General features: G+C 42.6%; 22 protein-coding genes, 1 long non-coding RNA gene and 1 pseudogene across 30 annotated transcripts; 13 read left to right on the top strand and 11 right to left on the bottom strand.

Annotated features, from left to right (window-relative positions):
* Positions 1-328: 328 nt before the first annotated feature.
* rib (ribbon) lies at positions 329-6,285 on the top strand. Its single transcript, XM_017146354.3, has 2 exons — positions 329-733; positions 2,859-6,285. The coding sequence occupies exon 2, from the start codon at positions 3,114-3,116 to the stop codon at positions 5,097-5,099; it is 1,986 nt and encodes a 661-aa protein (XP_017001843.3). The 5' UTR covers positions 329-733; positions 2,859-3,113; the 3' UTR covers positions 5,100-6,285.
* Positions 6,286-6,292: 7 nt separating this feature from the next.
* LOC108060591 (zinc finger protein 260) lies at positions 6,293-8,713 on the bottom strand. Its single transcript, XM_017146355.3, has 4 exons — positions 8,262-8,713; positions 7,144-8,194; positions 6,907-7,084; positions 6,293-6,843 (listed from the first exon to the last, which is right to left on the bottom strand). The coding sequence occupies exons 1-4, from the start codon at positions 8,496-8,498 to the stop codon at positions 6,399-6,401; spliced, it is 1,911 nt and encodes a 636-aa protein (XP_017001844.2). The 5' UTR covers positions 8,499-8,713; the 3' UTR covers positions 6,293-6,398.
* Positions 8,714-9,279: 566 nt separating this feature from the next.
* Positions 9,280-14,028, top strand: LOC108060592 (serine/threonine-protein kinase meng-po). Of its 3 annotated transcripts, none has more exons than XM_017146357.3 (7): positions 9,280-10,229; positions 11,079-11,340; positions 11,402-11,501; positions 11,808-11,990; positions 12,044-12,530; positions 13,109-13,481; positions 13,785-14,028. In XM_017146357.3, exons 1-7 carry the CDS (start codon positions 10,173-10,175, stop codon positions 13,961-13,963), a joined length of 1,641 nt encoding a protein of 546 aa, XP_017001846.1. In that variant the 5' UTR covers positions 9,280-10,172; the 3' UTR covers positions 13,964-14,028. The 3 variants fall into 3 exon arrangements, with proteins under 3 accessions (XP_017001846.1, XP_070069023.1, XP_017001845.1); XM_070212922.1 differs by having other exon boundaries at positions 9,280-9,507; positions 10,012-10,229; positions 13,109-13,916; XM_017146356.3 differs by having other exon boundaries at positions 13,109-13,916.
* Positions 14,029-14,088: 60 nt separating this feature from the next.
* Positions 14,089-15,495, bottom strand: RpS15 (ribosomal protein S15). Of its 2 annotated transcripts, none has more exons than XM_017146359.3 (5): positions 15,428-15,495; positions 15,305-15,363; positions 15,062-15,150; positions 14,780-15,002; positions 14,089-14,277 (listed from the first exon to the last, which is right to left on the bottom strand). In XM_017146359.3, exons 2-5 carry the CDS (start codon positions 15,311-15,313, stop codon positions 14,152-14,154), a joined length of 447 nt encoding a protein of 148 aa, XP_017001848.1. In that variant the 5' UTR covers positions 15,314-15,363; positions 15,428-15,495; the 3' UTR covers positions 14,089-14,151. The 2 variants fall into 2 exon arrangements, with proteins under 2 accessions (XP_017001848.1, XP_070069024.1); XM_070212923.1 differs by having other exon boundaries at positions 15,305-15,353; positions 15,428-15,445.
* A 515-nt stretch (positions 15,496-16,010) lies between these two features.
* LOC138912445 (uncharacterized) lies at positions 16,011-17,244 on the bottom strand. The gene is made up of 3 exons (XR_011417992.1): positions 16,672-17,244; positions 16,381-16,598; positions 16,011-16,327 (listed from the first exon to the last, which is right to left on the bottom strand). It is a non-coding gene; the product is annotated as an uncharacterized lncRNA (long non-coding RNA).
* A 1,064-nt stretch (positions 17,245-18,308) lies between these two features.
* On the bottom strand, positions 18,309-19,531 carry LOC138912444 (uncharacterized; annotated as a pseudogene).
* Positions 19,532-19,627: 96 nt separating this feature from the next.
* Positions 19,628-23,502, top strand: LOC108060602 (venom protease). The gene is made up of 4 exons (XM_017146371.3): positions 19,628-19,785; positions 19,847-20,778; positions 20,840-21,047; positions 22,638-23,502. Exons 2-4 carry the CDS (start codon positions 20,517-20,519, stop codon positions 23,254-23,256), a joined length of 1,089 nt encoding a protein of 362 aa, XP_017001860.2. The 5' UTR covers positions 19,628-19,785; positions 19,847-20,516; the 3' UTR covers positions 23,257-23,502.
* A 303-nt stretch (positions 23,503-23,805) lies between these two features.
* Positions 23,806-25,722, bottom strand: Lst (Limostatin). Its single transcript, XM_017146257.3, has 2 exons — positions 25,401-25,722; positions 23,806-24,464 (listed from the first exon to the last, which is right to left on the bottom strand). The coding sequence occupies exons 1-2, from the start codon at positions 25,422-25,424 to the stop codon at positions 24,084-24,086; spliced, it is 405 nt and encodes a 134-aa protein (XP_017001746.3). The 5' UTR covers positions 25,425-25,722; the 3' UTR covers positions 23,806-24,083.
* Positions 25,723-31,879: 6,157 nt separating this feature from the next.
* Cdk4 (Cyclin-dependent kinase 4) lies at positions 31,880-37,842 on the top strand. Of its 2 annotated transcripts, none has more exons than XM_070213864.1 (7): positions 31,880-31,954; positions 33,134-33,305; positions 35,155-35,320; positions 36,463-36,598; positions 36,666-36,994; positions 37,055-37,190; positions 37,362-37,842. In XM_070213864.1, exons 2-7 carry the CDS (start codon positions 33,203-33,205, stop codon positions 37,443-37,445), a joined length of 954 nt encoding a protein of 317 aa, XP_070069965.1. In that variant the 5' UTR covers positions 31,880-31,954; positions 33,134-33,202; the 3' UTR covers positions 37,446-37,842. The 2 variants fall into 2 exon arrangements, with proteins under 2 accessions (XP_070069965.1, XP_017001859.1); XM_017146370.3 differs by having other exon boundaries at positions 31,887-32,301.
* A 2,767-nt stretch (positions 37,843-40,609) lies between these two features.
* On the top strand, positions 40,610-41,218 carry RpLP2 (ribosomal protein LP2). The gene has a single exon (XM_017146353.3). The coding sequence runs from the start codon at positions 40,709-40,711 to the stop codon at positions 41,045-41,047; it is 339 nt and encodes a 112-aa protein (XP_017001842.1). The 5' UTR covers positions 40,610-40,708; the 3' UTR covers positions 41,048-41,218.
* A 615-nt stretch (positions 41,219-41,833) lies between these two features.
* Dolk (Dolichol kinase) lies at positions 41,834-44,048 on the bottom strand. The gene is made up of 4 exons (XM_017146352.3): positions 43,721-44,048; positions 43,156-43,642; positions 42,422-43,073; positions 41,834-42,213 (listed from the first exon to the last, which is right to left on the bottom strand). The coding sequence occupies exons 1-4, from the start codon at positions 43,870-43,872 to the stop codon at positions 41,996-41,998; spliced, it is 1,509 nt and encodes a 502-aa protein (XP_017001841.3). The 5' UTR covers positions 43,873-44,048; the 3' UTR covers positions 41,834-41,995.
* A 174-nt stretch (positions 44,049-44,222) lies between these two features.
* Positions 44,223-49,059, bottom strand: LOC108060587 (putative fatty acyl-CoA reductase CG8306). The gene is made up of 6 exons (XM_017146351.3): positions 48,712-49,059; positions 45,537-46,121; positions 45,368-45,477; positions 44,853-45,303; positions 44,528-44,785; positions 44,223-44,476 (listed from the first exon to the last, which is right to left on the bottom strand). Exons 1-6 carry the CDS (start codon positions 48,717-48,719, stop codon positions 44,338-44,340), a joined length of 1,551 nt encoding a protein of 516 aa, XP_017001840.2. The 5' UTR covers positions 48,720-49,059; the 3' UTR covers positions 44,223-44,337.
* A 7,795-nt stretch (positions 49,060-56,854) lies between these two features.
* Positions 56,855-73,908, top strand: flz (transmembrane serine protease filzig). Its single transcript, XM_017146360.3, has 7 exons — positions 56,855-57,834; positions 67,556-71,479; positions 71,837-72,023; positions 72,082-72,266; positions 72,455-72,570; positions 72,635-72,754; positions 73,104-73,908. Exons 1-7 carry the CDS (start codon positions 57,612-57,614, stop codon positions 73,266-73,268), a joined length of 4,920 nt encoding a protein of 1,639 aa, XP_017001849.3. The 5' UTR covers positions 56,855-57,611; the 3' UTR covers positions 73,269-73,908.
* Positions 73,909-77,624: 3,716 nt separating this feature from the next.
* spab (space blanket) lies at positions 77,625-88,297 on the top strand. Its single transcript, XM_017146261.3, has 5 exons — positions 77,625-78,268; positions 79,344-79,470; positions 80,063-80,291; positions 80,347-80,452; positions 87,884-88,297. Exons 1-5 carry the CDS (start codon positions 78,008-78,010, stop codon positions 87,896-87,898), a joined length of 738 nt encoding a protein of 245 aa, XP_017001750.2. The 5' UTR covers positions 77,625-78,007; the 3' UTR covers positions 87,899-88,297.
* Positions 82,652-87,716, top strand: LOC108066465 (uncharacterized). The gene is made up of 2 exons (XM_044395993.2): positions 82,652-83,899; positions 83,955-87,716. The coding sequence occupies exons 1-2, from the start codon at positions 82,652-82,654 to the stop codon at positions 83,961-83,963; spliced, it is 1,257 nt and encodes a 418-aa protein (XP_044251928.2). The 3' UTR covers positions 83,964-87,716.
* Positions 88,298-88,725: 428 nt separating the features above from the next.
* On the bottom strand, positions 88,726-100,115 carry babo (TGF-beta receptor type-1 babo). Of its 4 annotated transcripts, none has more exons than XM_017146345.3 (8): positions 99,440-100,115; positions 99,071-99,370; positions 96,947-97,064; positions 96,636-96,844; positions 92,225-92,452; positions 91,925-92,158; positions 91,333-91,853; positions 88,726-91,268 (listed from the first exon to the last, which is right to left on the bottom strand). In XM_017146345.3, exons 1-8 carry the CDS (start codon positions 99,510-99,512, stop codon positions 91,086-91,088), a joined length of 1,866 nt encoding a protein of 621 aa, XP_017001834.2. In that variant the 5' UTR covers positions 99,513-100,115; the 3' UTR covers positions 88,726-91,085. The 4 variants fall into 4 exon arrangements, with proteins under 4 accessions (XP_017001834.2, XP_017001835.2, XP_017001836.2 ...); XM_017146346.3 differs by lacking the exon at positions 96,636-96,844 and adding an exon at positions 95,991-96,136 and having other exon boundaries at positions 99,440-100,114; XM_017146347.3 differs by lacking the exon at positions 96,636-96,844 and adding an exon at positions 94,589-94,716 and having other exon boundaries at positions 99,440-100,114.
* A 124-nt stretch (positions 100,116-100,239) lies between these two features.
* Tom7 (Translocase of outer membrane 7) lies at positions 100,240-100,787 on the bottom strand. The gene is made up of 2 exons (XM_017146266.3): positions 100,541-100,787; positions 100,240-100,431 (listed from the first exon to the last, which is right to left on the bottom strand). Exons 1-2 carry the CDS (start codon positions 100,638-100,640, stop codon positions 100,367-100,369), a joined length of 165 nt encoding a protein of 54 aa, XP_017001755.1. The 5' UTR covers positions 100,641-100,787; the 3' UTR covers positions 100,240-100,366.
* A 74-nt stretch (positions 100,788-100,861) lies between these two features.
* Positions 100,862-102,368, top strand: LOC138912609 (gastrula zinc finger protein XlCGF28.1-like). The gene is made up of 2 exons (XM_070213749.1): positions 100,862-101,016; positions 101,075-102,368. Exon 2 carries the CDS (start codon positions 101,079-101,081, stop codon positions 102,150-102,152), a length of 1,074 nt encoding a protein of 357 aa, XP_070069850.1. The 5' UTR covers positions 100,862-101,016; positions 101,075-101,078; the 3' UTR covers positions 102,153-102,368.
* A 469-nt stretch (positions 102,369-102,837) lies between these two features.
* LOC108060600 (uncharacterized) lies at positions 102,838-105,525 on the top strand. The gene is made up of 3 exons (XM_070213337.1): positions 102,838-102,977; positions 103,097-103,182; positions 104,769-105,525. Exons 2-3 carry the CDS (start codon positions 103,132-103,134, stop codon positions 104,958-104,960), a joined length of 243 nt encoding a protein of 80 aa, XP_070069438.1. The 5' UTR covers positions 102,838-102,977; positions 103,097-103,131; the 3' UTR covers positions 104,961-105,525.
* On the top strand, positions 103,189-104,261 carry LOC108060599 (pinin). Its single transcript, XM_017146365.3, has one exon. It carries the CDS (start codon positions 103,223-103,225, stop codon positions 104,180-104,182), a length of 960 nt encoding a protein of 319 aa, XP_017001854.3. The 5' UTR covers positions 103,189-103,222; the 3' UTR covers positions 104,183-104,261.
* A 723-nt stretch (positions 105,526-106,248) lies between the features above and the next one.
* On the top strand, positions 106,249-109,265 carry LOC108060597 (dymeclin). Its single transcript, XM_017146364.3, has 5 exons — positions 106,249-106,483; positions 106,546-107,734; positions 107,788-108,285; positions 108,347-108,469; positions 108,530-109,265. Exons 1-5 carry the CDS (start codon positions 106,341-106,343, stop codon positions 108,677-108,679), a joined length of 2,103 nt encoding a protein of 700 aa, XP_017001853.1. The 5' UTR covers positions 106,249-106,340; the 3' UTR covers positions 108,680-109,265.
* A 3,048-nt stretch (positions 109,266-112,313) lies between these two features.
* On the bottom strand, positions 112,314-113,206 carry LOC108060548 (uncharacterized). Its single transcript, XM_017146265.3, has one exon. It carries the CDS (start codon positions 112,959-112,961, stop codon positions 112,614-112,616), a length of 348 nt encoding a protein of 115 aa, XP_017001754.2. The 5' UTR covers positions 112,962-113,206; the 3' UTR covers positions 112,314-112,613.
* Positions 113,207-114,758: 1,552 nt separating this feature from the next.
* Positions 114,759-120,298, top strand: FANCI (Fanconi anemia complementation group I). The gene is made up of 13 exons (XM_017146341.3): positions 114,759-114,968; positions 115,025-115,479; positions 115,538-115,773; positions 115,831-115,940; positions 116,002-116,452; positions 116,506-116,594; positions 116,669-116,781; positions 116,843-117,108; positions 117,173-117,516; positions 117,572-117,912; positions 117,974-118,305; positions 118,366-119,137; positions 119,197-120,298. Exons 1-13 carry the CDS (start codon positions 114,870-114,872, stop codon positions 120,149-120,151), a joined length of 4,563 nt encoding a protein of 1,520 aa, XP_017001830.3. The 5' UTR covers positions 114,759-114,869; the 3' UTR covers positions 120,152-120,298.
* A 31-nt stretch (positions 120,299-120,329) lies between these two features.
* On the bottom strand, positions 120,330-121,676 carry BaraB (Baramicin B). Its single transcript, XM_017146344.3, has 4 exons — positions 121,523-121,676; positions 121,245-121,457; positions 120,507-121,183; positions 120,330-120,447 (listed from the first exon to the last, which is right to left on the bottom strand). Exons 1-4 carry the CDS (start codon positions 121,572-121,574, stop codon positions 120,442-120,444), a joined length of 948 nt encoding a protein of 315 aa, XP_017001833.3. The 5' UTR covers positions 121,575-121,676; the 3' UTR covers positions 120,330-120,441.
* Positions 121,677-121,896: the final 220 nt, after the last annotated feature.

Below are 121,896 nucleotides of genomic sequence, written 5' to 3'. Positions count from 1 at the left end.
TGGGTATGCAGGACACTCACACACTGGCAATCGCAATCCCGTGCACGCACACGCATGCACTCGCACGCACAAAGCGGAGAGAAAGAGCAGAAGGGAGAGAGAACGAGAGCGAGAGCCAAGTGCAAGCGCAAAAAACTGCAACTGCGCGAAAGAGAGGGCGCGAGGGTGGAAACGTGACGGAGCGATTCGTAGCACAGTTTTCCTTTTCCCCTTCGCTGTCGAACAGTTTTCTCGCCGCTCTCTCCCGCCTGTCGCCATCTCGCTCTGGCAGCGCTCGGGAAATTTGGTCTTCAATGACTTGCTGCACACGAAAACCGTGGCAGTTTTATTCAAGTTTGAGCGCTCGAATCTGCAACAACGTGCACGCAAAACTCTCAAAATTCCCTAAAAATATAAAAATCACAAGGCGAGCGAAAAACTCAAGGAAAAACGCTAAACGTGTCGCAGTTTCTTGGAAAATATCTAATATTTTTGGCAACATCGTGTTTTGTGCAAGTGTGTGTGGAGCAGAAAAGCAAGCGGCAACAACAAAAATATCAACTATAAAAACACTGTTCTGAGAATGTGAACAAATTTCCATTAATTTAAAACTCAAAAAAACTGAAAATTCAAACCAAATCAAGGAACCCTAAAAAACAGTGTGCGAAAAACCCTACAAGTGTCCCAATAATTAATTTGGCCACTTAGCACCAGCGATATTGTGCCCCACCTGCGGCATTTTCATTATTTTGTGGTAAGATTTTTATTAAATTAATTACCTACGAGTTAAATGTCAAATTGTTGTAACGGGAAGTTGTTTTTTTTGCATAGTTGGTTATAAAACACAAGTAAACCCTTTAAAACACTAAGGGCCGCTTTCTCGAGTCCCTGTCAAAGTCCCTGATAGCTATCTGTTCGAAAAACTTAAAGACCAGATAAACTGTTCGTAAAAGCAAATCCGCTTTCTCGACTGCTTTAATTTATCTGAACGAGAAACAATTACAGAGTGCTGTTAACGCACTGTAAAGTGCAAAAAATGGCATGCTTCGATTATTTCATCAGCTGTTTGGGTATAATTCAAAGGAAAAGTCAACTGTGATTTCGTTTCTTCTTCATAGTTGGCTTTGGGAAATCAGCTGTCATTCTATCGAGTCGAAAACGCTTAACAGGGACTCCGAGTCCCTGTCAAAGTTAGCTCTCACATTTATGCTCGAGAAAGCCAAAATGCCTTAGCAGGGACTTTATCTGTTCGAGAAATGTTAGCCGGCACTCGAGAAACCGGCCCTAAACAATTTTAATGTTTTAATTTATAAAGGTTTAAGTTTATAATACAGTAGCTTACCAAATTTACAAAAGTTTAAGTTTATAATACAGTAGTTCACGAAAACCATTTTATTACATTTTTTGTTTGTTAATTTCGCAACGTATAAGCCTGATACGTGTCCAAAAAATTGACACTACCAAAATAGAAACTGGAAACCCTAAGCCCGAAACCGGTTCCCAAGTGCATTCGTTTCAATGACGTTTGTGATAATTTTAATTAAGCGTTTTTTCACAAAATGGTGGCCACTGTTGGCGAGCTCTGTTAGCAGAAGTTGGCCAAAGCTTTCGAGCTTTCGATCTTTTGGCGATCGGGTCGTATGCGCAACGTGCGATCTCCGCGCATTCGAGGCGTTGAGGCATCGCCTTTATAGCATTATTATAACCACAGCTAATGCGCTTATTTCGAAATATCCGAAATCGCTTACCTGCTCTCGGCGTTGCGCAAATCGGGAGTGGGAACGGGATCGGGATTGGGATCTCTGCAGGTTGCCCATTATCCTGCCGGCGAGACAATGGCTAGACAACAATTGATGATCTCTTGCGCATTTTCCGCAGACAATAATGCGATCGTTTGTTTGCCGCCTTTGTCTGATTGTCCGCTTTTCTTTATTTTTTTTGCCATATACCTTCTGCCTCGTTTTTTACGGGGCCTCGCCCCTTTGACATTTCCCTGTTGTTGTTTGATTGCCATTATCGTCTTGGGGACTGCGGATCCTGTTGGCAACATCGCTACCTGTTGGTAACTGGAGATTCACACACGACACATGGCCGCAATTTGGGATGCGAACTCCTTGGCGAATGGCCAACACATGACGCCAGGATCCCAGCATATGGCGTCCACTTGAGTCTGAAATTCGACCACAGCCCGAGTTAAAACTGAAGTCATGCCAAGGACAAGGGCATATGGCCCTGGCTTCCACCCCCGCTACCTCTTATTTTTGTACACAGAATGAATGAAAATTATTGCAAGTTTTTCAGCCACATTTTTCCCTTATTTTCCGTGCCTTCCCATTTCCATTTCCCGATTCCAGGCGGTGGTAAAAAAATGCCTGACATTGTACATATAGATTTGAATATGTATGCGTAAAAGTAAAACGCGCGAAAAGCAGCCGGAAAAATACGCGCACACATCTTTCGAGGGATGTTTGCATATTTTTTTCCCCCAATTTTCCTGCACGTTTTCCTCGCCACCACCCACTTTGCCCACTCCCTCCCCCCCATTTTACTTTCACTTTTTTACGGCGCATAAAACTTCGGGGGGCAGGCGAGGTAAATTGTACAAGCAAGATTTTCCGCCAAAAAGAGAAATGGAGGACTGGAGTGGAATGGATGGCCGCTCCATCCCCAATTTCGCACACCTGACTTCCTGGCTTCCGCTTCCCGCTTTGCCCATTTTCGTGTGTGTCTGTTTTCTGTTGATTTTAGCAACCCATGCGAAATTTGAAATTTGCCCCTATGTACAACTCTCCAACCCTCTGACACTTGCCAAAATCCGGTCTGGAAAATTCGTATTAATTCGCATTTTCTCCAATCTTTTTTTCTCTTCCGGAAAACAGGCAACCAGGTGATCCGTAGGCCTTAAACTGGCGCTCAAGGTCAGGAAGCACTTATCCTTCTACTCGCCGACGCTGCTGAGCGCCGCCTTCACCAGCCTGAACGGTGTGTACAACCACAGCAGCGGCAACAGCAGCGATCCCGCTCCGGACGAGGAGCCCGACCATCCAGCGAGGGTGAGCCACCAGCACAGCCACAGGGATTCCGAGCAGGATCACCACAGGGAGCACAGGGAGCGCGAGGCGGATCGCGAGGAGATGGGCGGCCCAACGGCGCCAACGGTGGCCAGCAGCGGCGAGGTGGGTCAGACCTATTGCCTCCGCTGGAACAACCACCAGACGAACCTCGTCCAGATCCTGCACGCCCTGCACGAGGTGGGCAGCTATGTGGACTGCAGCCTGGTCGTCGACGACGAGCAGTTCCAGGCGCATCGCGTCGTCCTGGCGGCCAACTCGCCCTATTTCCAGCACATCCTCAAGGACGTGCCGCAGGACCACTGCAGCATCATCCTGCCGGGGGTGAAGGGCTTCGAGATTGCCGCCCTGCTGCAGTACATGTACACGGGCGAGACGACGGTGACCAAGAGCCAGGAGCCGGAGATCCTGCGCACCGCCAAGGAGCTGCAGGTGAAGGGTCTGTACGACAACCTGATGAAGTTCAACCACGCCAGCGTCACGCCCACCTCCAGTTCGGGAGCGAAGGCCCAGAACGGCTCGGCCTCCAATCACTCCTCGTCCGTGATCTCCACATCCACCCACATCTCGCCCAGTGCCGCCATCTCGAGCAGCTGCTCGCCACCACCGCCGCCGCAGTTTGGCTACCAGCCGGGCTATGGCCACTATCCTCCTCCGCAGCAGCAGCCGCTGTCGGAGAGGCAAATTCCGGCTCCCGGCGAGGCTCCCCTGACCCCCACCCAGGCCACGCCCCATTCGGCGCCCTCGGGGGCGGGCGAAGCGGGCGGCCAGTGGCCCCTCACACCCTCCGCCGCCGCCGCCATGCTGAACTCCGTCTACGAATCCGCCGCCGACATGAATCCCCTCAAGCGCAAGAAGCTGTCGGCCATCTCGAGCATGCTGCTCAGTGGCAACCGCGACACGCCCATCCTGAGAAACGTTCTGGCCCAGGCCAATCCCGCCGACTCCTCGCAACCCGGACCGCTGGCCATGAACGGCGAGAAGACGCCCACGCATCCGCACCAGAGCGGCCAGCTGCCAGCGGGATTAGGAGTGAGTGGCGGGGAGCGCAACCACAGCTTCAATGGGTCGGACTACGGCGGCGACAAGGAGCCGCTGTCGCCCTACACGGACCGTTCCTTCGAGGAGGAGAGCGGCCAGTCGGGCGGCAAGAAGCCGGAGTGGAAGCGCTACAAGCAGTACACGCGGGCGGACATGATGTGCGCCATCCAGGCGGTCAGGGAGGGCATGAGTGCCCTGCAGGCGAGCAGGAAGTACGGCCTGCCCAGTCGCACCCTGTACGACAAGGTGCGCAAGCTGAACATCACCACCGGACGGGGCACCCACCGCACCCCCAAGCGCAGCCCCCCGGGAGCGGAGTCCTCCCAGGGATTCCCCTACTCCGCCGCCGCCGCCGCTGCTGCCCATAACTACGGACACGGTCATGGTCATGGTCATCACTCGGAGTCGAAGCGCGATTCGAAGGTGGACCATGTGCCCGCCCACCACGGCATGCCGCCCACCATTCCACCCTCGGCGGCTGCCCTCCTGGACCACGCCTTCCTGCAGCAGGCGCTGGAGAACCGTGGTGGTGACATGGCAGGCCGAGAGGCTCTCCATGCCATGGCCCTGGCCGCAGCTGCCCATGCCGCGGCCAATCGGCTGTCGAGCAGCCCCGCGGAGATGGACCAGCGCTCCAATGGCCACGGCATGCGTTCGCCCAGTCCGCAGGGTCGTCACTACGACCAGGAGGCCATGGATCTGGAGATGGAGAAGCACGAGCAGAACATGATCAAGCGGGAACGCGACCAGGACGAGCGCGATGATGCCGACGACGAGGAGGATCAGGAGCAGGAGCATGTGGAGGATCTCTCGCTGGCCAGGAAGGAGCGCCCGCAGTCGCCCTACTCCCCGCAGCCGGCCGAGGGTGCCGGGGTGATCATGCACGCCAGCAGTGCGCCCGCCAATGGCAAGGAGCACGAGTACCCGGCCTCACCGCCCTTTGTGCCCATGGGCCTGAAGCGGGAGCTGCTCGATGCTGGCGAGGATGCCCAGGCTCGGGCCGACTGATTGACGCTCACCATGGCCTGGCAATATGCCACGGACAGCCTGGACTCCTTGGCGGAGTAGGGCTTAGGCGTAGATCCTTATTACCCAACCCATCCTTGTGTTACTTTCCTTACTTACCAATCGGCGACTCAGGCGCCGAGCAGCGTTGGTGAAGCTTTAAACGAAGAGACCTCATCCCAGTCGTTGTGGGAATCATCCGCACCAGCAGCACCTGGCACCCATTCAAAAATCAAACCCACACACTAGAATAAATTGTTGTCAGCATCACGTTGTGCCTAAAAACAGAAATGTTAGGATATAGGTAGGTTAGGGAATAGGTTATAGACTACAGATACCCTAGGCTAGGCACACTCGAAGGCCATCTTTGGAAACCAGCTCAACCAACCCATTCAGATGATCCCTGCCAACTGACAAACTAAGATACGATGTATATGTAAACCCACTTACATGAGACTGAAGGCGGGATCGGATGGGGTTGCAATGGGCTTTATAAGGACAGAGCAGAAGAGGCTCCCATTGGAATCGGTTAGTACCACTTTGTTAAATGCCAGTGATTTGTTTTAAAAATTATTAGCACTAGATTATTTATAACGACCAGTATGTGGAACGCATGTACGTGGCCTTACGTTTATGATTTTCGAACTTGAACACAACTACCTCAAATAGCGTATCTTTGTTAGCCTCATGTTATCCTGTTAGCGAGATATATTATCGTCCTGGGTTGAATTTATAAGACTGACACCGACTCAAACGTATGTACCACGAGCAAGAGCACACGCATTAAAATAAAATAACGAAACTAAACTTAGATCGAGATCCTTAGTTTGATAGCTATAAGTTTCAGGCAAATTGATTAGTTCTAAGCCAGCAACTAAAACGTAAGCACTACACCTACACTATTTATAAGGCAATTAAAACGAAAACATGCGCTGGGGGCAATGCAATAGGCTCTTTAATTATAAACACCTACACTTATACAACTATATAGTCGTACGGTCGATAATGTTAAATTGTTATACGAGTAACTCTGTACATAGCATCATAGTTCACACAACACACGATCGAATTCTAGATCTAGCTTTAAGTATTCCGAATTGTAATGCAATTTAAATTATCCCTAAACACCCGACTTTCATCATGTAAAGATCAGCGAAAGAACGCGAAATAAACTGACTGAAGAATCAAATGGCAAATGTGTTTTCCTTTCGACAACGGCACAATATTTATTATAAAAAATACAAATTTGAATTTTACTAAGCTAGTGCTAGATAAAATGACCTACTCGTTAATATTGCAGATTCAGTGACATCCCACGCAGTTCGGATTTCGCTCGTCAAAATCGCAAATGCCAATGGCAAAACGAAAGGGTTTATGTTGGGGCAAGTGCATGGGCTGCATCGAGGGCACCGGTATCCTCGGAATATAAAACTCTCGCTCTTCGTACGTCTTGCAGATTGGAGGATAGTCCTCTTGCCGGGACCCATGGCAGTTGACGATTGAGAGCGAGCGGTCTATACTGATCAGGGGCTCATCGTTGGGACTGTGCCCTCGTTGTTTGCAATGGGCCAGCAGCTTGGCCTCGCTGAGAAACTCCAACCGGCAGAAGTTGCAGTGGTAGTTGATGCCCTTTTTGTGCAGCTGGAAGTGGCGGTCCAACAGGTGCTGCAGCTCGAACTCTTCGCGGCACTTGTGGCAGACATAGAGGCCACGGTTCTGGAGATGCATATGGTAGTCCAGGAAGACCCTGAAAGGAAGACGACAAATGGCTCTAGTTTAAGAAAAACTCGAACCTAAAGCTACCACCTACTTGCTCGTAAACACATCACCGCACTTGTGACAGTAGAACCAGCTCATCTTGTAGTGCTCCATGTAGTCGTGCTTCATTAGAGCCACCAGGGTATCCGTCTGGTAGCCACAGCCTGGGGTAAAACACGAGAAAGCTTTCAGTCGCACCTGCGTCTTGAGCAGATCAAGTAGGTATAGGTCTGTAAAAAGAGCAGGAATAAATCTAAAGAATGCTTACATAATAGTAACAAATCCCTACCGTACTCCTTGTCGGTGGTCATGTGCGTTTCCACCAGTCCATAGTCGCCGTACAGGAGAGATAGATTCCCGGCACTATTGCTATTGCTGCGACTGTGGTTCACGATCCAGTCGCCGGTGAAATTCATGCGTCGCGTGTACATGGCATCCTCTTGCTCATCCTCGCCCTCTTCCCGCTCATCCTCATCGCTTTCGACCTCTCCATCCTCTTCGGTTCTAGTATCCATATTGTACTTATCCCAGGCTTCCGAACAGGCCCGTGAGCGAGAGCGCAGGGAGCGAGCCCTTGGCGTCCGGGAAGACGGCACGGTTTGTCCAGACTCCTCCTGCTGCAGGGCGCTTAAGGCCTCCTGCTTGGCTTGGCAGATGGTGTGATGCATCTCCCACTCGTACTTGGTGTCCAGCTGGGCGTCGCACAGGTCGCAGGCGAACCGCTGCTGATGCTTCAGTCGCTCGTGCTGCCTTTTACTGACCGTCGATTCGAATTCCTCGTCACAATGTCGGCAGTAGTATTTTCTCGAGGAACGGGTGACTCCGGAAGATGCCTCCTCATCGTAGCTGGCCTCGTTCAGCACACGACACTTGGCGCGCGGTGGGCGGGGCTGCGACCGGCGTGTTTTAGTGCAGCGGCGCAGGTGCATGGCATAGTAATCCCGCCGGAAGTAAGCCCCTCCGCACTCGTGGCACTCCAGCCGCGTCCGCCACTTCCAACCCTCCGCATGCTTCTCCACCGGCTCCTTGGCCGAAGGAGAATAGGGCTGCTGAGCGAGGTAGACTTCCAGCACGGAGCAGGAGGAGCTGCGACCGCTCTGCCTTGTTTCGGCCACGTCCTCTTGGCTCTCGACCAAAGTGGTGGACACCTCCGCATCGGCAATGGGTGGACTGTGGTGGGCGGGCGAAGTAGTGGTCGTTGTCACGGTGGTGACGCCTCCGCCCGAACGCTGCAGCCGCTGCATGCGTTGCATCAGGGATCGAGTGACCTCCGAATGCATGTTCAACTTGCAAACGCACTCTACGCAAATGGCCTTCAAAGTGGATCGGATTACATCGGCCTGGAAGATTAGGGAAATTCCAGAGTTAGCTTGGACTCAAGGAGGCGATGGTAAGTGGATTACTCACCTGGATCTTCCAGTCGCGACTCAGGCGACGTTGCATCACATGGTTGGAGCGCAGATCCAAGAGAGCCGAGGCCTTGGCGGCGCCACAGATTGTGCAATTGGCGTCGTTGGCCTCCGCCTCCCGCTCCGCATCCACCGGGTGCTCATCCAGGTTCTGATCCTGGCGATTGCCATTCTCAACGGAGCAGTTGCCTTCGGTGCTGCTGGGTTCCGGATTTCCTGCCGGGGCTTCCCGCATTTTGCTGGGAATTGAGTGGCACCAAGGGGGAGAACAGCTCGAAAATGGGGATTCCGCCGGTTTCCCTCGATCTCAATCAGTTCCACTTGGTGCTCGTGTCATTATTGTTCCTAGTTTCTTTTGTTTGCCAAAGAACTACCCTCGAATTTTCCAATTAAAAAAGTTAAAATTTTGAACGCAAATATTCTTTTTAACAACGGACTGCAGTATGACCGTGGGAAGGGTTGGGAAAATATAACAAAAAACGCTTTGACGGTCTGGCAGCACTATACGGTGTACTTTATTTGGGGTATTACATAAACTTTTGAATTTATGAACCGTTAAAACCGTTAGCAAAATTATTATTTTTTTTTTTATTTTATAAATTTTTAGAACTGCAAAAAAAATTTTGAATTTTAGAAAACTTTACCATTTGGGTACTGCCCATTTCAGAATTTGCCTTTTCATTTATTTAAACCAACTACCATAGAAAGGTAATGAGGTACCACCTACATCAGCATTGATTATAAAATATAGGGATTTATTTTAATCATTAATTTATTGTTTTACTTTTTCCAAGGGCAATCAGAGGGTTAAGCATTGTTAGGACCAATGCCATTGGCCCTACTCTATTTCGGCTTTTCTCTTGTGCAACGAAATAGACGCTCTGAGTTTTCTTCTCTAGTTCCCAGTCTTTCCCAATATTCCCACATCTGTCGCGCCAACATATTTCGAAAACATTTTCGAAAACGCTCGCGTGCAGTGCTCAGAATATCTTTTTTTAAACCCCAACCGAGAGCAGTTGGCAACGGGCGGTCGTGTTCTTCGGTTGTGTGAAAGAAGCATCCGTAGATTTTGAAAAAAGTGCAGCGGTATAAATACATACATTCGCTTATGTATGTAGGAAGCCAGGGCACTTAAGGGTTTTGGCGAGAGTGCGTGCAGACAAAGTGCGTTTCGCTGGAAGAATTCTACACTAATTTTCGCTGGCAAAAATTGCCCCACTATTGCCGAGGTTTTTATATAAGAGGCAAGCGGGCATTATTTTTAATTTAGCTGTTGATATTATGCATAAAGCGAAGAGAGAAAGCAAATATCAAAACAGAATAGAATCGGCGAAGCCGGGAGAGTGCCGAGAAGAATTCTACGGCCTGGTTCTAAAAATCTTTTTCTTCAAATTCCGTTCGTGTGTGTACGTGTCAAAATATTTATATGTGCACACGCTCGGCGGATTATTTGTTTGGTGAATTTCCACCAGCCGCCCTGCAGCAGAAGTCCCGTATTCCCGTTAACCAGGAAGCGAAAATACAAATCCCAGTTCGGCCGATCGATTCATCTCTTAATTTACTTTGGCTGCGTGCAGGAACAGCAACAAAAGATACATAAATTGAGATACTAGCGCGTATAAAATAAAGGAATCCAACAGATATAGAAATGTTTTCCTTTGGTGTTTCTGTTGCTGCTGCTGTCGCTATAAATATTTACAACGCCCGCCTTGTATACAAAGTGTAAATATGTAGATACAATCTGGTAGATACATTCGCGTACATAAACTGTTTCAATTGTTTTATTGGCCAGCTCATGGACAAAGCTGTGCCGAATCGAGAGTGAATCAAGTCATATGAACTGACCAGTAAACAAACTTGAGTTTGAAGTACATTTGCGAATCGAAAAGCTCCTATGTAAACAGCCAAAATGTCGAAGAAGCCACGTGGACACATTCACAAGATCCGAGAGTTCGAATTGGAGAAGGTGAGTGCTCATCCATCCGAACTAGGATACAATGTATCCGAATGTAAAAGATTTACGCATTTATTTCCGCACATATTTGTCCCGATATTATTTTATGTTTTATCCCGCTATAAACAAATAGATATAGAAAGGTATTAAGAGTTCGACTTGGCCCAGTCGCGTCTTGACCGGTATGATGGGCAATCTGCCAATAATCTCTTCCCCGGGAAATCGTCTACAATACAACGGGGAAAATGCCATGTTAACGATTAGATCTCTGATCATTAAACACAAACAGCAATGGGCAGCGTCTCGGTCGCGAATACAGTAATGTTTAATAGGTCTAGGTAACGCATATTATATACACACATATCTCTCGGTGCATTTCTACACTTGATTGTTCAAATAAACACAGTTGAGGTGGGTCTTTAACGAGGCGTTACAATTTACATAAAGCTCTCTTTGATTTTTCGGCATGGGAAGCCAAATGAAAATTAGTCAAATTAGTCATTAATAAAATCCGTTTTACAGCCTAAATAAGCCCAAATATAGATAGTTGATTTAAAATTTAAAATAATATATCACTTTTATAAAACCTTTGAATGTCATCCTCCGAAAAAGTTTTTTCTACAAAGAAAAGGAAATCAAGAAAATAGTCTGAAATCAATTATTACAAAAGCCGGCATATAAAGTTAACTAGAATAACTCGAAAAATAAACTTTATATGGCATGTCACTTCATCATAACTAATTAGAAGCGACAGGTTCCCAAAATATGGTTCCAAGAAGTCTTTTCAAAATCCAGACCGAATACATTGATGTATAGTTTCTCTAGCGATCGCAGCTATTTTAATGTGTCATCTATATATAGATCCAGCTTGTGGACGAGTTTGATATCATACAGATCGTTGGTGAAGGATGGTTTGGCAAGATTTTGTTGGTGGAGCATCGGGGTTCTCAAACCGAGATGGTCCTAAAAGCTGTACCCAAACCTTATGTGACACTTCGGGACTTTTACCGCGAATTCCACTACGGACTCCATTTGGGCGTCCACCGGCACATTGTGACCACCTACGATGTGGCATTTGAGACAGCCGGATTCTACGTTTTTACCCAGGAATATGCTCCACTAGGTGGGTTTCACAAATATTATTTAAAAATAGTAAAATTAATAAATCGCTTCCACATTTGTAGGGGATCTCACATCGAACGTGACCGACTCGGGTGTGGGCGAAGTTTACAGTAAGCGTGTGGCAAAACAATTGGCCTCGGCCATTGACTACATGCATTCAAAGTAAGTTTTACTATATTCCGTAGAAAAAGAAGCCATAAAAAATATATGTATTTTATAAGATATTTTAAGAAAATCTAATAGGATTTTTTCTAAGAAACCAAAATATTATAATTCTTTACTTATTAAGAAAAATAAATCTATATCTGTTATTTTTTTAACGTAAACATGATGTATGCATAATTAAATCATCGAAAAAGGTCCATTAAAACATTTAAGAGTGCATAAAAAAGTATTATTAATTAGTAGTTTCTAAACCATTTTTTTGAAACCATTTTTAATACTTATTAAATAATTATTCTTTAACAGAGACATAGTGCATCGGGATATAAAGTTAGATAATGTGCTCATCTATCGCTCGGACTTCCAGCGCATCAAGCTGTGCGATTTTGGCGAGTCCTTTCCCACAGGATCCACTGTGGAGCGCCGCAATGAGTGGTTGCCCTACAGTCCGCCTGAAGTATTAGAAATTAAACCCGAGGGCAGTTACAAGTAAGTAAGCCAACAAATTTGGAATGTGCCTCAAAGTTAAAACTCCTTTTTAGGGCCGATCCCAGCCACGATGTTTGGCAGTTTGGCATTGTGATTTTTGTGTGCCTAACTGGATGTTTGCCCTGGCAGAAGGCTGCCTCCGATGATCCGCGATATGTGAGATATGTGGCCTGGCAGGGAGGACTAATGATGATGCCCCTGCGTCGAACTCCACGACTCTTCAAGCTCCTCACCTCGAATGCCCAGCGAATGTTCAAGCGCTTCTTCGCCAGGATCTCCAACCGACCAAAGAGCCTGGCCGATGTCACCAAGTTCCTAGACGACCGCTGGCTGGCCAAGACCGCCCAGAAGGAAATGGCCGAGTACGAGACCGATGAACTATGTCCTTCCATGTACTCCTTCCACAGCAGCCCGGATGAGAAGAACAAGCTGCTCTACACCCTGGCCGACTGCGGGATCGAGACGAATGTGGACAGGCAGCAGAAGAAGAACCGCATCAAGGACTGGATAGAGTCTTCCATCATTACGGAGGAGGATGAGGTGAGAGTTGGATACAATAAGATAGGGTTATCGCATGTTCTTCAAATACTCTTTAGTTTTTAGACCGCATTTAATTTCTAAACTTTCAAGTCGCCTTTAGCTCGAAATAAAAAGACTTTCTTAAAACATTTTCAAATTTCAATGACTTTTGTTGTTCAATATCTAATTTTTTAAAAATACCATCGTTCTTGAATGTAATTAATATTTCAAACATTTATAAAATAATTCTTATCCAATCGTTGTCATATAACTACTAAATTATTACCCATGAAAAATAAATATAAAATATGAAGACAAATTTTGTGCTGGGAAAGAAGCTTACCGCCTAATTCAATCGGATGTCTAATGTACATCAATATAAATTTCATCCGGAAACCCGAAATAGATGTTTTTCCAAGTTTCTCAAGTTTAAATACATCGTTGTCCTTTGAATTATTTGGCAGACGGCCAAGTTAAATTTAATTGTCTTAAAAAACCAAATTGTTCTCAGATTAACCAATCACCTTTTTGAGACATATGAAATACAATAAAAAGACCTTCTTCTGTACATATTTACTCATAAATAACCCTAATTGCAGGAGGAGAACGAGGAGACCAATTCCGCATCCCCATCCTCATCGGTCTCCCGGGAGCCCCTGCCCGGTCACATCTCCTCGCTGCGCAAACCACCCAGCCAGGCGGAGAGCGCCAAGGAGATCAACAGCACTCTGAAGGACGCCACCCAGAAGCACTTCGATCCGCGCACGGGGGCTCTGCAGCAGGGACCCAGCGAGATGGGCCAGGTGGCGGCCATGTCGTATTCCAAGTCGGCCAGTCCCTCCTCCAACTACAGCACCACAGCCTCCACACTGAACAACGCGGACAGCCTGCTGACCCTGGGCTCGCGGCAGGATCTGCTGGCCAGCAACCTGACCATGTACACCTCCATGGAGACCGAACTGAATCGTCTAGGTGAGGCTGATCCTCGGCTGAACCAGCGCTCCCAGAGCAACAATCCCCTGCTAACCACCTTCGACGTGAACACCTCTCCCGCCGCCAAGAACTCAATTGGAGTGGGCACCCGCGGCTCCAGCCGCAGCATCCTCAAGTCCTCCATCGCCACCGCCGCTTTTCCCGCTTTGGGCGCTTTTAACCACGGCCAGAGCCACAGCCTGCAGCAGCTGAGCCAGCACCTGCAAACCTCCACGGGCCTCAGCCCCGCTCCCAGCAAGAGCTTCTTCCGGCGATGACTAATCCCCCTTGCCGCACTTTCAGAGCTTTGCGATGGCCGGCACTCGAGCTATGCTAATCTCCCGTATGCTTCTCAAGTTAAAGACAGTGCCTACGGATCGGCCGATGTCAGCGAGACGGCGGCAGTCAGCAGGAAGGACACCGCCTACGATCGCACCACCAGCTCCAGCAGTCACAATGTCGCCCGGCGCCAGCGCAGATAGCTCCCCAGAGGGATGGCAGCCACTGATTAACAAGTTCCAATAAATAGATAATGTACATTTCTTAATTGGCAACCACTCCTTTACTTGGGCTCTTGGGGTAACGGAAACGGAAACGCAAACTGAGGTTCTTACAAAAGTACGTTTCATTTATTACGCATCATCTCAAAGGCCCAGAAAACGAGCACCGCTCACTTCAGAGGAATGAAACGAGAGCTGTGGGTGGCACCGATACCGGGACGACCGTGCTTGACGGGCTTGTAAGTCAGGGCGAACTCGCCCAGATAGTGGCCGATCATCTCGGGCTTGACCTCCACCTGTGGGTTGGGATAAATAGATTAGTTATCATGATCGAGGGAGGTTCTTGTTGGGGATCTTTCTCTAGACCTTTGTGTTAAGATTGTCAATCATTGTGGTTGTTGTTTGATGTTACTCTATATGTGCTAGGGATACTGGGGTAGTCTTACTATAATTTACAACTTAGAATAGCGTTGAGAACTGCGATTGTTTGTAACTATTTAAAATATGTTGCCCAAATGGATGGCCATAAAATCCAGAAATCCTTTCTTTTAATAGGTTAACATTTTTTTTTACAGAAACCTCAATTAGATTTGCCTAAATCTAATTATAACTTAATATATAAAATTTGTAACCAATCAAATGTGGCCTTAAATTGTATTTAAAAAAAAGAAGGATTTCACCTAAAATCCGATGTCTAATCAGGAAAGTGTAATCAAAAAAAACTTCACTATAAACAGCATCTTTCTGTTGATTGGAACTCCACACAAGGTCGGGAAAATAATCCTCCACAGCTCTTACCTGTCCGAAGTCCTTGCCGTTGTAGACACCAATGATGGAGCCGGTCATCTCGGGGACGATGATCATGTTCCTCAGGTGGGTCTTGACGATCTCGGGCTTCTCATTTGGGGGAGCCTCCTTCTTGGCCTTGCGCAGCTTCTTGATCAGGGCCATTGGCTTGCGCTTGAGGCCGCGGGAGAAACGCCTGCGGGCACGGCTGTGCATCAGCTCCACCAGCTGGTTGCTGTTCGGGGAACAAACACGTTTATTGAGGAATAGACCAGGGGATCCCCTCGCACTCACTTGGGCATGTCCAGAAGCTGGTCCAAGTCGACACCGCGGAAGGTGAACTTCTTGAATGTACGCTTCTTCTTCAGACTTTCATCGACTTGCTGCGAATGGGAAAAACACCGTCATTAGTTTTATTTAGCCTCCGAACCGCACTCCAAAAATAACATCAGCAGCAGTGCAAATAACTTGGCCCCCTGCGCTTCACATTGCATTTCGGCGCGGATGCCACGGATGGAATTTCGAGAAAATACTTACATCGGCCATCTTGGTTGATTGGTTTGTTGTCTCAAAGGTAGTTTGCGACCTGCAAAAAACTGTAAGAATATGAATTTTCGCACGTGGCTCAGAGTTAAAAAAAAAGAATTGCCCAATACCAACCGTCCGGAAACGCAGCGAAAAGAAAAGGGAAGAAGAAGAGATTCTAGAGGTGAGCCAAAAATAGTGTGGCTGCGTTGGCGTGACTATCGTGTTGCGAGAGCTGCCAACCGGCTTTCTAGACCGCAAAAATACCGTATCTTTGTAAAATATACTAGATTTCCAAACACACCATGAATGTTTTATAATACCCTAATTCTGCACACAGTACTTGAAAATATCGCTACTCGTTGAGTAAAGGGGTATATTATATTCGTGCAAAAGTATGTAACAGCTAGAAGGAAGCGTTTCCGACCCCATAAAATATATATATTCCTGATCAGGGTCACTTGCCGAGTCGATCTAGCCATGTCCGTCTGTCATCTGTCCGTCCGTATGAACGCTGAGATCTCGGAAACTTCAAAAGCTAGAAGGTTGAGATTTCCCACACATATTCTTGGGCTTCCTACGCAGCGCAAGTTTATTTCAGCCACGCCCCCTCTAACGCCTACAATCGCCCACTAACGATTTTAAAATGTGTGTAGCGCCCACACCTTTAAAGATTTCCGAGAAGTATAAATGCAATTTTATTGTGCATATTTATACCTATCGAAATGTAGAAGACATTTTTAAAATCGGACCATTTTTTAAAAAGTTATGCGTAATCAAGATTTTATACATCCATCTCCCTCGCACTCCCTTTAGCTGAGTGACGGGTATTAGATATTCGGGACACCAACCCGACTATAGCATTCTCTCTTGTTTTATATTTCATAACTGCTCTTCGTCATTTCGTCACCTTATTGTTCAGATCCATTACCGGATGTGAAAATAGAATCTTGAAGCATAGATTTAAAACTCCGGTAACCAATGTATTTCATACTTTGAACAAATTTTAACTCCTCTGTGCTCCGTTATTCCATTCTGAAAAGGTGTGTGAATTAATATAAAAGTATGAATTTATATGAAGTACTTGCAAGTAGGTTGGAGTGAATGCCATGAGCGGCCCTTCGGGATCGGAGAATTGGGAATTGAGGTTGGGTTTCTACGTCGTCAAACCCTGCTTCTACTGCTAATTCAAAGCTCGTATGGATCTTCTTTATTTTGTCCTTTTCTCCTGGCCAACATTTACATGCTCGCAGCGCCAGCGTATTGGAAGAGAAAAATCCATAGACAACATTCACTGGAGAAATTTCTTAAATAAATAAAAAATGGATTCAGCGCTCTTATCGTTGTCCATATTTCACGAAGGTTAAACGAGGACGTACGGATTGGAAGCACGAAGAAAGGACTGCTTCACGCCAATGGAAAATTTCGGAGCTTTAACTTTCCATTTTTGTTGTGTTTTGACACACTGGAAGTGAACTGTGGAAAGAAAATGAAATTCAACACAGTGATGGCCAGTAAAGTGGGCGGCAGCTACTGCCGAAGTTCCAGAAATTAATGCTTTTTATTCGGTTCTCGTAGGTTCCGCCAGAGATCACCCTGAGCCACTTCGAAGAAAACTCTTCTGTACTTTTCTTTTTCTTTTAGGGGATCACATCCGAGTAATGAGTTGTAATGGTTGAATCGTTCTCTTACCGCGATGTGGATATTCATAGGCGTTTTTCTCATGGTGATTCCCAAAGCACCGGTAATGTATATAACAGATTTTAATTTGAACGTTCTTCTAACTTTATTTTTTTAATGCATTTGGCGTTCACCATGAGAAAAACGCCTATGAATATCCATATCGCGGTATGAGAACGATTCAACCATTACAACTCAAACTCTGTTTTGATTTTCCATATTTATGGCCAGCTTTGTAGCTTTATCCCCGCTTTTTTACATTGATGTAACATGTTTTAATCATTTTTAATAATTAGAGATTATTTTATACACCAACATTACACGATATTCAATTAACGTGTTACTAATCAAATTAAAAAAATATTACTTAGTAGCTTGTTAATACCTATATTACATGCGCGGTTCCACGGGGGGGGGGGGGGGGATATGGGTGAAATATCACCCCCACTCGGGTGAAAAATGAAAGGAATTTTGGTATTCCAAAAGTATGCAACAAAAAAATTGTTCTAATATCACCCCCCACAACAAAATCCTAGATCCGCCACTGCTATATTATAAAACTATTTTGATTCGTCGCTCCAAAGAGCAACACCAACAGTGATTGACTGCTTTTGAAAGTCTTATACAAAACCAATTCAACCAAACTTAAGTAAAACTTCAGGTGACAAAAAGTCATACAAAAACTCATATCAGAATAAAAATAAAGTTTAAATGAAGAGATTTAACTCTTACAAACAATCTTTCTAGATAACTCTTTAACTAAACATATTTTTAAAGTAATAAAAATGATATATTGTTTAATCTTTAACCATGCTACAAGCTAGTTATAATTGATTTAAATCAGCGGTCGGCACACACATACGTTGACATTTTGTTTTATATTTGTGTGAGTAATTTGCACTGGGCAGCTCATCGATGTGTGTGTGCAGACCCCTGCTCTACGTTATACGTGTGCGAGCAGCGCGTCAGCAGAACAAAACCCTATGCTCACTTAATAGGGCGCTGCCGACCGCTGATTTAAATGCATTTAGCACGGATAAATTACAATACCCTCAGTAGCATTATTCGGTATTGCCAGCGACGATAATCAGATACGTGATACTCCTGCTAACAGCTCTCCTGACCTTCACTATTGATTCCAGATGTGGACAAATTTGTACAAAGTTTACATGTTATCCAAGAGTGCTCCAGGCTATTGCAATTGTCCGATTAACGCACATTTAAATCGTAATATTAATTCAATCTTGGCAACTTTTTGGACCACAGCACATTCCTATTTCTATTCGAAAATTTGGTTTCGAGATTTAAGAGCTAAATCATTGTGTAATTTTTTGTCAGGATGTACTTATATAACTCTAATTTTATAATCTTTACTTTATTTCTACCCTTAAATATTTTTGAAAAAGATTTAAAGACCTGCAAAAGTTTGAGCAATGGCAAAAGACTGCAAGTATCCTTTTCTGACATTCTATAATTTAAACACCAAAGAATGTAGGCGTGCGATCTTCAATAGAGGTGGTAATATTATAAGTGCCGACATGCACTCCATCTTTATAAAATTTCCCAACGTGTCGGCACAGGCCTCGTGGCATTATAGTCGGCCAACGCTTGACATTAATGGTGACGTTCTTTATATAGTACGTCCCCTTTGGAAAGACGCAGGGATTGGTGTTTACAAATAGGTCGGTGTTGATTCCGTTCTTAACGCTGTCCCTTAGGTAGTCTCCGTGTTTCTTAAACAATGTACAAGTTCCTTGGCGTGGATAAGGGCATGAGCTTGAAATTGCCGTCGCGAGCGGAATTGGTATAGATATCTACTGCAAATGTATAGTGATCATCGTTGAAATCCTCAAGAATTTTAAAAGTTCCATTTAATGTATGCTCTCGGCCAATCAGTCGAAGATTAGAAAAGTCAAACGGTAGTGAGTTCGGTGAATAGTCGACGGATACAAAGATTGCTTCATACGACATCGGTAATTGAAACTAAAATACAGAAATACATTAAGCCAAATAACTCCCATATTAAAATCTAGTATATAAATTACCAGGGCTTTGGGGATCACCATGAGAAAAACGAAGCCAATGAATATCCACATCACGGCAAAATAACGATTCAACCATTAAAACTCAAACTCTGTTTGATTTCCATATTTATAGCCAGCTTTCTAACTTTATCCCCGCTTTTGTACATTGATCTAACATGTTTTAATCTATATTATAATTAGAGATTATTTTGTACACAAACTTTACATGACATCCAATTAACGTGTTACTAATCAAATGAAATAAATATTACTTAGTAGCATGTTAATACCTATATTACCAAACTATTTTGATTCGTTGCTCCAAAAAGCAATAACAACAGTGATTATCTGCTTTTGAAAAAAATTTATCAGAAAACTAATTGAAAACTTCAGGATGCCAAGAAAGTCTTACAAAGACTTATATCAGATTAAGGGTAGTACTCAACCCAACAAAAAGTCGTCCAAAACAAAAAGTTCATATGAAATAAAATTTCTCGACGTTTTAAACGTGGGTTTAGTACTAGCCCTAAATGGAAAGATTTAACAGATTTAACAATCTTGCAAGATAACATATAAGTTCCGGTTTGTTTTATATTTAACCATGCTATAAGCTAGTTAGAACCTATTAAATTCATTTAGCACGGCTCTGAGTATAAAAGGTTTCCTATAACTTATATATCCCACAGTAGCATTATTCGGAATTGCCAGCGACGATGATCAGATACTTGAAGGTCTTTCTGCTGGCAGCTCTCCTGCCCTTAATCGTTGATTCCAGCTATGGACAGCTTTGTAATTTAGATGTTTTTTTAATTATCGAGGAATTACTGACATAATTTAATTCTTATTTTAGTGTGCGGGACTGCGGGAAGTTGTCATGTTTTTAATACTAACTCCTGCCGTAAGATACCAGGCTCCTGCGGACGAATCTCCAAATGTTGCTCAATTAAGGGGCCACATGAAGAATTACCTGAATAAACAGTGCGGTTAACTTGCATTAAAAACGTTAAATTATTATGTGGCAAATTGCAGTAATAGTGAAAATTTGGAACTGAAGTCGGTTTCTGAAGCCCTGCTTTTTTATACCAACAAAAAATAACTACTTTTTTCGGCATCAACGCTTACGTTGCAACTTTAATATTACATTACATTCTAAAGTCCAATTAGGTCTTTCAAAATTCAAATTTGGCGCGAAATATATAGATGGTTTTTGTGTTCAAGAATGTACTACGTTGGCAGGGCCTACCAAATGCAACTGGGATGTTGGTATTTTGTAGAAAACTTAAGAGCAGCCATACTTAAAGTTTTATCAGTTAAATTCAACCATTAACGATACAAATCAAAGATGAACCAACGAAGTAACAATTACACCAGAGTAAAACAGACTCTTCAAAATAACTTTATAAAAATAAAGAGGTATTCCGATATTATTGAGCGCAAAAATAGTCTGGATCTCTTATCAGTTAGTTTTCGGTTTTTCGATTCGATTCGGGAGTTCAGTTCTAAATTAATCATCGGGCGAAATGCATGTGATTTTTGGGATCCTGTTGATCTTGGGAGTTCTAAGAAATTCTTTATCGGAATTCTGTGATAATGGAACTGGGGAGTGTAAGGATCTGACAGCAACAGATTGCCCGGCTGTATTTTTCAACCTGCCTTTAATTGGACGCCTTGTGAAATATTGCGACGAGTTCAACGACATCGTCTGCTGTCCCCTGCCACTTAATATGCAAAGCCAGTCGCAGCAATTCTCCGGAAACTTTGGCCTCAGGAGATACGAAAAGGGTCAGTTACACACACAGAAAAAATGTGTATCCAATGGATTGTAATTGGTATTTTTAAACAGAGTGTCGTCGCTATAACGAGATAAGGGCTTCCTGCCGTTCCACACCATTTATTGTGGGTGGCGCCAAGGCCGCTGGCCGGGAATTCCCCTTCATGGCGCTACTTGGTCAGCGTGGGAAAAACTCCTCGCAAATCGACTGGGACTGCGGTGGCACACTTATCCATCCCAAGTTCGTGCTAACCGCCGCCCACTGCTTGGAGACCAGCGAGTAAGTGGGATCTCGTAGCCCCAAGATACCAGAATAATATTCTATAAATTGCATGTACAAGCATATTTAATTGCACCACTAACTAATGCACACAGTACTCATCTAATTTCATTATTAAAGACATAAGTACCTGAAAACAATGACAATAAATTATATTTATAATATTTTACTACTAGTAAAACATCTATAAATTTATAATTTCTTTAATATTACAATTTCTATATAATTACAAAATTAAATTCGATCTTTTTTTTGCTTAATATAGACAAATTTCGAAAAAGTGTTACATTGTTCAATTACAATAATATCATTTCATTTCATATCGTAAGGCATTTTATAAAGTTAACTGTTAACCACAGATTAATATAATTTATTAGGAGCTGCTTATTTATTTGTTCTTCGGAAGTCAGTTCAAAATTAACAAGAGAGCTGCATAAATTGGCATCTTATTAGTCAATACAAATCTATTCGTCAAAGCCATTGTGTTTGCCCCATAAATTATTTTGTCTTAATGCTAAAAAAAAAATGTTGGTTTTTTTATATATGGGCACTTCCAAAAAAAAGTCCACCAAGCCAAAAACCTTGAAACTTGAATGAAACATATTTCCACATGATTTTGCCCCGATATTAGTTTCTAATTAGTTGGATACTGAGCTTAACTACAAATTTGGAATATAGTTTGATTATTTTTATGACAAACCCCACCAATATACGCAAAAATCAGTTTTTGGCTATTTTTTTGTTATTTTTTGGACCTGTCTTCTGTTGTTAATTTATCCTATAGGAATGCTAATATGTGACATTTTTCTGTACTGAATGCTTCATTCACATACTAAACTATTAAGTTAAAAGCAAAACATCCAGCAATTGAGAGATAGAGGTAAAGAAATCCGCTTTACAAAACAGTCGGAAAAAATGTCCCGAGCGACATGTCCCGAGCGAATGTGGTTGAAACTGCATAAAAAAAAAAACGGCAACGAATTTTTGAGTAAAACCAAAAGCATTTCACAGCGACATGTTTGAACAACATTCTAAAAAAAATCGCATTCAAATATTCCATCAGAATTCGCTAATTTCTGGTGTTGTATGAACTTCCCCGAAATCCACTTCTATTTTTGTCCCGAGCGAATACGGCAGTTTTTTACCGATATTTTAAAAACTAAAAGTGGTACAAAATCAAGATTTTTACCAAAAATAGAGCTTGGGAAGAGCGAAAAAAAAATCCCATAAATAAAATTAAAATCCATTGTTTTACAATTTTTTTTCAACTTTAAAGGTGTGCAAATGTCCCGAGCGACATTTTGGAAGTGCCCATATATAAAAAAAGATAGAAAAACATCATGATTAAAACATGATTTTTCACAAAATTGTATCTAGCTGGAATTCAGAAGGCGGAACCTCCCGGTTTATTGACTTACCCCTAGTTTATATCCAGTTTGAAAATTTTATTAGCCGAATGTGTATAAATTAATCCTTTCTATTCTGCAGCTTGTTAAGACACTATACTTCAGGGTATTCATTAGATTTCTGTATGGCTTAAAGTAAAAGATTTAATTAAGTTTTATTACAATTTTTCCTTATTAATTTCAGGACCAAGGAACAGCGTCTGGATCCCAGTTACGATTGCCCCAAATATGTGGTTCGATTGGGGGAACTGGACTACAAAAGCGACTCGGATGATGCTCAGCCGCAGGACTTCCGGGTGGTAAACTATGTGGTTCACCCAGCCTATGGTGAGGATGATGACACTGGGAGTCGCAAGAACGACATTGCCCTTGTGGAATTGGAAAGGGAGGCGATTTTCAACGAGTATGTGGCACCTGCCTGCCTTCCACTGGCCAGTGGAAATGATCATCTCCGGGTAACAGCCGCAGGATGGGGAGCCACATCGGAGGGAGGACACTCCTCCTCGCATCTCCTCAAAGTCACCCTGGAAAGATTCGATGAGAATCAGTGCAGCCAGCGGCTGGAGCATAAAATCGATGTGCGTACCCAACTGTGTGCAGGCTCTCGGAACACCAGTGCGGATACTTGTTATGGCGACTCCGGCGGCCCCGTCTTCGTCCAGCATCCCACGTACTCCTGCCTCAAGCAGGTCATCGGCATCACCTCATACGGACTGGTCTGCGGTGTCCAGGGATTGCCCAGTGTTTACACCAGAGTCCATCTCTACACCGACTGGATCGAGAATATCGTGTGGGGCGAGTAGGCGGGTAAATATTTAAACAAGTAATTCGCAACTCTAACTGAAAGGTGGCAACTAAAGTTTGTACCTTTGGTTAGTAACGATATGTTATGAATGAATTATATTTTACGCACAAAGTACCCATCTTTCAATCAATTACGTGCTAAATTAAGATGTTCAATGCACTCTTTAGAAATGTTTATTATGGCACAACTTAATATTCAGCTATTCATACTCAAAACAAATGCAAAATAAATTATGGTTGAAAAATATGAGTAGAAACTACTTTTACTCAATACTTCTTCTAAGCATAATTCATAAGGAAAATGTATATTTATGAAACCGTAAATAAAACACCCAAAATTCATATGCAAATCGAATTAAGAAAATATAAACCTGTACTGCTGAGTGATAAAGAAGTCACCGAAGATCCGGTTAATAGCCTTTCAAGTGCAATTAGAGCAAAACTAGATCCCAAGCCGGTCACATGAGTTACGTTAGGAATTCGGTAATTCTGATAACAGCTTAAACAAATCCCGAGGGCCCCTCCCACAAGAGAACACTCCGCTCGTGTCGATTTCAGTTTTGTTAGCTTTAATCAAACGTCGCGATAACAAGTGGCATAACAAACATCTGGGCTTATTCTACGAGGATGTGGGTGGTGTGGTGGCGGTGCGAATGGGTATACATATAATATATAGCGATGAGTGCTCTCTCTCTTGTTGTGCTGCAGTGCATATTTACTTAAGGCTAGGACACAGTGTAGGTGGCTAAGTGCTAGAGGACCCTGTAGAAGGCCAACATCCCGGCTGGATGGATGGCTGGATGGACACTGGATTGGATACAAAAGACTACAGCCGGTAGATTCGGTTGAGGTCGTGGCGTCTCTCGGCCTGCCTGTCCTTGATCTCCTGCCTGCGGATCTCCTGCTGCTTGTAGACGAACAGGGGCCGGAAGACGATGGCCCTGCGAGGACGATCCAGCTTCTGGACCTCCCTTCGCTGGCGGCCGGAATAGGGCCTAAACAGGTTCGACTTGGCCGTGTCGTGGGCGTAGAGGGTGCTCAGGAAGTCGAAGTACGGCTTCGATTGCAGGCTATCCCGGTTGGCCAGCGGGGAATTGTAGCTGAACTGATTGGGCGTCTCGATGTCCAGCAGGGCGTGGGGAACCTCCTGCAGCTGGGGCGCTGCCAATGCCATCGCCGACAGGACCACCAGGATCACGGAGGAAACCTGCAAGGAACAAGGAAAGAAAGCTTGAGTCAGAGACTTTGAAAGGTGTGAATAGCGACTGGAGGCCAGTGGCAGAACCAAGCGGTGCCAGAGAACCAGAACCTGTCTGCTCTTAGCGCTTATGCTGGGAATTAGCATACAATAATTAATTTAAATTAACCAAATGGGTAGCGGAGAAGGGGGTTCTGGCCAAGTCAATGATATAACCGCAATCAAATCTAATTTATAGTCGCACGTAAAATATTCATGAGCACGTCTCGAATTTGGTAGGCGTCATCGAGCATGATCCGCGAACCCAGCTGATCTCCAGGCGCCATCTAACCGGATGCACCGCCTCTAATATATGCTGCCTAACTAACTTTCCAAACTATTGTTCCTGGAAACCCATATGATTCACCCACTAAACGAAGTGATGGTACTCTTTCGGCGATTTTGAATTATGTAAAACCTTAACCGCAGACAAAACAAATTAATTTCAATCAAGAGCGGGCAAAAGGAAAAGATTGAGATTGAGACTGAAACTGAGACTGTAACCGGTTGGGGCCTTAGTGGTTCAGGGTTAAGAGCTCGACTTTGTAAACGGTATCAAGGCTCCCAACAGGATGGTTGGATGATCTGCGGATAAGCAGACGAAGATCAAGTGCAAAGCCGCACCATAAAGCGATTTTACGACACTTCCTCATCAAGATCACAAGATCGAAAGATCGAAAGATCGAATGGGAATAGAAATAGAATAACTTGATTCGATAATGATAATGCGTTTGGCCTTGTCCGGCGGCGAAAAAATCAGAGTACGCTGTCCGTATCGTTTGCAGCCTTAATTTGTGAATTTTTGGTTGAAAATGTTAATCGCCGAAACACGTTTCTTTGTTGGCCTGTGTTTTGCTCATAAATTTCAAATACCCCTTTCAGATACCGATCTCGAAAAATACTCACTTTCAAAGTGTATGCAAACATCATCGATGGGTGTATATGGGTACCGTTTAATAGCCCTCTGTCTTTCGTTTAATTAGTGGAGTGGAGTATCCTGTTTTTGGGTCTGGTTGGAGCACTTTGTCACTTGTTCCGATGCGGATTAAAGATTAGAGATTAAAGATCAATTAGGTGTGCGCACTCGCGGAATGTCGAAACCGTTCTGATCGATCGTAAATTCTGGGACGATGTCTTTATTATCAGTGATCGCTTAACACCTTGTTGGCCCCCGGAGCGTTGGTTGTGATGGTTTTGTGACTTATTCTCGATGCTATCGCCGCTGAGCGTGCGCTTCAACTGTTCAGAATTTTTGTCACAATTCATTTTTATACGGCCTGCCCGACGCTTTCGTATGCCGAACAGGTTTCGACCTGGGTTTCGCTAAACATTGCCGATATCGCGGCCCCTTCGCGCCTCTGAAACACCGAGGGTCCAATTGCCAAATTGCTGGCTCCGCTGCAGTTTTGGACGATCCAGCTAGTCACGTAATTAACGCTTCTGAGGCTTCTGCGGCTTCCCAGGGGGATCGTATCCATATCATATCAAATCAATAGCATGTATATGCGTCACATATACCCGTATTTGTTTGCGCTTGGCATTAACCGATCTCCGATCTTCGGCGGGAATTAATTAAACTTTTTCCATGACGCACTTACTAATCAAAAAAGACACTAATCCCCCGGAGATCGGATAAACAGATGGAGTCACAGGATGAGGAACTGGAATTGGATTTGGATTTGCCGCAGAGGCGACACGGAAGCCAAAGGGGAGTCGTAAAGTCGAGAGATCTCCCATAGAGATCAGCTTCGGCATCGGAACCAATTTGGAGATCATTATGCGGCCAAGTTATGCAAATTGTTGTTTGGTGACGCATGTTTGTGGATGAATGCTTGGAAAATTGTCAACCCAGCGAGGCACTTGAGCTTGGCTTTCATGCCTCAGGGGAGTCGTAATCCGAAGGTCGAGTGTTCTTGTTAGTGCCGATGGTAATGAGCCACGCTCGACTGGATCGGATCGGATCGGATCGGATCCCCCAGAAAAAGATAAACCCCCCTTCTGGCCGCACGTGATCAGTAGCAGATCTGCGATCGGATCGAGAATGGGTTTGGTTTTCGGTCTTCGGCTTGCGTTTGCGTTTGAGCTTGAATTGTTTAATCTGAAGAGCCAGTGACGTTGGTCGCCGAGTAGTTTGGGTTTCTTTGGCCAAGCCAAGACTCGTCTTGGCCGTGTCAATGGCCAACCGGTTGGCTCGGAGAGTGCAGGCTGCTTTATTCAATTGGCTAACATTTAGCCAAATAGCCCGTCAACACCCCCGAAGAACGGGCTCAGAACGTGAACGTGGTCTAGACTCTCACTTGCGTCTTTGTTTGTTTGTTTCTACGGTTCTTTTTGGCCTTTTCTTGCTTATTTTTAGCCAGAACAAAACCAATTTGCCCATAATTATTGTTCAATAAATTCAATTTAATTAGTTTTTTGGCTCGGAGCCGGTTTGAAACGCAATAAGACTAATGGCCCGGCGATAAGCGCCGCCGTCACGGGCCGACAAAATGTCAGAGAGCGAAAAACAAAATAAAATGCTTATCAGGGACTTGCGTCTATTCGGTAATGTTCAGATCCGACCGGATCCCTTGGGGGATTATACAAAACGGCACTTTTAATCGCATTACTCTCGTGTTTTGCCTTCTGACTAATCCTTTCCTCAACATCTACTTGTCAGACTCGGAACTCAATAATTAAAAAGGCGATGATATTTCCCAGAAATCATGAAAATTATAACATTATTCATTCATGGAGCTTCCGAACAAAGTCTATGATCTGGGATCCCAGTATAGTTAATATGAATCACTTGGCTTTTCTTACGGGGTTTAGTCGGAAATGCAGGTGTTCTAATTGGGCGAGATATGCTCCGTTGCTGGGCGTTGACTTCCGCGGAGGAGTGCGACTCATCGAGGTGCTAATTGGCCAAGATTGGATGCGCTTTCCGGCGGGATTGAATCACAATATCGGCTGGCGCCTCGAAAGGTGAGAAAGGGGCACGTTCCGGCTGTCGCAAAAACTAATATTTCCATTTCCCACCATTCATCCTGATCGTCGTTATGTTTGCCCTTTCACTTTGTACTTGAATGGCCTACGTCATTTGCGGATTTGGATTTTGGGCGACTGATACACCCTGGTGGTAATTAACACTTCCCGGGCTTCGTCACTCGCTTTCCACCGCCGAGCTCTAATTTGATTTAAGCCCTAATTTGTTTTGCTTGCGGCCAAAGATCATGGAAATTTTCGCCGATCTAATTAGTAACATGATTAAGAAAGAGTGTTAACTGCGATTGCTTACCTTATAAAGTTTTCGCAACATGGTTTTCAAATTTCAGCGCCCAACTGATCAAGCTTTATTCGACTTCGAAACCTTTGGCCTTGCCAGATCGTTAGAAAATGTTTGCCAAGCTTTAACTCAAATAGGGTGGGTGCATGACATGTCAAAAACTCATGTCAATAAATTCTACATCTAATGAGTTACTTTTTAGCTATGTTGAGTGACACTTTTGACACTTCCGCCCACTCTAGACAATTTAAACACTTTTAATGGCAGAATAATATTGGATTACTGCTATTGTGTAAAAAGCTAATATAAACGTTTTAGAGAAAGTTAAGAAAATTTAAAAAAAAAGAATTTCCTTAATGTGCTAAATAAATTAATTATTTAAAATGAATTATTTCATTAAAACCAATACCAAAACTGATAAAATTAATAATTTTCCATTTTAAATAAATGCTTTTAAATACTATCGGTGGTTTCAAAATTTAGGAAACATTTGGGTTCACAATCGATACTATCGCTCAAAAAATGTTTTAATTTTACATGTAAGGGGGATTTCCTAAACTGTTGAATTGCTGAATTGTTGAAAATTCACCAAAAAATTTCAGCAACTAAGGGAACGACCCAAAATGGTTCCTGTTGAATTTTCAAACAGCTGTTATTTATTGAAAAGTTTCACGGAACTTAAAGCATGTAAAATTTGATTTATTATTGCTAGTTACTGTCTAAAAGTGTTGCCAAGGTAAAAAGAACCACAAATATGCTTTCTAAGTTGATTTTAAAATAAATAATGCGTACTAATGATACTAAAATGTTACAGAGTTGCCACGACTTTTAAAAAAAAGGTGACAACTCTGGCTTTTCAGCAATTCAACAAAATTTTCAGCAGCCCCGAGGCTGATGAATTGCTGAAATTTCTGAAATTTGACTTTGTATGGAACAGCTGATTAACAGCTGACCAAAATTCAACAATTCAGCAATTCAACAGTTTAGGGAATCCCCCTGTAATTTTTGGTATATTTTAAGACGGCTCCAAGATGGACTGTGGTGTAGGGGCTGGAATTTTCGCTGAAAGCTGGGGGATAGAATCGAAATTCCACCTCCCAGAATCAGCGACAGTTTTTCAGGCTGAGGTACTCGCTATTTTGGAAGCAGCCAAGCTTTCGATTCAGCAATGCCTCAGGAATACCAAGGTACGGATATACTCGGATAGCCAAGCGGCTATCAAATCTCTCGCAGCAGCAAGAACCAACTCGACACTAGTAGCCGATTGCAAGTCGGCTCTCAACATACTAGCAACAAACAACCATGTACAGATAACATGGGTGCCAGGGCACAATGATATACCAGGAAACGAAAAGGCGGATGAACTTGCACGAAAGGGGTCGGCAGACGACTCCTATACAACTAGTCTACCTGAATCCCTTAATACAGTCCAAGCAAGGATTCACGAACACTACAAAACACTAGCTAGTAAAAGTTGGTCAGAAAAGCAGGGTCTCAGGAGATCAAAGCTCTGCTGGCCAACCATCAATAGCAAGAGAACTCGAGAACTAATATCCAAAAGCAAAAGGGATATTAGAAGGATCACGGCACTCATCACAGGCCATTGGGCCATTGGCACGCAAGCCATGAAGATGGGGCTTCCGTACAATGCTAATTGCAGGAGCTGCAAAGAAACAGACACACAGGAGACACCTGAGCACATGATGTGTCATTGCCCAGCACTAAACCATATCAGGGCGAGATACTTCGGGGCGTATCAGCTGGAATCATTGGGAGAAATAGGAAAGCAGAGGATAACTGCAATCCTAGGTTTTCTAAATGATGCAGGCTGGTACTGAAGAGAACGCGGAGACAACAATTTACGAGGGTGTGGATCAAAACGGAGCTCAGCTCTACTTGGAGGCTCTCAGAGAGGACCTCACCACTTCTACCTACCTACCTTAAGAAAAAAAAATATTTTGGGGGATTTTACCATCGATAGTTAAAGTCATCGATAGTGTCCACTATCGATGTTTTAACAACCCTACTTCTTTGGCCATCTTAGAACCCAGCATTTCTAGTCTATTATTTCGACCTGGTCATTATTGGCCAATTCCAGCTTATCGCCGACTGCACGCCTGCATGATCATGCTTAGCTCTAATATAATTTTATCTTTGACGGAGTTTGGAAACGGTTTGTTGTGGGTCAATTTGCGGAAGTTTATAATCTGGCTTTTGTAAGTCTAATGGTGAAACGTTTCCTTGCTATACGCCGTATTAAGGATCTCCGTGACATTGTGTAAGCGGGAAATCCGACCCTTTAAATGGGTTATGTCGTACAGTCCTGGGATCTCCATATGCTTCAAGCTGTTATTTAAGGGGGGACATCTGAGTAAAATGTTGAAAAAATTTAAAAAAAATGTTGGCTTAAAAAATTTTTTAGGTTCTTAAAAATAACATACCATAAGATAGAGTCCGGCAAAATTGTCTAAGTGTCGAAATTTTCCATTCTGCTCTCAGGATTTTTTTTGGGTTTTGCTCTGGACGAAGGTCTCCGGGCAGATGAACATTTTCTCCGATCCCGATGTGCCGGTCATTTGCTCCGATGTCCACTACGCGCAAGTGAAAGTTTACGTACTTGTAAGAGCCATCTTAGAACCCAGTATTTCCAGTCTATTGCCTACACTTTCGAGCTGGTCATTATTATTGGCTGATCCCAGCCGAAACTCGATGATCATGCATAGCTCGGACAATATTTTTTTTGAAGGTGGTTGGAAATTTTTTTTTGGGTCAATTTGCCGAAGGTGAGGAGCTTGTCCTTTAAACAGTGATCAAACATTTATTTTTAATTAAGTAATTGTTACAAATTATAATTCCAGTGACATTTGGTATTACATTGTAGAAAAATTAAATTTAAATCTTTAACATATTTAGGATCCATTATTATATTAAAAAAAACACTAAAAAAAAGTGTTTCACATTTTTGTAAAAAATTTAAAATTATATCTTACTCTTCTTTTTTCTTAGTTTTTGTGTTTTCAATTTCGACTGCTACTTCCTCAATTTCAAAAGTGTTACTTAACATCCCGTTAGCATTTTCTTCATGTTGTGGCCAGCACATGAGGATATGATTGGCGAATCGAATAGATCGACAACCTCTGCTGGCAGGCGCATCCTAATGGTTTTAGTTAGCAGAAATAGATAGTAAGGGATCAGACGCATCCATAGCTCTGTGAAAAACACATGAAATATTGTCAACCCGGCTACATTTTCTGGCATTATATTTTCTGTCAGCCTTGAAAAGTTTGTGTCTTGCTTCTGATGTACTTTCTGCTAAAGAGCCAACAGGAACAATGGATTTTTCAATTATGATGTATCCATGTACTAAAATGTTATGTGCTGTTAGCGACATGTAACACAGGAAAACATAGTTGACTTTGTGAACTTTGTGAAAATTCCACGAACCTTTTGAATTCAACGCCAAAGTTAAAAATGCCAAAATTCTGAGGATTTCTCTGATGGAAAACCAATTGTAAAAATTCCTAATCTTTATTCTTGGAAACTACTGTCCACTGCATTCTTTAATTTCGGTTAAAGTGGACAGTAGATTCCAGGAATAATATGCCGTGATGTATTGTCCAATTATATAGGCCACATATGTAATTCCAAATATCGGCAAACATCGGTTTTTTGTATTTTTATTTTTGTATTGTGATGGAACATAAGTTTGTATGGGTCTTTTACTCAAGAGCACCCAAATATCATGGAAAATTAGAAATGGTTCGTGGAAATTTCACAAAGTTCCATTTTGTGTTCCTGTATAGTTATCCATTTCGAGTAAATGCTTTCAAATATCGTAAAAATTTCTGAATCTTTAATGTAGTACTTAAAAAAAAGAAGAAAGTTTAAAATATTATCCATTCTGTTACGGTCGCTGATAACAATTTCGAAATTAACGGTAAGCCGTTTTGCTGGCGACAACAGACTGTTAAGCACCGGCTGTCAGCCAACAGATCGCGATAACAGGCAAAGAGAAGCCTCTGTTAAGGCCAACGGGAATATCGTAATCGCTTAAAAAGTGTTTCAGAGCAAAGCAAGCAACCAAAACACTCGGGTCTTACAAATATTGGTAAAAAATCGTAATCGCTTAAAAAGTGTTTCAGAGCAAAGCAAGCAACCAAAACACTCGGGTCTTACAAATATTGGTAAAAAATTGGTAAATCGCTGTTTTAAAAACTTAATTAAAGTGCTGCCGCCGCGCCACTGGCCGTGTTCGCATCCAAATTCGTGTCGCGCTGCTCTGGTCGTGCGGGTTCTTGCTGGATTATCAACAAATGCCAAAATTTCGTCAAGGCGAATAAAACCGTATATGTATAGATATATATCTGTGCCTGTGTGCGTGCCAGCCTGTGTGTGTGTGAAGATCACTTAGCGGTGTGCGTGTGTGTGTGTGTGCGAGTCGCTGGGCAAATAAAAAACACATTTTTTAATATTTAACTAATATTTCGCACAAAGGCCGACCGAAAACGGCAACATTGGCATTGAAATACACCGGAAAAAAATGTAAAGTGAAACCTACAAAGTTGTCTTATCAGTGAAACAGAGGGAGAGAGAAAACTAGTGCAACAAAAACTACATTTTTCAGATTAATACACCTCATAATTCTTTTCCTCGAAACCTACCCACTCTCTTTGCCATAACTTTTGTGCTTTTTTTGTTGCGTTATTTGTTATTGTTGTTTCGGTTGTCTCGCGATTAGAATTAATTGACAAATGGCAACAACAAATTATTCGGGTTCTTTTTCGGTGTTAATACTTACTGGCAAAAAAGTGCACTGAGAGAAAAGTTTATAGTTTTATAATGGCAAGTTATCAACAAAGTCTTTATTATCCTTCGAAGGAAATATATACATAGTTCCATAACAATAGATCATATTTCTTAATTTCAATAGTTTTAACAAAAACTAACAGGATGCACGAAAGAAGCCACAAAAGGCAGACGCCGAAGAGCAGACCGAAAAGAACATGAATAAATCATAACTAAAGTTAGTGCCCCCTGCGATCGGTTAGACATAAAATTAAAGTACAAATAAACGAAAACATTAACCGAGGTTCAACGACCGCCGGCTCTACTTCTCCATGTGTGCTGGTTCTCAGAGATAGAAAAAGCATAGCAGAGCATATAGCCAGACTTCCACTTCTTTTTCGGGCCCATTAGCACCTGTCACACCAGTCTTTATCGCGAGTTTTGGGGTTATCTAGAAAGGCAACAGGTATAAAATCAGGTAGGGGCTGTCTCTCTCTCTCTCTCTCCCTTGTGTTAACTATCGTTTGTGGCAAAAGGATATATCGATAACTAAACGCAGATCGATAATATTACATATCTTTACTTACAGTTGGTGTCGCAGTCGTACCTCCTGTAAACAGTGCTAAATACCCCTAAAACCAGTCAGAAATCCAGCTACATGTCACTATCACCTCAGCTCAAGCGACAGAAAATGTCCCAGGGGAAAAAGTTCGGCGATGGAGATCCATTTAATTACCAGGAGCTGAACATCATCGGCACAGGTAAGCGGATTTTGGATTTTGTTGTTGGGATAGGTCGGCGTTTCTGTTTATTTATGGCTGCTCAACGAAACTGTGCGGATTATTAACGATTTACTTTAATTTGTTTACAAACTCTTGGCTATTTGGTTACGGCGCGTTCTTGAGTTTACATTTTTAGTAGCTCTATTGCTTACTTAAGTCGTATTAACGACTTTTTTATTGGTGGCTAATTGAGCTTAAAAGCAAATGTATGGTTTTGTTAATAAACTTAATTTATTGGTGCTAAATGACTTTGTAGCGCATTCTCTAAGTGCACTTGGCCAAACTTTTTGAAACCACGACTAAATAAGCATGGAAAATCAGGAAAAAAGGGGAAAAGTTGGCTGGGTAAAGCCACACGATCAAAACTTCCCCTTTTCGGGGTTTCCTCTGCATACTTTTAGGTCTATTTCAGTGGGCCACGTGTTTTTATATTAGATATTCAAAAGCAATTTCGAACCCAGATCGATGATCTGACAAGTGGCCCATGGCTTTTTTTTGGGTAGCAATTACGAATCGTTTTTTCGTTTTTTTTTTTTGTAAATAAAGCCCAAATCAATTACGTCACCGAGCTGTGAAGAGGCGAATGTTAATGATGGATATTGTTACTGGTCGTTGGGCGAGCCAGGGGCTTTGGGGGAGGGGGCCTTAAAGCCGGAAGGTAAACCATTCATGGGGCCCTTCCCCTCCTCGCAACCCTCTGAATTTCATCTGTTATACGGCACACACACCTACAGTTTCGTCTGTCTGTTTTTCTGTTCGCATTCATTCAATTATTGCCCCTTGCCATTCGCTTTCGCTCCAACCTTTCATTGTTGTTTTTTCATTTTTTGTTTTTGTTTTTGTTTCATTGGTCTGTGCGCAATTTTTCGAGTTTATTTTTTTGACAATTTCAAATCGAGAGCCCAGTAGCCGACGTCCAAAACGAGTCGAAGTCGAGCTCTCGGCCTTGTGCTTGACTGTCGAAATAGCGGCACAGTTCACAAGCCAGGTGGTCTGGAGACCCCCAAAACCTACCACCTCCCCCACCCCCAGTTCCATTTATTTGAGAGATGTAGTATTTAGTATATGGTACAGAGTGTCTGTCAATGTCAACCGAAATAGCCGATGTCTGGTTGCTCCTGCCCCCCCACGCACGTCTCCGTCCGTCCATTTGGCCGCACGGGCGATAAATTTCCGGTGACAACATTTTGTCTCTGGTATTTGATTCTGATTGGGGGTCTGTCGCCTCTTGGCACTCTCTTTTCGCATTTCTCCGCCTGAGCAAAGGGGGAAATTAAGATCATTTTGTACCTGAGAGATCAATTAAATATTATGAAATATTTCATACATTTTATTTTACTTCTATACAAAATATAAAGCATCTATATTAATTCATAGGTACTGTGCTTACTAAAATAAAGTGTACATTTTATGAAATGGATTTTCATTTCAATCGTTATGCTAAAAATAACAAGAAGAAAACGAAACAATACCGAAATGGTACATCTGTCAGAAATAAGTGGAATCAATGCCAAATCGACGATCAATTAGGGGTAATTTTCTCTCCGTGAGTCTCTCATTTCTGCAATCTGAATAGTTGAATATGGCAGATACCGCCAATCAGCCGGCATTTCTCGCCCATCTTATCAGCACAGCTGACTTTGGTTGCCTTTTATTTTTATTTCGTACCTTGTGCGAATTTTCGCCAGTTTTACGTGTTCTTATCTGGCCTTGCTTTTTTGGGGGTTTGGGGCTTTTTTTGTGTCTCTGTTTTTGCTTCTGATTAGCATTACCATTTGATTCGGTCATTCGGCGAATTTGATCCAATTTTGCTTGGCCTTATTTTCAGGTGCTTATGGAACTGTCTACAGAGCCCGAGATGTGATCACCGGTAATATAGTGGCGCTGAAGAAGGTCAGGATCTCGCTGAATGAGAATGGAGTTCCCATGTCCACGCTGCGGGAAATTTCGCTACTTAAACAGCTGAATGCCAGCAATCATGCAAATATCGTCAAGTAAGTATATTACGCCAAACTAAAGCACAAATCTTAAGCCATGTTATGGCATTTTTTTACAATTATATTGCTAAATATAAGGGGTGTGTTTGTTGTGTGTTATCACCGGCTATTGAGGCCGAGTGGCGCCCCAACTATTTGCCAAAGCAATTTAAAAAGAACCTTCCTGCAATGTCACAACGCTTCTGTTTATCTTGGCACGCTATAGCCGCAATATTCCGCCGATTTGCAGGTGGAGGAGGGGTGAACAGCCCGCTTTTGCCCCCCGTCCCCTGTTTTCGCCCACGCTTTTGGCATATGCCAGTCAAATAACTCTGGAGCGGCGCCACTCTGCTCAGGCTGATAACGCCGCCGTAACTGCAGGCGCAGATTCGCCGATTTTGTATTGGCATTAAGTAATATGCGGCGGCCGTTGGGAATTTGAATTAACAGAGCGCGCGGCTAACAGGTTCGATAGCCGGCAGTCGATATCGATATCTGCGATCCTCTCCTCTCCTACGATAAAGCGAGCTAACAGCGTGAGAGCGCGAGAGGTATATGAATATCGTACGACCTAGAGAGTGGGAGAGCAGGTTCGTACAACAGAATGTTAAGTAGCAGATGTTGCGACTGTTGTTTTGTTTGAAACTAAAAGTATTTTTACTGGTTGGAGGGGAAAAGTCTTGGTAGAAGGCAAAACTTGCAATAAAAAGCCAATTTATAAATTTTTATTAAATACAAGTCTAGTGTACAAAATTAATAATAACTAGTAGTCTTGAGGGGTATTTTATTTGGTAAAAATATATTTATATACTTTTAAACAAATCAAAATCTCTGTTAGAATAACTGCCAGAAATGCCTGTTAACATTAATGTTACTTATTTCTCTGCCAGCGAGAACCGTACGATCTTTACTCTCTTTAATTTACCACTCTCTTTGGCTCTCTGATCGCGATATCGTAAATGTGCGCATGTGTTTGTCTCGAGTGCTTCGCCTAGTACCCAAAACGAACGCAGTATGGCCGATGGCGCTAGTAAGGCCAGCAGCATTTTATAACACTCTTTCTATATCTCTCAACATTTGTTTATAGCCATCTCTTTCCCACGTTGAAATCAAACAATTGTTAAATATATATATATTTTTGTTTACCCCTCTTTCCCCAGACTGTTCGAAGTATGCCAGTTTCTAGAGCGCGATGGGCAACTTTTGATACTTTTGGTTTTCGAGCACCTGGAGCAGGATCTTTCGGATCTGATCGACAGACTACCCAAATCGGGAATGTCGCCGGCTACAATTCAGGTGGGTCTTGAGATAATACTACCACTGAAATCCATAGCTAATCCTTAAATATAATTTTCTCTTTCAGCGCCTTTCTCGGGAACTACTAACTGGTGTGGACTTTCTGCACTCACATCGTATTATCCATCGGGATCTGAAGCCCCAGAATCTGCTGGTCTCCTCGCAGGGTCACCTGAAGATAGCCGATTTTGGCCTGGCCAAGACCTACGGATCGGAAATGAAGCTCACCTCGGTGGTGGTGACCCTGTGGTACCGGGCCCCCGAAGTTCTGCTTGCCCAGCCCTATAATAGCACCGTGGACATCTGGAGTGCTGCCTGCATTATCTTCGAGATGTTCAACCGCAGGGCTCTGTTCCCGGGAACCTCTGAAAAGAACCAGCTGGACCGCATCTTCGAGTGGGTTTCCTTATTTATAGAGTTTCTATTAAATTATATTGTAAAAATATTATTTTCTAGACTTACTGGTCGACCCACTGAGCAGCAATGGCCGCAGACTATTTCAGTGGCCCTGGAACATTTTCCCCAGCGGCATCCAAAGAGACCAAAAGACTTTTGCCCACTTCTGTGCGAATACGCCGATGATCTATTGAATGTGAGTATAATCTTTCATAATATTTTAAATTAGTAAATCTGCAAAAATAAAATACTGTTGGTTGTTTAAATTTTTCTTGTAAAATAAACCCAGAAATCTGTATTAAGTAATATCTGTAGAGTTACACCTATTTTGTAGATACTCATACCTGAATTCCCTCCCTTCTTTCAGCAAATGTTATCCTACGACCTCCATCTGCGACCTTCCGCCTTGGCTTGCCTGGAGCACGAGTACTTCCAGCAGGAGCCACTATAGCCCTAAAACATTTCCCAGAAAGATAATGGAAGTGGACTAATCATTACGGCCTCGCTTCGTTCTTGTTACAATGTTCCTTTAAGTGTAGTGAAGCATTTTGTTTATTTTTTTCGCGACAGTCCAGTTATTGTGTCCGGATCCGGATTCGGAATAAAGATTAAAGAATACCTTAATATGTTTGTAGTCGTAAGCTAAGTGTAAAAACACCCATTGTCGCGTCGTATAAATATTACTGCCGATCAACTGATAACCGCTAAATGTGAAACGATTCTCGAGGGCGCTACAGAGCCCTCCAAATCGAAATGTGATACACAAAGTTCAGGAATGCATTATACAATTTCAAAATTTTGTACAACAACATTTATATATGCAATTATATATACAGAATACAACAACAAATATTATTTTGATGTTTTATTTGGAATAATTTGATAATGGGATTTAAAGGGGATATCGAGGATGCTAGAATAGATAATAGCAGTTATAATTAGGGAAACTGTATAATTGAAAGAGATTTTTTAACACCCCTGAATAATTTATGTTTAGGCCGGGCCAATAAATGTAGGGCCAAAGTCAGTTATTTATTAGATATTTTAACTGCAATGGAGGAAATTCATGGTTCAAAAATGTAAATATGTTGTTTTTTTTCGTATTCGCATCAACTCGGTTCTGTGTGATCGCTTTGAAATGGCAGTGTACAGAGGGTATAAATTATGTAGCCTCAACACATTTTCAGAATGAAAATACATTTTGATAATTTAAAAAATTGTTTACATTTTTTAACAAAGAAATCACGGGGAATTAATATTTAGTTTATTGGTACGTAAATGGTATTTTTGAAAGTTCAACTGGTATTTAATTTCGTACGACATTATTTCTCTAAAACCGATAGGATCGGAAAAACCAAATAACGACGTTTCCAAAATTACAAAAACATCGACATTTAACAAAATACTAAAACATCGATGTTTCCTCGCTGTAGGCACTGCTTGCAATGCTGTTAATGTTAACGCGTCAATCAATGTTTGCTTAACGGGATAACAGCGAGGACAAAAACCAAATACGAATGTTTCCAACACTTACAAAAACATCGATTAAATAAAAATACTAAAATATCGATGGATCGATGTTCCTCAAGTTCTTGCGCACTGTTAACTTAACAGTGCAATTTCCACTCAATGTTAACTTAACAGAAAAACAGCGAAGACGAAAACCAAATTGGAATTATCCAACACTTATAAACATCGATGAAATAAAAACACTAAAACATCGATTGAGTTCCACCTCCAACTTCCGCCTCTTTTTCGACGACCGATTTCCACTCCAATTCATACTCACTTCACTCCAATTCATGCGCACTGTTAACTTTCCACTCAATTTCTTGCGCGCTGTTAAATTTACAGTGCACTTTTCACTCAAGTCCGTGCGCACTGCTGTCAAGTTTACAGTTTACAGAATTGTTAAATTTTGGTCAGTTGTTAATCATAAATTTCAGAAATTTCAGCCAGGGACCGTAAATAATCATTATTTTCAGGGACCGTAAATAACAGTTATTTGAGATTTTTATTTTAAAAGGCCTACTGAGATTTGTACAAGTTTTAGTCAACAATTTAACTGGTTTTTATGCACTTCAAAGACATGAACAAATAACAGTTAACTTGATTTGTTGACATGCATATACTTTGTGGACAATAGTAAAAAGAACGTTATTTTTGACGATTAAAACAAAAAATCACAGTAGTCTTTTTATAACCTTGCAGAGGGTATTATGATTTCAGTCAGAAGTTTGCAACGCAGTGAAGGAGACGTTTCCGACCCCATAAAGTATATATATTCTTGATCAGCATCACTAGTCGATCTAGCCATGTCCGTCTGTCCGTCTGTCCGTCCGTCTGTCCGTCCGTTTCTACGCAAACTAGTCTCTCAGTTTTAAAGCTATCGGGATGAAACTTTCATAAAAGTCGTATTTCTATTGCAGGTAGTATATATGTCGAAACCAAACGGATCTGACAACTATATCTTATAGCTCCCATAGGAAGGATCAAAAAAAAAAACGTAAAAAAATTCTAGCTCCGGTGTTTTTTGAAATTTTACCTTCTACTCTTGGGAATATTTTTTTTATATATTTCTGAATTTCGGTTTTTTTGTTTTTTTAATCGGATCACTATATCATATAGCTGCCATAGGAACGGTCGAAAAATTAAATGAATATTTATGGGAAAAAAATTATATCTTTGTTGGTTTTTATTACATTCCCTTCTACTCTGGGATATGACTATTTTGAAATATTTCCGAATTTCGATTTTAATTTTTAAAAGATCGAACTACTATATCATTAGCTGTGATAGAAACGATCGAAAAATTAATGTGAAATAATAAGAAATTTAACATTTTTGCGATTTGTAAATTAATAGAATGATCTGCAAGGGTACATAAGCTTCGGCTTGCCGAAGCTAGCTTCCTTTCTTGTTAAATTAAAAATCTCAAATAAGGATTATTTACGGTCCCTGATTTCAGCAATTCAACAGCCTCGAGGCTGTTCGTTGAATCACCAGTATCACCAGTACGTATTATTTATATCAAACTCAACTTAGAAAGCATATTCTTTTTACCTTGGTAACAATTATAGACGGTAACTAGCAATAATAAATCAAATTTTACATATTTTAAGTTCCGTGAAACTTTTTAACAAATAACAGCAGTTTAAAAATTCAACAGGAACCATTTTGGGTCGTTCCCTTAATTGCTGACATTTTCTGTTGAATTTTCAACAAATCAGCAATTTAAGTTTAGGGAATACCCTGTATATTAAAAAAGCGAAGATAAGAACCAAACACAGATGTTTTTAAAACATCGATTGCATCGTTGTTTTCATCGATGTTTCTTCACCTGTACACTAATACTGGTCACTCTATTATTCAATATGTTAAAAAACAAACATCAATAAAAAAGCAACGAAACGAAAATTTCTATACAAAAATGACCAGGCGGTCATTTATAAACTTTGTATGGAGATTTTCATTTCGTAGGCTTTTTTATTGAAGTGATTACGAGTTTAAACATTTTTTTAAATTTAATGGTATATAAGTGGTATTTTTAAAGTTAAACTGGTATTTTATGGTATTTCAGACGGTATTTTTTCTCTATACCGGCGCGGTCACACCAACTTCCGCCTCTTTTTCGACGACGACTTGCTAAGAAAAGTTGTGTTTTTCGTACCTTTCGCCAATTCACGTTTCGTGTCAAGAACCCAAGACTTAAACATGCGTTACGTGGCTGCTTACCTTCTGGCTGTCCTCGGCGGCAAGGACTCGCCCGCCAACGGCGACCTGGAGAAGATCCTCAGCTCCGTGGGCATCGAGGTCGACGCCGAGCGTCTGACCAAGGTCATCAAGGAGCTGGCCGGCAAGAGCATCGAGGAGCTGATCAAGGAGGGCCGCGAGAAGCTCTCCTCCATGCCCGTGGGAGGTGGTGGCGCCGTGGCCGCCGCCGAGGCCCCCGCTGCCGCCGCCGGCGGCGACAAGAAGGAGGCCAAGAAGGAGGAGAAGAAGGAGGAGTCCGAGTCCGAGGACGACGACATGGGCTTCGCTCTCTTCGAATAAGCGGCTAGGTGGGCGAATATTCTGTGCAAAACACTTGCGAGGCGAAGGAGCAGCGTCTGGAGGACCGGCCATCGTTTTCGCATGGCCGCCGTCTACACTCAATTGTCTAGCCATCCGTTGACCAGTTCTACGAAATAAAAATCTGCAGTGTTTGCACTTTATATAAACCAAGTGGAATTGTGTTTTCTGTGCCGTTTAGGCGGTTATTTTCATGGTTTTTGTGTCTCATTTCCCCTAACAGTGGACCCACGTGTTGGCTAACATTCTGCTAAAGCCATCCATGTTAGGCGAACAGTTCTCGGCATCGGCAATGTTAACTTAACAGCGCGCGCTTTTAAATTAAATTTAAATTTCCTATTGTCTATGACTAGAGATTACAATACACACTAGGAATCGAAAGCTATATTTCATTCAGTTTATTCTTCAGATGCTTGAGAAGAGGCCTTATAGTGGATATATACAGCTTCTTGTAAGTAGACTAGGAAAGCAGCCATATACTAACATTGATTTTTTTGCCTCTACAGAAGGTAAATTGTATGGATCCTATTCTTCATACTGAGAAGTGGCTTTATATTGGATTTGCAACATCAGGTCAATATAACTTCTATATCCGAAGAATGTCAAATGAACGATTTGTAATGGATGTCGTTTAAAAGATCTTATAACAATGATATTTTGCAGTTAGAAAGCTCTCGATTGAAATATTTCGTTAAATAGTTATTCGCCATTTGACAAGTTTTCTTACAAATATAGCCTACCACCCAAAATAAATTAAATCGAAATGTTAAGATGAATATTGAGTTTTTTAAACTCTAAAATTTAACGTTTTGATTGATTGAAGTATAACCAATGGTCTAACTCTACGCTTAACTACACCGAGGAATTGTACACATAAATACACCGAGGAATGCGGACATCATAACTTATTTACATCCAATTGCAGATTGATTAGGCCAGGCCCACAATAGTATAGAATATTAGGGGCAGCACCAGGTTGTCCACCTGGTCGGTGAAGGCCTCCACCAAAGCAGAATTCAATGCCGCGAAAATGGTGGCAAACCATTTGGCTTGGGTCATAGCTACCAAGCCACCAATCTCCAACAGCCAGACGGCCAAAAGGACAGACACCACAAAGGCGATGGTGCCTTCTAAAGAGCGGGAGGATCCTGAAAAGATAAATTAAAATAATTTGAGAATTGTAATATGTCTAATAACTCAAAGAAAGAATGTCATTACTCAAAAAAGCTATTTTGACGATTTAAAATTGAAATTAATTAGTTAGTTAATTAATTAGTAGCGGTGTAACAATTTAAAATATGAATATTTTGCTTTTTTGAGTAATAAACTTCTTTCAGTAAGTTCTGTTTTACTTACTTCCCCACTTATTGCGGCCCAGCTTCGAGCCCACTACACTGGCTGCAGTGTCTCCTACGCCCACTGCCAGTATTCCCGAGAGCAAAGCCAATGTATCGTCTCCGGAACAGGGACACGGGGTCATCCAAATGGGCATAGAGCAACCGATAAGCAGACAGAACGGAGTCAAAGCCAGTTCTCCGGCGTCCTTTTCATCTTTGAAGGAGCGGAAGGCATCGGCGAGTCTGTCAGCCAACGGAGGGATCTTCAGGAGACGTAGAATTTCCAGCACCACAAAGGCAGCCAATGCCACTCCAGTTGCCAAGTACAGCAGGGCGCACTCAAAAACCAATCCGGGGATATAGACCAGCACGATTAGCAAATGGAAGATCTTCCGTACTCGCGTGTTGGCCTTCGAGGCGCTACCAATTTGCCAGGCCACCGTAATGCAGGTTAGTACAACCAGCAGCAGATAGAAGACCAAGATGCTGAGGCGATCCTGATCCCGGAGGAGAAACTGGATGAGGGCCAAGAGAGGAAGCGGACGAGTCACCGGCATGCATGTAACAGCCAACAGGAGCTGCAGCGTCCACAGGTAAAAGCGATACGGCTTCCGAAGCGATGGAAACAAGACGAGAGCCAGGCAGAACACCAGTAGCCAAAAAAGTGCATTCTGGAAATGAAATAAAATTGGGATAAATTTAAATTAAATTTTAAAATTATTAAAATGGAAAATTTCTCTCCTTTTTACCCACCACCATAATCATGTTGAGGATCTCAAACTCATCAGATGGCCAGGAGCCGCCGCAGAAAAATCCGCCCAGTCGGTGGACGGCGCTCATTGCGAAGAGCACCAGTCCCTGGATGAAAACAGAGGCCTCGCCATAAGTGAAGGATCCCCCGAAGCCACGCAGAGTGTAAATATAGATTTGCTGATACGAGGAGGTCAGTAGGAATCCAACTAGTACAGCGAAGATAATAGAGGTGTCCACTAGGAGATAGAAGGTCAGACTGGTGACCACTCCGGGCAGCAGGCTCACCAGGCATTTAACCAAGATGCCCGTCTTCACGAAGGCGTAGATGAAGAAGCAGAGGGTCTCCAGGGCCATGCCGCCGGCAGAAACGGTGAGGATCGACTGCATCCTGGCCTGATCCTTGCATTTTGGCGGGGCGTGCAACAGGCGGACGCCCAAGGCCAGCGGAAGCAGCAGACATAACCAGCCGCCGGGTCCGGCATTGGGTCTGGAAAAGGGTCAGATAAGATTTACGGGCTGTAGCGATAAGGCGGAACTTTGGACCCTCCTTCTAAACTTGACTCACCTGGGCGACATGGCCTTCAGGCTGAAAACATCCGGGCGCCTGGTGCTCCGTCGCTGGTGGCGCACACCTCCCAGTCCACTGGACTGACTGTCCGTGGAACCGATGGAGTCCGATTCCGAGTGCTCAGTGTCCGATTCTGGGCTCCGCATCATCAGGTGGCTCAGAACATGACTTGGGCGAAATCGCAAATGTTTTGTGTATCCGCAAATGGGTCAAGGTGGGGAGAAAACCCCACGCTTTTCCTGCACTCTTCGGGAAATTGATGGTGTTTTGGATGCACTGGACCAGCTGGTCGTGGGCTGTTGTTGTTGTTGGAAAACTGTTGATTCGGGTTTGGAATGCACTACCGGATTTAACGGCGTCCCCGTGAGTGGTCACACTAATCACGAGGAACGGTGTGCCCAGACTCGATTGGAGATTGGATATGCAGTTTGGCGGGAAAAAACATAAAATTTAAAGCTATCTGGCAAAAACCCACCATATTACGGTAAATATAAAAATATCCAATGTTTTGATTTCTTGTATTTATATTGTAAAACCAAACCTCATACAAATTGCATTTAGCATAAATAACATTAAGAAAATCTTGAACTACTGGGGGGATACTTCTCAGCTTCTTAAAGCAGTCCAAACAAGTAATAGAGAACGGGCAGGACGAGAGCCGCCTTAGCGGTCGAAATTCCGGTAATGCAAACAATCAGCTTGAAGACTCCATACCAAAAACCGAGCTGCAGGGCAACATGAAGACCCAGGAGACTGAAAGGGGAAGGATTAGTACTTAATTAAGACGCAATAATTATTGCCCACATTTTATCCTTGCGACGCGCCTTCTCCAGGTTCTTGGGGGGCTCCTTGCTGAGATACTGACGAACTCCGAGAATCGTGTTGGCAAAGTATTCATCCCACGTCAGCTCACCGATGTCAATGAAGAACTTCTTCTTGTCCACCAGATTCAAAGTCTTTGAAAGGGCTAATAGACGACTGCTGTCAAAGTGCCACTCGGTGAAGATGAACTTTTCCAGAGTATTCAGTGAGTTCCAAACGTTCTTGTGCAGACGAACCAATCTGAAAATAGATGGTAATATTTTAGGACATATTATTATATTTACTAAATATATATATCGACACTCACATCGGCCTACCGCCTCCAATCTTGGTGACCAGATCCAGAATAACAGCGGGAGTGAAGTGGAACAGAATGGCGCTCAGCCGGAAGACCCAGAGGCTCTTGACCAGACGCAGGTTGGGATACCAGACGGCACTGTTCAGCGGATAGTCGTGCAGGTAGCCGTTGATCTTGTCGGCCATCAGCTCGAACCGGAAGGGCTTGTATGTACTAGAAGTCAGGTGGAAGATTTGCAGATCGGCTGGACGGCCTCCGTTTTTCGCCTGCAGCGAGTTCACATAGTAGCCGGTGGTTATTATGCCATTGACCACCACATCGATGGGTATGTAGTCCATGATAATGCTGGGATCCAGGGGAAGACGACGCAGCACGCCCTTGGATGCGCCCATGAAGAAGCCCTGGGGTCCGTTCTTTGAAATGGTCCATCCGGGAAGTGGTTCCTTCCAAGCAGCGGTGACTTAAGAAGGATAAAGGTGAGTTTTAGTTTGCAAAAGCTTGAGAAACCTCTATTGAATACTCACTCATGCTGGGACGGACGATGCCGCAGGGGAATTTACTGGCCACATTGGCCACCTCGTGCTCCGCCAAATGCTTGGTGAAGGTGTAGGTATTGGGATGATCCTTCAGAAGTCTGCAGGAGAATTAATTATTATATACACAGTTAATTTTAATTTAATCAAGGGCACCCACTTTGGTTCCAGTTCCTTGAGGGCCTCATCGTTGAGGGTCTCCGACAGCTGGATGATCTTCTCGGGATCTTCGGGCGAGGGATACAGCTTCTCCTCGACCTTGGTCAGATAGGCATTCACGTAGGCACTGGACACGTGCACCAAGGAATCCAGTTTCTTTAGCTGTTGGCACAGCTCCACCACTCGCCTGGTGCCCCGCAGATTGATGTTGGTGGTCTCCTTCAGAGACTGGAAGAAGTCCAGGGTGGCGGCCGAGTGGAAGACCACGTTCACGTTGTCAATCAGGAGCTGACGATCCGCGGGCGAGATGCCCAGATTCTCCAGACCCACATCGCCCTCGATGGGAACTATCTTGGCGAGACGCGGCTCCAGCTGCAGCTCCTTGAACTTGTCGAACACGGAGTTCTTCTTCAGCTCCTCCAGGCGCTCCTTCACATTCTTGCCCTTCTTGGCCCGCATCAGCAGGTACAGTGTGCCCACGTTGGGAACGTCCCGCAGCAGTTTCTCCACAATGGTGACGCCCACGAAGCCAGTGGCTCCCGTGATGAACACATTGCGACCCGCATAGAAGTCTGTGATGGGCGAGCTGAAATATTAGGAGTTTTTCAATCAGTTGACCGCCTTGTATTGTGTTTATATAACTAATTCGACTATATTTACGAACGTCATAAAAGATGAACCGAACTTTCTCTCATCGCCCATTCAAATGGCCCAATGGAGCCAGCATTTGCTTACGACACTCGTTCACCCGTAAAAACCTTCGAGGGAGGGCATCTTAACTGCTCTTCTGGCTGAAAACCCGTTTTACCCACTGGGTTCCGAGTTCTAAGTGCCCATTGTATGTCCTCTAATATTGATATAACTAATGATTGGTTAGCAGGTGTCGACTGGCGGGTCAATGCTGGAATTCAAAACCATCTTGTGGGTGTCTCTCGTTTCTAGGTACTTTGGAACGGGCATTCGACTGAAAAATGGTTTTGCGTTTATGCAACCTGATCAAATATATGCTTTGATTTGGGTTCCGATCTTTTAAGAACGGGATTTCAGATACCGGAAAGGTTTTTCTAGGCAATTCTTTAAAACTTTCAGTAGCTCATTAAGGTCTTTCGGCTTGGAAAACCCATTTCCAATTTACTAGCAAATAATTTCCCAACCGTTTCGATCGAATTACCAAACATATTGGGGCTCCAGCAAACACGCAACGTGATCATTCAATTAGCCAAGTCTGGCGCATTTCTCTTTTAATGACCTCCATCACAGTTCGCTGTCTCCGCTTTTTTGTTATGCCAAATGATTTTATAATAACGATCATTGAAGATGATTTCTGTGTTTCTTGCCCCCCTCTAACGATGCGTGATATAATTTCTGCATAACAAATGACATTTTGATGACGGCGAATGTGTTGCATTTAACTTTCCCATGTATGAATATGCAAAGGGTGAATGCAAATTTTATTTTGAGCAATTAAAGGAGGCCCTCGAGATTGCGCAGACCCATCGCAAATAAATTGAGTGCAGTTGAAGCCTTTGCAGGTGCTCATATTTACACACCCGAAAAGGCAAGTCATCGTTTGGGCCAGGCTCACAGTTCAAGAGCTCGTTGGTAAGCCAAATTGAGCTTTCACTTTGTGGTCCGTAGATTTGAAGGAGAGGAGAGGCGAAAACGGAAGGGATTGGGGTGACCCAATCAAGACAAATGGCTAATAACTCATCGAGCAGATTTGCTTAATTTAAAACGTTTTGCTTTCAGGTTTCCGTATTACTCGTTTCTTTGGTCAACTTTTTTCGCTGTTGCAAATTAACTTTCTTATCAGTCCAAATCAACTTCTGAGATTAGATTTTCTAGTTGGTCAGTTTGGGCTTATCTGGGGTAATTAAGTGGAGCGATTTATGGTGGCAATGCTACTTGAAATTTGTTTGAAATTAGTTTTTGGTTTAGAAAATTGGAGGCCATTGAATAGCTTTCAGCGAAAAACTTCTGCTAAGAAAGCGGAAATACATACAAAATATAGTAATGTATTTTTGAAACCCGACATAGTACACTCAATGCCTTGCATAATTCAGTATCATTTGCAACAGTTTACCGCATTCCTTAACGACTGGCGTTAAGAACCCCCATATCATTAGCTTGCACATAAACTTAACTGCTTGCCCACCGCGGCAATTAAGCCGCCACTCGACTTTAAGTAACTGACCCTACCAACTGCAATCAACCTTGTGTTGGCTCATAAATCTCTTGGCATTTTATGATTAATGCTCGTCCCGAAAATGTTTAGCAGCCTGTCAGGATGCGATGGCTGCAATATGTAATAATCTTGTTTCCCTTCGGTTCCTTTTGATTTAATAACCTGTAATTTTCCGCTTGACTTCCTGCCTACGAACCACTGAACCATTGACGTCATATTGCTGAAAGGGGACTCTCGATTTTAAGGAGAGGGGCATCCAGCAGGTCAAAGCTTGAGTGTGAAAACTGGAATGCCCAGCCCTATTTGCATCTCTATAGCTTTTCTATCAACCTTTTTCATCACTGCACAGATACATTCAACAGGTTGATGAAAATTTTCCATTGTTCTCTAATGCAGGTTACTCTGAGGTGATAGGTTCTCATTGGAGAAAGAAAGTGTCCGTCTAAATGACCCACTGCCAGTTCGTAATAAAGTAGAATTAGTCGCCAACGCAAGTGTTAATTATATTAACGTCTGACCTCAATAACATGAACTATTAATCTTTACTAAAATAAAAATACTAAAATTAAAAGTAAGTTTATGAATCTTAATGATGGAATTAGCTTAATGGTTCGAGGCAATCCGAAATGGAAAAGGTTGTCCTATTGAATTTTGAACTATGTATATGACTTGACGGAGTGCATCTTTGTGTGTACCTATAAATAATTTTACTTCCCAACCCAGTTACTGAATCGCTTGAAATAGTGACTTATTTCGAATGTAGATATGTGGCTGAAAATGATTTGTATCTTCAGCCTAAGAAGATACTCTTCACATTCAGATATTTATCCCACTTCGAACTTTGCACTGTCTTTCTAACCTCACAAAAGGCGCTCGAAAGCGGGGAAAAGAGAAAAAAACAGGTCGAAAGTTGTCAAACGTGCTACCAAAATTAAATTCAACAGAAAATGACCAGAAACCGTTGTTTAGAGCCAAATTCGGTAAGACTTACCTGGCCATGGTTTCTCAGCAGGTGTGGTAATTGCCAATAATAATGCCAGTTGCAGTCTATCCGCTCGTACCGATTATTTATTTAATACTAAAACTCGGCTTAGAACGACGAAATTTCTCTTTTCCACGTATTTCTCTTCTTTTTATCGGCCTCCTCTTTTTATTTATTCCGTCTTTCTATCTTTTACTCCACTGTTTTAATTGTTGTTGCGATGCGACTGTAAACAAAGTACCAACACCAGTGCCACTGGACGTGTGTGTGCTGCGGTGTGTGCGAGTGTGAGTGAATGTATCTCCGATCGTCCGATTTTCGAACGTAGCCGGCAACAGTAAAACTTCAACTGAATCTTTATGCCGTCAAATGGCCACGGAAATGTGCTCGGCAGCAAGCCGACGGGTCGTGGATGATCATTACCTACGCATCGTGGAACGACTACGCTCGTCGGGTAAACCAGTTATCCAGTGGCGTCCCAAGAAAGGGGTTTCTCACATAATTTATTGTGTGCTATCTGAAATACGCTATCTCAACGAAATACGATATTCAAACAATTGGCGTGCATTACTCACTGACTTCACTGAGCGAAGAGATACAGAAAGAGAGATCCTACAGATACTTTCTTATTTTTAAAGTGGTGAATGCATTCTCTTCTTTGTTTCATAGAGACTTATTTTGTCAGCGTCCGTGTTGGAAGAATATTAAACTAGCATTTAAAAAATGAACCACACCTAAAATAACGGTTCGTTTTATACCATCTAAAAAAAAAGATACGTCTTCTTTTGTTTTTAATTCCGTTAAAAAATCCTATATTGGTCCTATATTGCATCCATTGTAGCTTTGTAGATCTCAGTTCATGGCAAGAGCGACTCAGGTAGTGATCTTGATGAAGAATATATATTCTTCATAGGGTCGGAGGAGCGTCGTTCTACATGTTACATTCAATATACCCAAATTCAAAATACCCTATTACATTTTACAATTAAAAAAATGTAATTTGTAAACTGTTGTAATAATTAAATGTTATTGTGGCGCCATCCAGCGGTTAACAAAACATGGTACAAAGCCTCGATAAATGATTTAGCTTTGACTTGAACCAAAGCTATGTCAGTAACCATTTGTTTTAAAAATGATAAAGTGGGATAAGCAAGAAAGTAAAGCGCCCTAATTCAAAACTTTAGAGTACATGTTTTATCAGACACTTTAGATCTATCTATCGATTCTACTACTTTACTTATCCTTCCAATAATAAAATAACAACAAGTACCCAAAAATAATATTAATTTTGTTAATACATATTTTTTTAGCTCTTTATATTTAGTTCCTTATTTCTCTGCGTGTATTTAACAATTTAAGCCATAGAAGCTGCTCGATAAAACCCAAACGCAACACTTGAATTCCTTATGCATGAGACGCCACCGACCTGGGCAGCGCTTCACCCATTATTTGGCAGGTGCCACTGAAGCCAAACTCAAAACTTTCTTCGCCCCGAGGGCGGGCACACGCCTCTAAAAAATAGAAACATTTTCCACATTTGTTTTGCATTTTTAAAGTTATTAAATATGCGAAACATGTAGTCAACGATTGACATGCAAAATTCGGCAAAAACAAAAGCCCTAAAAATGCAATAAAATAAGTGAAAAAAAGGTGTAGGTATACAAAATGGTTTACAATTGTCAAAGCCTGTAATATTACGAAATTTCAGAAACTATTATAACCATAATTCTAAAAATAATTTATGCAATTGTTTCACGAAATGTCTTAAATTCTTCAATCTTCATCAGTAAAATCATCATAAAACATTGATGCTGTCAAATACTAATTAGAATTAACAGAATACTTTATAAAAATAAACAAATTATTTCGTATGAATCCTTTATTATTGTTTTTATTGCATTATTAGCTTCCTAGTGAGACAAGCAACTTGTTTGTGTAAATTAATAGTTTTTGGAAAGACAATTAAATATTATAAATATCACTTATTTTTATTGATATAATAATTTAGTTTTTGATTATTTATTTATTTGTAACTTTTATTTTTGCAAAATACTAAAGCAGTACAAAGAGTATTAGTGATCTAACAATCGCATTTTTTGAAATACCCTAACATTAAGGTTATATTAAGTGGTATATTACTGAAATGTTTCACAGAATATTACAAATTTAACTGCGTTTCAGTGACTATATCCCTTAACAATCCAAAACTTTAGACTTCAAAACAAACCCTTGTTGTCTACAGGTCGGTATGAAAGCCCTACAATTGCCGGCTTGTCGTGGAACTTTCGCTCTCGGTTGATGGCTGATAATTGCTGGTCATTTGCATATGACGACCCCTCCTCCGGACTCTGTTTTGTTTATGGCGTGTGGGAGCCAGAGTTCGGGCCTCGAGTGCGTTGCAAGTGCATGTCGTGGCCACAACTTGAGATCTTTGGCGAGGGGCCTATCATAATTTGTACGGATATCACGTACTCGGACGAGGGTCATGCGTCCGGATTATCAACGGCTGTGATCACGAGCGGAGCGCCGGTCCTTGGCTTGAACTTTCACATGCGATTCGTGGCGGTAATGGACGGCAGATTGGTGGATTACCTGGCAGGCGATGATCCTCCGGTGTGATTAGCTAACCGAATCAAAGTAATAGGCGAAAACTGCGCCTGGCGAAAGTGCAAATTTATCATCGATTTAATCTTCGTCGGGTCTCTGGCTGCTCCATTTGAATTAATTGGTCGGACAAATTGGGCGATTTATGACATTCGATGGCTTTATTTATGGTCGGTTTATGCAATACGCAGTGAAATTTCCATCGACTTGCGTAAGAGATAGGTGCAAAATTTAAGCTGTTACTACTATTGTTATGGGCTAAAGTACAACAATATAGTGGACAGCCTGTTCGAACGGAATCCAGAGCATTCCCATGGAAAACGAAAGCTATGAAGTAACTGAAGAGTCTTGCATTTAATTTCTAAAGAAACGTTGCACAATTAAAACGCTTCAAGCATCATCAAAAGCCGCGCACACACACGATTACAATGAGGGGGCGAGTGTCAGGCAGAGATCATGGGGTTTCTGGCCCAGAGATGGGATGACCACCAACTACTCCGAGCGGCAGTTACCCGAACCGAATGCACAATGACGACTCTTGGACTTTCCCAGCGCTCCGCGCCGCACAATGGAAATTTCTTATTTTTCTGGGCAAAAAGATTTATAGGAACTGCCGGCGGCGCAGCCACTTGAGAAGCAAACAAAAAACGAAAGTCCAAGTGCTACAATAATATAAGATCTTTCTCCAGATTTATAGGCCCATCTATGGAAACAATTGAAAAGTACTCATGGACAATATTTTCCCTTTCTTCAATTGGGGGGCGGGGGATCTGGGAAATGCCACCGTTCTGGTGGCAGCCCGGATAAACCCCCCCCCCCCCATTTTTGGTATCGCTTAATGAAATCGCACAAGACCCGAACTGAAGATGGTCATTAATTTGACGGCCCTGCCAGCCCATTTGAAACGTAACCCGTAGGAAATTACTGCTCATCCGGTAATTATTGGTCTTGGGATCTTGATAGATCGATCGACGGGCTGATACTCGGCTTTATTTTCGGATGCAGCCAGCGTCTTCACACCGCCAACGGCTCTGATAGATCTTCATTTGGGAGCCGCTTGTTCACAGGTGTGTCGGTGGAATGTCTAAACATGGCAGCCTCGATCATCGCCATGAGAATCGCGATTTTTAGTCTCGTTGGGCTTTTGGGGACCTACTATTCACCAGCCTTCGAGTTCGAGACTTCTCCATTTCACCAGCAGCCAAAGTAAATCATTTACCCGTGGCCTCAGGCCAGCGAGGCTTCCCTTTCCTTTTCCCAAAAAGGTAAACCTTTTTCTGGCCTTTGCCCTTCGGACATCATCAAGAAAAAAAGTGAAGGCAATTGTAAAAATATATATAGTTTTCTGGCCAACATTTATCAAGAAAAAATTATAAATCCACCCCCCTGCCGGCGCCCATCTCGCATAATCTAAATGAATTTTTTTAGTTTCGCTTTCTAATTAATTGCATTAGCTGCGGTGGACGCCTACACAAAACGTTTTCGATGTAAAAACGTTTTCCCTTTTTAATTTTCGCCAATTAAACGGCTGCACAGTCGAACCTTGATTACCGGCCAAATAAATAAGTAAATAAAAAATGAGAAAAGAAAATACACATCAGCGAGCTGGAGAAAAAAGCGGTGACGGAAGTCAAATGGATTCTGTGAAAGGTGCAAAATTTTTATGGAGAGCCGCCAAACAAACAATGTGCAGAAAAAACGCACCTAATGAAGACGAAAGTCGTTGCGCAAATGGAATTAAATTAAAATGGCATCAAAAGGAAATAATAGTGCAATTAGACGTGGCCCAGCTGGCCAATTCGACCACCAACAAAGTCGGTGTTTAAACAAAGTTCGAAAATAAAGCCCACAGCGAAATACTCTTCATTAATCTAGTTAAAAATATGAAGTCTTGATGTCTCAGCTGGTAGAAAAAAGAAAATTAAAGAATATCATATAAACTATAAACCCAAATTATAATAAACATATCTATAAAATAATAATTGTAAAAGTAAAGATCTTTAAGATTGTAAGTTTATAATTGGGAAGTTAAGATGTCATTTTGTAATATTGTTAAACAAATTATAAACAGAGCTTCATCAAAATTTAGTTGAAATAGGTATAATTATTTATAAATTTATAGATATAGGTATATTAAATAATAATGTGAAATTTATACCATTATTCTGTTTAAATTGGTGAAGTTAAGATGTTAAAGATTTCAAGTTATAATGGGGAAATTAAGATGGCATTTTGCAATATTGTAAAACAGATTAATATACCTATTTATAAAGATATATCTATAAATTGAATAGTTTATGGGACTTATGTGACACTAGTATTACCAAACCGATAGCAAAGCCAATGAACTCTTAGTCTGCCCCGAAAACCGTGCCAAAAGTTTCGCCCATTTCTCTAATCGCGAGCGGACCCGACTCGTTTGCCAGTTTATTGAATAACATTTGCGTAATTAAAGGTGTGCGAAAAGAAACCGAAATTAAATCATAGGTGTACCATCTAGCTGCGGATTTGCCCGAGGGGTCTTGACTCGAGGAGACCCTTTTTCCGGCGGCCATTAACACGCGCTAATTGAAAGCGCAAGTTGTCAACCGGTGGCGTATGCGTGATTTGTTGTCGTTTTAGAAAACCAAACTTACGCAGTTAGGTAGCAGGGAATACTTATATTTGAGGGGAGGGTAGTCCTGGTAGTCACAGCCAACATGTCATACATTGGCTTAACAATCATTGGCTGTATGTCATTTGTACTTGCTGCTGTTAGCCGCTACTCACTTTCATTTGTTATGCCGAAGTTTCTTTTCTCTCTGGCCCTGTCTTGTTTGGCTTAGTGGGCAAACATGGCTCGCAACTTGCTAAAAGTGAAATTATTGCCTTTTCAATTAGTCACAGATCCCCAAATACCGATCCGCTGAGCTACTGAACTCCCGCGTTTGAAGTTCGAACCCTTTGAAGATGGCAAATGGAAAGCCCCGCCAAGATGAGTTTTTGGTTCAATTTGCGGGTAATAAATCATAGAAACATGTTGACGCCTCATTTTGATTAATTGGGTCCTAATCCCAGACAGCCCGGAGACCAGAGACCATTGACCAACAGCTCACAACAGATCGGCATTATGAACTTGATGGCTTTCGATTTCAATCGCCGCCGCTGAAAGCAAAAAATTAATGGCAGTTAATAAACTGTAAGGGGAAACACGGCGAATTGGCAATTTGGTAGGCGTTGACATGGCAACATCCCTGTAATGTTGGCCAAAATCGAACCTTCACTTTCCGCCGTCGCTGGAAATTGAATTTCTCACACTTGTCGCTCACTCAGCGATCATTATGTTGATGTTTTCATCGATCGCTCAGCCAGCCCCCTGTCGATATTTCTGCTTAGTCTGCAAATTACTTGGCCAGCTGTGAAATAGAAATTTTGACGGCTCATCATTGAGAGATATCTGTATGCTTATCGAAAATCAAGTGGCCATTGCAATTAGCATGATAAAATGATGAACTTTTGCATTAAAGAAATTGCAAAATCAATTATGACCCATCTCTAAAATCTCTATAATGAGGATCGCAAAGACTGGATAAAATGGTAAATAATACCTAAATGATTTTTAAATCATTACATTTTACACACTTTTCTGTTCTGATTCCATATAAAAAATATTAAAAACATTCAAACAAACAAAAACCTTGATTCTCTTTGTTTATGTTCGCTTATGAACTAAGATCAATTTGTCTGATGGATGTTGCCTTCAAGCCCTCGACTAGCGGTTATATAACCCAATATTACCTGGTCAAATGGGTGGCGGCATCTGAAACAGATGCGATCGAAGAATGGATTTGTATATTTCATCATTTGGTGTGCGGATCGTTGGGTTCGCCCCGTTGCCATTTGTTTAAAAGTTCGTTTTTGGGTTTTGTTATTGCTTGATTTTGGCACCTTCTTGGGCGAGCTCCATTGTGCAGGAGAAAGTCAACGCTTCGCAGGGTCTTTGTCTTTAGATACCATACCGTTGATTATGCTAAAATCATTTAAAATCGTTCATAATTCGGCGCATTCGTGGCTCTGGGGTGTCGTAATACCGCATCTAATGAATCATGGGAAGGCGCTCTCAATGAGAAAGCCATCAACTCCAATCCCAACTGGTTCTGGCCTGGCTAAGTCCACCCACGTGACCGGCATGTCCAAATCAGCCGGAGACCGCGGCTCTCGCTGCGTTTTCCATTTCGATGGGCTGACCACGAGAAAATAAACAAAAATAAACCGAGAAATGCAGAGAAAAAATATATTTACATTGTACAGAAAAGAAACATTAAGTGAACAGAAAAAAACGGCAAACGGCGACAACAATAACGAAAGTGAAATTCTACGCAAAGATCGTGATGGCGGAGCGGGGTCCACGCTTGGCCAGTCAGCAGTGGAAGCAGCCTGGTCAGGCGTTTACCCCCGACATCATAATGGCCACCAGGCCAAGCCCAGCCCCGGCCAAGAAAGCCAAACAATAACAAACCACTGTCGCCGCCGCATTTTCCAGCCCCGTCTCATGTGCGCGCAGTGAAATTTGGGTCAAGGAAATGCCAATCGACAGGTTGCACCTCCTCGCCGCAAGTCGCAAGTGGCCACATGGCCAGATGTTGGCCACGATGACCGTTATTAGCCGCCAACTTTTGCCGGTCTTTTGCGGGCCACTAATTGCCAGGCTCGCGAGGGGAATAACCTTCCCTGACCCGCTGCGTTCCAATGCAATTCACGTGAATGTGTAGCAACAAGGAAAAATCGCACTTTTAATATTCTCGAGATCAGCTTTGCATTTATCTGTTAAGGTTAGGATAAAGTAATTTAATTTAATGTATAACATAAGGTATTTACTAGAGCCCTTTTAATATTCCTATGGCGAGATCAGCTTTGTATTCAACTGTTAAGGTTAGGATAAAGTAATTTTATTTAATGTATAATATAAGGTATCAACAGTTTGTTCAAATAATTATAATTCGAAACATACGTAACCCTTAAGTCAATAGATGATTGGAAACATCTCGTTATTATTTAATTATAACCAATAAATCCTTTTCACAGTAATACATAAATTTTTTTAAAGATTATCCCTATCTTGTGAGCTTAAAAAGATTAATTGACGTTACATTTTAAATTGTTTATTTATATGAGCAAACCATTTCAGGAACTTAGGGTAATGTTATTACCTCAAATTAATAATGATATACTTTATCGAGTCTAAATGCCATTTTACACAATACACCTAATACATAAAACCTTCATTAAATAATTGATTACAATACATATCTGTTAGAATAGCATAATACATTTTTTTTCCTTATTCATAATTTTTCCTCATTTAAGCCTCATTATTAATTTGTATTTAAAGAACTTTCAAATGGGATTAATCAATAGACTTGGCCAATTGATCTGGTCACCTGGATCGCTGCAGGCGAAAGCCATCCCATCCCGGTAACAGCGGGCGGCACTGTTAAGCGGCACCGGGATCGCAACGCTCTTAACTGCAAGGCCGCGCTGTATAGCGATTCAGTTGGATTTGAGGTGCGCACGCGTACGGACGGCAAGAGTAACGAAAGAGAGGCGACTGGGAGAAAGAAAGCAGGCGGCGAAAACAGGAATCGCAGATCGGTGGCAAAAGCAACAGCTCAGCAGCAGCACAGCGGCTGAAGAAGAAGCCGAGCAGACGCCGAATTAGAAATGTTTACCATTTAAGCGACGCCTAATAGAAATACTCTCACGTACCGCTCGCGGCTCTCTCCTCTCGCGAACGCGCTCTCCCGCGTTAAAGTGAAAGTTTTCCACACAAAAGTGGCGAAGGTCCGTTATCTTGGCCGCCGTTCGGGCCAAGTCGCAATCAGACAGTCAGACACACGCGGAGCGTTCAGTCGACCGGACGCTTGGTCGCTGATTTGAGCCATAAGCTTCAAGATATAAGATATAAGATATAGAGATACCCGATGCCCAGATACTATATGTGGTGCAGTGTGTTAGTGTTTTGGTGCGAGCAACGGTAAATTCGCAGCTAACCAAAGAAAGTGCGGTCGTCGCAATTAAGTCGAATTGAATTGTAATTGAAATCGGTATCGAAATCGCAATCAGAATCAGAATCAGAGTCGGAACTACAGTTACAACTTACTTCGCGTTCGTCGCCTAAGTCTTTCGTTTAGAGCGCGCGCTTCGTTAACGAATTGCCCGATTTTTGGTGGCGATTTCGAAACATTAAACGAGGCTTCAAAAACATAACGCTGCCAGACGGTCTAGGCCAAGAACTCCCCGCAAGTGTCCAGTGGCCAGCAGCAAACATGTTTAAGTGGGTTACGCCGGCCTCAACGGCAACGTTGTCCCGCTGCACACCAACAACAGCAATAGCAATGGCAACAGCAACAACGAGAACAGCAACGACAACGACAGCGACGAGAACAACAAAACCACAACTACTTTCCATCGCTTTAACAAGTTTAATAATAATAGTCGCATCATTTGTGCCGACAACAAGTGGATTTAGATCAATTGAAACGAATGGCGGTAAGTGACAGACCATTTAGCCCATTGAATCGATGAAAGGCAGAAGCACGGAGAGAAGAAAGTTTAGGCACACACAATAAAATGTAGAATTATGGCAAAGAAAATCAATTTGCCAAATTGCAAGCTCATGTCGCTGCAAATCGAATCGTGTCAGTGGCTTTTGCTGCCTCACTTAGCCATCCCCATACACATCCCCTTCCCCTCCACACCGGGGGCTTTCACTCAATGTCTTGGCCTGGCCAAGTTGACAATGCTCATGGCAAAAAAATAAAATAAGCTACACACATATGTATGCCTTTGTGTCAATAAATGAATCAGAAAAACTTTGGCACAGAAAACTGCGACTGTGGCTGGTGCTCTCTTCGAGTGACTTTCCACACTCCACGCACTTGGCAATTATTTGGTTCGTTTTATGCTACATTACGGCCACAAAGCAGCCACAAAAGACCTCGAGATGCTCGATGCTCGAGATGTTAGACACAGACGTCGACTTTCCTTGTGACAGTTTTTACAGCGATTTAACGATTTTACGAGTGGTTTGCTTCGGCTTTCGGCCCGCAGCATCCCATTGCCGTTAATTGTCGAGGTCATTTGGCTGATTTAAAAAGTGAAACAAATTTCTAGACTACCTGGTTATTAGTTCGAATCGGCACCAACCTGAGCCCATTCAATTCAGATTGAGCCCAAGTGCCGGCGAACAAAAGACTGGAGGTGCAAACTCAATAAAAAGCCAGACACAATCAAATTTTGGGGGAAAACAAATAATCTAGCACCAAAAAAAGAATCAAACTTCTTTCACATGAGAGATTTCACACACCATTTTCATTTCTTTAGCATCATTAAATTGGTGAAAACAGTCATAAGTATGTTGTTAAGATATTATGGCCCCAAGAAAAATCATTGTGTAGCACATCAGAGCTCAGAGCTCTTATAAGGTGGATCTTTTATTTGTGCAGCTTACGCTGCAAAATCCACCTGCAGCCCTTGCAAGTCCTTTGATAAACACTCTTGTAAACAGCTTTTCTATAATAATAAGAGGAGTGTTCGAAGTCTGTTGTACCCTTGAAATTCCAATGTAAAAAGTGTATGGATGAATTTTAATTAAATTTAAATAAATTACAGAAAAAAAGTTAAAGAACTGTTTACTCATTTACTTATTTCGCAAACCTTCAGTTGAGCTATCAAAAGTCCCACAATTATTATGACTTCTTGGGATGCAATGGCTTTTCTTTGAGCTCTTTTTCCCAACGATTCCCTTTGTTCTTTTGCCCGCCTAACCATTTCCCAAAGGTTCGGGGAAACAAGAAGAGAAAATCAATACTTCCGCTCGCCAGCAGTCGCAGAACTGTGCTGCGTCAGTGGAAGTCAGGTGGAAGTCAGCAAATGCCAATCATCGGACACATACACACCTGATCATTAGTACGAAACACGTAAAACAATTTTCAATTTCTATTCAAGCGTTGTTTGAACAGAAAGCAAGCCAGGAAAGCAGTTCAGTTCAGTTCAGGAAAAACGCGTGCGAAATGAAAATGTCTTGGCCAGCAGCAACACCACACAGCAAACCACAGCGATTCTGATGGCAGCGTGTGCCAGTTTGCGGCTTTCTTGACGCTGTCAGTCGTGGTTTTAGCCATGGTTTGGCCATGGCCGCTGCACTTGTCGACTGCTGTTGCCTGCAGACTGCAGTTGACTTTGCGGTAATTTGAGACTCGGCCTGCGGGAAGGAAGCTGACTCGGAGAAGCAGATAGCAGATAGACAGCGCTCAATGTTCGATGTTCGTCAGCGATGTAATTTCAAGATCACGTTTTTACCGCTGCCCGATCATCGACTTGGTCAATTGTTGCTCCACATAGATCTCGGCATCTCAGCGACTGCTTACTGCTTGGCTACTTAAAAATCAATTCATAACTCTTTTCTGCTCGTTTGGCTAATTGTCGCAACCGTTATACGCACACACAATCGGGCCAAGATTCAGTTCTCAGTTTATGCAAATTACGGATTCCATAATTCCACATATTTGTCTCGTTTTCGGACCCCTTTCCCCCCACCAGCCACATGCAATTAATGTGAAAGCGACATTTGACTTTCTTCTGGGCCGCAGGGCTAGAGGGCCCAAACGATTTTCCCACAGCCATTTTACACTTCATAAACTTAACGCAATCGCATTAAAACTGTGACAGATCATGAACATCGAGTGCCGGGAGAGCATTTCACCTCGGCCGCGTATGGATTGCACTTCCTACCACCGAGCAGCCGAGTGAAACTACAGTAGAACATCAGTAACATCAATTTGAGACTTGGAACTAATACTTGGTTTCAAACATTTATTGGATTTATAATTAAATCTTAAATGAGAAATAAACTTTAAAAAAATTCTAAAGTGTATAGAATTAGAATGAGAGAGGTTCTGTTATGATGTCAAACATTTAAAAGAGTGGTTATTAGCTTTTCTTTAAAAAAAATATGTATCATGCCCCATCCCACTCGAAGTGATTCGGGTACTATGTTTATGTTGGAAGATACTTGCAAACTTTAATGTAATAAATAAAAAAATAAATAAATATAAAAATAAATAAAAAAAATAAAAAAAAAATAAAAAAATTTTAAATGGGTTAGATAAAATCAATTTAATTTATTGATCATTATTAAATAATTATTTGCTTTTGTTACAAAAAAAACGGTTTGAGTTACAGATGTTCCACTGTAACTGAACATGTGAATGGAGTCGAAACAGTAGCCACTCAATTGAAATGACTGCCGCGGTACTCACACACATTTGTAGTCTGCTGGCTTATCTTTCAAGCTCATCGGCATTGTTTCAAGTGCTACTGCATGGAGCATAGAGCACAAGGTATGGGGTATCGATGCCGAGCAGTTACAAATTATCGGGCTGTCAACGCTGGCTCGAACCGAAAGATGCGCCCGTCTAACAGGAAATACACGGCAAAGCAAACTTCGAATTTGTTTTGACATGTTTGGCGGTGAAAGTGAAATTCTCCGCTCTGCGCTGGCTTCCGCTGCATGACAGCACACATTCTTCGGTGCCTGGGTTTTCGCATCGAAATCAACCAAACGCATTAAAGTTTGCCCCGATCTTTGTGCATCCATAAAAACGCTTCGAAATTCTGCGGCCGTTTCCGCAGACATTGTAGGCTCATTGCTGGTAAATATCGATGGGGATCGGAATCGGAGAATCGGGGTTATGGCCAAAAATGATGTCATTTATTGCGGCCAGGCAACTTTCACTGCTCATTCACACCGCTCTGTGACAACAGCTCATCGCATTTGATATGAATTTTCAACAAATTGGTCTGCAAAACGTTTCCATTTTGATTTATCTGCGCCGCGAACCCTTTGTCACCCGGAAAGTGTTCAATAAATTTTCCATTGTGCACAATTTTCACCAAATTGAATGTTTGCCGGGTCGCCATTGTTTGGCCGAACAATCAGAGGGGCCCAGAGCATCATGACCTGGCAGAAAGTGACCACCAGAAGAATAATAATGGTAATGAAAACAATACAAAGTCGTGCACACATGTAACAGTGGCAAATGGAACCGCCTCTAAGCGGTGGCCAAAATGATAAAAGCCAGGTTACCACCCAGAAAAAGAGTCTCTTCTCTTGCAAAACGCTGGTGGAGTCACTAGAACCCGTTTCCATCTGAGTCAAGTTGAGCTGGACTCGTGGTTGACACCGTGTGATTACCTTTCTTATTACGGCCAGAAAAGCGAGCTGGCCCCGTGAGGAATGCCTAGGTTATGCCATCAGCAAAAGAAAATGTATTACTCACTAAAATAAAGCATAGAGCAATTTGTATTTATGGTCTTGTGGCTACTAAACTGACCACATTTGACCGCTTGGTCTTAATCAAACCGCAAGTCATAAGAACTACAGATTTGTTTAATTAAATTAATTAATAACCAGTTACTTGTATTTTACTAATTAACCATAAATTAATTTATTGATTTATAAATTAGAAATTCGTAATATATATTTTTATACTTAATTTTTATAGCTTGAAAAAGACTCAGCAGAAATAATTTTGTTAAAGATTTTAAAATTGACCATAAAAATTTTTTATACATTTTTATTTGACAAATCGTTAGAATATTAAGTTTTCTAACTGAAACCTTTTTTCAAATTTTATTCAATTTTTGCAAATTTTTTAAGACTTGTCACTTGCTCATCTCTGATATAGGTTGTCTTGAATTTTTCTTGTTTGGCCAGTGGAAATTACGGTTTCCATTAGAATTGCATGCGTAAAATTCGTACCTACACCTGTGGCCACCTCACTAGTCCCAGTGGCTGTGAGTGGAGACAGACAGCCTGGCACAGGCACATTCACTGTTAGCTTACCGGTCTTTTCGGTCGCCCGTCGCCGCAATTTTATTTGGGTCACTGTTACAATTTACACCGCCGAGGCGGACCATGAAGTGGCCATCAGGCATCAGCTATCAGCCACTGACCACTGGGAATGGGAATGGGAGTGGGAATGGGAAGACACAAGATGCTGTGCCCAATTCGCCACAGCGACACTCGAGCAGATCGGAGCAAATCGATGGAAATTGTAGACGCGCAGAGATCAGCGCGACTTTCAAATCCAATTTTATGTAATTCAAGGTGGATCCCAAGCTCGGGAGTTCGCGTGCAAATCGGTTATAGCCGGTCCTAGTTATATAGCGCACGCCACAGTCCAATTCGCAGAGAGCGTAGTAGAGCATGCAGCGGGTTATGTTTATGCTGATACACTGAAACACTGATACACTTATACCTAAGCAATTCAATTACAATGCGATTAATGGGTATGCCATGTTCGGTTGCGGATCGGCAGCCATATGGAGTGCGGGGATGCGTGATATGCCCGAGCCCAGCGACTTTAGCCGCATCGGATAACCAAATATGCTGTTTAAGCCGAGAAAGGTCAAGACTCTGAGCGAAACTTTCCATTTCTCTCACGCAAAGCAAAGCGGGAACGGGAAATCTTCTTGCGTGATGACATTGCGGAACAGAGCGCTTGAGAAAGATATTTCTACCGACGCACAGCCGCACGTAAAGCCCATTAAAATTAATAAAAAGTAACGAAAAAAAAAACAGCAAAACAAAGACAAAAAGATAGCACTAACTTTTAGTAAACTGCAATCGGCACTCTCGCTTCCACCAGCCAAAGTCATAATTAGTAGCCCAAATCAAGCGATTCATGAAATGTAAACAGTTTTTCTTCGCTTTTGTCTAGGAAAAGTGAAATTAACCTGGGATGAATGAAAAGATTTTTTATGCTAATTCCATGAAAAGTGACATTGGTTATTTTTTCCTCTTCGCCGCCATCGTCCGTTGGTCATTAGATGGGGCCTTTCTGCAGCCAATAAATCGCTTGGGAATTTTTTCCTGTCGATCGTAAGAGTTTCTCTAATTAATTGTAGCAGGGGAAATGACTTTAGATTTATACTTTTTAAGTTTGGAATATTTCATACTATTTAACTTTTAAAGAAATATCATTATTTTAATTAAATATCAATATTTTAAAGAAATTTCTTTATTTTAAAGAAATTGCATTATTTCAAACAGTTTATTTTGTTGCTAAAAGAAATATACTTTAAAACTCTCTAAGAGGTTCTGATATGGTCTGATCATTTTAGGTTTTTTCGAAGAACATTTACAATATTTTTAAAACCTCTTGGAAACCTGATAACAAAACATAGTCCACTTGATAACCAGTTTATTACTTTATTTGGTTTTCTGGCTAATCAAAGTGTTCGATTTCACTTGACCGGTATTACCACTGATCGGTTAATATCTTGTGCCAATGTGGTCCAAGAATATTTAACACTTTCACAACGCAATTAGAGCAAGATTCGTTAAATGCAAAACTGGCCACGATCCAAGATCTCCGAACCCACTGTGATCTGTGGGCACGATACACGTGGATCCACGAGTTGCATGTTGCGGCAAGAAAGTTGTATTTTATTTTTTTTCTTATTTAGCTTTTTGCAGTCTTGAGCTAATTGATCGATAATAATTTTCCATTTACCGTTAAAGCGCCTCGTTTGTTTACATTCTTCGGACTCCGGCACGTCGAACGGTCGGAATCGGAATCGGGCCTGAAAACAAGTTCTACGAAATCTCCGAGCGGAGCAGGGCAGAGCAGCTCTCTTCTCCTCTTGGCCAGCATCATACTCATGATTTAATTAATTTCCATTCCATGGCTGTGCGCATAAATTTCACTGCACGGACGGCAGCACCAGCACAGCCGATAACTGTTCCGTTGGCCAAAAGGCATAATATGTATGGGTATATATATATAGCCATATAAAGAACCCACTGCCCCAAGGGCCGAGTGACACACTGCCGGTGTCCCGAGTTCGTTCCAAGTTCGGGGCATGCCACAGAATTCGGCTATGGGGCCAATTTTCTTGGATGATTAATGGCATTGCCACCGACTTTTGGCCGGGAATCGGGAGAGACAAACTTGTTATCTCATTTTGCAGCTGCTTCCTCTGTTCGTACTTTTCCCTATCCCCGATTTTTTCCCCCTCTTTATAATAAACACCGAAAAATGTTTAAAAGCGGCGCGAAATTATTCAGGCGTTTGACACACTTTCGTTCGGCGTTCAGGTGGCCGAATGCCGTTTATAAGCATCTATATGTGCATGTGAGTCTTAGCCGGCTGCTTGTTGCCTTGACTGTTCCTCTTCTCTCAGGTGCGATGCTGTAACCTATTTTGCATGCGACGCCTGAGATTATGACGGTGCAGCGCATTGACTCGAATTTCTCGATCGAGCAATTAGGGTCAGAGAATTGGCAGATCGTAATCGGTAATCTGCCAGGAAACGCACATATCTGTATATTGGTTATAGCAGGTGTGTGAATATCTTGGGATCGGGGCGTGCCACAGAATTCCTAGCATATTTGATTCGTGGGATACAAAAGTGTTGCTATGTGGATATTAAACATGATTAGTTATAATGTTTCTTTTACAGAGGAAGCTTAATAATTAATGATAGCTATAAATCAGTTATATTATTAAATCTTATCTTTCTGGATTTTATTATTCAAGATCTTATAAATGTTTTGAATAATTATCTTTATCAGTTCTAATAATTTTTAATATTAGTAGGTAGTGTAGGCGTGCTAATACAACAAATATTTTTAGTGTAACTTTCAAAAGGCATAATCATGTAGTAGGTTGTACGTACAAACATTCAATTTGCCCCGGCTTGATCAAATAAATTATGTTAAACTGCATAATTATCGCTGGTTGGTCGTGCTGCCTGCCGAACATCATTAAGTCAGCCCCCGGTCGGTAATTAATTCATTGACTCCGCAACTCGAGATTGAAGTAGCATGGCTCTGGTATGGGGGCTCTGTTAGCCGTTGGGGCCTCTGTTAGCGACGGCGGCTCTGTTAATCGGCTCTTTCTTCTTCGGGAACGAGAGCTTTTGTTTTGGCGCAACTCCCGCCGCCTCCGGCCTTTTCTCACGTCTCTTCGCCGAAGCGACTCTCTTTCGCTCCGTGTTTAACGATTTGCGGAAGAATACTTGAGAGCACTTAAGTGTCTAATCGTAAAAATGCGAAATGTCTGCAAATAATAAAGCTGCAAAAAACATTATTGTTATTTTATTAGTAGACGCCAGCAAAAAAAAAAAACGAAATCGCTTTGAGAGATGAATGGGCCGAGCGAAAATAGAGAAAAGGGGATGGAGAAACACTATCACTTTTACTCAATTATGTATGTACGAAGATATTTTGACTGCTATTCTAATGGGGGCTTTTGCACTACTTTTCCACGACTCTGGCCTTAAACACCTGACTCAGCAGCCGACGCAGTACTTCGCTTTACTTTCACTGGCGCTACGTGTCCGGCATACCTACTCTCCATCGACTGGACTCATGATTGCCTCCATTTCGGACTCCGGTTCCCTGTTCCCTGCAATTTCGGTTTCGTTACCTTCTGATTTTCATTTAATTAGCAGCGAACTAATTGCCACTAAGCCTCCGAATCTAGTTCGCTGGCCGTGTTTGCACTGGGCTCTTATGCTCCAATTTCACGACCAAACATTGACACAGTCCCCGTTGCGGATTGGGGCCACCGTCCGCAAGTGGAGCGTCCGACCGCGAGGTGTTAATTTGTCAGCATAAACCCGTCACAAGTTGGCGCTTTCCCACTGCGGGTTTAATTGCTGCCAAAAATCAATTTCGTTCTAAATGTCAGGAGTGGCTGGTTTTTCCGAGAATTTTAAGAGCATCCTCTAATGCAGTACTTAATCAACAGCACTCGGATGTTTCTAAGAGTTTTGCTTGAAACAGCTGATTTAAAAATGGATTTTTATTACAAATTTCAAATGTTGTTGTCTTATATTTGCTATCTTTAAGCTTAAAATCTGAGCTGGTTTAGACAAACAATATTTTAAAACTGATGTTACGGTTATATAAATTTATTTTGAGTTTAATAGACCCATAACGAATTTAAATGCTTTCAATATTTAATTTTCTTAGTATTCAATAAGACTTACTTACTTACCAGTATAGTAATAACTTGCTTAAAAAGTTACACACATTTATTTGGTAATCCGTACTTTAAAAATCCCCAAGTTAGCACTACCGAACCTTTCTCCATTTTCCCCAGCCTACCTGTGGTTTTCCGTCGTCATTTGGCAAATGAGGTGGAAAAACTCTGAAGTGCATTTGCCCACACCTGGGCCGCAGATGAACTTTGACATGGCAAGTGGCTGCTATGCGAGTTGGCCAAGTTAGTTGGGCTGCCAGCCAGGGCCACTTTCACTTGGTGGTTTTTGGAGTGGTCTCCGCTGGGTTTGGGCTGCTTCGGTGGGTTGCTGGGTTGACTGGCCACAGAACAGAGAAAATATGGCCGCTGTTAATTGAGTTTATATACTTTAAAGTTTGTGTTTGTGTGGCGACTGATGTTGATGTGTGTGTGCCCAAGGCTGTTTGCCACAATTAGCACTCAAAAGAGCAATTATATGGATGAAATCTGTGTGGCATTGATGTATTCGTTCGGCGTTGTCACTTTCATTTAAGGAATTTCCCACATTTTCACTACCCCCGCCGGTTATAATCCAATCAACTACAGTTGAGCCGAAAAAGAGATGCCCGAATGACATGTTAATTAAGCTTTGGTTTGGCCACGGGGAATTTGACAGTTGACTTTCTGATTATTGGCAAGCGAAATCTGCTTGAAAATCTGGGCGAATTGAAATCGAATCTTTAAATGGGGGAAAATTCATTGTGTCAGTTATTATTTATTTATTTAGTTCTTCTTCCTAACGCTACAAGTGCAATACTTATAATTTAATGCGCAGTCTTAACTCTAATTCACAAATTTTATTTATACTTATATTAAATCTAAAGCTAGGGTCGCTATGTTTATTTTACGTCATGTTAGCTGCTTGGAAATGAGAAATTAATTTTGCCTTAAAATGCGCAGCACTACTAATATTTTGTATAAAGTTTGGTAGTTGGTTCCATGACCTTTTTGCATAAATAAAGAATTGCCGGTCAGGAAGCAGGGATCTATGCCTTATTTGAATAATCGTTTTTGCTCTACGCGAATTGGAAAATCTAAGCGTTTCAAAGAGGTAGCTTGGTTCCTTTGTAATTAAGAATATTCAATGACTTTCTTTCTATCTTTAATACCTATATATTAAATTAATATTCCTATTAACTTTTTGTAATAATCCTATATTTTTCCTGATTAATTTACAGGTGGTCGCAAACTGTTTGGCGGCTATCGCATCACCCCGAAGCACTGCCGGGCCACCAAGACGCTGCCCAGCTCGGATCCGCGGGCCAATGGACCCACCATCTGCATGTTCAACCACGAGTGCGCCCAGAGGGGCGGCGAGGTGGTGGGGGCCTGCATGGACGGCTTCCTGTTCGGCGCCTGCTGCCAGATCCCGCCCACCCACGAGTTGGCCAGCACGCTGATCAACGAGGCCCAGAACGCCTACTTCCAGCAGCACCAGCAGCAGACGAAGCTCCAGCAGGCGGCAGCCCAGTCCTCCTTCGAGAGCTACGGCCAGCAGCAGCAATCCCTGAGCGAGGAGCAGCAGGTGGTGGCCCAGCAGCCAGCGCAGAGCATCTACGATCAGCAGAACCTGGACAAGGTGTACCAGCAGTTGGGCAGCAGCAGTAGCATCAGTCCGCCCAGCGGAGCTTATGGCAGTGAACAGGAGTTGCAGGAGGATCATCCAGAGCCGGAGGCTCCAGTTAGAGATGAGCCCGGTTACTCCAGCAGCAGTTCCTCCACCGAGGCCACCCAATCTTCCTCCGGCAGTGTGGAGTTCGAACAGGAGCCCAGCGATCAGACCACCAAGCAACCGGCTCAACCCATCCAACCACCGAACTTCCATGTGCACAAGCACTCCGTAACGATCAACTCACCCTCGTCGCCGCCCCAAAACGATGACTTTGTGATGCAGGTGCTCAGCACTTTGCCGCCGGAGCATGCCGATGACCATCACATCACCTTCACCACCGAGGTGCCCACGAAGATAGCCAGCGGTTTGCAGGACCAGACCAGCTCCGAGTCCAACTCCTTCGAGGAGGTTTCCTCAACGCCGGCGGCCACCCAAAAGCCCAAGCCTAAGCCCACCCAGAAGGCCACGCAGAAGCCAAGTCCAAAGCCCACGCAGAAGGCCAAGCCGAAACCCGTTCCCCAATTGGCAGAGAGCATGAAGCGACCCATCCAGCAGAAGCCTCAGCCAGTGGTGAAACCCAAGCCAAGTACCCAGTCGACGAACAACAACAACCACCAGCACAACCACAACCACTTGATCCTGGATGGCGGAGAGTTCACGCACAGCGATATCACTCATCCCGGGGCAGATGCCGATCTCGTCGAGGATCTGCAGTTCTCCACAGGCTATGGACCACAGCCGGTTTACGCGGAGCCACCTAAGCAGCAGCAGCAACCGCAACAGCCTGCGGAGCAGAGCTACATCTCAGCCAGCACCAGTGCCAAGCGACCAACGACCACCGTTTCCTCGATTACCACCCATGTGGACTCCATCGAATCCATCATCCTGCAGCTGAACAACACGAGCCATGGTCCCAGTTACAATGTGGTGAGCCAGCAGACTCCCTCGTATGGATATCCCGGTGCTGGACAAGTTCACACGGAGCCAGCCACCCAGCCACCCACTTTCTACCAGGAGAACGAGGCGGAGAAGGTTCAGGTTCAGGAGTCACAGTCCCAGGATTATGGTTACACCACCACAGTAAACTACGAGTCCTCGTACGACAAGGTTTCCGACGAGCAGGATGCCTCCTCGGCAGCTGTCAGTCAGTCCGCTGAGATGCCCACCGCGCGTCCTGGTTACGGAGAAGACGTATCCGCCGTGCTCGAGGATCATACGCTGCCCGCCAACGGCTACAACGATGCAGTGGCCTCGGATTCTCCACAAACCTCCGAGTTCATCAAGATGCCCACGGGCATTGCCTACCCGGTGGACATGTCCTACATGGAGGAGGAGGAGAATCTGGCGGCCACGGCAGCTGGTTACGGCCAGGTGAGCAGTGACTCCTACGAGGCGAGCACCGAATCCGCCTACCAGAAGCTCTCCACCGTCCAAACGGAGCAGCCGCAGCCAGTGCCCACTTATGTGCGACCCACCACGAATGCTAATAAGCAGAATCGCCCAGTGGCCTCCTACATCGGAATGGTGACCATGCAGCACTACAACCCGCAGTCCGGAAACGGTGTTCCCGCCGAAGTGTCCGTCTCCTCGCACACCACCAAGGTGCAGGAGCAGTACGACGACACCTCGAATGTCTATCAGCAATCGGAGACCACTTCCGGCTATGTAGCACTACCCACTGCTGCTCCTCCGGCTCCAGCTCCTCAGTATGACGCCGTGCAGGAGGCTGCCTCCTCGGAGCGACCCGTTCTGGTGACCGCCAGTCCAAGGCCGCGACCTAAACCGACTACCAAGCGACCTGCCGTGAAGAGACCCATCAGTGGTGAGAGCACCAAGAAGAAGCCACAGCCACAACCAAGTTCTAGTGCCTACAACCAGGAAAAGATCAGCGAGCAGAGCACCAGGAAACCAGCACCGGTGTCCACTGCCTACGACGAGTCGCCCATCACGCACATTCAGATCAAGAAGCCAACGGTTAGTCATCATCACAAGGAGCCAGCTAATACAGGATACGAGCAAACCACTGCGGCAGCTGCTCCGGCTCCCTCTCCCTCCCTCAACTACGACAAGCCAGATGCCCCGACCAGCCAGTACGACCAGCCCTCTGCTCCATCCGTCGGCTACGATCAGCTGGCACCGATGCCATCGCTCAACTACAACGAGGAGCATGTGGCCAGCTCGCCGGGCAGGAAGCCGGCCACGTCCAAGCCCATTGCCACCAGCTATGTGACCGGACCCAGTACGCCACGTCCTCCGGCCACCGTTGACTATCACTACGACAATGTGCCGCCACTGTTTATGGCGGACGACAAGCTCGATGCCTTCATCCAGAGCACGGCGGAGAACATTGTGGGCTCCACGCCGGGCAACTACCAACCGCCGCTGGTGGCCACCGCCTCCACGCCCATCTACGCTCAACGACCGACCAGCAGTGGTGTCTACGGTCACAAGAAACCCGGTTTCGTGCAGATCAATGGAACACCCAAGCCACCCAGGCCCACGGTTCTCATCACACCCAAGCCCACGACCATTAATTTGGTGACCTACAGTTCTCTGAGTGACGATAGCAACAAACTGGCCTCCAGTGCAACCGGAAGACCCGGAGTTCAGGGAGTGAGTTCCAATGACTTCGAGGATCCCGGCTACTTTGGCAGCAGTCCCGTGCATGTGGCCTTCACGCAATCCACCACCGAGGCCATCTATGCCGTGCCCTCCGACGACAAGCCCGCCTTCCCAGGCTACTTCGGACCCACGCCCTCGTATCCCGCCTTCTCGGTGCCGGGCGAGAAGGTTGGCCAGAATGTGATGGAGGAGACCTACACGTCGCCCAATGACTTTGTCAACTTCCCGCCGGTTAGGAACCCAAATCTCAACATGTCGGCTGCCTCCAGCGCAGTGACCAGCGACCTGGACCTCTCCACACCCGCCTTTGTCGAGGATGTGGTGCTGAAGGACAAGATGCACACGCTGGTCCACAAGTTGGTGGCCTCGCTGCAGGGTAACTTCGAGGCGCTGGCCGATATGATCGAAGAGCCGGGAAGTAACAAGACCGTGGCCACCTACCAGGCAGGAGGCGGTGGTGCAGCCAAGCCTGTTAGGGTGGTAACCACGCGGAAACCCGTCAGAGTAGCCACCACGGCCAGACCGAAGGTGACCACGAAGAAACCAGTGACCAACAACCGGGTAACCACCAAGGCCCCGAACAAGAAGACCTCCGCAGTTAGCAGCACCACTCGGAAGCCCGTGACACGACGCACCACCGTGACGGCCAAGGTGACCACCACAACCACCCGGAAGCCGGCAACCAAGAAGCCAACCCGCCCGGTCAGCAGCACCGTGAAGACCACCACCGTGAGCTCGGCCAGGCCGGCGGACGACGAGATCGTGGACGAGGAGGACGAAGAGGACGTGAACCCAAGCCCCAGCGACAACGAGGTGGACCAGGGTCCCTCACTGAGCTCCTATGGCGGAGCTAATGGAAGGAAGATACGTAAGTGTGGACTGAATGTAGCATGGACTAGCATGGACCCGAAACAACTGTCTTTCTCTCTCTATTTCTTGTTCTCTCACCTGCCTGTTCCTAACCGCTCACGCATTTAACCCAACGCTTCCTCAACCTAAACCCACATCTCATTTCCAATTGATCCCAAAATATAGCGCGTCGCAAGCACAAGCGACGGAACCAGAAATCCACCTAGACTATCTGAAGCCCCCTCGTAGTTCTAGTGACCTCACCCCTCCACTCCACTCCCTGTCCCATCAGTTCTATGCTTCCCCCCAAAACTCTCAGACTCGACTTCTCGAACACTCCCCACTCCTAACCTCGCATTTCACTCCCCATCAACAGAGTGCGGTGTGCGGCCCCATGTCAAGTCCGGCCGCATCGTCGGCGGCAAGGGCTCCACCTTCGGCGCCTTCCCCTGGCAGGTTCTCGTCCGAGAGTCCACCTGGCTGGGCCTGTTCACCAAGAACAAGTGCGGCGGCGTCCTCATCACCAGCCGCTACGTCATCACGGCCGCCCATTGTCAGCCCGGGTAAGACTACGGCTGTAATCACAGTTTCGTCGGCCTCTAATCAGGGATTTCTCTTCAGTTTCCTGGCCTCTTTAGTAGCCGTTATGGGCGAATTCGACATCTCCGGCGACCTGGAGAGCAAGCGTTCTGTGACAAAGAATGTGAAGCGAGTCATCGTCCACCGGCAATACGATCCGGCCACGTTCGAAAATGATCTGGCCCTGCTGGAGTTGGACAGTCCCGTGCAGTTCGATACCCATATAGGTAAGTCCTTATCTAAGGAAGATGAATTAAACGAAATACCAGTGGCGCCCGAGCAGGGACCTTGTTATTATCGTCTATTATTATCTATTGTTTTCAACAACTTATAAAGAGGTTGTAATTTCCTACCCCCTTATTAAAGGTAACTATTAATACTAATTTGCGTATTTCTTGTTACTATTCCTCTCTAGTGCCCATTTGCATGCCCAATGATGTGGCAGACTTCACTGGACGCATGGCCACCGTGACCGGCTGGGGACGCCTCAAGTACGGCGGAGGAGTGCCCTCCGTTTTGCAGGAGGTCCAGGTAAGCAGTTGGCCACGAAAGTGTTCTTTGAAGAAACCACTAACCCCAGGCTAATTTAAATTAGGTGCCGATTATCGAGAACAGCGTTTGCCAGGAGATGTTCCACACAGCTGGCCACAACAAGAAGATTCTCACCTCCTTCCTATGCGCCGGTTATGCCAACGGCCAAAAGGACTCCTGCGAGGTAAGTTCTATAATAAATAGGAAACATCTTTGTAGTTTTTCAAAGATTAATAATATTTTCTAAAAGTACTGGAAATTTCTTTAACTAGGCTTGACTTTTCATTAATTAAGTGCACCTTTTTCTTGAGTTCTTTTTTCTGATTTATGAAATTATTCCTAAAAACTTTTTCAGGTTCTCTGATTTAATTTGTTCTAAAATCAATAAAAAATAATTAGCTCTCACACAAAATTTATTCTTTACCATCATAAAAATTTGATATGAATATAATGAAAAACAGAATGCAGTATTGTAGACAGACTGTTAATTTTTCCAAGGATACCCGACTCTAATCGTTCTCATTTTCCCGCAGGGTGACAGTGGCGGTCCCTTGGTGCTGCAGCGTCCCGATGGGCGCTACGAATTGGCCGGAACCGTATCCCACGGCATCAAGTGTGCGGCGCCCTATCTGCCCGGCGTCTATATGCGCACTACCTTCTACAAGCCGTGGCTGCGCAGCATAACGGGCGTGAAATAAGGTGGCGCCTCCAGAGCCTCCGAAGTCTCCGTGTCCCCGAGATGGCCAGTTAGCTGCTGGGGAAGGAGCAACAAGTGTAAATAGAACGTAGAGTTTTAAGAGTCGTGGACTCAAGCGTCATAAAAGTTGGCTCAACTTTTTGGCGACGTCGCATTTTTCGACCCCTTCCCCCAAAACCCTCCTCCATGCAACCATCATTTCATTAGCTTAATTGAAAATCAGCTGCAGCAACTTGAAACGAAATACGCTGGGGACTCCCAGGACTTCCAGGATTCCGATATTTTGTTTAAGCAGGCTGCAGGTTCCGTTTTTGAGTACGCGTGCCTAACACTTGTAGAGTCTGAATGAGAATTACGCTAATTGCAAGCCGTATGCTTAAGACATATTTATTCTAGTTCTAAGCCTATTTATTTGACTATTTATTTATTTATGTGACGAAACGAAACGAAAGGAAGCGATTTGTGCGTTTGATTCAACTAAAAAAATTGTTATTTTCATAGGCAAATTGTTGTTATGTTCAAATGAAAGCGAGAGCAAATGTTTTTAGTTCAATTGAATTTACTAATTTATCGATTTATATTATTAATTTTTTTATCTAATTACGTTTTATGTTAATTGTTAAGTAAACGAACAAATCGAAAAAAAATCGAAATAAATATTAGTAGAAATGATTAAGGGGACTTTGTTTTCTTAATTTTTAAATTGTTAAAAGTATTCTTTAATTTTCCTGTTTACCAAAAAATAAAGCCAGGGGTAAGTATTTTCACAGCAGTACTTTTTTACTTTTTTAAGGGTTCTGCAGAAGGAACTTTTATGTCAGTATTTCAGCGTTAAACTTGGCACATTTTATGACGCTCCCCGTCAGTTTCACAAAAATCAAACAAAAGCAATGGAATTCCAGATATATACTGACGCGGGAGCCTTGATGCAATTTCCGCCCCACGGAGCTCACTTTACTTCTTTCTGAAAATTGCCACTGCACTCAGTCCCCTCGGTTTCCCCCATTTGGAATATTCAATGTGGTTGCACTACGGCATTTCTTTCTCAGCTTCCCCAGATGCCAAAGCTGCTAGTAGAGGGAAAACAAGGTTAACACTCTTAGCCGCAATCACTTGCCAGCGCTTTGCATCTCTTATAAAATAAAGTCTTTCAAATATTTTCAGACACAACATTATAGTTGTCTCAGCTTTAAAACCTAAATCCATTTCCTGGAATTTTTTTTATGAAAATGTAAACTGATTATATTGTTGTAAATGTAAATTACAAAACGCTTATTATATTGTCACTGATTGGATCTAATATATTTTAGGGTTTACGGTGGAATCCACCAAGATAGTCTATAGATTTGGGTTGTTAAAATTCAATATTACATGCTTATAAACATTCCCTTTGACTTTATAGAAATTGAAAACATAAATGTTTTATCTTAAAGTTGATTTATTTTTGCTAAATGAGGTTGTATACTGTTTGAACTCCAAGCATGCTAAGTTAAATGCAAGGAATCGAATGTAATGCCTCTCAGACCCTGCAGCAATATCTTACATTTACTGGGCAAACTTGTCAAACGAAACCATAAATTTATTATACCTGTTATGGGTGCAACACAATTTTCTTCAATTCACTCCAAGTGGCTAAAATCATTTGCATATTGAATATTCCGGACCAAGGGCTCTGTGTAACATGAACACACAATCCTCATTAGCAAGAAATGTCCCAGAGGGCAGGCTCTTTTCATCTCGATTCGACTGCCAGAATTCGTGTTTTCCATTTAACAGATTTGCCTGCAGGACAGCCACTCGGAGTCAAGGATCTGTTGTTGGTAACACGAGGGGGCGGGAGGCTCATTAAATTTGCACTGCTACCACAAATCACAGTGACGTCATGGCCCGAAATCCAACCGACCAAATACACGTACATAAACATGTATTCTTCATTAAAATTGATTCCTAGAAGCTTTCGGTGCGCCACAAACACACTTAATTCATAAAAATCTAACCGAACCGAAAGCTTCGAGGACCAAAAGCTCCGCGGCGGCAGCTAGCCGACAGGTGTTGTTTCAGCCAAGTCAGGCAGTCAGTAGCCGACAGGACGCGCAGCCATCAGGTATGTTGTGTGCCACAGAGGACCCGTCCCGAACCCAATCCCAACCAGTTCGCGAGCGGTGAAAGTGAAAGTTGAGCCGACACGTGTATCGTATGAGGTTTCAGCGAATCTGTCCTGGCAACCGAAGGGCGAGGTGATGGTGATGCCAGCAATGTAACTGCACTCTAAATGCATCCGAGGGCGTGTCGCAGTGAACTCTGGCCAATAACGGTCTAATTTCCAGCGAGAACGGTTTTTCATTTGGAGGTGCTTGTGTCCTGGTAAAAGTCGGTCGGCATTTGATCAAATTTCCCCACTGAGTTTTGCATTAGTTTCGGAAATAGGATATGGCATAAAAGAAATATCATTTACGGCAAAATGCAAAGTAATTAAAGGCTAATTTGGTAAGGGGATATTTTCCAACCAATTTCAACCTTTTTATCTAGAAAGACGTAAAATTACACCTTGGTAAGTTAAGTTGCTTTCACTTTGCTTGAAATTTATCCCTTCTAATTACGATTGGAATAATGGGAATGGCAGTTAAACTTAAACAGGAGCGAAGAGGAAATATTGAAAAATTCTTTTGGAAACATATTTAGTCCTTTCAAAAAGTACTGTACACTTTAAAGTCTCTTTAGTAAAATACATTTTGGTGTTTTTTTTCTTTATTTGAATTTATTAGTTGAAATAGCTGACATTTAAAATCAATTTTGAACATACATTTCTAGAATTTGGATTTATGTATTAACTCCGTAAATGTTAATTAGCTTAAAGGCGATTTATTAAAATGGCTTTCTCCTCTAGGCAGTGCACAATTGTGTTTAAATGGAGAATCTTATAAATTATGATACCTTCTTTAACTATTGTGGGGCAAATAGTTTTTAGTTGCCAAAGTTCACACCGAGCATAATTCCTGCAAAAGGTCAACTTCCGGCAAAAATCGATGCTCAATTAAGAAACTTTAATAAACTCATCGCCTAAGCGCTTCCAAACTAAAGTCACCTACCGATCATTGGAAAAGTTTGGCCAATTGTGTCGAATATAACAGAAAAACTAAGTAATTGCTAAACTTTCGAGTGGCCCCAAAGCAATTAGCCACATTCAGCGAATGGAATGGACGGGCCCCAAAGTTTTGCCATCGCTCGAAATTGCAGTTTCAGACTTGATACCTTCGACCTGATAAGGACCCAAACCTGCAGATGCGTTAACCACACTTTGGTAAATTAAGAAACGCCAAGCACATGGATCAATTTCAGTTTCCCTACCTCGCGCTCTTTTTCGGCTAAGACGCAATTAGTTAAGATTTGATAACCGGCTATGGATGGTTAATTATAATTACTGTCCTCCGCTGAAAAGGGGCAAAATGCCAGGCAACAGAGCCTTGACGAGTTTCGTCTGGTGGAAGTAAGAAAAAGTAATTAACAAAATGTTAAAAGAGAGCCGCGGAAAGGACTTTGTGTTGTTTAGTCAACTCCATTTGCCTTGGCCACCTTCAAAACCAGGATCATTAATGAAATTGCACTCCCACGCCGGAAGATTGCCTGTGACAGCGGGGAAAAGGCTTTCCTTGGCCTTTGGTGTGTCAACAGCCTTTCACTCATTTACTTATTTATAAGGGAGCGCCAGCAACTGGGGCCAATCCACCATTTGTAGGAGGCCAAAGCCTGATACTCAATGTCTGTTGTCAAGGATGGCTATTTGTAAAACAATGCAGCAAATTGCCACCCCATTAAATACATTTAACCTTTTGCTTATTTTTATTTTTGTAAGAACATCTAAGAGAAACCCGATGCAAACAACTTAATTCCCCTGGAATATGAACCGAAAAACTTTAAATTCATTTTCTAGAAGCTTTTACATAAATTGCTTTAATTACTTTTCCCAGGGGAAGCCATCATGAAGCTGAATACAATTAACATACAATTTTAAAATGAAAGAAAAATTCACTTTGAGTTGTTGTAATCCCCAAGGCAGGCTCAGCATTCAAAGTTTATTTTTTGACTGGAGAGTATAAATCCACTTTAAAAGGTTTTTGGCAGAAATTAGTAGCTTTAATTGAGGCAAATAAAAGACTTTAGGTCATAGTAGGCAAGAATCTTAAAATAATAATTTTTTCCTTGATTTTTGAGTATTTTAAGCTTGCTTATTTCGTTTAAATGGGTCTCTGGTAAACTGTCAAATTTTGCCAGCTTGAATAAAGTAGACAATAAGCGAAATTTGATGTATAAACTCTTAACCACCGACCACCCCTCACGATTCATGTAAGCGACTTTCATTCGGCAATAAAAAGGGAGCTGAGAATGGAACTACGAAGTCTGAGGATACATAAATTAAGGCACAGCCGGTAATAATACTAAAAGCAAGCCGACAATTTTAATGAGCCGCCTGACAGGGATATTGCCGGGAACGGTTAACGGAACCATAAATGAGTCTCCGGGCTGGAAGGCAGCGATTTATATGCCGCACGCTCCAGTCGAGCGCATGTACACGGAAATTTGCTCATCCCGGAGGGCAGCAATCGACTACGACTCTCGGCCAGGCATACGTTTTAATTAAGAGAACACTCGGTTTTCATTTTCACAGTTCACCGGGAACCTGGCAAGAGGCCACATCAACGGGCATTCCAAGGGAGATGATGCACTACTAACCTGGCCGCCATGAGCCACATTCCGAGGTGGGCAGCCCTGCTGCTGCTCCTGGGCTTGGCCCATCAGCTGGACCCCTCTCTTGCCACGTCCCCATCCTCGTTCTCCTCCGGAAATGCCTGGCAGAGGGCATTCTACGGTCGCGATTCGCGCAACCTGATGCACCGCAGAGCTCCGTTTCCCGTCGCCGGAGATCAGGGCCTCAACGATTACCTTGGTTCGTATGCTGGAGGTGAGCAGGAGCAGCACCAACCGCTGCCTCCGCCACAGCAGGTGAGTGTGGTGGGCGTAATTGCTTTTAATTGCTGGGCGGAACTACAGTGCGTATAACCGCTGACAGAGATTGATAGCAAATGACTGCAGCAAGAGAAAAATAAGTATTACATTGCTTTTTGCGATGCAATCCTAATTTGCATCCAATAGTAAAATAATAATTGCAAACAGTGTTTAATAATAAGAATAAGAATATTTAAATCTGCAACATAGAAAACTTTATTCGCCTGTTTGGGGTTTTTATTATTATTATTATTTTATTGTTATTATTTATTATTAATGGTTGAAATCTACCCCTATCAAAATAACTTTTTGATCAAAGGCAACAGAGCATATGAGTGATAAACTTATTCATACAAATATAGACCGCACTAATGTACTCTTAAAAATTTAAAATGTTAATTCTTAAATATATACTGCAGAATTCTAAGTTTAATAAAATTGTATTTAAGATTTTGAAGACTTAAAAAATATTACTTTTCACAATAGAAGAAAATATGATCAAAAACAACGACGCTATATTTTTCCCATTTTTGATCGAAGATGGATATGGAAGATTTAGGTTATAGTTGTTCGATCCGTCCCGTTCTCATACATATACTACCTGCAATAGTAAGAAGACTTTTGAGACAAGAATAAGGTGACTCGTCTTATAATGATCAAGAATATATATAACTTATATGATCGAAAAGTCTTCTTCACGTTGCAAACTTCTGACTGAAATGATAATACCCTCTGCAAGGGCTTAAAAAATCTTCGGTTGCCTCGTGCACATTTCAATTCGTATACGCCATGTTGGGAAACCACAAATAGCCACAGGCATTTGGCGAAGTGTTTGGCAGCAAATTGAAATTTGAACCAGTATTCTCGTTTGGTTTTTTTGGTTCAGGGTATCAACCCAGGGAAAGTTCAGAGTTCACAGCGGAACTCAAATTAATTAACGCACGACAAGTGTCAGCGTTATTGATAACCAACAGCTGAACTGCAATGGGGGAACGGGGAAATATAACGCATACGCTGCGTATGCCGCACAAATGCCGCTCTAATTGCCACCGCATTCGACCATCCCCCACAGATGCGCCAACAGACAGAAGTTTACGGAATTGTGGAGCCGCTGATTGAGGACACGCCCTGCGCCGACCGCGCCTGTTTCCTCAACGAGGATTGCTGTCCCTCCGGGGTCTGCGTCAGCACTTACGGAGGTAAGTTGGACTAATTGCATTGTCGCTGCCCTACTATATTTTATAAATATACGTGATATTCCAAGTGGTCCTAGAGATCAAGCAACGGTTTGGTACTATCTAGAAGGCTATTTCTTTGAAAATAGAAAAACATTCAATGGAAGGTTATTTAATAAACTTAAATTTTAAGAAATCGAAGAAATGTTCATGTTTTTAATATATAATATTTTTATTTACGAAGTTCGTAATAAGTTAGACAGTAGTAGAGAGGGAAAAGGATCCAAGAACAGGTATCCAACAAAACCAGACAATTTAAAAATGGTAATTCATAAAAATTTAGCGATTTATTAAATTGCCTTTAATTAAATTTCCAGGTACCACTTTTTGTAAATTAAAAAAAATATATTTACTTTTCTAGCTAATTTCATAACAAAGTTTTTTAGCTATCCAAATATCAAAACGTTTCCAACTATCCTAACAACTCTATCCCATACTTTAAGTTTTCAGTTAATGCATTTGCTAAAACATAAATTTTCTTCAGTAAAAATTAAATCCAAGGACTAATTTTATATGAATAAAAATTAAGAACATTTATATTTGCTGTGCCTTGCAGAAGGCAAATGCGTTTATGTGTTCGGACGACAGCGGGATTTGTGCCAGCGACATGCCGACTGTCCACAGGGTACTGCCTGCATACTGGCCGCCCAGGAGAGCGTCTGGCGCTGCGAGACGGATGCGGAGTCGGGTGGTCCTACGTCTCTCCTGGAGGATATGTTCGGATTGAAGCAGAGGCAGCCGTTGGGAAGTGATTGCAGCAGCAGCAGCGATTGCCAGGTGATCAAGTAAGTCAACAGGAATCCATTATTTTCAAGGAGATCTTAATTCTCCAATTTTCAGTGGCATGTGCTGCCAGCAGCAGCGGTTGCACCATCGGGCTGCCATCAAGCTGAGCTGTGGCTATTTCCGCGATGCCTTCGACTGCGTGGACATGGTGGGAGCAGAGGTAACAAATCCTGATCCTTAAATGATTACACTAGTTTACAAAATAATATTCTTGGTGTGCTCCCCAGCAATTGATGGCAAATTCTGCTAGTGTTGGACCCCTAGATCACAAAAATAGCAATTATTTTTTTTTCGATGGCACAGTTTTTTTTTAAAGATTTTTTAAAGTTTGAAATGTTAAATTTCTGACTTTTTTCGAATTTCTTCTTATATCTCGGCAGATATCCACTTGGTTGAGCCAGTTTTAGTTTTATTTTAAAGTCAATAGATCAGAGCTTAACTTTGCCATACAGATCAATATGATTGGATGAGTAATGGCAGCGCAGAAGCTTGACAAAGATGAAAAATGTGTTTTTTGGTCGTCTGTAAGTTTGCTGTATATATCGTAAAAACTCGAAATAAATCCGTTGAAAAATCATAATGGGTATAAACTTAAAGTGTACATCCTACCGAATAGAACAAGCTGGATATGGCCCAAATCCATGGAAAACTGGATTTATGGTGGATTTTTAAAGTTCGGATTTTTCCACTTTTTTCGGTTGACAGAGTCCAAATTTAAGATTTATCATAGGCGGCGACATGTAAACAAAAATGAGTGGTGACGGCAGCCGGGTCAAAAAATAGCTAAATTTAAAAGCTAGAAAATTATAAAATAAATTTAATTTCTGAAAATTCCTTTAAAAATATAAAATTGCTTGCGTTATGACTGTGAGTATATTTAATTAAGTACTATCCATTTGGATAGTTCATTCTTATGAAAAAAGTAACCTTAATTTCAAAAATTAAATTCACTTTAATAATTTTATAGCTTTTAAATATCTGATTTAGCTATTTAGTGACCCGGCTGCCAACACCAATTATTTTTGTTTACATGTCGCCGCCTATGATAAATCTTAAATTTGGACTCTGTCAACCGAAAAAAGTGGAAAAATCCGAACTTTAAAAATCCACCACAAATCCAGTTTTCCATGGATTTGGGCCATATCCAGCTTGTTCTATTCGGTAGGATGTACACTTTAAGTTTGTACCCATTATGATTTTTCAACGGATTTATTTCGAGTTTTTACGATATATACAGCCGACTTACAGACGACCTTTTTTTTTTTTTTTTTTTTTTAAAATGACTTAAAGAGTTTATTATGTTGATCAGCCAATTTAATGGCTATAAAACATAGATTACAAATAGGAACAAATAACGTGAGATCATAACAGGGTGGTGAATAACAAATTTTTATAACCTATACTACAAACTAAGACGACAATTTAACAACGCATTACTGCTTCAGGACTCGTGAGACGTGACGTCCTCTTGTCCAGAGATCGCCGGGATGCCTTCGCTTCAGCCTTCTCCTGTTCGTCGGGTTGGCCAAGGAAGCTGCTAGGTGGTTGGGGTGTCCTGTGAGGCGTTCGTTGTACCGACTCGAGTGCCGGTTAATCTGATCCCTAACCGAGGGCATGTGGAGATCGTTGGCTAGGTCTATGTTTCTGACGTACCACGGCGCATTCGTGATTGTTCGCAGCGCCCTATTTTGGACTCTTTGGACCTTCATGACGTTAGAGTCGGAAGCCATGCCCCAAAGTTGGATGCAGACGACCAAAAAACACATTTTTCATCTTTGTCAAGCTTCTGCGCTGCCATTACTCATCCAATCATATTGATCTGTATGGCAAAGTTAAGCTCTGATCTATTGACTTTAAAATAAAACTTAAACTGGCTCAACCAAGTGGATATCTGCCGAGATATAAGAAGAAATTCGAAAAAAGTCCGAAATTTAACATTTCAAACTTTAAAAAATCTTTAAAAAAAAACTTGTAGCAATAAGTTACACACACATACATATACATACATATATATTCCTAAGCAGCTGTTTATACATACATACACTTACTTTAAGTTAGGTCACACTATTTGTACATATATACATCCCTGTTACTCCAAGTAACACTATACTTGTCTCACTCACACACACGATGTACCCAACCCTTGTGAAATAGGCTAAGCGTGCAGAGTTCTGCTTAATAAAGATCACTTTTGCTGCGACCATCAAACAAGAAGCACACAAATCGGCTGTCTACAATTTCAGAAGTGGGATCACTGCGAAAATTTTTTTTTCGCATATCAAACTCTGCCTACAATAAAAAAAACAAAACCAAAAGTTAAAAGTACACTAGTGAAACTTGTTAGTTAGTGAATAAAATCATGGAAATCATCGGTGCAGACGAGTATTCAGCAGCAGAACTTCGGGGCTGGCTAGAAAAGCTTGGGCTGCCAAAAAGTGGAAACAAGGCAACTCTCGCTGCTCGTTTAAATGGCGTGCCCCCCGAAGCCCGTGGAGTTTGCCCAGTACCGGATCCCAAGGATTTATCCGATGCTGAAGTTGGATCCGAGGAAAGGCCAAACACATCTACCGACAACGTAGCAGAACAAGATGGCGCCGGCACCTCATCGCTGGATGCCCACAACAACGCCGATGTCTCAAATATCATGAACGTTCCAGAAGTTTCGCTGGAATTGGAATCTCTGAAGCGTCACTTGGAAATGATCCAATTGGAAAATGAGTTGCTCAAGTTGGAAGTTTCGCGCCGTCAGCCATCTATTAGAGTGACCACATCTTCGACAAGCAATTTGCCAGAACTCCAAAACAGCGTTGCCACACCAAATCCAAACAATGTTGCCCCATCGGATTCGGGAAATATTGTTGCAGAAGTTGCCAGATCAAACACAGCATTTTCTAACAACAATTCTTTGCTGACCATGGTCAAGGAAATGCTTCCAGTTTTTGACGGTGCTGCCAACAACAAGGTACCAGTTAGTACTTGGATCGCACAACTTAATGCAATTATCAAAATGTACAATCTGAGTGATGACGTGACTCGCATGCTGGTCATGTCAAAGCTGAAAGATCGCGCACAAATTTGGTTTCACTCTTCTGATAATCTGCTCGCCCTACCAGTACCGGAACTCTTAACACAACTCGCAGAAGCCTTTCACTCAAAGGAGAGCAAGATAATGTCCCGCCGTAAGTTTCAGGAGCGAAAGTGGCAATACTCTGAAGACTTCGCCACTTATTTCAACAACAAAACACTTTTGGCTGCGCACATCCGGATTGACGACGAGGAGCTAATCGACAGTATTATCGAAGGAATACCGGATACCCTTCTACGACAACAGGCACACATGCATTGCTTCAATTCGTCTGCACAGCTGTTGCAGGCGTTCGCCAAAGTTTCTTTGCGAAAACCATCCTTCGCATCTGGACGCCCCAAAGTTTCACCCGGAAACCAACCCGGACCCGCTATAAGATGCTTCAACTGTAACTCCATTGGACACTTCGCGGCCGACTGCCGCAAACCTAAACGCGCATACGGAGCTTGCTACGGATGCGGAAGTCTGGAGCACCTTGTATCCCATTGCACCGAGAAGAAAAACATAACCAACAACGAATATGTGAGACCGTTTAAAATTTTCTTTAATTCAGAACGTAATCAATGTTTGTCTTTAGAATGCCTAATCGATTCTGGGAGCCCAATTAGTTTTACAAAGTTATCCTGCGTTGAAAATATTCTGAGAAGCAACAGCATTAAGTTTAGTGAAAACAATAATACGAATTACGTTGGCTTAAATCACAGCCCTTTAGATATATATGGAAAAGTATCCTGTTTTATTATTATGAATAAAGTGAAATTTAATTTTGATTTATTAATTGTGGCAAACAAATCGATGGCATATAGTACTGTTTTAGGAAGAGATTTTATGAATATTTGTAACTTTAAGATTGTTAGGGAAAATGATTGTCCAAATGATTGTGAAAATGATAGGTGTTTAAATGATCGATATGTTGAAAAAGATCGCTCAAATGATAGTGGTTGTGAAAATGATAGTTCTAACGATAGTAGTCTTAAAAATGACTGCCTCGGTGATAGTGGTGTTGAAAATGATCGCTCGAATATTGGTTGGACTACAAACGATTGTGTTATTAATAGCGGTATAGAAAATGATTGTTTAAATGAGAGTATTGATATTAGTGGTTATAACAAGGAAGTTAGGAATGATCGCGCAGTTAAATCTATTAAAAAGGTTCGGTTTATAAATAGAGATGATCACGATTACAATAACGATAGAATTAAAACGGATGGGAATACAGATAGTACTAAATTGGTAAAAATGTGTAGTCAAGATAATTTGAAGTTCCAAAATAAAGAGCAATGTAATGAAAGCAAACGAAAATTAGGCAATTCTTGCAAAACGATAGAGTTAAGTCCGAGTGCAAAATGTCAGCCCAGCGATAATTTTGAGTCAGAAATAATGTCAATTGAATATCCTGATCCAACAGATAGCAATCAGTTAAACATAAGCGATACGTGTGAATTTAATTTAAAGAACAAATTGATAGACATATTTGATAAGTTTTATACGAAACCAAAACGACCGGAGATACCTGTAGTTAAATGGGAAATGAAACTGAATTTTGACAATACTAAACCGTTCAATTACCCTCCAAGGCGTTTATCATACGCAGAGAAAAGTCAAGTCCAGAATTTGTTAGATGATTACATTCAAAACGGTATTATTCGAGTAAGCGAGTCCGAGTATGCGTCACCAATAGTCCTAGTTAAGAAAAAGTCTGGAGAGTTAAGAATGTGCGTAGATTACAGAACATTAAATAAGAACATGTTGAAAGATAATTACCCCACCCCCCTTATAGACGACCTTATTGATAAACTTTCCGAAAAAATTATTTTTACCAAGTTAGATCTTAAAAATGGGTTCTTCCACGTGCACATGCACGAAGATTCAATTAAATATACTGCTTTTACAACACCTATGGGTCAATATGAATGGCTTAGAATGCCGTTTGGCTTACGAAACGCCCCTGCAATTTTTCAAAGGTTCGTGAATAAAATTTTTGCTGATTTAGTTAGAGACGACAAGGTACTTATTTATATGGACGATATTTTGATAGCAACGAAAGATAGTAAGAGTCACATAGAAATATTAACGGAGGTATTTAAGCGATTGGTAGATAACAAGTTAGAGCTTAGGTTAGACAAGTGCGAGTTTCTCCAAGGTGAAATAAAATATTTAGGATACATAATATCAGGAGAGGGTATTAAACCAGATTCAAAAGGCATGCAAGCTGTTAAAGATTTTCCTATTCCGACAAAAACGCATGAAGTTCAAAGTTTCCTTGGATTGTGCTCCTATTTCAGACGATTCGTTAAAGACTTCTCAACAAAAGCTAAGCCGTTATATGATCTTGTGAGAAAGGACAGAAAGTTCGAATTTGGTGCAAAAGAGTTAGAGTGTTTTGAGATGTTAAAAGTAAATCTTTTAGAATCCCCTATTTTGGCGTTGTATAACCCAACAGATCCGACAGAGCTACACTGTGATGCTAGCTCCCTAGGTTTTGGCTCAATTTTAATGCAGAAAAAGAAAGATAATAAGTTTCACCCAGTATTCTATTTTTCAAAACGCACGACAGATGTGGAGGCGAAATACCATAGCTTCGAACTAGAAACGCTCGCAGTAGTTTACGCGTTAAAACGTTTTAGGATATATCTTCAGGGAATAGAATTCAAAATAGTTACAGATTGTAGTGCTTTTACTCTCGCGTTAAATAAAAAGGAACTATGCCCAAGAATAGCTCGATGGGCGCTTTTTCTTCAAGATTATGACTATACTTTAGAACATAGAGCCGGTAAGCGTATGCAACATGTCGATGCACTTAGTAGAAACACACACATACTAACGATTGATTCTAATTCGTTTGAGGAAAACTTAGTTATTTGTCAAAGTAGAGATGAAAAAATAAAAAGTATAGTAGAGCAACTTCAACAGACAGAACTTAAGGATTATGAAATGCGCAATGGAATAGTTTACAGGAAAAAGGATAGGGATTCTCTTTTATTTTATGTGCCAAACGAAATGGAGAGTCATGTTATGTTTAGTTATCATGATCAGTTAGGACACGTAGGAATAGATAAAATGGTAGAAGTTATTTCAAAAAGTTACTGGTTCCCCAAAGTTCGTGAAAAATGCAAGCAACACATTAATAATTGTTTAAAATGTATCGCCTATTCTGATAAGTCTGGAAAAGATGAAGGTTTTCTACATAATATCCCCAAAGTAAGCATTCCCTTTGATGTTATACACATAGACCACTATGGTCCGGTAGATAAGAGTAGAGCTAACAAACATGTTTTAGTAATTATAGACGCATTCACAAAATTCGTAAGACTTTATCCGGCAAAAACCACAAAGTCAAGAGAAGCAATAGTAGCATTAAAGAATTATTTCAGGTCATATAGTAGGCCAAGATGTGTGATTTCAGACCGAGGGACATGCTTCACGTCCAAAGAATTTCATGACTTTTTAGAGGAAAACGATGTGAAACACATAAAGATAGCAACCGGATCCCCGCAGGCAAATGGGCAAGTCGAAAGGGTGAATAGAAGCATAGGTCCCATGATCGCTAAGTTGACCGAACCAGACAAAGGATTGTTTTGGGACACAGTTTTAGAAACAGTGGAACACGCACTTAATAATACGATGCAAAGGTCAATCAATCAACATCCAAGTCAAGTTTTGTTCGGAGTATCTCAGAAGGGAAAAGTTATAGATAGCTTAAAAGAGAAATTAGATGAGTTAAATAAAGATAGCGAAAGTAGAAATTTAGAAATAATAAGAGAGAAAGCCAGTAAGAGTATTGAAAAGTTACAAGAATATAATAAATTACGTACAGATCTTAAAAGAAAAAACCCTAATGAGTATGAGAAAGATGATTTAGTTATGATAAAAAATTTCGACTGTCATGTAGGCGTATCTAAAAAATTAATACCGAAATTTAAAGGCCCTTATAGAGTGACTAAAGTTTTGCGTAACGATAGATATGTCTTGGAGGATGTTGAAGGGTTCCAACAATCTAGGCTTCCTTATAAGGGAGTTTGGGCAGTAGCAAATATGCGGCCATGGATACAAAATGTAAATAGTTAAGAGATCAGGAGCTCTCCGGTCAGGATGGCCGAATTGTAGCAATAAGTTACACACACATACATATACATACATATATATTCCTAAGCAGCTGTTTATACATACATACACTTACTTTAAGTTAGGTCACACTATTTGTACATATATACATCCCTGTTACTCCAAGTAACACTATACTTGTCTCACTCACACACACGATGTACCCAACCCTTGTGAAATAGGCTAAGCGTGCAGAGTTCTGCTTAATAAAGATCACTTTTGCTGCGACCATCAAACAAGAAGCACACAAATCGGCTGTCTACAAACTGTGCCATCGAAAAAAAAATTAGTGCTATTTTTGTGATCTAGGGGTCCAACACTAACAGAATTTGCCATCAATTGCTGGGGAGCATTTCGGCTGTAAACTAGTGTTACTTAAATCATTAGATTTAATTTGTACAGCATCACCGCAACTAGGGATCACAGTCCTTTGGTAGCAAAGCTCAGGAAATCGAAAGAGAAAAACAGGAAGCCAAACAGGAAATGAACCAGATAACTGATTGAAATGCAGCTATTCCTCGGATTTATTTCAATACTGCAACATATCCAAATGTGTTAAACGAATACATATCAAGTTCAAATTGCTGTAGCTTAGAGCAATCGGATTTAAATAACCTGCATATGAATATTTATTATTACTCAAACGATCTTAGATATCTTAATGTGTTTTTAGTAGAGACTCTCCAAATATACTGACTGAGGCATTCAATGTTATTAGCAAAAAGAAGAGTAATCCAATCGTTTTACCATATTCAAGCAACAATTAAATCGTTTCACGTCTATATGTAAATCAAATACAATGAATAAATTAGCAAAAATCTGCAATTCCGAGTATCCTAATTTGGTTAAAAGTACTCTCTCAGTGAAAATATGAGTTAAAGGTAAACTAACATATTTTTTCAGTACTTACCCTTAACATCCCAGAAAGTTACGGTGTTTTTGTTTTTACAAAGCATATTTACTGAACACTGCGGTATACATTTTAGCCTCCAGTGGACGCCCAGGGCAGTTACAATAAAATAAAATATGCATGCACCCACGGTTTCCGCTCAAGTACATTAATTATCTCGGTTTTGTAGCTTAAAACCCAAAAACAAAAGGCCCAGGGATATTAATAAGGATAAATGGCCAAAAATATACACATACATATACACAATTGAATAGACTCCACAGAAACCCCACATAATAACTAATTAATTAGGTATTCGCCAGGTAAACGAAGAATGAATTATAAGCAAGCCAAGTTCTTTTACAAATATTTTCGGTTGGTTTTATTTTTGTATTTTATTTAAAGTGCCAGTAAAAACGCAGCTTAAAGCTAAAAGTTAGACTCTGTTTACACTTTCAACGCTTTTGTTTTTAACATTACACCCAAGTAAATCTTTCCTGCTCTCTCTTTCTCTTTCTCAATCTCTCCATACGATTCTATATATCTCTCATGATCCAATCCATTTACGATTAATACACATTACAAATGCTTTCGCTCTTAACATTATGGCTGAGACACTTTTCGCTTACTTGAGCCTAACATAAACCGCACAAAGTGCATCCTTTTAGTTCTTTAAATCTTTGAAATTTTGAACCAAAACTATGATTTGCCAGCAAAATAGGATTTATTTTTGTAAAATTAATTTTTATATGTTTTTGCCCCTTGTTTAAGTCTTTTCTTGATTTTGTGTTCTTCGGTTTTAATTGAATCTTAAACTCAGTTGTTTTTTTTTTAAGTTGTTTTTGGTCTGGATCAGGGACTAAGGTTGTGGGTTCTAGGAAGTGCCCCACATCGGAGGTGGTTTTGGGGGTTATTCTTAAAAACAACTTTCTGCTTAAACTTAGCTTGGAACAAAGTCAAACGTTAATCAATCGTTTTCGTTTTTTTATGTGTTTTTGACTTGCACGCACAGACTATTTACAGATTTTACAATTACAGGAATAGTTTCAAAAACTAATATACGTACGCAAATATATCTAAAAATATTTTGTTTAGATTTGTTTTCCAAAGAAATCGATTGTGTTCGTACAGGAAATGATTAACTTTAGTAGCTTAAATTAAAATAGGAAAGTAAATTTCGCAGGCCGAAAAAATAACAATATGTAGGTACTATATAATTATAACCCTAATTACAATCTTGCATGCACTGCTCGTACAGACGCTTACACGTAGCTTACATCGAAATGATTAAAATGTTAATTAATGTTTACCTATAATCTCTCAGCTGGCGTGTGTGGATGGGTTAAGGAAACATGGGTTGTGTTGAAACTACTATTGCATTCTGGTAATGGATTGTGTGAACAGGTATACACTGACAATGGACTCATTTAGCTTTATGGCATTTGATGTAAGAAATTAATTAATATACGACGTTAAACATATTGTATTACCCGGAATAAGCACACCAAACCGCATGTGCGCAGACTTAAATTAGTGGTTTAGGTTTGTTCGCGAAACATTTAGTTCCTTAGAATTTACAATAGAAGCAAAGTTAGTATACAATTCATATATAAATATACCATATATTTTGCTTTGTTATTTTATAGTTTTATTTACTTTGCTTTATTTGTATGGCTACGATAAAATAGGAAGAACAAGCTTTGGTTATAAGTGAACAGATGTAGTAAAGTATGGAAAGATGAAATAACAAAACAAATAAGCATGCGTGAGGATGAACGTGCAATTAGATTTGGTTGATTGCCAGGATCGAGAGTTTTGGTGTAGACATTTTAAAATAGTTTAAGCTAAGGACTTTAAAAAGAAGCTCTTTCAGCAATATGGGTGTATACTTAGGGGAGAAGGGCTGGGTATGTATTAAGCTAGGGAGGCACAGCAGCAGCAATAGCGACGTGGGCATGGCAAGCTAGCTGTACGTGAGCTGGCGGCGCACCAAATTGTTTGATTCTTTAAATTTTACTTTTACTTTACGATTTCCTGAGTTTATCAACTTTTTCTGTTGGTTTATGTTTATGCCTAAATTGTTAATTATGTATATTCTCTGCTGATGATCTGGTTTGGGCTGTTTTTGTATACTTTCTATATTGCAGGCAAAAAGTTGGCCGCGTTTTGAATCTTGTTTCTCACTGCTTCCACTGCTGCTCAGTCTTGACAAAGTCTTACTGTGTTTCTCGTTTTGTATTTATCCTTTCGTTTGATGGATTTTCTCTCGCGAACACGATCTATAAAAAATATGTACGGTGTATATAACGTGTTTGTTTGTTGGTCTATAACTAGGCCCTAATTGGTAGCTCTAATGGCAGTGCGGCAGTTACTTTTGGCACGCCGCCTTGCTCACGCTGCCCGGAAACAAGCAAATCTCAGCAAAATGTCAACGAAGGTTATGTACAATAGTTCGGGATGGTGTAGACGACACAAAACTAATAACGAGCTCGTTCGGAAACAAAGCAAAGTATTGAAAACGTTAAGGATGAGTTAGCACTTAATATTTACAATTTTCTTTGTATTTCATTTCTTAACGGGTTTCTGGAACTGCTTGGCAGGCGCTGCCAGGACATTTAAGGTAACACGGGGCCAGGTTACAGGTTACTAACGTATGTCTCCCCGCCGCTCCCAGGGGACGGGATGCGCGGGCTACTCGTCAAACTAGAGCCACAATCAGTTCTTGACCTTGTCCTCCACACTGATGCTAGCAAGTGTCTTTTTGATGCGCAGCGCCGTCAAGCGGGCCACGGGATTGGGATACCAGCACTCCTTCATCACCTTGGCCATGTTGTGCAGCACATCGGAGGCATGCCAGCGGTTTGGAATGTTCGGCCGGCTCTTTTCGATGCAAACCACCTTTGGGGATGTTACAAAAAGTTAGACAACTCGTTTCCTTACTCATTTACCATCAAGGAAATACCTTTTTCATCTCCTCAATGCTGGGATCTGGCTGCACGGCATCGTAGTACGGCAATTGGTACTCATCGTAGATGCCCATGTTGCAGCGACGTGCAATTTCCCAGAGGATCAGGCCAAAGGCGTAAACATCCGCCCGCTTGTACGAGTCAAAGTGCTGGTCATTCATGCTCTCGTCCAGCACCTCCGGTGCCATGTAGCGCTTGGTTCCAACGCGATGAGTGGAGGGTATGTCCACCGAGTCGTTCTTCTCCACATGGCGCACGGCCAGACCCAAATCCCCGATGGCACAGCTCAGGTTCGATTTGACCAGTATGTTCTTGGACTTGAGATCGCGATGGGCGATGGCGGGCTTGCCGCGGGTGCCCACAATGTCCATGTGCAGATGGGCCAGTCCGGTGGCAATGCTCAGCGACATGTTCAGCATGGTGTTGGTGTCCACAGCGTGCGTGGTTAGGTAGTCGAAGAGCGATCCGTTCTCATGGTAGTCGGTCACCAGCCACAACTGTGTCCAAGTTCCGTTGTCTGTAGGAAAAGGAATAACCAAAATGGTAAGTATTTGAGGAATCTCCTAGAGAAAAGGCTGATGGGCTCACCCTTGTTGTCCGCAGCTATAAAGCCCAAAATGTTCTCGTGCCGAAGCATTACCGTCTGATAGATTTCCGCCTCGCGGAACCAGGAGCACTCCTCGCGACTGGAGAAGATCTTGACCGCCACGTTCTCGCCGCGCCAGCGTCCACGCCAGACCTCGCCGAAGCGTCCCTTTCCGATGACATGGCACAGCTGCACCTGGCGGGCAATGGAACGCTGCACCAGCAGGGGCAGACCAGCTGAAAGATAGGATTTAGGATTAGATCATGTTTAAAGAGCGAAGTAACCCTTCCCATGGAACTCACCCGAACCCGAACCGGAGGTGGTCATCTCAATAATATCGTGTATGGTGGTGTTACCATTCAGTATGGGATCGTACACAGAATCCTCCTTGGCAAACGGCCTGCCGCTGGCCAAACGCTTGCGACGTTGGCAGTAGTACCAGGTGCTGGTGCCCGTGAAGCAAATGAATAGCGTGGCTCCTAGTATAATGGCCACAAACTCCCAGCTGCTCAGACGTTGCGGCACATAATCTGAACAGAATCCACAGAGACTTTCGTTATTAGTGGCAGACAAAGGGATGTTTATGCAAATGTGATCGAATTAATGGAAAATAAGTACAAAGAGAATGCAGAATGTTAGTCAATCAATTGAGATTGGCATGCAGGAAGCCGTTAACAAGTAAATGTGCGTGATATCAATAAGAAATCAGGGTGCAGATACGAAACGAAACAAATCCGAACCCAAAAGCTCATTCCAAACATAAGGTTTTAGCGGTTAATAGTACTTAAATGTAGTAATTTATTTACAAAAACATCACTGACCTGCACATGAATAATTAGAGTTATTTACAAACCTTTGCATGGGGTAACAAGCCTAGAAACTACTTTAAAACCACTAAATAATGAAGAAAACTTATCAAACAAAAACTACATTTTTGGCTGTTTACAAGAAAACAAAACGAACCAAATCCAAACCCGAGTCCCAAACGAGATATTTCGCAGACGAACTATGTAACTCATACAGACATACCAACCTCCCACTGAACAAACACAAAAGTGCAATGGAAATGAGCGAACAACTACGAAAAACAATATGAACATCTTTGCCGCACTGACGGTTGAATACCCTATCAGAAGTTGCATCTTGAACTCAAGGTTTTATTACAGAGAACTTTTAGAAATTAAATTTGTATAGGTAAAAAAGGTATTTATTTAGTTGAAGTTTGTCTAAAATGTAATATCTTGGTATCGATTAATGTTAATTAAAAAAGTAGGTGTCCAAAAATGTAATCTACTTGTAGGTTGGTTTAAAAAAGTTGTTTTTCAAGGTTATAAAAGTTTTCAACGTCGATTATTAAAGATAAATATTTTTGTTTCTGCTAATAAGGATTATTAAAATAACTTTTTATAATTTATTAGAAAGGAAATGTACTATATAATTGCTTAAGCAGATTGAGTGGCCCAATAGAACTTCTGGTAGGGTAATCAGTATAAAAAAGCGGCAGACAGCGGGGCAAAAAATGCGGCCATTAATGAATGAAATGAGAGACCGTTGACTGCGACTTGCAGTTGCAACTGCAGCTCTGAAAGCGGCATTGCACATGAATGGAAAAGGGCAGACACACAGATACACACACACATTTTGGGAGTGGGCATAAGAGGGTGGGGCGGTGAAGGAGGTGGCAAACAAGGCCACCGTCTGCAAGGGCTTCTTGAAGCTACTACTCCTCCTCCTCCTTGTGGGCGGTTGTTGTTGTTGTTGCTGCTGACGGCCCTTGAGACGGGTTTTTGTTGTAGCTGGTAAATACCTTGCTTACTTCCTTCTTAAATGCGTTTTTAACAAGTCAATGCGATGATGACGCAAAAGGTCAGGTCAGCAGACAAACCGGCACAAACTCAGTTGACAGGTGAACAGTTTGGGTGGCGGCCTAAGTAACGGGTGGGGGTTGTGGGGTGGCGGGCCGCTTGGCCATCAGACGAGGCCACAGACAAGGTAACAATGTGGTGCGTATAATTTACATGAGATGTGGCAAGGGAAGTCAACGTATAGACAAGGACGACATGCCAACGAAACAACAAATTGGAGCGAAGTAAAACCCTGTTTCCAATCGTGTTTTCGATCTTAATATAAAAATAATTAAAATAGTTTTAAAACGAGAATATAAAATATTTTATCTTATATTATATATTAATAAATCAGTTTCTTAGAAATTACTTGATCAATTTTAGAAATATTATACTAAAGATTTAATGAATGTAAATGAAATTAAATTTTTTAAATAAAATGTACCCAAGGCACATAGGATTTTTTAGAAAATTAGTTAAATTAAAAAACTTATTGTTTGAAAAGAACGATATTGGAAACAGGGTCCGATGTTTATAATACCTATTCTTCCCTCGAAGGACGAACAAGGACGAAGACTGGGGTGGGATGGGGGTGTTCGCTGGAAGCGCGTGTGTGCGAGGTGTGTGTGTTAGCCAGGTATGTATTTCTTGTGTGAATTCGATGTGTTACAAATTTGAGTATACCAAAAAAACTTTGCAAATGAGGTGGTGGTGCAATGGCATGGGCGTGGCTGCTTCGATGGCTGGTGGTTGGATTGTTGGGTGGTGGTGGAGGTGTTGGTGGTGGCGGTGGCGTTGTTGGCGGTGCATTGCTGGTCTCACCTGGTAGGACACCACTGTAATTCTCACGCGTATTGCAATAATCTTCGGCGCAGCACTGTGAAGAGGCTGCCTCCGAATTTAATTTGCACGAGGTCGGATCTTCAGGTGGCAACTGGTCTGTTATGCATCTACATACATAATATTTAGTTGGGTTTTGTTTTTATCTACTAATTGGCTTTAGCTGTTTTTTGTTGTTTAGTTTTTAGTACTACATCTAAATTAGGTTCTAGTTTATTTGGGTAGTAAGAGATTAGCACTTGTAGTTGTTCTAGTTGTTCTCGTTGAATTTGTTGCGGTGTGCAGTTACGAAGCAGCTGTTGTTACCACTTACAAGCTAAAATTTATCAGCAGCTTTTGTTTATTTATTTTTGGTGGTAGCTCAGCCAGGATTGGGGTTGGGGTGGATTTTTTCAGCTGCAGCAGGTGGATTCAATTGTGTTTTTGGGTGCAAAGGCAGTAAGCAGAGTCGGTCGGCCATCAAAATACCAGGGAAATGTGGAAGGGAAACCACTGCCAAATGTGGGAGAGGCGGGGATTACGTCTACACTAGTTTTTCAGGCCAGTTCCATATTTCACTTCCCAGGAATTTTATTGCATTGGACTCCAATTTGATATTGGAACTCTCGGCAAAATATTAAAAATTCTTGAAAAATTGTAGAAAGTAAATATCGGAACTGGACTGCATATTCCAAAACAATAGGACCAAGGAGTAAAGCGCAGAAAAACCATATCAGGGAATATCTGAAATTACTTAAAGGGCATTCAGATCTATAAGGGGTCTTATTTTAAAAAGGAAATTGGAACCAACTTCGCAAAATACGTCCTTCGAAAACCGCTGATTTTCTTTAAAAAAAATAGAGCAGAAAACCATAGAAAAAAGGAATGCTCCCAGGACAAAACCAATTCACCCCCCTTGAGTGAAAAGTCAGATATCTACAAACTACAAACACGATTCGAATTTGCAAAGATACTTTGGCATGCATAAAGTTACGTGTAATTTATTAGGATAAGGTGTAAGCTGGATTCCGTATAAGATTTATGGTGTGTGTTTGTGCCACAGGGAGAAGCAGGGGGAAAAGAAAACAGTGAAAAGAAATAGGAGAAATAAAAGTGGGAGCCCAAGAAGCGAAAAAGGTGCAAAAAGTTAAGGTAAATAATAAACTTAGGAGACAAAAACTTAGGCGTTGTGCACACCTGAAAGAAAAACGGACTAAGCTAAACCAAAATATTATTACAGATTATTGGATAGTTATTATTATTGCTTTAATTATATTGATGCAGTGCTTAATTAGGCAAAGTGAATTAGAGAAAGTGTGCAAACTAAAGAGAGAAATTGTATTGTTGTTGGTTTTGTTTTTGTTTTTGGTTTTGTGTGGTTGTTGTTACTTGAATGTGGCTGTACCTGTTTCAAATATCCTCTTCATAATCTCATTCTTATTGCAGAAATCACTCTTACAGCAATCAATCCTAAACGAATTGTACTTTTCGATGCTGGTGAGGCATTCGAGGGGTAGATTCCGCTGCATATTGTATTTCACGGTAAGGCACCTAGGTGACCGTACAGCACGGTACACAAATATATGAACGAGCGGGGATTTATTCGACACAAGCGAGTGGAGGCCGAGGGGAGCGAAGGGCAGTTTGGGAGATATAGAGAAAATAACGATTAAACGGAATTAGTATTGCTTGGCTTTGTTGGTTGTTGGTTGGCTGCTGCTTCTGCTGTGGTTGCTGCTGCCTTCGGCTTGTTGCTAATTGAAGTTTCAGTCTGGTTAGTAGCAATAAAAGTATTATAATTATATTTAAAACAATGTATGTATCGCCGCTCTGGCTTCCAGACGGTACGTCATCATTAGTAGTGCTCTGCATTTCGGGTTATGATCATCTCAAAAAACTTAAACTCAACATTGCATAAGTGGGGGTAACGATCAAAACGGGGGCAACTTGTTCTTGAACGGCGTGCGAGTGAACAGAAAGAAGAGGGAGCAGTCAGAGAGGAAGGAAGGGAAAGATTTTGGGAGCGAAACACGTGCAGAAGCGCACGCACCTTCGACAGCGACATGCTGTCCCTCCAAGGAACTCGACGGCTGCTGGTCCTTCGTCTTTGGCCAGAGAAAGCGGTTGCAAAAGTCTCTGTCCCTGCAGCAGGCGTGGACGCCACTCCGACCCACCGGACGGACCGTGGGACCGCCGTGCAAGCCATCATTGCACCAGATGGAGCGGCCCGGCGGAAAGAATTGCGATTTGTGCAGACATCTGCATCGCAGGTCATACGTATCAGATATATTCACACTGGCTGCTCTGAGGGACAAGTGCTAACCTAGTCGAAGGCCTGCTCTTCAGGCGCACGAAACTCACCTGTAGCTGAAGATGATGGTGTCATCGGCGTTCTTCTCCACCGACGTGAAACAATAGCCGTCCGTCTCGCAAATGTGGTTCGAGTCCTTGCAGACGTCGCAGTGGCACTTGATCATTTCTGAAGGTTAAAGGAGGGGAAAAGAGGATTTAGTATTATTTATTTTCAATTTGTTTAATAAACATTGTTTATAGAATAGTAAAAATGGTATTTGTAAGCAAATATAGGCACAAAATATCATTGACAATGAAAAATCAGCAATTTAAAGCATGTAAGAACGAAACTCATGTGCATGTTCATATAAATATTGGGATGACTTATAAAATAAATAAATAAAAAATAAACAAATAAAAATAAAAAAAAAAAATAAATAAATACAAATAAACAAATGAAAAAAAAATAAATAAATAAACATATAAAAAAAATCATTTCTTGGGGGGGAAATGCTAAAGAGTCCTACAAATATACGTGCCAAGTTGGTTTACAAGTTTATTACTTGAGCAAGTAAAGCCCACCCTTAAGCTCTGACCACCAATAACTCTAATACTCCGATTACAAAATGCTCAGACTCCGATTGAAGCAAATCAATCAATTAGGTGCTGGCAGAAATTAACTAATTAGAGAACGTAGAGATCCATAAATCAAGCGCTCGCTGATTGGCGTCTCCTTTGGCTCTAGCCATAATCTGGGATTTGCCATAACCATGCCCCCGGGGCACCTGGCCGGTGCGGGCACACGCTCGCCCAGCCAGACATCCACATTCACCGACACCGCCGAGAGCGTGATGAAACAAAAACAAAACCATTTAGCATTAACAAAGCAGACGCGGAGAAGACAAGTGCAAAGTGGAGGGCCAGACAATGCGACCAGTTTTTCCTTCCCCCGACAGCGAGAATCCAGTGCTTAGGCCGGGTTTTTTTCTGTTTTTTTTTTTGCCGACTGCAGTTGCAAGTGCCCGAGTGCAGCAAGCAAATGCATCCAGACGTGGGGGTGTCTGCTGCCAGGCAGTGTTGGAGTGGGCCATGAGAGCTGTCTGGCTCGGCTCATTGACACCGCGCCGAGCTGACGTCACGAGATGGGAACGGAATAGGAGCCACAGGCGGAGACGCCGAAGAAGACGGCCTTTTAGAAGCATTCAGAGTCTTTGAGGTGTTACAGTCACGCGATATACACTCGGAGAAAAGACTACAATGCTGTTCAAAAGATCTCGAAAACTTAAATAGATATTCCAAAAAAAAATGAAGAATCTATTTCTATTTTATATAAATCAAGATTAAGATTTTTGTTTAGAATTTCATCTGCATTTAGGTTTGCACAATCTAAACTTCTGTACTTTACAATTTCTTAATTTTATACTTTTAGGGCCGTTTGTTAAGTTTAACGTAGGGAAATCATTGTTTTAACCCTAGTTTAAATAAGTTTTTGCAATACCTTTCGATTGGTGTATTACTCATTACGATCGGACTATCACAGCAGATTTTCAATTTTGCGGCTATATAATAGTAGTCGCCTTCGCACACTCTCCTGGTGCGCTTCGTCACTACATGGACTGCCGTCCATAGTGATTTAACAAACGGACGAGAAAACGGCCCTTAAAAGATTTTTTTAAAAATGTATACTTTTTTAAATTTGTACCCAATTTAATTTAAAAATGTTTAAGTCCCATTCTCACATTTAAGTATTTAGTAAAGAATGTTTACTGTTATATACGTTAACATTAGAATTTTTCCATTTTGTTAAATCTATATATTTTTTATAGATAAATATAAAAACAATTCTAGTCTGATCTGAGTTTAAAACTCTATCTGAAATAATTGTACCAATAATTTAAAACAAGCATAAAACCATTTCAATTTACCGAATTTAAAAGTAAAAGCCGAGTGAAAAGGTCTTAGCTAAAAACTTCTTTGTTGAGGGCTGGTATTGAACCTAACAAAAGTGGTCAGAAACAAAAAACCTCATATGAAACTAAATTTCTTGACGTTATTTTGATATGAAGATTTTTGTTTTGGACGACTTTTTGTTAGGTTGAACATCCCTTATCAGATAATCATTTCGCTGATCATGGATAGTCAGAACATTATCTTTCAGTGTACTCTCCAATTCTTTGGCGTTTTGAAACTTACTTTGTGGCTTCTTGGGGGCGGGCTGAGCTACGTAGATGGGCAGCTGGGGGGCAGCAGCCGTGGCAACTGCTCCGGATCCATCGCCGTCTTGCATGGCTACAGTGCTACCGTTGATATGGTTGTTGTTGTTGTTGTCGTGGCTCCTGTTATCAGCGGAGAGTGACGACGATTGATAAGCCTGGCCAGCTGTTCCATTCGGCGCCTTGGTCGTCGGTGGCCACTTGCCAGGGTGGGAAGCGGTCGCAGGATCAGACCGGGAGGCATTCAGGCTGGTGTTCATCACGAACTCGATGGGGGAGGCTGCACAGAGGGAGATTTTAGGTTAGTTTCGCACCTGATGCGGACTGGCGGGGCGCCTGGGAAACTCACAGCTAACGGAGGCGCCGAGCAGAGCGCCCAGGAAGATTAGCCGGGGCGCAGATAACATGTTTGGTATTCGCATCGATAGTGCGGCGGTGTGTTATTGTAGTGGTGTGTTATTGTTTGTGCTGCCCGGGGGCTTTTCTTTTGTTTTCCACGATCGCACGCACACGCGCGTCGCAAGTTCAAAGTCTGTGGCCTGCAAATGAGCTTGTTTTGCGGGCGCAGGAGCTGCAGGAGCAGGAGGAGCGGCCAAAGGACACCTCAGACAGCCACTAATTGGCCCCGAATTGCGCATTTATGGCGTAGGACACGCGCCCGCGGAGTCTCACACTTTGCTGGGGCATCGCCGCGGGTTATAGTTGGCCGATTCTCACGCGATTAGTGAAATTGGTTGAACGCACTACGAAACTCCGCCCAAAGTTGCTTGGAAAAACTGCTCTGCCTTACATTTCACGGACGAGGGCGACTTTTCAGGCGGATTTTCATCACGTGATTTGGGGCAGTGGCGCGGTGGAACTGCTACTATTTCCGATTCCGCGAGGTGGCCGGCGCTTTCAGGTGTCCGGTGCAACCGTTTGTTTGTATTAATTGCTGCTATTTTGCGTTAAATGTGCAATTTTGTGCAGCGAAAAAACCGCGCTAGTGTGTGTGGAAAATAGTGTGACCGTGCTTTCCCCAGTGTGGCCAACATGGGCTGGCCGCAAAACCCACCCACTCGCCAACTGCGTTAGAATACCCCAACTATAACTAGACTAGGAATTAAATTGGAAAATCGCTTGTTTTAAGGATAAATGGCACAGTCTTCATTATTTTGTAACATAAATTTATTTCCAATAACTGCAGGTACTGCGCAAGTGCCCAGGAATCCAAACAGAACCAAAATGCGGGGCACGCCAGGGGGAAATGGCCATGTTTCGGTCGACTGCTAATTTTCTACTGCCACAACAGGCTGAAGACGTTCAGCGGCGGCATGCCGGGCTCAGCACCCTTCGCAAAGCCTGAAAAATAGAAATTGGCCTAAATCAATTGTCGGCTGATACCATTTCCTGGGTGCTTCTTCTTCCCAGCCGCGTGTGGAGGGGCAGAAAAACATGGGCCCCAACTCACCCAAATACAGGACGAGGGGCACGAAACCCCAGTGAAATCCAGTCTGCACGGCGCCAACAACCACTCCCAGACGCTCCTTGACTCCCTCGGAAAGCTCCATTTCGTGCGATTTTAATTTAGTTTGGCGAATTATGAAATGAAATCCAACGAATCCCACAGAAAACCTGGTGTTGGAAAACGGCGTTTCCTTGCGAGCAAAACAGCTGACGGGAATTAATTCAAACGAAATGATAACTTTTCCTTTATTTTTTTTAAGGACAGCTCTGCCGCAGGTTGCTTGGACTGATATAGAAACCAATTTGTAAAACTCCAAGGAAATTTGAATGCCAAATTTTAATAAGCACTACTCTCCGTTGGGGTGGCAACGCTGGCAGTCTAACGTCATTTTGGCAAATTTTTCTGACTTTTTCGCTATCACTTTGCTGCTTGCAAGTTCTATAAAAGATTTCCCAAATTTGTTACAAGAAAACCTACCAGTAAGAGAGTTAATTTTATTTAAATGAGAGCTATATCACAGACATTACTCAATTTCAGAGCGATGAGCCCTCCGTTATATCAGTTAAACAAGGATCCCTTGGACATGGACTTGCACGAGGGCGAAGTGGTCATAGTATCAGATGGCCAGGTGTCGTTTTCAATCTGCGATTATGGAGTTCTCCAGAGCGCTGGCCAAGTTGAGAATAAAGCAGTCAATGATTTGCCGGAAAACGAACGTGAAAACCCCGTTCAAGAAAAGCACTCCGAAATTGGACTGTCATCTTCCACAGTTAAGATCGATGTTGAAGAAGATGTTGGCCCTAACGAACTCGTGTATAATAAGCATGCTGGATCTCCTAAAAGTCCAAAACAATTGGAAATCCACCAAAAAGCAGAAAAACGGTTCCAGTGCCCCCAATGTTCCAAGGCTTTTATGTTTAAATCTCAATTCAAATACCACTTTCTAAGTCACTCAGGAGAAAAACAGTTCAAGTGTACCCATTGTCCAAAAACTTTTAGCCAGGTTGGACATTTCAATAACCACTTGCGATCGCACACAGGAGAACAAGATGATTTGCTCGAAGATAAGGGCCGTAACGAATTCGTAGATAATGAGCCTGATGATGATTCAAATAATGTTAAAGAATCTCCGAAATCCCAAACTCCAAAAGATTTGGAAGTCCACGAAAAAAGAGAAAAACGGTTCAAGTGCTCCCATTGTCCAAAGGTTTTTGTTTTCAAATCGCAACTTAAATGCCACTTACGAGGTCACACTGGAGAAAAACCGTATAACTGTACCCATTGTCCAAAAACTTTTGCTTTCAAATCGCAACTTACGTACCACTTTCGAGTACACTCAGGAGAAAGACCGTTCAAGTGTACCCATTGTCCAAAAACTTATACCCAGAATAACCATCTAAAAATCCACTTGCAATCGCACTCGAGAGAAAAACCGTTCTGCTGTCCGCAGTGCTCAAAGTCCTTTGTCTCAAAATTTACTCTTGGTAAACATTTGCTACTCCACACAGGAGAAAAGCCGTTTAAATGCTCCTTTTGTTCGAAGGCGTATCCGTACAAAGCTGGTCTTACGTATCACTTGCAAGACCATGAAGATATGTACATAGCATCGACTTAAAATGAAGCATTTGTCAAGAGAATTTATTTAAATCTAACTATACGACCCAGCATTTTATAAAATCGTTTTCTGATCTAAGCTGGGCGAAACTGGTATTCTATATCTAATTTTTGGAGTCGCTCATCATTTAATCGACTTATGGTAAAAAATCTAAAATCTAAATGCTGTTGAAATTGAAGAATATACATAAAAATGCTGTTTAAAAATTTATGGAGTACCCCAAACAATTTGGCAATAAAATAAATTCGAAAGGGAATACCCTGATTAAGTATCAAAGCTGACAAGTGCTCCATATATCGATACTATCGTACGTCTCACCTTCTCTAATCTTGCCTCTCTTTCGCTCTCGCTCCGCTCTCAATTTAACATAAATGTTAAGATACAACGTTTTCTTACATTGGCAGAACTGTTGCGCCTCTGCCGCTGCTCTGCCAATGTAAGAAAACGTTGTATCTTAACATTGCTGTTAGAAAAAGCATGAAATCTAACATTTAGGGGCGCCAAATCGGCGGAAGCGGGAAACTGGTTTAAGGAAACGGGCGCCCTCTATGGAAACATTTGTGAGCTAAATGGAACGAAATACAATCGTTGTGGAATATCGATATTTTTAGGGGGAGCGACATTTTCATCTGGCAGCACTGCTCCCTTCTCTAATCTTGCCTCTCTTTCGCTCTCGCTGCTCACATGCGTTCTAGATCGTTTTATTTTCTTGATTTTTATTTGCTCGCAAAATTGTAGCAACGTTGCTGGTTTAAGTGCACCTGCAGTCGCGGACAATCAGAGAGCGCCGAGCGGACCACTCACTTTTCATTTGCCCCCCGAAACGTAAGTGATAAGAAACACCTTTCCGCGCTGTCGCTGGCAAACAATGAGCGGCGCCAGGGAAAAATCAATTCTGGTTATGTAAGCTCGAATAACCGGATACCGTGTCCACCAATTCGCAGGTCCCGATTTGCTGGATTTTCAACTGGAACGGACCATGAAAACAACCAATCTCGGCCTGTACGCTTTCCGTTTAACCTTCGGTCAGGTGAGCACTCGCACATTAAGCCACAAAAGCAGGCGACAGCATGCGCCATTCGGGGGCATCCACATCCACTGAGTTCTCAGGCCACGCGACCCACGGAATGGAGCAACTGCAGCCGGGAGACGCGTGCCTGGAGTGCCAGAGCCTGGGCAGGAATCACAAGCTGCGCTTCTTCTATATAAATCTCGAGGAGCAGCTCCTGAAGTGCGAGTCCAGGAGCTGTCTGTGGCCGCACAACGACGAGGTCTCTTCGGATGAGGAGCAGGACTTGGTTCCCTCCAATTCTCTATCTGTCCAAGAATCTGTCAATCTTTCTCCGCGTGAAAGTGCTCCATCGCCTGAGCCTTCTCCAGATAATGACGATGAATTCATACTGGAATTGCTGCAGCAACTGGCTCCGGCCACAGATCCTCCTGAATTTAGTTTGAATCTCTCTCCTGAGCCTCTAGAAGTAAAGCCCTGCCCGGAAATGGAGCTACCGGACTTGAGCTTCCTAGAGGAAGACATTCCCAAACAGAGGGAACCCTCAAAAGCTGTGATAAGCAAGCAGGAAGTAACCAAACTAAAGACTCCTCCCAAGCTAAAAGTTAAGCAGGAAGTGGCTCCGTTGAAGATTCCCTCGATTCCTAGTTGGCAGGGAAAAATAGAAATTCCCCTACTGCCCGCCAGTGTACAGACTCCTCCTAAAATGAAGCCCAAGGGAGATCCGTTCAGCACTCCGCCCAAGAAGGCCTCCACTCAGCCGCAAACGCAGCCGGAAGCACCGCCGGCCGCCGTCAATATAATTATCAGTTATCCCGAGCTGAATCCGGCCATGCCCTTCCTCGACGCCATCAAGCGCCATTCCACAGAGCCAAAACCCGCCGCTCGTGGCGGAGGAAGGCGCACTAAGCGACTGGCCAAAGAAACCACCGGCAGGGGAATTCGCACCCAGGCTGTGAGGCACTTGATCGAGCACCTGGAAATCACCACGGAGGCGAAACTCTCGTCACCTCGGCCATAATCAGCTGGCATTTTACCTAAATCGAGTATTTGAAATAAATTTGCATATCAAATTATGCATTCGCCCACCGGACAAGAAATCAAGTTCGTTTATTTATAAACAATTCCGCTTTGTTTTTTTTTTTGGCAACGCATTTTGAGGATTATTAATATACGCGGCACGCGTTCTGAGCATGTTCAAGTGGAATGAATAGATAGATGGATGGCATTCCTTCCTATCAGCAGAAGTGAACTTTGAAAAGGAGGTCGCGGCAACTGCGTCATGCGGCGATCAGTTTCAAGCCGGGATTAGCTGTGTTACTGCCTACAACTGATAAGACAGACGGGCGTCATGAGGCCCAAAAATGATAGCAGGTGGCCTAAGAAATCAGCCATTACATCGACCCTTTATTATCAGTTCAATGAACGTGGGAACATGTGGGGTAATCGCTTGCGTGTGGCCGGAGCACTTGAACCTGGTTGCCAGCGGCCGGCGTAAAATGTTTTCTGCTGCGCAGTTTGCTGGGCAGTGGGCCAAGTTTACTGTTTGTTTGGCTAGCTATAAATACCCGGCAACTAAATCGGTTCTTCTATCTTATCTCCCGCAGGCGCCGCCGTTGTCCGCTCAGGCCGCAACGCACTGCAGCCATGGCTACACCACTAGCACCTCGTCGTCGCCCAACCGTGTGGTGACCCGCTCGGCCACCATGCTGGCGCTCTTCGGGATCGCGCTCTCCTCGTTCAGCCTGAAGCAGCTGCTGGCCAAGAAGCAGAAGCACCAGGGTCTGCGCAAGCTGTAGGATGGGGATGTAGCGGCAGGAGGAGCAATGAGGAGCCACAGCGCCATGTCCTGAGATCACACATTCGATTAGTTCATCATCGTGTATATTTGCCTAAGTTAAGTCATCCACTCACCACAAAACACAAACGACTCTCGGACATGGAGGCTTGTTTTGTAATATTCTCGTTAAATTGAACGGAGACCGATGCAGATATAGATATATTTTCTTGTTTACACATGCACACCATGCAGCGCCAACTAAAAGGAATAAATTTGTGATAAATCGTGTAGGAGGGAACGATAGATGGAGATAGAGATTCGCTAAATTTACGGAAATCCCAAATTTTCCAAGACCCCTTTGTTGCCCTTTTAGTTTTATATATATTTTATGTGTAAACAAGTCCATCATATACGTATATTTATTTACAAGTTGTACGAAAACCAGAGAAACGACTCAGTAAGAAGGGATAGATACAATAATGACATCGTTGGATAGCAGATCGCCGAGCAGGCTGCGTCAGTATCCAGGAAACAAACTAGTTGTAGTTCCGTATTCAAATAAATGCATTATATTCAATTCGAAACGCATGATTTTTATTTCTGTTTGCTTTGTTTAAGTAGGCTACAAAAAGTAATGTATTATGCCAGCACTTGGAAATATTAAATAATCAATCTATGATATTTTCCTACATCTGCTCGTCAGATTCTAAGCAAAGTACTAAATAAATAAATTACTCATGAAAATTAGTGAATTTCTTGGGTTGGAAATTAGTCAGTTTTGTGGTGAATAAAAAAATGGTATGTTGAAAACAACTAATGTTAATTCCACAGAAAATTGTAAGGGAATTTAAAAAGATTGTTGGTTTTTATATTCGTAACAGATTAACAATTCTAGGGCGTTTGTTTAATCATACACCTATTTATATTTTAACATTTTATTTATTTATTTTTTTAAGTTTATTTATTTTAAAAAAGGGTATGATTAAAACAACTAATGTTAATTCCACAGGAAATTGTAAGGAAATTTAAAAAAAAGATAGTAAACAGATTAACTGTTCTAGGACGTTTGTTTATTCATACTCTTATTTATATTTTAATCTTCTTAGCTGCTATAGCTCTTAATTTAGTTAGCTTATAGTTTTAACTTTAAGTTAGCTTTAATAAGCAAACAAAATTGTTGTATCCTTTATTTTTTAAGGTCTTCAAATCTGTTTTGAATCTTGCGCCAACTGTAGAACAAAAAGAGAGGTGGCAGCACCGCTAGATACGCTAGATTTCCGCACCACCGCGCGAGGGTCACACTGGCACTACCCCCCGCACCCCACCCCGCCCAATGATCAAGTGACGTGCCACCAATATAATCATTGGCCGGCCAAACAGAGCTCTCTAGGACTGCGGAATGGGGATCAACGTCAGCAGGACGGCCGACCTGGGGTCCAACGCGTGGCTCCAGCGCTTCGTGGGCCGCCAGCACATCGCCCACGATGACGAGGCCTTCTGGAACGGGCTGCTCAACTACAACATTGTGCTGCCGGAGAACAGGTGAGCTTGCTTGGTGAGTGGAGCGACAACGTCAGCAGGGCTAATCTTGTGGGGTCTTTCAGCCAGGAGCAGCTGAACCTGGACAGCCGCCTGGAGGCGCTGTGCCAGTCGTTCATCGGCAACAACCTGAAGACGGGCAACTTCGGCTCCCTGGTGACCGTGTTTCTGGAGAAGACCAGCGAGCTGCTGTCCCTTTCCGACCAGGAGAGCAACATGCACGTCTGGCAGACCTTCAACGCGCTCTTCATCATCCGCAGCCTGGTCAAGTACATCAACGAGACGGGCTCCGAGTTCCAGCTGCTGCAGCACTTCGAGGCGATGCCCAGCGCCGAGTTGCTCCAGGCGGCCTTGGAGCAGCAGCAGGCGGCGCCGGCGGAGAGCGCCACGATTGCCATGGAGGCCACCGAACAGTCGGCGGCGGCGGCGGTGCCGGTGATTGTGGACGGCTCCAAGTTCGAGACCTTCATCGATGCGCTGGTCAACCTGATTGTGGTGATCCCCGTCAAGGAGTTCACCTACCACCTGCACCTGGAGGCGGTGAACATGCTGATCACCCTGCTGTCGGTGCATCTCTTTGCATCCCAGCAGCCCACGGACAAGTCGATCGTCTTCCGGACGGTCTTCAAGTGCCAGCACGCTAACGTTTTGATGTCGGCACTGCTGCACTTTGTGGCCCGGATGGTGGAGGTGCCGCACACCATGTTCGGTTCCAGCTCCGCGGGATCCTTTGTCTTTGGCATCGCCGAATCGCTGCTCTCCATCTTCACTTTCCGCAAGCAGCCGGACGTACTGAAGTCGGGCCAGGCAGCCGGCGGCGGTGAGCTCTCGCAGCGATTCCGCACCCACTATCCGCTGGCCAACCAGAGTCTCCTGCTGATTCTGATCCTGACGAACCACTGCACGGCGCAGGATAATGCGTATCGAACCAGCCTATTTGGCTGCGCCGACTCCAAGGATTCGCCGAAACAGGGCGCTGTCTCCTTCCAAATCGACTTCTCGGCGGTATACGAGACGTTGTGCCTCATCGTCACCATCGACCAGGCCACGCTGCTGCTCTACCTGCTGCTCCACCGCAACGAGCGCTTCTACCGGTTCGTCATGCAGCAGCAGGATCTGGAGCAGCTGGTGATACCCATCCTGCAGACACTGTACAATGCCCCGGATAGCAACTCACATCACATTTACATGTCGCTGATTGTCCTGCTGATCCTCAGCGAAGACGAGGGCTTCAACAAGAACGTGCACACGATCGTAAGTCAGTCCTCTTTATATTTAGGCATCTAACCATATTTCGTTTCCCATAGATGCTGAAAAACATCACTTGGTATACGGAACGCACCATATCGGAGATATCGCTGGGCGGCATCCTCATCCTGATCGTCATCCGCACCATACAGTACAACATGCTGAAGATGCGCGACAAGTACTTGCACACCAATTGCCTGGCGGCGCTGGCCAACATGTCCGGCCACTTCCGCTCGCTGCATCCGTACGTGGCGCAGCGTCTGGTCTCGCTGTTCGAAACGCTGGCCCGGAAGCACACGCGCCTGGATGCGCAACTCAAGGAGCCGGCCGACAGTGCGGTATTTGTCAACGTCTCGACAACGCCGGAGGACATGCTACAGGATCTGAGCGTGCTGGAGGAGGTGCTGCGCATGGTGCTGGAAATTCTTAACTCCTGCCTCACTAACCAGCTGGTCTACTGTCCCAACTTGGTCTATACGCTTCTGTACAAGCGCAGCGTCTTCGAGGGCTTCCGCAGTCATCACGCCTTCCAGGATGTCATCCAGAACATCGATATGGTGAGTTTGGGGGGATTTCATTGGGTTTTTGTATCACCTTCATGTCTTTTTTCTTACCCAGGTGGTTGGTTTCTTCTCCTCCCGTCTGCAACGAGTGCAGGAGCAGCGAGGTGAGCTTGGGGTCAACGAGGTGCTTGAGGTTATATCGAAGGGCGCCAGTCAGTGGTCAAGCGATCGACTGAGAGTAAGTCTTACTGTTTCTAAAATCATGACATTTTTTACTTATCCCATTTCTCCCCTGCAGAAGTTCCCGGATCTCAAGTTCAAGTACGTCGAGGAGGACGCTCCCGAGGAGTTCTTCATTCCATATGTGTGGACGCTGGTCTGCAAGTACGGCTGCGTGCACTTCAGCTCCGAGAGCATTAAGAGCGTCACCACGGACATAGCCTGCTAATATTTACTACTCGCTCCCTTCCTCACACGCACACACGCGGCTCCGCTTTGGTTCTCACCATGTTTCAGTGCTTCTCCTCTTGTGTTCTGTGCCGGATTAACCGATCTATAGGCCATATACCGCGCCCCATCCTCTGATCCAAGCCAAAATGTCGAAATGTTATATCAAAAACAAAAACAAAGTAAGAGGCATACGCATCTCGAACGTTGACGATAAATTGAAACAAAGCAAACGAGAGAACTAACGATAATACTTAGATCTAGTTACGCTAATACTATTGTGTATGCTAACAAGCAATCCAGTCGGAAGTTGTACAAGTTAAAACATAGCATAATCCTTGAAACATGATCATATTTTGCTACGCCAACAACAGAGAGCATATTTGAAGGAAAGTTAAGCTCCGTTCGCCTATAGGTCGATTGTTCTAATCAACGGGAAGACGCAAATCCAATAAAACGTATATATTACATATTAAAGAATCGGAATATATATGCGAAAATATATTTACATTTTAGTCTATGATAATTATATATTATTGTATTTAGCAATTGGAAAAGTCGATAAATTATATATTAACTAAAGTTCATCACCTTGTGCTTTCTTCTGGCTTGGTTAGTGGTATTTTTCCATTGGATAAGATAATGTTAGAACATCCTAACTATGTCACTCTTTGTGTTATCTCTGAAAAGCCCAACATTTAATTACGGGTTTGGTGTTTATCAAATCAAAGAAGTGATAAGATGTTCTATGGAATTCGTCATGGGAACATTTCTTTGCCTAAATAAATTTATTAGAATAAGATATTCGGCTTAGTAACGATATGAAAAGTATGACTATAGACAAGTTCATAGAACTTAAATGAAGCATTCTAAGTTCCTAAATAACGAACTTCATTTAAAAATTTTTGTTTTTATAGCTGTAATATTTTTTTTTAATTCGTAAAGTAAAATGGGCTTACAAAAAAGGTTTGTCTTATTTTGATATTTCCTTTCCATTTGGAAGTAAAAAGGTCAAAATTGTATTTTCCTGAAAAACGGAAGCGTTCAAATTGAATTTTTGTTATTACGTATACGCCACGTAAACAAGGCGAGACTCGAGCTCCTTGCTTTTAGTTTATCATTTCCATTACGCATCGGGCTTCGTTGTTTGCGCTTCATTATGCATATTTGCACTATCAGCTGCAACAACAACGATGGGCTTGACTTGTTTATTACTATTACTATGTACTTTTCCCACCACCAGCTAAAAAGGCAGCTGGAAAAAACGAAGAACCGACTTTTACTAGGGTTCATCGACTTGGGCGGTTGGCGGTAATGCTGCAGGTTTTGGAGGATGGGTAGCTCAACCCGCTGAAGGTTTGTTGTTGGCATCTGTAGCTGCGGTCGCCCGACTCGTGTTGCCGCTGCACTTTTGTCAGCTCCGCGTACGTGTCTCTAATAAATAAATACATAAGTTCGCTAAGCTTACAATTGCGATAAAAAAAATTGCATTTGTTTTATTGCCGCTGAAAAGGCGGAAAATTTGTTATTGTGAGTTTTTCATGGCGTGCTGCATTTTAATTATTTTTAGCCCACAACAAACGGCGAAAATTTTTCAAATTTCTTTACCTCCTATTTTGCCATTATTTTTATCATGCTGGCTGCCTTTGTTGCAAATGTTTTGGTTGTTAGTGCTTATAGTGCTACTGTGGATATGCAGGTTAAAAAGGTTTATTGACTTCTCAGCTGCATTTTGTTAGCCATTTGTATTGTATTTGTATTGCCAATTTCCCAATGGGCAAGAATATGCCAGAAGCTTAGCCGAGTTCGGAACCCGCCTGCAGGCATTGCGAAAAGAAAACTCGCAGAGCGTTGCGCATGCGCAAACTTGATTGAAGCTCCAATGCCGCTCCCCTCACTTATCTCCTCTGATATTGTTGAATTATTGAGCAAATTTCATTGTGAATTAGTTAAACCAACTTAATAAATTGTAACATTAAGTGGAACTGGCGGAACCCAGTTATTAACAGAAAACAGGGGAAGGCCAACATTAAACACCCTTCAATGTGATACTTTATCTTCTTGTCAAATCATTTACTATCATGTAACTAAAAGCTAGATTATGCATGTAAGATATAATGGCTTTTTATTTGCTTATAACCCAAAATACAAACATAATAGATCGCGCTAAATCCCATTTTAAACTCCATTCACTGAAATTTAGTGGTTCAATAGTATGGAATCCATACTACATAAAAAACATATCTTTTAATTTAAAAAAATCTACCCCTTGTTATGATCATATAAAATATTGACCGACAGTTTCTTAGGAGCCATTTAAGCCATTAAAGCTGTGGCCAGAATTGGGATTGGTCACTGTCTGGACTCTCACTGTAGAAGGGTATCAAAGACATGGATGGAGCTGGAGCAGCAGCCGGTCCATTTGCCGCCGTTGGGGATGTTGCAACTCAACGGTTTGGGCCCGCATTTTCGCATTTTGTTTTGGCAAGCGGCTTCGGGTCATTGATCCATCGATTTTGTTGTTCGCAAACGAGCCCATTTACTATGTATACTATTTATACGGCCCGCACAATTATCTTGGAAATTTGCCCAGGCCCAGGCCCAGATCGAGACCCAAGTCCGAACCCAAGTCGAGCTGTTGCCCTCGGCGGCGTTTCGCTTCGGCGACTCCGTCTTCGAATTCCAATTATGCTTATTGACTGAATTAGATCTTGTGTTGTTTCTTTCTTTACTTCGTCTGGCTTATTGCCAATCGGCTTAGCATAAATATAAATTCGCACCTTTTAATTGTTTATGTTTACTTGCTTTGACTTTGGCTCGGATTCGGATTCGGATTCGGTTTTGGAATCGATGTCTCACCGGTTTGTTTGTCCATCTGTCCAAGTCCAAGTGACTCCGTACCGTATCCGTGCGTATTTTTACCGCTGACGTAGTGGTTTGCCTAGACCCAACTACGTGGTCCACTCATCCGTCCGAATTTGACCTTTGCAGCTTGTGATCTTGTTTGCTATTGCTATTGCTTTGGCTCCGCGATCGATCGATTGATCACCGATCGCATGAATGGGCCAGTTTTGCATTTGCTTTGGACCATTTCCAAGTGAAATCTATGAAAGTTAAGCTGATATTTGCCTCTGGCAATTGCGCCAAGCGATCTCTCACACTTTTTGAGGCCGTTGAAATTGTTTTCGCGACTTTTGGCTTAGGCAACGCAATCAGTAGTTCAATACTGTGTTTATAAATATTCAGAGAACCAGTTATCTATCTTTGGATTCGTTTTAAAGACACAGTTTGGTTATCAACAAACATTTGAAAGTGCTAGAATTATCTAGAAACTACGGTTTTAGCATTGGCCATCATTCTAGGTTAATCATTCTATTAAATAATAATAATACTAAAATTCATTCAACGAACACAGTACCATGCCATTAAAGTAATGTAAAATACAAATTGTACTTTTATTAATTCTGAATATTATGTTGAAAAATGATAATGTCATGTTTTTAAAATATTTTCTGTAAAGTAAAGTTTGGATTAGAAAAGTCAAACGAGAAAAACTTTACATGTTTTATGCAGAGATTTTATACTTACATTAAAACCAATCATTCTTTACAAAAGTCAAAAACATTTCCAACTTGGTTTTCTAAAAAATTCTTTATTCCATAAACATATTTTATCACAATAACTTAAGCACTAGATTGGGTGACGGGTGTTGGACACCCCAAAAAGTACAAAATAAATGGATCAATGACAGAAACTACATAAATATTAGGTAGAAGAGACGGTTAATCGCATGGATTGTGATGTGCGTGAGTTTAAGAGTAGAGTATTCTGCCTTTAGTTCGCTGTATTTCAGAGCTCGAAGGAAAAGCAGGCGCCTTTGGCAACACATCCGCCGTGGAAGGCCGATCCCGATCTGGATCCAGAACGGACGAACCTTACATGCCCTCGCAGGTGGACATGCAGTCCTTGTAGCTGGAGAAGTTGTTCTCGTTGCCATCGCAGCCGCCGAACTTGAACTCCTCGCACTTCTTCTGCTCCGGATTGTAGCGCCATCGGGGGATCAAGGCCCTGCAGACGCCCTTGCGCGCCGGCATCAGGCAGAACTGCTCCGGATGAGTGTTGCGTCCGGTGTTGGCCACATCGTCCAGCGAGATGGCGTCGAAGAAGTCGCTCACGTCGTCGTACAGGTCCATCGGCTTCGCCTCGCTGCTTCCCGGCAGCAGGAGGAGCACCACTGCCAGAACCGCACATCCCACTCCCAGGGCTTTCAGTTGTCCGCGCATTTTATATTTTAAAATTTGATACTTCTTTCTTTTTCACTTGATCACCTGGCGATTGGCTTCACGCAACTGTTGGCGCTGCAGCCTAGCTTTTGGTTTTATACTTCGGTTCGTAGTCCAAAGAGGGACAAGGGAAACAGCTTGATACTCCCATCTAAGAGGTCTAAACAAGCGAGCAGAGCTTTAACTATAGCTTCAAACTCTCTTAAGTTTCTCTTATTGGATATTCATGCTTGACTTCAAAATGTTGAAAAATTAAGTTCTTCGTAGCCCCCTGTTCAATTGGCTCCCCAAATATTACCATTTCAAGGATTTTCTGTAATATTTTAATCAGAGCTTGCAAGGTTCGGTCAACCTTTTCAAAGTGTTAGGAAAAAACCTGTCACAAAAAACCCTATGACAACTGGGTGTGAGCTAACCCCTTAAAAGGGTTTTTGCTTAACAGATGTTACGCTCAGAGCAAAACCCTTTTTTTCAGAGTTATTTCGGTTTCGGTTTCTACTGACTACTTTGCTCGGTCTGTTAAGGAAAACGGTCTTTTGTGAATGTATGAGTGTGCATGTGTGACCTGTTCAGTAATGCTTCAGTCGTAACATTGCTTTTTGATTATTAAAATTCAAAAGGGTACGGGAAAATACGTAATGTGTATTTTCTAAAGCTTAATCTGTAAGATTAGCCCATTTACCATTAAATTCCAATATTCTACATATTTTAAATAATTTACGATTCCAAAACTCCACTTTTGGCATTTCTTTCTTATGTAGCAATTAATAACCAAATCCACGTAATAAGAAGCGAATCTTTTAAGCTGCAAGAAAAATTAGAGCTTTTTAACAGGTTAAACCTCCTTTAGCAGTTTCAAATTTTGTTTATGTAGCTTTAAATCAATTCCTAACTATTTAAGAATATCTTCACAACATTATTCAGTTTTATTCAAAATATTTCGAAAGATTTGAAGGAACGCGCGATCCATTTTGTAGGAATAGGCTTAGTTGGAATGCTTTGAGCCATTTTTTATCTTAAGACTTATGGTAGTTCTCATTTAATCTTATGGTATAGCTCATTTGAAAGGTAATTCGTTTCTTTATGGCATTTCTTATTAAAGATAGTTCCTTATATAGTCAATTAATATATTGAAGCAAACAAAAAAATAGCAGCTAACCTATATTCAGAATACAATTTTATATACATTTATATGTACAATGCAATTTTAGAATTATCTTGATTTCCTATGTAAAATTTATGCACATATCACAGCAGGCCTATACTTTTTCCTTTCTAGAGAAAACCCATTTTTTTGACTTTTTTTTAACAGTAGTCTTTTAGAAACCCTTTTAGGTGACTGTTAACTTAAAAGGGTCTCACCGAGTGGTTATTGAAAGACCGATTGCTTTGTTCGGTTGAGCCGAACGGTCGGACCGAAACCGACAAGCAAAACTAAAAAAGGGTTCCGCTCAGAGAGAGAGTTTGTGAGCAACATTTTTTTCGGTTTTGTCGAGATTAAACTTCCTCAGGAAAATCGGTTGACAGTTATTTGCAAGCTCTGATTTTAATTGAAATTTTCAATTTGAAAATAATTGACAGAAAGGTGACCCAAAAATGTATTACTTATCCAAAAAATAAATATGTCTAAACGTAATAAGTGTCTTTACAGTTCTTTTATCTTTCAGTCTTTCTTGAAATAATATTATTTATTTATAATCTTGTTCGTACTAATCCCACCGAAATACATATATTTAAAATCAGTTATTATTATATCTTTAAAAGTCCCGCGAATTGCTATGTTATCGATGTCCGTCCGAAGATTCATCGATATTTCCGTCGCGTGATTGCCTTCTCTATTATGTAGTAATTGGTGAAATCTGGCGGGACTTTGTTTAAATTGTTATTTGCCCAAAAAGAGAGTTCAAAATGGCACGCGACTCGATCCTGACGTGGATGCGAAACCTGGGCGAGAAGGGGCGTCAAAATGAACTGGAGCTGCTGATTCAAAACACGCCAATTGAGGAGGTAAGTCTTCCTGAAATACAAGACACATTTGTTGATTAATGTTTATGGGTTAATAGTTGAAGGACACCCTGAAGAACACGATGACCCGCAGCGAGGGGATAACGTTCTGGAATTACCTGCTCCTGGGCTTCAATCCGGACAGCAAGGATGCCGTGGCCAAGCGATTCGAGTGCGTTCGCAGCTTCATGGACGGACTGAGCAGCATGGAACTGAGCTACAAGCAGACCTTCGATCTGATCACTCGCCTGTCCCAGGATTTGGGCACCTTTCCCTCCGACCAGCTGGCCTGGATCGTGGAGCACTGCATGGACGGGATGCGCCAAGGAGACGCCAAGTGCGTCGGCTGGAAGGATCTGCTGCCGGATGCCTTGTCGCTGCTCTTGGTCAGGCCTCGGTTCCTTCTGCACGGCATCTACGTGGAAGGAATTGAGTTCCGGAACACCACTGTAAAGAGTTTAGTAACCATGCAGTGGCCAGTCACGATCCTCACTCCAATTGCGGACATGTTCAAGTGGGTGACAACCGAAAAAGTCTTATTCTTCTCTACCTAACCGGTGATTTCTCCTTAGGTCCATAAATCTGAGCAGTGGAGAAATCCTCACGGTGCTCAACAAATTCTCTGGCGCCCTGCAGGAGCTGTCGCCCATGGAACTGCCAGCACTGTGCTTCCAGCTCTTCTCGATGTGCAGCACCGCCTCCCAGTTGATTATTCCATTGCTGGCCTTGGAGAAGTACTTTCATCGTAACTTCTACAAACGACTCTTCTCGGATATGTGCAGCAACTCCACAAACTTGGATAGCATCGGTTAGCTTGAATCCTCTGTTGATTTACAATCTGTAACCTATAATGTGTGCTATTTAGACTCTTTTTCGGACAAGGAACTTAGGGAGGCCGAGGAGACTATCCTGCATCATTTGAACTACTGCACCATGTACAAGCTTACTGAAAAACATTTGGCTATAATGTTAAGGGTAAGCTGGTTTGCTTCCTAAAAAAAGTACACTTATAACGCCCTCGTAATTTCTTTTTCAGAACTTCCTGCATATGCCTGATGTGATCCTAACTCCGTTCATGCTCAGCGCCATTATATCCATGACGAGCATTAATCGTGACCCCGAGTCTGCGAGGATCTCTCACTCCATTTTGCTACCCTTTTTGCGTAATGTGATCAAGAACAATGAAGAAGAGCGTACATTAGCCGAGTACTCCGTGTGGTATCGAGATACATTGCAACGCAAACAAGTCGATTTGCAGCAGGTTTTCATGGTGCTAATAGATCAGAACAAAGACGGAAAGGATGTGATTACACCTGGGCTTGTCCACCTCGTATTTTACCTGCTGAAATCGCATTCCCCCAAGATGCACACATCGGCGATAACGTTTCTTACAAAGTTTATACGAAAGCGTTTTATTTTTGGTCAAGGCATTATAAAATTGATTTCCGAGTGGATGATTGTATACCAGGACCAGAATCAGTTCTCAGGTGATTATACTAATTGTCCTTAATGATTCTTTATTAAAGTTGCATTTTTTTAGAATGTCTTACACTTTTAAGTGTGGCTGATACGTACACAGTCTCCGAGTGCATTAAAACCATTCAAAATGTTATGGAGCACATGCAATGGGCAAGTTTTACAATAATATTATTATTATTATTTTTATTATTATTAATTATATTAACATTTGGTAACTATTTTAGCTGTCTGGCGAGCAATCCATGCGCATGATGAACTTTATTCTGCCTTTGCTAAAGATTTCCAATCGAGTTCGCGATGCCCTGATAGATGTGCTTTGCAAGGCAATGAGCTCTAGGTGAGTCTGATTACTTGTAATCATATATTTCCCTAAAATACCCTTCTTCTCTTTATTCCAGTGGTATTCAAAAACGACGAATGGCCATTTATGGCTTCTGTATGATCCTTAAGCAGCTTAACAACAGCAATGCGATGCGCCAAACCTCAGGTGCCACAAGTTTCTGCACACAACACAGCATTTCTGGGTACTCCATGATGACCCAGAACACATTGGGAAGTCGCAGTAATCCTCAGCGCAATTTCGACATGCTTACATTGGAAATTATCGGAATGTTGCGAAATTGCTTGCAGCAACAGTTTGATATACGGTGCACCCTTTATGAAAGTAAGCTAAGCTAAACGAAGGACTTGAAATCACGGAATTATTCTATATAAAATATCCCATACAGATCTTCAGAGAGCCGTGGAACTTAATGCCAAACTAGTGCCCCATGTGCTGCAAGTAATTGACTGGCACTTTCGCAGCTTTTTTGACACCCCGTCCGCAGAAGATGCTGGTGATGATCTGGACACAGTTTTTCGCATTCGCTACGATCAATTGGTTAGCTCCAGCGATGATCAGCATATGGAGGTTCAGCTCAAAGATAACCTGGGCAAGTTGATCCAGTTTGTAGCCAACTGTTTGGCTGTTTTTGAACGGGCTCCATCGGGCTACGACACTCGTGAGATGAACCGGCTCCTAGGTTTCTGTGTGGACCGTATGGTGGCCAACAGATTGCCATTGGAGGACATAGTAAGCAAAGTTAAGCCCTTTCCAGCTGTACATAAAATAATACCTTGATTTTTAGGCACCCCCAGCCACACATCTAAAATGCTCTCTGGTATTGCAACAACTTAATGTCATTGAAGGGATAATTTGTCACCTGCTGCTCAAATCCAAGCCACAAAACGATTATGTTTCTCAAATATTGCCGCTATTCAACCAGCATTGTAAGCTTGTGGAGAGCCTTAAGGCTTTGGGTGACGCTTCCAAGAAAGCCCATAAACAACTAAAGCAATCGGCCAAGAATAATAGTACCTCTGCCTGTAATCTGACATTAAATGGTGTCCCAGTAAAGACGATGTGCACACAACCAGAAAATATTTGGGATCTTGCCATTCTAGATAAACTGTTGCATCTACTGCTTGAGTGAGTTGTCTTTGGTAATTTTTTCCTATAACCTTTTTCATTGTTTTTAAATATTTTACAGTGACATAGTTGCCTTTGCTGCTCCTGAAAAAACGGTGCTCCTTCGGTCCAATGAGCCGCTTGTTCGCTATGTTTTATCAATAACGGCTATTAGAGTGGAATCTATTCGCCTGGAGCCCGATTATAAGCAACTAGCCTACAGCAAACGCACTTTTAAGCAGTTGACGGACATTACCAAGGTTATTTATGAGCGCTGTATTCACCGCTTGCCTGAGTTGTGGAGGGACTTTGATATGCAGAGCTCGGCGCTAGCCACTCAGTGTTTCTTGGAATGCCTAAAAACAGCACATGAAACTTATTCAAAGAAATTCCAAGATTTTGTCAAGGGATTTGGTAAGCCAACGATTACTATGAATATGTAATTTATGTTTTTTACTTTGTTAATACTTTCAGATATGGCATCTATTAAGGGAAACAGAAACAAGGAAGTGATTTACGTTGTTCAGGATGTTTTGGACGAGTTTATGACGGAATATGGCAGCGATGAATCCATTTGCAAAGATGATTTTATTGCCAAATTGCCAGTTTGCCTTTTGGAGTCTCTTGAAATCCTGTTGGATCACATAGACTACGGGGATCGTGCCGCTACTGAATCGTACACTTGGATCCTAAACTTTTGCAGCAAATACGAGATTCTCAATAGCGAAATGGGCTTGGTCCACAGAATGCTATTCGTTCAGCGGCAAAAGACCCATTTGGGTCCCTTTTTTAACAAGGTTGCCAGGCAATTGGGTCTCGTACTTGGCGTACAAACTGAAGACACGCCATCAGATTCTGTGGAGCTAACTCTAAAGTCTATAAGTACAGTGACCGCTGAGAGTTGCTTGCAGCATCTTTATACAGCCGTCCAAAAGCAGCTGACGGATGTGGATTATTTTGTGACCAAGGCAAATAACCTAAGCTACAAATGCCAAGTGGTTCCCGAGATTGACCAAATTTATTGGCGGGGTAACCTGGATGCCATGGATCGTAGCATTTGCACGCAAATCATCCACATATCTCGCACCTTGCTGGTGCTCACCAATGTTTGCATTCCACTAGGAAGTTCCATGGATGGTCTTATGAAATTGATAATACAGCATTACACTTGCATGAAAAACCTCACAAAACACTACATATCGAGCTACACATCAGATGCGAGCATTGAACACATTCGTAGCACCAAGTAAGTCGTCTATCTAAAGGAATAAACTTATAACTAAACTACATTACATTTCCTAACAGATTTGAACTGCTACTTCGAGATGTGGGCAAGCAACTTCCGGCGAATATTTACGAGCTTATTACGTATATAGAGGCTAACACTCTAGATGAGGAAACGCAGCAGCATATTAAAAAGCGAAAGGTCCTAGCAGAGCGTGCCAAAGTTCTGAGAGAGACCCGTCTAATTCCCAAGGTGATCATGGTTATCGAGGACTTTAACAAACACATTATCCTCCTGTCGAAGAAGACTAAAATTCAGAATAGGCTAACGGATTACCTCCACTTGGGGACCATGCGTGACTTTGATATCAAGTCCACCGATCTGAGAGCGGCTATAGAGCGCAGCATCTCGGATGGTCGAAACATTTCCATTGAAGACAGCAATGCTGAGGATCATGAAGATGAAGATGAAAATGAGGATGGGGATAAGGATAGTGACGCTCAATCCACCACATATCCTCAGGAATTAGAGGAGGAAAATGATGAACCCGCAGTTGTGGAGAAGAAAGGGCAGCGCCGGAGGCGTGCTCCTAGCAGCGAATCCGAGGTCTCTCAACCAAAAAGGAAGAGAGGACGCAAAGCTAGCGAAGAGCCAGAAGAAACCGAACAATCCGGAGATCAAGAGGAAGAGGAACCCGAAACTTCTTCGAAATTAAAGCGGAGTAAAAAGGATTCGAAGGTACAGCAACAAAAGCCTGCTCGGGCGAGTAAGGCCACTAAAAAAGCGGATGCTCCAGCAGTAGATACAAGTAAAGCTTCTAAAAAATCTGATGATCGGGAAGAAGAATCGGGTACAACCACTAAAAAATCCAAGGCTCGGCCATCAGATGAAAAGGCTACCAACAAAAAATCGAATGCTTTAAAAACCAAAGCAGCGGAACCAAGAGAAGAACTTCCCGAGCCCGAAGCACCCGTTGAACAGAAGAAATCTGTTTCTAGTCGTCGTCTGGGTATTCCTCGATCTTCTAAGAAATAATAAAAATAAAACCTAAAATGTTGATGGAAAACCACAAGTAAAAGTTGATAAGTTTGTCACTGATGTCAGCCTAAATTGCTGATCAACGGTATTGTGCTTAAAAAGTATGAATTATAAAACGTTTTTTCTAAAAACTCCCAACTTAAATTTGGCTACACACCTGATTGATTGAAAATAATAATATTTAAAACTTTTATTTAAATATAAATATTTGTATTTAACTTTAAAATCATTAGTACTTTAGTTCCGTAAAACTCCTTGTGCTCGAAACAGTATTGTGATATCCTTTTTTAGTACTGTAAAGAAAATAATTGTTGGGTTCAAACTAGAATTGCTATATGTATCTTCTACTCACATTCTGGGTCGCTCCATGACCAGAAACGGTAAGGCTACCATCGCTGCCCACGGTGACTGTTCGTCCATCCGGGCGCTTCCACACCGAAACACTGTCATCCCAAATTCCTGCCTGATCGTCACGAGCCACGAAATTCTCACCCTGCACGCGTGCATCATTGATGCTGCGGCTGCTCCTTTGAACCACAAATCCTCCAGAACCAAAGTCTACCGTTCGGCCAGGACGCTCCACATGGAACTGGGGACTACGGCGGCTTCTTTGGACCACATATCCTCCGGAACCGACGTCTACAGTGCGTCCAGGACGCTCCACATGGAACTGGGGACTACGGCGGCTCCTTTGAACCACAAATCCTCCGGAACCGACATCCACAGTGCGTCCAGGACGCTCCACATGGAACTGGGGACTGCGGGCACTTCGTTGAACCACAAATCCTCCAGAACCCACATCCACAGTGCGACCAGGACGCTCGACATGAAACTGGGGACTACGGCGGCTCCTTTGAACCACAAATCCTCCGGAACCGACATCCACAGTGCGGCCAGGACGCTCCACGTGGAACTGAGGACTACGAGCTATACGATGTACTGCAGGCGTAGATCTATAACGTGAATCCTGGACAGCGGGATAGGCGGGTTGTCCAACAACGAGACCTGGTCCTCTGACAGTATGAGTTCCTTTAAATTAAAATATTTAATACGATTTAATGTAAGGCTTGGGAGCTAAATCCATGTCTACCTTGTCCGCCCGCTTTCCTCTGGTGCACATAGGTGTTACCCTGTTCATCCGTGTAGACATGTTCCGCTGGCGACGACGACTGCTGGAACTGGCCACCTACTCCTGGCACCTTGTAAACTCCATCGTTTTGGCCTCGTATATAGACTTGATTGCCGGGTGTTCCGAAAACATGGGGACCATTACGCCCGTCGTATGTCTGCTGGGGATCGGCGGCTACGGGAGTAATAAAACGACCATTAATCGCCGTTGGGTGCGGCCATGGCGATGGGGTTGCTCACCGACGAACAAAACACCGCAAACGATCGGCACGAGTAGTCCAAAAAAATGCATTACGACCTGTGTTCTCTGACGGAATGCTGAGCTCTAACTAACTGGCTTGACTTGCTCGTCGTATTTATAAGTAGCTGCGCAGTAGTCCAAGATCAGGTAGCCATCAAATTAGCGACAGCCTCTGAAAAATTCCCAAACGTCGGTGGTGTTGATAAGGGAGCTCGAGTGGGAATTTCAGAACGAATCGAACAGATTGACCCGCACAATCGATCGGCGAACGCATTCCCGCTTTGGTCCACCAACCTGATTGTGCATTTTGTAAACAAATTGATGATCTTTTAATTTACAGGGCTAGCACAATAACAAACAATGATAGATTACT

This window comes from Drosophila takahashii, chromosome 2R, assembly GCF_030179915.1.
Source record: "Drosophila takahashii strain IR98-3 E-12201 chromosome 2R, DtakHiC1v2, whole genome shotgun sequence".
In the NCBI taxonomy this organism is placed as follows: Eukaryota; Metazoa; Arthropoda; class Insecta; order Diptera; family Drosophilidae; genus Drosophila; species Drosophila takahashii.
The sequence above is the reverse complement of the archived record's forward strand: the minus strand, read 5'-3'. Positions and strand labels throughout refer to the sequence as shown.

Coding starts and splice junctions, on each gene's coding strand:
- LOC108060587 (XM_017146351.3), bottom strand. Junction 44,786..44,852: donor ATTGGAGGCGGTAGGCCGAT/GTGAGTGTCGAT, acceptor ATCTATTTTCAG/ATTGGTTCGTCTGCACAAGA. Junction 44,477..44,527: donor GCGCGTCGCAAGGATAAAAT/GTGGGCAATAAT, acceptor TTCCCCTTTCAG/TCTCCTGGGTCTTCATGTTG.
- LOC108060548 (XM_017146265.3), bottom strand. CDS start 112,961: ATGCGCGGACAACTGAAAGCCCTGGGAGTGGGATGTGCGGTTCTGGCA.
- RpLP2 (XM_017146353.3), top strand. CDS start 40,709: ATGCGTTACGTGGCTGCTTACCTTCTGGCTGTCCTCGGCGGCAAGGAC.
- LOC108060599 (XM_017146365.3), top strand. CDS start 103,223: ATGCGCCATTCGGGGGCATCCACATCCACTGAGTTCTCAGGCCACGCG.
- BaraB (XM_017146344.3), bottom strand. CDS start 121,574: ATGCATTTTTTTGGACTACTCGTGCCGATCGTTTGCGGTGTTTTGTTC. Junction 121,458..121,522: donor TTGCGGTGTTTTGTTCGTCG/GTGAGCAACCCC, acceptor TTACTCCCGTAG/CCGCCGATCCCCAGCAGACA. Junction 121,184..121,244: donor GAGGAAAGCGGGCGGACAAG/GTAGACATGGAT, acceptor TTTAATTTAAAG/GAACTCATACTGTCAGAGGA.
- rib (XM_017146354.3), top strand. CDS start 3,114: ATGGGCGGCCCAACGGCGCCAACGGTGGCCAGCAGCGGCGAGGTGGGT.
- spab (XM_017146261.3), top strand. CDS start 78,008: ATGAGCCACATTCCGAGGTGGGCAGCCCTGCTGCTGCTCCTGGGCTTG. Junction 78,269..79,343: donor CGCTGCCTCCGCCACAGCAG/GTGAGTGTGGTG, acceptor CATCCCCCACAG/ATGCGCCAACAGACAGAAGT. Junction 80,292..80,346: donor AGCGATTGCCAGGTGATCAA/GTAAGTCAACAG, acceptor TCCAATTTTCAG/TGGCATGTGCTGCCAGCAGC.
- RpS15 (XM_017146359.3), bottom strand. Junction 15,003..15,061: donor CAGCTTCTGGACATGCCCAA/GTGAGTGCGAGG, acceptor TTCCCCGAACAG/CAACCAGCTGGTGGAGCTGA. Junction 14,278..14,779: donor ACGGCAAGGACTTCGGACAG/GTAAGAGCTGTG, acceptor CCCAACCCACAG/GTGGAGGTCAAGCCCGAGAT.
- LOC108066465 (XM_044395993.2), top strand. CDS start 82,652: ATGGAAATCATCGGTGCAGACGAGTATTCAGCAGCAGAACTTCGGGGC.
- LOC108060602 (XM_017146371.3), top strand. CDS start 20,517: ATGCATGTGATTTTTGGGATCCTGTTGATCTTGGGAGTTCTAAGAAAT. Junction 20,779..20,839: donor CCTCAGGAGATACGAAAAGG/GTCAGTTACACA, acceptor ATTTTTAAACAG/AGTGTCGTCGCTATAACGAG. Junction 21,048..22,637: donor CACTGCTTGGAGACCAGCGA/GTAAGTGGGATC, acceptor TATTAATTTCAG/GACCAAGGAACAGCGTCTGG.
- LOC138912609 (XM_070213749.1), top strand. CDS start 101,079: ATGAGCCCTCCGTTATATCAGTTAAACAAGGATCCCTTGGACATGGAC.
- Lst (XM_017146257.3), bottom strand. CDS start 25,424: ATGATGTTTGCATACACTTTGAAA. Junction 24,465..25,400: donor TGTTTGCATACACTTTGAAA/GTGAGTATTTTT, acceptor TGTTCCTTGCAG/GTTTCCTCCGTGATCCTGGT.
- LOC108060600 (XM_070213337.1), top strand. CDS start 103,132: ATGAAAACAACCAATCTCGGCCTGTACGCTTTCCGTTTAACCTTCGGT. Junction 103,183..104,768: donor TCCGTTTAACCTTCGGTCAG/GTGAGCACTCGC, acceptor TATCTCCCGCAG/GCGCCGCCGTTGTCCGCTCA.
- flz (XM_017146360.3), top strand. CDS start 57,612: ATGTTTAAGTGGGTTACGCCGGCCTCAACGGCAACGTTGTCCCGCTGC. Junction 72,024..72,081: donor GCCGCCCATTGTCAGCCCGG/GTAAGACTACGG, acceptor ATTTCTCTTCAG/TTTCCTGGCCTCTTTAGTAG. Junction 72,571..72,634: donor CCGTTTTGCAGGAGGTCCAG/GTAAGCAGTTGG, acceptor AATTTAAATTAG/GTGCCGATTATCGAGAACAG.
- FANCI (XM_017146341.3), top strand. CDS start 114,870: ATGGCACGCGACTCGATCCTGACGTGGATGCGAAACCTGGGCGAGAAG. Junction 114,969..115,024: donor AAAACACGCCAATTGAGGAG/GTAAGTCTTCCT, acceptor ATGGGTTAATAG/TTGAAGGACACCCTGAAGAA. Junction 115,941..116,001: donor ATTTGGCTATAATGTTAAGG/GTAAGCTGGTTT, acceptor TTTCTTTTTCAG/AACTTCCTGCATATGCCTGA.
- Cdk4 (XM_070213864.1), top strand. CDS start 33,203: ATGTCACTATCACCTCAGCTCAAGCGACAGAAAATGTCCCAGGGGAAA. Junction 36,599..36,665: donor TGTCGCCGGCTACAATTCAG/GTGGGTCTTGAG, acceptor TTTCTCTTTCAG/CGCCTTTCTCGGGAACTACT. Junction 37,191..37,361: donor ACGCCGATGATCTATTGAAT/GTGAGTATAATC, acceptor CCCTTCTTTCAG/CAAATGTTATCCTACGACCT.
- babo (XM_017146345.3), bottom strand. CDS start 99,512: ATGCGAATACCAAACATGTTATCTGCGCCCCGGCTAATCTTCCTGGGC. Junction 96,845..96,946: donor ACCATCATCTTCAGCTACAG/GTGAGTTTCGTG, acceptor CCTGCGATGCAG/ATGTCTGCACAAATCGCAAT. Junction 91,269..91,332: donor GCATTGAGGAGATGAAAAAG/GTATTTCCTTGA, acceptor ACATCCCCAAAG/GTGGTTTGCATCGAAAAGAG.
- Dolk (XM_017146352.3), bottom strand. CDS start 43,872: ATGATGCGGAGCCCAGAATCGGACACTGAGCACTCGGAATCGGACTCC. Junction 43,074..43,155: donor TCCTCAACATGATTATGGTG/GTGGGTAAAAAG, acceptor TTTCATTTCCAG/AATGCACTTTTTTGGCTACT. Junction 42,214..42,421: donor GGGCCGCAATAAGTGGGGAA/GTAAGTAAAACA, acceptor TTATCTTTTCAG/GATCCTCCCGCTCTTTAGAA.
- LOC108060592 (XM_070212922.1), top strand. CDS start 10,173: ATGTCGAAGAAGCCACGTGGACACATTCACAAGATCCGAGAGTTCGAA. Junction 10,230..11,078: donor GAGAGTTCGAATTGGAGAAG/GTGAGTGCTCAT, acceptor ATCTATATATAG/ATCCAGCTTGTGGACGAGTT. Junction 12,531..13,108: donor TCATTACGGAGGAGGATGAG/GTGAGAGTTGGA, acceptor CCCTAATTGCAG/GAGGAGAACGAGGAGACCAA.
- LOC108060591 (XM_017146355.3), bottom strand. CDS start 8,498: ATGCGGGAAGCCCCGGCAGGAAATCCGGAACCCAGCAGCACCGAAGGC. Junction 8,195..8,261: donor GTCGCGACTGGAAGATCCAG/GTGAGTAATCCA, acceptor CTAATCTTCCAG/GCCGATGTAATCCGATCCAC. Junction 6,844..6,906: donor GGTGATGTGTTTACGAGCAA/GTAGGTGGTAGC, acceptor TCTTCCTTTCAG/GGTCTTCCTGGACTACCATA.
- LOC108060597 (XM_017146364.3), top strand. CDS start 106,341: ATGGGGATCAACGTCAGCAGGACGGCCGACCTGGGGTCCAACGCGTGG. Junction 106,484..106,545: donor ATTGTGCTGCCGGAGAACAG/GTGAGCTTGCTT, acceptor GGGGTCTTTCAG/CCAGGAGCAGCTGAACCTGG. Junction 108,470..108,529: donor GGTCAAGCGATCGACTGAGA/GTAAGTCTTACT, acceptor TCTCCCCTGCAG/AAGTTCCCGGATCTCAAGTT.
- Tom7 (XM_017146266.3), bottom strand. CDS start 100,640: ATGGAGCTTTCCGAGGGAGTCAAGGAGCGTCTGGGAGTGGTTGTTGGC. Junction 100,432..100,540: donor GCCCCTCGTCCTGTATTTGG/GTGAGTTGGGGC, acceptor TCTATTTTTCAG/GCTTTGCGAAGGGTGCTGAG.